Below are 120580 nucleotides of genomic sequence, written 5' to 3'. Positions count from 1 at the left end.
AAATGAAAAAAAGAGTGGGAAATAGGGGGAAAGACTTGGAACAGGTTTGGGATAAACTTTTCTAAAAAGGCAACCTTTGAGATTTGAGGTAAAGGAAAAAACAAGTCAGGTGCTTTTTTTTTTTCTTTCTTTTCTATTATTATTATTATTATTATTATTTTCATTTTTCTTTCTTTTTGAACTCAAGGTAATCATCCTGACTCAGCCTTCTGAGTGCTGGATTACAGGCATGTGCCCCCACCACCCAGTTTACATTTTACTACTATCTGTCCTCTTGAAGTAATTGACACATATTGTGTCTGCAGGGTGGAAATTCTCTGTATTGTGTTATTGCACTTCTCCTCCCAATGCCACATTCAGTGATTTCACTTTGATAGCTTGAAGTTAAGCACTGAGGGAGATTTTACACCATGGAAATTAGCAAATGCCATGGCTCAGGGCCTGACTTACTGCTCATTGGTTTGTTGATTTTCTAAATTTAAGAAAGTAATGGAAAAAAATCTTTTTATGAAGATTAAATTTAAAAAGCATGCTGTGGGGCCTGGGGACTCACCTCAGTGGTTCCACTGCCTGCCTCGCAAGCGGAAGATTCCGAGTTTGATCCCCAGTACCACAATACCAAAAAAAAAAAAAAAGCATGCTGTGTCTGTAACTGTTACATGCTAAACAGCACAAAAACATCCAGTTCATCAGTGGTCATGAACACAGTTGACAGTAGGTTCTGACATACATCTTTGTTATTTTACTTTTGTGTTCAATAAATTAACCGAAAAGCATGTCAGCACTGCATTTGGAGAGCAGCTTGATAAACACATGCCGGCACTCCACCACTCTGCATCTGCTGTGGCAGATGAGCCCCTTACTGGTTATGTGACCTTAAGCAAGTCACTTATACTGGTTGTATGAACTCAAGTCACTTAAATTATTAGCCTCCGTTTTATCCCCCAAAAATACTTCCTCCCACAATTTACTGTGTGTATTGGAATAGATCAGGAAGCCTGGAAAACATGACTGATACCATTGGGTGCCCCTGGCACTACCTACTCTTTCTTCCTCACTGGCAGATCTTACTGTCACTAGACTTTCACTAGGGACTTGTGCTGGCTGAGGCTCCCTTGTAGCTTAGAGAAGAGTACAGTCATGCGTTGCTTAGTGATGGAAAATGTTCTCAGAACTGTGTTGTTAGGCAGTTTGTCATTATGCAAACATCATGTAGTGTACTGACACAAATCTAGAAGCTATAGGTCCATCACTCCACATGGCCTCTCAGTGCCATCAAGAGATGTGGTAAACATAAGACATACGAGGTCATTGGCAGGGTAACATGAAGTGCTGCTTTGTAGTATTATATTCTAAAACGTGATAAAAGTACATAAACTGGAAAGATAGTTGTTTATTGTCATTATCAAACATTATGCACTGTACATTATTGTATGTGTTATTTTATGTAGCTGCCAGAGTGGTAGGTTTGTGTATACCAGGCATCGCCACAAGGAGTAATGTGTGGCACTAGGATGTTATCATAGCTATGATGTCACTAGGTGATAGGAGTTTTCAGCTCCATTATAATCTTAGGGGATTACCATCAGATATACAGTCCTTCATTGGTTGAAATGTCATGTGGAGCATGACTATATATAACTCTAGGCACCGGCATACACTGGTGTATCTCAAATAGGCTAGATGTGACAGGTTTTGATCCTTGGGACGTTCGAGTGAGGCTTAACTGCTGATGTCCTGGATGGTCCCATCTGGCCACCCACAACCTCATCCAGGTACCTGTGTCATAAAAACATGATCTTTCTATTTGTGTCATGATGTGAAAAAGGTAGGAAAAGATCTGGGAAAAAACTTTCCCCCTAATGGAAAGAGTTGCATGAGAAAAAATGTCTTCTTCAGCCACATGTTGTCATGTCCATAAGTGAGCCTGGAATTTCCAGGCCATCTTGCAAAGAACCGAAGTGTTGGAGAGAGGAGGAGTGAGAGCAAAAGACTGGGTCTTTCACACTGCCAAGCCGCTGAGCCCTCTTGCAATTGCCTACCTTGGGAGCTGGGGATTTAGCTCAGTGGCGCCGCTCCTGCCTGACAAGTGCAAGGTCCTGAGTTCAATTCCTGTACCAAAAAAAAGACCAAATTGCCTACCTTGGGAACTTATATTAAGGAGGACCAAGGGTGTTCCTCATTGGTAAAACCACTTTTGGTTTTGTATTTGGTTATTTGTAGCAAAAAGCACTCAAATACCCAAACCACTTTCAGTTTTGTATTTAGTTATTTGTAGCCAAAACATCTAGAGAGTGACATAGTGAGTGCTTAGTGAGGCAAGTTACCAAATTAGATCCTTTCCTTGTAGAAAAGCTGCCATAGTCAGATGTGTACAGATCTTATTCCTTAAGTATTTAAGAAATTTATTCAGTAATTAGCTTCACTTTTAATCTTTATCTTGATTCTGTCCTAAAAGTTTTTTTAATTGCATCATGTACTAATTAGGGCTCACTAGAGGAACAGATCATACTATGTATATATAGGATTTACAAGGTAGGCTTACAGTGGATTCCCGCAGGGTCAAATGTGGAAGAATGCAGAAGGCCTGTCTGTGCACTGGGGAGCTGAACAATCCAGTCAAAGGTGGAGGACCTGGAGCTCACTGCAGAGTCCCGTGCAAGTCCATGTCGGGAAGCTGAAGGCTCTGAACTGGAAGACTGAAGACTCTGTGCTGGAAGGCTGAAAAGTGTGAGCTGGAAGCCTGCAGATAGACATTCAAATGTGATGGCGAAGCCTGGAGCTCCTCTGGAGAAGCAGAATATTTTTATTGCATCCAGGTTACAAGCCTATTGGTGGGTGCCACTCATACCCACAGTGGGCCTTCTCTCTTCAGTAGGACTCTCTTCAGTCCATCGCCCAGATACACCCAGAACTGTGCTAAGCCAATCAGCCAGGCATATGTGATTCAAGCTGACATCACAGTTAGCTATCATAGATCACGATAGCAATAATTTAAAAACAAAGTCATTTTATGTTTGAAATCAATTAGATGCAACTTATTAATATGGATTTTCTCTTGAAGGGTCTAGACAAATCAAATAGATTCAATGAAAAAAAGTAACAGAATAGCTTAAGGAGATGTAGAATCAATTGATGGGAGTAGCAGAGAATTTAGTTCAGTCTAGGGAGAGGGAACAGAACATGGCTTAGAATGTGCCAGGCTCCACACCAGGCTCCACGTAGATGTTATTTTATTTTATTTTATTTTATGTTTGAAGACAGGGTCTCACTATATAGTCCAGCCTGGCCTTGACTCACTATGTAGCCCAGGTTGGCTTCAAACTTGCAATGATCCCCCTGCCTTAGCCTCCGAGTGCTAGGATCACAGGTGTGCACCACCATGCCTGGCCTAGGTGTTATTTAATTCATACAACAACTTTGATAAGAAGATACTAACACACACACACACACACACACACACACACACACACACCCCATTTTACAAAGGGAGAAGCTAATACTGGGAAAGAGATCCCTCTTTAAACTTGGAATCATTTTATTCCCAGATTCCTGCTTTTTCAGATACGGAAGTTGACTGGGCTTCTTGAGATAATGTGCTTTCTCCTGAGACCCTTTCAGTACATTCTCCCACCCAAAATAAGAAACACAGAAATGAAAAGGAACAATTCTAACAATGATACCATTGATATAGATATATTGGGAAGATGAGAGAGGAGTAACACAGTACACTGCACAACAAAATCTTTCTTAAGCTTAATATAAAATGGTTGTGACTTTTCCTGAAGCTTTGCATCTGCTGTCCCCTCTATTCTCCTGCTCTTTCCCTACAGGGAAGATTCCCCCTCCACCTTCTTCTAATGCACTCTCCTTTCTTTCCCATACGCTTCTTTCAAAATTCTGCTTAACACAAAACTAACCCAACACTCATGAACATTCCCATCCCCAATCCATGTCCATGGAGAGTTTCAGCTACTCCTGCCATCGACAGAAACACAACAGGGGTGTCCTTATAAAGAAGTAGCCAGCAGGCAGTGGGGAGAATTCAGGTTAACATCAAAAACTGAAAATCAAGCACCTGTGGTAGGAGCCAAGCTGATAACGTAAGTGTTACTTGAGGCTGTGTGTAATGGGGGGGGGGACTGTGGGGAGGGAGAGTGGATTTGTGCCATTCAAAACAACAATAATTTTACAACACTTTAAATGTGTCCAAGTCAAAGAGGATATCTTTTGACCATTGCAGTGGATTTGAGTTCACAGGTCATCTCTACTATATATAGGCTGCGGACAAGTTATTTAACATTTCTCAGACTTGATTTCCCCATCTGGAACAGAGAATAATCACCTGTCTTGCAAAACAAAAACAAAATAGAGATCTTGCTTATAATGTGCCCAACACATTGTCCCTGAAACAATTGCATAAGGAGACACAAGAAAATATAATGGTTAATTTTAAACAGTAATGTTTTGTTTTTAATAATACATTGTAAGTATATAGACACCATCCATTCATTGCTTCATACGGGGTTAGTTACAAGTTCCCCATGGAGTCACCACATATGAGGCTTAAGTCATTCTTCCTTTCTTTTTCTTTTCTTTTCTTTTTGACTCACTTTTTCTTTCTTTCTTTCTTTCTTTCTTTCTTTCTTTCTTTTTTGATACTGGGGATAGAACTCAGGACCTTGTACTTGCCAGGCAGGTGCGACACCACTGAGCCACATTCCTGGCTCAAGTCATTCTTTCCAAGACTTGTTTAAACTTCCAGTCTTTCAGCTCTGTGCATAGGAGAAGGTCAGTATGGCCTTCAGGACCCCAGTGAAGACAAAGCTCCTCCACAAGACAGCTGACCTCTTCTATGTGTTTTCTCCTTCTTGCCATCCACACCAAAGTTGATCAGCTTGTTTTGAATCTAAACTCTGGGTGGTTATTCTTCTAGTGATACAAAAGAAGCTCTTCAAGCTCCATTTCTGTGTCTCAGGGTTATGGTATTTATAATTTCACATAACAGATTTCTGCTCTCCATACATTTTACGAGACAGTGTTTGAGCCCGTGAAGTATGCCACACAGCTCCAGGCGATGAAGAGAGGAGGTTTTCAAGTTTACCTGAATCCAACAGAAAGCAAACAAGGTCATTGCCGAGCGAGAGGGGTCAGTCCTGAAAAGGAAGTGTGGGTTGGGTAGGACAGGCTGCTTCACATGGTTTGTCACAGTCAATTGTTAGAGGTGGTGGCAGCTGGACAGGCCTGAATGACAGAAGGGAGCTGTCATGTGAGGACCTCTGGGAGCATCCCAGGCAAGGGCACAGGCCCTGGGGTGGAAGTCAGCTTGGCTTGTCCAGGAACAGACAGAACTCCAAGATGTTTGGGCATGCGGCAGGAGGCAAATGCAAGACAGAGAGAAAGCATATGGACCATAGCAAGGATTGTTTGCTTGTTTGTAGTTTATTCTACATGTGAGAGAAAACCAGTAGAAATTTTTATGAAGAGGATGGCGTGATTCTGATTTGTGTTCTGCTCTTGGAGCCGTATGTAGAAGAGATTTTAGGAAAGTAAAAGCGGAAGCAGAAAGATGTTTTCATGTTAGTGGGAGAGGTCTTTAAAGAGAAAGTGAAATTAGCTTTCAGCTTGAAGTGTGTTGGTGGTAAGAATGTGGTCTTTTGAAAGCTCTTCTTCCTGGGCTCATGATTTCTTTTTCTGGGAATTCTATTAGGATATTTTTGCCAATGAGTCATCAAGTAACCTTTTCTGGTAAATTTAGTCAAATAATACAGGGAGTACCTTGTGGAAAAGGCCAGGTTAAATGTAGGCAAATAAAAGCCCACTTAAGTGGTTCAGTTTCAGGTGAATACCTATTGCCCTGAAAAGTATTCTCTAAGAGCCTCACGATTTTTTTCCCTGTTCACTTATTATTCTCCCCACATACATCTGAAGGCTGAAGAAGACTAATATTCTGCTAATTAATTTATATTAATTTAGTTAAGGCATCCTTATTCAAGACGGACATTTTCATCTTGATATAAAAGTCTTGAGATGAACTGTAGAGATGTTTAATACCAGAGAAGCAATTTGCCTTGATGTGTGTTTGTGATATGGGGTAAAAGAGTTTAAGAAGGGAATTAGTCAAGGCCTCAGTTAACACCAAATATGAGTTCTATTTTTTCCACAGCTGGGTTTTGTTTTTGCTCATGAATCTATGAAAAATACATACACTTCACATGTTCCATCTTCTTACCGAGGTTTCTTCATTTAGTTTAATAGTCTATGTGAGAACTCTTCAAAGGAAACCTACAATAGGCCCTTGAAAAACTAGTCAATTTTATGTTTAATACCATAAATAATATATTCTAGTCACACAAGAAATAGTTCATAGTAAAAATTATAAATTTTTATGAATTACTTAGAATCTGCAGATGCTACATTGATGAGTCAAGACAATTTCCACCCACAGCATCAAATTCAGCCTGTGCATGAGATGGTGTAAATCATTAGGACTCCTCACTGGAAAAATGAATTCATTTTAAACCAAGTGTTGAGTAGGACTTATTATGTGTGCAACACTACTCAACAGAGAAGGGGATGGAACTAATGCATTGCAAACTTCATATTTATCACGCCCCCCCTTTTTCCTGTATTGAGGATTGAACCCAAGGCTTTTACTCTGACCTACATCTCCAGCCCTTTTAAAAAATTTGACATTTTGAGGCAAGGTCTCACTGGATTGCCCAATCTGGGCTTGAACTTGCAACCTTCCTGTCTCAGTCTCCCAGAGTGCTGGAATTACATGTGTGTATCACCACACCTGGCCCAGACTCTTATATGTATCAAGCTATGCTAATACAGATATCTACAAGAAATAATTTGTTGTGCAAATTATGCTTTATGACAGTTCCAAATCTTGATGGAAATATTTAATAAAATATGTGCATCTGAATTTTAAAAGAACCATATGTACGTTTCTTAGGGAGGTAGCAATAGTACTGAACTTTGTTCAAGTAGGCAAGACAAAAAACTTTTGTGTGGTCAGTCACAACAAAAGTGTGGAAAGATTAAAAGGAACAACATGAGTACTTGAAACATGCATTGCCAAAAGAAATCTTGGCCTGGTATAAAATACCAGTGATTTCTATGGCCTGGTGAGTCATGTGTATCATATGTGGATTATTCATCCATAAACATTGGCTTCAAGATTGTCAGGTGATTTAGATTGTCATCACCAAAGTTATCATCCCATATTAGTTCTGCCTGAATTCAACCTAAAAAACTGAACTACAATAACATAGAATTGACAACCCAGAAAATTTCTGCTGTCGTCCACTTAAATTCCCAAAGGCAGTTTCAACCCTTGCAATTTTACCTAACTTGGACAGACTCTTCTTGGTCGTTTAATATTATTTTGAAACCTGTTAAGGGAAAAACTTTTAATGAATTATCAATAAAATGTTCTAGACAGACATAAGTCATAATCGCTCACCTCTGAGAGGAATTAGGTTAGTGAAACATCATGTATGCAATAAAAATTTGGTATATGTCAAATCCTATTAAGTATGGCATATATACAAACAATACCTACCTTTTATTGCTTCCTGTTTTCTAGAATCTTTATTTCTATAATATCTAATTTAATCTTGTACGTATATCTTCAAGGTAGGTATCATTACCTAGATTCTACAGATCAAAAATAGAGGCTCAGACAAGTTAATCCACTTACTCAAATTTGTGGAGCAAGTGAATTGATAGAATTTAAACTTTTGCTGACACAATTTTTTTGCCTTTTTTTTTATAACATAAAGCTGAAGTTTAAAATATAATCTTTCTGACATCAGGCATTAAAGAGCCTCTGAACTGGGGAGTTAGAACAAAGAGTTTTACTTTTGATTATAGTCTTAAATACTAGGGCATTATGTGAGATTTAGGAAATTCAGTTCATCTTTTTTTCCCCTGGCAATGAGTATAAAACCCAGAGCCTTCACACTGAGCTATATCCTCAGCCCTTTTTATTTTTTATTTGAGACAGAATCTCACTAAGTTGCCCAGGCTGGCTTTGAACTTTTGATCCTCCTGCCTCAGCCTCATGAGTAGCTGAGATTACAGGCATGTGCTACTGTGTCCCAACTTTTTTCACAGATGTAAAACAAAGGTATTGGATCAGTGATTTTTTTTTTCTTTTTAAAACCTAGTCCACAACATAGGGTCTTGCTATGTAGTTCAGGCTGGCCTTGAACTTACTATGAAGCCCAGGTTGGCCTCGAAGCGATCCTCCTGCAAGACTCCCAAGTGCTAGTATTGCAGGCATGCGCCACATCTGGCTTGGATCAATTGCTGTTTATGGGCCCTTGCCGTTTCGAGACTGCACTATCGCAAGGTACGAAAACCCTGATTCTCAAATAGAATATCTATTTTTCCAGTACTCTGGTAATAGCAATCCACATCCCTTTAGGGAGAATCACCCCTTCCTCTCTCTCAGTATGTTTCCTTCCTCTTAGGTCCTTGCAGGACTAGGCACAGGACCTAGGTGGGTCAGTTAGAGAATTCCCAGGAATGGTTTGGAAGAGAAAAGACACCTGTTCCCTAAGCATTGTTGGAAATAAAGATGAGTCTTCGGAGCTCCTAGGGGCTTGCCACAAGCCATGGAGCAACAAATTCTGTTTTGATAGGTCTGTTTATGTTGGGGTTTCTATCTACCTTTTCGTAGAGATTGCAAGAGAGGTAATTCTTTTTTTTTTGGTGGTGGTGGGGTACTGGGGATCAAACTTGGGACCTTGTGCTTTCAAGGCAGGCAGCAGAACCACTGAGCTAAATCCCTGGCCCAAGAGAGGTAATTCTTAAAGGATGGGGTCAATTTGCATTAGGAAAGGGGATTTTCCAATGCAGGAAAGCTTATCTCCAGAATCCTTAGGATAGGGATCATGTTCTTCAGCCAGACTGAAAGAAAAAGAGGCACTTAGGAGGCACATCAGAAAGAAGAAATGGACTGTAACCTAATTGTCAAAGATTTCGAAAATGTTCAGGAGGACTTTAGATTTGAGCAGTATGTCAGATTTTAATTTTCAAAAAGATCCTCAAATTTCTGGTTCTGCCTGTCCTCTTCCAAACCTTGCTGTTGTCCTATCAAGAAGTGGAATCTTGATCTTTCACCCACTGATCTTTGGCAAGCCTTTGGGACTGACTCAACAAATAGAATGTCACTGAAGTAGTTGGGTGTGGTGGCACAGACCTGTGATCCTGGCAGTCTGGGAGGCTGAGAGTGGAGGATCCCAAGTTTCAGTGCAGCACGGGCAACTTAGGGATTTAGTAAAACCATGCATCAAAGAGTAAAAAAGATCTGGGAATGTAGCTCAGTGTGAAGGTGCTGGATTCAATCCTTAGTACCGGAAACAAAAAAGAAACAAAAAGAAAATCTGGTTGGCCGTTGTTCCCAGTTCTTGGGAGAAACTGTTGAAATATCCTGAGTGATTGAGTGATAAAGGTGTCTTTATTATCTATCGTGGTCCCTGACTGTATATGCTAATTAGATGGCTAAAAGTGGGCCTCTAGTTACTTTAAACAAATGTGACAACCCAAGAGGGAGGCTGATGGCACCAAAAAACCAACCCTATGATTAATGGATTGAGGTTTTTAGTTGGGGGTCATGTGGGGAGGGAAAGTCACATGGCAAATGGTTCCATTAATCATGCCTACGTGATGTAACCTCAACAAAACTCTGGACACACTGATGAGCTGGGAGAGTGACACTTATTAATTTCACAGGGGGAGGGTCAACGGAAGCCTCACACTTGGAACATTCAGCCCTTGCACTGTTTGTTTTTCTCTTTGATTGCCTTTGATTTATATCCTTTAACTGTAATCACAAGTATAACGCCTTCCTGAATTTTTGTCATACTAAGAAATTTTCCAACTTGAAGGAGTGGTGAAAACTCCTGAATTTGTAGGTAGTTTATCAGAATTGAGGATGGCTTGAGTACTCTCAAACTTGTGGGTGGTGGTTGAAGTGAGGACGGTGTTGTGGATGACTTTGCCTTAACCTGTGAAGTTTGGTCTTAATCTGAGGAGTGGGAGCCAGAGCTCATTGTCCGGCTCGAGCAAAGGTCCAAGCTGACAACAGATCAACCATGAGACATGTAAGTGAATAACCTTCAACTGATTCTAGCATTTAGCCATCAAGTTAAACCTAGCCTTTGGGTCTTCCAACTGATGTCCTAGGCAACATGGAACAGAAATAAGTCATCTGTAATGAATCCTGCCCAAATTCCTGACTCACAGAATCTATTAACATAAAGTTTTTATGCCACTGAGCATTAGGGAAATTTGTTCTAGAGTAAAAGATAACTGGAATGTGTCTTTGTGCCTATAAGTTGGATATGGTTGTAACACAAATTTAAATATGAGATAGTGACTTTGTGAACAGATGATGTAAAGAAATAAAAGGAACTTCAGAAGGGTTAGCAAAGGTCTAAAGGGTCTTGAAGACATTTAGAGTGGAAGTCTTGTGGCACTCAAAAGAATTTAACAGCCTAAAAGCCTACATGGTTCTGGGTTCTGAGAGAGAGAGAGAGAGAGAGAGAGAGAATTTGAAATCAGAAGAAAATAGATCTTAGTCATGTAATGACAGAAAGTTCACAGACACTGCTACCTATAGTAAAGTAGAACAAGGGAAATGCATTGGATAATCTAGCTAAGAAAACTTCCAAGGAGAGTGTTAAATATGTCCCAGGGATTCTTCTAGCTGCTTTAATACACATGAAGAGAGATAAACTAAAGAAAGATCTGTCAGCCAGAGTGGCAGTGCATGCCCATAATCTCATCGCTCTAAAAGGCTAAAACAGGAGGATTGAAAGTTGGACAGTTTAGCAACTTAGCAAGAACCTGTATCAAAATAAAAAATAAAAAGGCCCAGCACCACAATCAACTAATCAAAACTAAAAGATCTGTAGGACTTGCTGTGTTCAATAAACAAAACATTCTTATTACCACATCTTTCCAGAAAGCAAATGGTGCTTAAAATAAGAGAGACCAAATTGAGGGTTTGGTCAGAAAAATATAATCTAAAAAATTAAAAATAACTGTAAACCTCTAATTAAGGGTTCAGAACTATTCAAGATGAACAATCAGAAACCTCTCTAGAGATCTTGGGAGCCAGGCCTCTCTGATCCTCTGTAGTAAACCAAGGGCTTCTAAGAACCTAAAGAAATTTTTATAGCAGACTTATAGTGACCCCAGGGTAGGGAAGAGCTTGTCTCAATGATATGCAGTGGAGCATAAATTGACACAAAAGAAACACACACATTTCAAGTGAAATTTTGTCAGCTTTTACTGCCCACCACGAAAAGAAGCCTCCATATCCCTGAACTTCTGTAGGTAGGGAGCAGGCTATGAAAACTATTAATCTACAAACACAAAATAATTTAGAGAAAAGAAAGATAAGTCAAAGGATGGAATGAAGAGTTTAGGGGATAGAGTTTGAAGCTGTGGAAGAATCATTCCTAGATGCATGGATTAATCCACAATCAAATAATTGGCAACCTGTACCCAGTTGGATTTTAGAATCACTACGGGTCAGCTGACCACTTTGTGCCTCTGTATCTCCTTTGAAATGGAGGGGCTGTAGCAGCTATTTTAACACTGTATTTTGTGTCTGTGGAGGAATATAATTTGGGTCTTAGTTTACAGGTATTTAGATTAAAGGCCCAAAGGTACTCGGGGAGCTATGTTCAAGGAACCATACCCTAGAAACCTCATCTATATCTGGATGTGGCTTAGATGAGGAAATTCTGAACATAAGCCTCACTGTATGGTTTAGTAGGATAAGATGTAAGAGCTTCTTCACAGAGATATGATAAATGTCTGCAGTGACAAGTATGCCAATTACCCTGATCTGATCGCACATTGTATATACCCCTGAAATATGTTTGATTACTATTTGTCAATTCAAAATAAAAATATATTAAAATAAAGATTTGAGAGATTTTTGTTGTTGTTACCGGGGATCTAACCCAGGGCCTCCAACATGATAGACCAGTGCTGTATCACTAAGTTATATCCATACCCCCAAGCCTCTTCTTACACTTTTTATTTGAAGATATTGAGACTGGGTCTTGAAAAGAGGCTTCTAACTTGGGATCTTGCTGCTTCAGTTTCTGAGCAGCTGGGAATATAGGTGAGAGCCACTATGTCTAGCTTGAAGGGCTCTTGAGAGAGAAGTTAGGGGGTTTTGCATGTGGTGGAGTCGGGTGTCATTATGGATAGAGGGCAGACTAGCGGGTTGCCTTATGCCGAAATAGTCACAACACCATATCTACTCCCATATATATGCTCGTCAACCTCTCATTCCCCCATCAGGTGTTGAAATCTATGTCCCTTTCCCTTGAAATTAGCTGAGCTCTTCCACCTCCCTTAGTAATATAATGCCGCAGAAGTGACACCATCAGACATTTGCTGGTTAAGTCTTAGAAACTGTCTTAGAAATAGTCTTAGAAACTGTTGCAAGATGGCAGTGAAAACAGCACACAAAGGGCCTCTGAAAAAAACTCTCCTCCACAAAAGCTTCGGAAACACTGGAATAATTGTCCAAATCATGTTTGTCTCCAGAACTCTAGAAATTAAAGGCTCATGTCAGTCTCAAGAACATTTATTCAAGAAAAATAATTGAATTTTGCTAAGAAAAGTGAGCTTTAGGTGTTTTAATTTTCCCTATTGCTGAAGTCTTCTCTCCAGCTCCATGGTACCCTTAAAAATGAACAGTCTGCAACTGTAGTGAAACCAGCAGCAGACAAGCCCCAGAAGGGACGGAAAAGCCCTAGAGCACCTTCAAATGCCACATCCAGAGAACCATCATTATTTTACCTTCTTGGTAGCTATGTGGGTATATAAAATTGTGTGCATCCCAGGGACAGCATACATGCTCATGAAAGACCTGAGGAGGTCCCAAATGATCACTTCTGCTAACTCTGAGGCTCTACAATGGCAGTAGTAAAACCAAAGGCCCAACTGTAGACTGTATGGTGTAGTGTGACTCAGTATGCATATAGAGCCCCTTGACAAACACTTGGAGTTGTATTTCAGGCATTTAAGGAAATTTATGTCCCATAACTAACTGAGTATTAAACTAACAGGTACTTCAGTGGTCACACATGACAAAGAATGTAGAATTTACAGAACTTGTTAAAAAGAAATTACTAAAGAAGAAAACAAACTACTAGAAAGGAGAGAATCTCTGTATCTACATAGTATTCTAAGAAATGAGTTCGTGTGTGTGTGTTTGTGTGTGTGTGTGTGTGCGCGCGCACATGTGTTATGGGGAATTGAATGCAGGGCTTTTGCACTGAGCTACATCTCTGGCCCTTTTTATTTTTTATTTTGAGACCAGGTCTTGCTAAGTTGCTAAATTGCCCAACCTGGGCTTAAACTTGTGATTCTCCTGCCTCAGCCTCCCGGAGTGCTGGTTACAGACTTGTGACACCACATCCAGCCAGGGTCATTTTACTACACAGGTTAATGTTCCACAATCTGCCATCAGTGAGCTGGAGTCCCAGGAGAATGGGTAGTATAGGTCTAGTCTGAGTCCAAAGGCTCAAGAAACAGTATTGCTGAGTGTGTAAGTCCACATCTGCGGCAAGAGAAGACCAATGTCTGAGATCAAGCAGTAAGACAGTGACCTAATTTTTCTCCATCAGCATTTGTTCTCTTAAAGTCCTTGATGAATTGATGATGCCTTTCTGCACCAAGGAGCCAATCTGCTTTGTTAGTGAACTAATTCAAATGCTAGTCTCTTCCAGAAACACCCTCATAGACATACTAAGCAATAATGTTATACGGGACCCCTGTGACTTATCTGGTTGACATATAAAACTAACCATCATGCAAGAACCACTCCTCCAAAACTATGATCCATACACCATGAAATAAAAGGTAGTCAATACAAGCTGTCCTGGAAGAAGTAGAGGCATTGGATTTATTAAATAAAAGCTTTAAACTAGTCATTTTAAATGTTAAAAAGTTAAAGAAAATCATATTTAAAGAATTTAAGGAAACTACAAGAAAAATAACTCAGCAAATTGAGACTATTAGTAAAGAGTAATAATATAAGAAGACCAAACTGAAATCCTGAAGTTGAAAGTTTCAGTAACTAAAGTAAAAATTTGATTAGAAGGCTTAAACAGCAGGTTTGAACTGGTAAAAGAAAGACTCAAAGAACTTGAAGCTAGATCAATTGATATTATGAAGTATGAGGAACAGAAAAAAAAAGGAAAGAAGGAAAATGAATAGGCCCTTAAAGACCTGTAGGACACAGTCATGTGTACCAACATCTTCACAATGAAAAGTCCCTAAGGAGATGAAAGGAAAAGGCAAAGAGAACATTTGAAAAGTGAATGGTTTACAATTTCTGAAATTTGATGAAAAACTTTAATGTATACAATTAATAAAATTAACAAACTTCAAGTAGAAAAAATATTAAAGAAATCCATATGTAAGCTGGGTGCAGTGGCGCTTACCTATAATCCCAGCATTCAGGAGCCTCAGGCAGGAGGATCACTGTCAATTTGAGGCCAGCTTGAGCTACATAGTGAGTTCAAGGCCAGCCTAAGCTTCATAGTGAGATGCTATCTCAAAAACCAAAACAAAACAGAAAGAAAAAAAGAAATTCATATACAGATAGTAGACATGATATGATCAAGCTGCCAAAACCAAAGAAGGAATCTTGAAAGCAGCCAGACAGAAATGATTCATCACATACAAGAATTCTCAATAAAACTAACAGTTGATTTCTCATCAGAAAAGTTGGAAGCCAGAAGGCAATAGGATGACATATTCACAGTGCTGAAAAAAGATTGCCAATCAAGAGTTCCTGTAGAAGAGGTGGGTCATTAGGGGTGTGGCCTGGAAGGGTTTATATGCCTCCTTGGTTCTTGAAATCTCTCTGCTTCCTGTCTTCCATGCCATGAGTAGCTCTTCAGTGCTATGCCATCCTTCCTCAGGGCCAGCTGACTATAGACTGAAATGTGAATAAAAATAAATCTCTCCTCCTTTAAGGGTATTCGGTATTGTGTCTCAGTAACAAGAAAGTGACTAAGACAGATTTTAGTACTGCAGAAGTGTGGTTGTTGTGAGTATACTTGACTATGTGGTTCAGAACCCTTTGGAACTGGTTTCTGGAAGAAATCTGGAAAGGTTTGGAGAAGCCAGTTAGAGAAGCAGCTCTATAATGGTATAAGCTGAGCTTGATGGGAGATTCTGGTCAGAACTCAGAAGGCCAGACTGCTGATAGAAATACAACTGGTAAAGACCAAGCTTAAGATATTTCAGTTGGGAACAAGGATTCCATTGGCATTTGGACTTCAGATCATGTGTGTTATGCTCTGGCAGAAAATTTGTCTACATTTTGTTCATGTCCTAAGATGTTGTGGGAAACTGGGATTAAGGGTGGTGGACTAATTAATCCAGTGGAGGAAATTTCAAGACAGCTCAACCTTTGAGGTGTGGCACCGGTATTGTTGGTGGCTTTTAGCCAGCTCTACATTGAGAGTCAAGAGCTGAATGATTTTAAAAGTCTTCAGTTTCCCCAGAAAGTAGGCTTTTGTGGAGTCAGGACCTGTAAAGTTTTGGCAGAGTACAGTTTGGTTGCTGAAAATATTAGCATTAAAAAGAAAGCGAGTACTTTACAATAGGACAATAGAAAAGATAACTTAAGTGCACCACAGGAACCAGCAAGACCCTACCATTTGTGGGTTCAAAATTGCAAAAGTGAAAGACAGTGCTTTGAAAAGAAAGCACTAGAGTATTTTGCCTGAGGAGACTGGCCACCTAGAGAAGTGATTCCCTGGGATTCAGTCCACAGTGCTCGAACATCCAGGCACTCAGAGGCCAGTGGATCAGTGATTCAAGGGGTCTGGCTACAGCTCAAGCTGGTGGCAAACCTTGGTATCATCCACATTGCTTTTACAGGCATGCAGAATGAAAGAGTTATGAGACTAGTAAAACTTCCACCCAGATTTCAGAAGAAGGGCTGGGAGGCCATGGAGTGTAGCCCTGAGAAGTCAGTGTGTGAAGCTGTGAGTACAGTGGAGACCCCAGGAAGTTGATCATCTGAGGAAAGCCACAAGGAGTAAGAGGCCATTAGGGCTGCAACCACCAGCAATGCCGTAGAAGTGGAGCCATCCAAACCCTTTGGAGTTAACATCTCACAGTTATAACTTGCCTTGGGTGCTGGGCATGGCAGCTATGGGATTCACTGTTTGCCCTGCTGGGTTTCAGTCTTGCTTTGGTTTCATTGCTCTATCTCCCAATTTCTCCCCTTTGGAATAGAAATGTTTATCTTGTGCCATTGTAACTTGGGAATGTTGAACTTTCTTTTGATTTTTACAGGAGCTCAGTGTTTTACAGCTAAGAGTTTTCCTTAAGTCTCAGAGGAGACTTTGGACTTGGACTTTTCAGCAATGTTGAAATTAATAAAACTGACAACGCTTAAAAATGGACTAAATGTATTTTGCATAAAGGGATGCACATGAGTCTTTTGGGGGGTGGGGCAGACTGTTAGGATTTATAGTTAGATGTCCACCCTCGTGGACATCATAGGTAGAGCTTTTAAGAGGTGACTGGATCATGGAGGTACGGTATGTATCAGTGAAACTCATCTAATGTTGAGTTTACAGCTAAATATAATGTTGGGAGTACAGCCCGGTCATCAGAGGAGGTGGTTGGGGAGGTCTTGAAGGTTATATTTCCCTCCCTCACTCCCTCCTCCACCCTCTCCATTTTCCCACTGTATTTCCACAAGAAGTTCTTCTCTGCTATGTGGCTCTGCCATGCCATTATGCCTGGGAGCCAGCCAACTATGGACTGTAAATGTAAGCCAAAAGAAATCTTTCTTCCTTTACTTTGTGGATTTCAGGTATTTTGTCCCAGCAAAGAGGAAAGTGACTAAGACAAGAGACAAAGAGGAACATTTCATAATAATAAAAAGGTCAACCCACTCAGAAGATATAACAATTATACACATATATGCATTTAACAACAGATCCTAAAATGGATAAAGGAAAAACAGAATTTAAGGGAGAAATAGAAAATTCATCAGTAATACTAATACTGTACTTCCAATAATGCACAGAACAGCTGGAGAGAGACGGAGAGAAGATTCAATAGTAACATCAGGAATGAAAAAGACACCATTAGCAATTTTGCAGAAATGAAGAGGATTATAAAGGAATAGTGTGAACAATTCTATGCCAAAATATTAGATTATTTATTTAGATGAAATGGGCAAATTCCTAGAAAGATATCACTGACACTGATTTAAGAAGTAGAAAATCTGAGCTAGGTAGGGTAGTACAGGCCTGTAATCCCAGCAGGAAGGGAGGCGGAGGCAGGTGGATTATAACTTTGAGCCCCACTCAGACAGTTTAACAAAACCTTGTCTTAAAATAAAAAATAAAAAGGTTTAAGGATGTATCTCAGTGGTAGAGAGTCCTCAAGTTCAATCTTCCCTGCCAAAGACAAAAAAAAAAAAAAAGAAAGAAAACTCAAAATTGAGTAGACTTAGATCAAGTACAAAGATTGATTTAGTAATCAAAAATATTCTACAGAGAAAATTCCTGGAACAAATGACTTCACTGTTGAATTCTACCAAATATTTAAAGAAGAATTAACAACAACCTTTCATGAACTCATCCAAAAAATAGAATGTTTGGGACATGTCCCAACTCACTCTATGAGACCAGTATTCCTATGATGCCAAAGCCAGACAAATTATGACAGGGAAAGAAAAGTATAACTTTATCCTTTATGAAAATAGATACAAATATCCTCAACAAAATACTAGCAAACTAAACCCCACAAAAAGTTTATAGTCACAATCATAGTCATATTCCTTTGTAATTTATTGCAAGAATGCAAGTTTGTTTTAACATTTTAAAGTCAACCAATGTATTATACCATGTTAACAGTGAAGGACCAAAACCACACTATTATTTCAAGACATACAGGAAAGACATTTGATAAAATAACACCCCTTTCTGATGCAAGCATTTAACAAAGCAGGAATTGAAGGGAATTTCCTATACCTGATAAAGGGCATCTACAAATCCCCATAATTGATATTATATTTAAAGACTTAGTCTTTTCTCCCTAAAATTCAGCACAAGACAAGGGTATGCACTATTGCCATTTCTATTCAGCATTGTATTGAAAGTTCTAACCAGAGAAATTAGGCAAGAAAAGGAAATAAAAATATCCATATTGGAAAGGAAGAAGTGAAGTTTTCCTGTTCACAGATGAATGATGCTCTATATAGAAAATTCTGTGTTCATGAGAAAGCTACAAGAACTAATAAATGAATTCATGAAAGTCACAGGGTGAAAGATCAACACACAAAAATCAGTTGTGATTCTGTATACCAGCAGTGAGTAGTGGAAAATTAAGAAAACAATTCCATTTATAACAGTACCTCCTTCCTATTAGCACTTGACTTCCTTTCTGGGAGCCTTCCTTTTGTGTGGCCTTGGTAGGAATCAGAACTCACCTCTTGTCACAGAAGCTGAAGGGGCTAGGTCCTTCCTGGAAACATAATTCACATAGACCAGGTAATTCTGATGCATACTTCCAATACTCTGAATCTGGAACCATTAAGAAATTCTAATTCTGATCCAAATAATTTCCTTATTGTTGTGCTTCCTTTCTTCCACCCATATGTGAAGACAACCTACCTTTCCATGGCTGACAACCTATTTTATAGACATGCTTTCTGTTTTCGTTTGTGACAAGGTCTTGCTATGTAGCACGGGATGTCCTCAAACTTGCAATTCTCCTGCTTTAGCCTCCCAAGTGCTGGGTTGCTACATCTGGGTGACATATTTTATTAAGAGGGAATTTATAGTGGTAAGGTATTCTTATATTTCTGATTGAAATGCTCTGTATTAAAACACAAGATATCATTGCTTTTAGAGTCCTTAAATGCTTTTTTAAAAGAAATTTTTAGCTCTAGGCACTTTTTATTTCTCACAGTTCTGGAGGTTGAGAAGTCTAAGATGAAAACACTAGCAGAAGACACTGCTTTCTAGTCCACAGATCTTACCTTCTCTCTGTGTCCTTTCATGGTGGAATGGGCAAGGCAGCCTTTTTTTTTCTTTTTTTTTCTTTCGTGCTGGGAATTGAACTCCGGTCCTTGTACTTGCGAGGCAGGCAGCGAAACCACTGAGCTAAATCCCCAGCCTAAGGCAGCCTTTTATAAGGACATTAATCCCAATCATTAGGGTTCTGCCCTCATTACCTAATAGTCTTCAACAGGTTCTATGGTACCTTCCTAATACCTTAATCTTAGGGGTAGGGACCCCTCCCTCTCTTTCCTTCCTTCCCTTTCCTTCCCTTCCCCTTCCTTCCTTCCTTCCTTCCTTCCCTCCCTTCCCTTCCCCTTCCTTCCTTCCCTCCTTCCTTCCTTCCTTCCTTCCTTCCCTCCTTCCTTCCTTCTCCCTCTCTTTCTTCTTCCCTCCCTCTCTCCCTTCACTTCTTCCCCTATTTTTGGTAGTACTGAGAATTGAACTGAAGGAATATTGAACTACATTTCTACTTCTTTTTTGAAAAAAAGAAAATTTATTGTGAGACAACCTCTTGCTAAATTGCTCAGATGAAATTTGAACTTGTGATTGTCCTCTCTCAACCTTCTGCGTAGCTGAGATCATAGGTGTATACCACCATGTCTGGCCTCAGGATTTTAAAACATAGATTTTGGGGGGGGCAACATAAACATTCATTTCCTTGAATGCCCTGATCAAATTCATTATCTTTGCTTAGAGGAATCTGAAAGGGGAAGTTGTGCAATAGGGCTGGTGTCAGGGCATGTGACCCTTGCAACCACATAGGCCTAGAAAGGCCTTGTGCTCGGTTCTTTTGTCCTGTCACAGGCTTGTAATTCTTAATTAATTCTTGATATTTTCTAACAAGGGCTTTTTTTCATTTTCTCTTGGACCTGGCAAGTTATATAGCTAATCTTGCGTGTAAGACATATAAACAATTTAAAAAATTATATGAGAACACAAAATTCCAAGGCTGACTCTTTTGTACATGGTTTTTATTAATTTGTTTGTTCAATCAGTGGATCACAAACATTTATTGCACTCCTACCATATTCTAGAGCTGGGTAATAATCAAGAATAAGATAGACGTGGTACCAGCCCAGTGCAGCTGTAATTTAGTGCTTTTCAAACATTTTTTGACCACGACCTAGTACAAACCAATGTGTGTGTGTGTGTGTGTGTGTGTAGAGAAAAATTACTTCACTTTATGTGTAAATATATAACATTTTGTATATTAGTTCATATATATATGTATAAGTTGAAGAAAAATGAAACACATAGACCCTCGCTATGTGGAATGCACTCTGCTATTCTGTATTATTTTCTTTTAAAGGTGTTTAGTTACAACTTACTGATTTAATTTCTTCAAGTTTACATTTAGTGGCAGAGCTGGTGTAGACCCAGGTCTGTCGGGCTCCAAAGCCCAAGCTTTCAACCACTTCTCACTGCTACCTCCAGAAATAGTCAACAGAGCAGAAGACCTGGTTTCTAAGGCCCAGTCCTGCCACATAATTCACATGAGACATGCCACAGATCTTTTAGGTTCTCTAGAGCTTAATTTTCTCCCCAGTGAGCCTAACAATAATATATGAGGAAGTACAAGTACTTCCTGTGCTGTAACGGATTCTGGCACTGTAAGGAATGTTACTAAGGGTAATATCAGCTAAGGCAAAGACAACGTGCTCCTTGGAAAGTGATGATGTATTTGTGTTCCTCAGATTTTGCAGAATTTGTGTCCCTCTGTTCTGCTTGAGTGGGTCTCTCTATCAGTTCATACATCTTTCAAACCTTCCGCCTTGGGTGAATAAATGAATTCAGGCTACTTTTAAAAATCATAATTTCCTAAGCAAAAACAATTGTTTTATTGAGCCATTTCTTTAGAATGGAGCGATACTCAACATTGTATCTCCAATGTCGTATCAGACAGTTCTTTGAGTAGTTGTGAAAAATACAGAAAATGGGGTAGTAGATCGCTTCAGAAACTTGCTAACCCTTTCCCTTTCCTTTGTCAGCTGAAGATCTATTACCAACCTGCAAAAAGCAAATACACAAATAAGCAAAAACCTAATCAGTCCCTTTGACAGCTTCAAATAAATCTATTTTTTCTAATACAGTTTTTTTACATTTTAATACAGGTAGAAAATACATGTTTATTGTAGAGAATTGGAAGATATACAGGCACAAAGAAAATAAAACTCATCAGGGTAATATAACCCCATGAGAAAACAACTGTTAACACTGTGCTTATATATGAGAAAATGAATGCTTACTGATAATTTTAAAATTTACCACCAATTGTGAATATTTTTGTGTCAATTAATATTCTTTAAGAACATGATTTTTAATTAGTATGTAATATTCCACATTATAAGTCATTCAGTCAATTCCCTATGGTAGAACATTCATATTGTTTCCATTGAGACTTTCACCAGGGCTTAGAAGAATATTTTTGTATTTAAATGTGCATATTTCTAATTATTTATATAGGGTATAGCCCAAGAAGTGAAATTACTTGATTGGCTAGCTTTCTCTTTATATTGCTTTATTGATCAAATAACAGAAATCACCACAAGCATTTACTGCAAGGTGTTGGGCAGCCTACAGATCCATCAGGGAAGGCTGAGCCTTAGGGTTAGACAGTGGTTGGAAACAGGAAGGCTGTGCAGTCAGAGCTCCAGCCAAGTCCCCTGTGTGGATCTCGTCCAGCTGGGATGCCTCTGCCACTGAGGCTGAACAAGTGCTTGCCGGTGCTGGCTCTGGGCCTGGGTATTGGACATCAGACACCAAGCTGGCAGCTCTTCCCTGCTGGCTCTCAGAAGCTGGATGCTACTGCTGTAGCAGGAGGAGTTGTGTTCTCTCCCCGCTTCTGGGCGTGACTAGCTACAGACACACAGTCTTAGGTTGTGTCATCTGAGGGCCCACATCCAGGGCTAGGAATGAGCATCTCTCCCATCAGAGGGAATGAACTTTACCCAGTGTCAATATTCACAGGAAGGGAAAGTCTACCCACCAGTAGTTAGGCAGAAAATAGTGCCTTAGCCTTGCTTTAATTTATACTATTTGTTTGCTAGAGAAGAAGGACATCTTTCATAGCTCTATTGTTAATTTGTGATTTCTCTTTTGTGAATTGTATAATCACATATCTTTGGAAGATTTTTCCATTGAAATAGTTACCTCTTTTGTAAGAGGTATTTTAACAGTGAGACTATGAATGCTTTGACAGACATATATGTTTCATCTTTTCTCCATTTTGACCTTTAACCTCATTTGGGAAATTTTAACATTAGCCTGAAGAAATTTAACTATTTTATCAAGTTAATTCTATTACCTTTTCTTGTTATGACTTTATATTTTGCTTTTAAATTTGAGCTTTCTCTAATCTGAAGAAAGAGAATCACCTTTATTTCTCTAATCTGGAGTAACATAGAAATTCACCTATATTTTATGACTAATCTACATAACTTTAATCTCTTAAACTTCAGATGAACTAGTGACAAGATCATGAAGCTGTAGAAGGTAGATTTATGTCCTGAAGTATAGGAGGGACCCTTTTCTCAATTCAGCAGAGGTAACACAGGAGGGGTACTCTTTCCTTGGCTGGCTCCAGAGAGCAGGTTAAGGCCCCCTGGAGAAACTGCAGACTAGATATAGATTGGTCAGGTACTAACATAGCCTACTGTGTGTGGACTTTAGTCAACCAACTGTGGCAAGAAAGTGGAAAAATAGAAAAAAGATTTGTAGAAAAATAGAAAAGATTTATAACTATCAGTCTGTTTGAAAGACAGTCGAATCTCCATACCCCAAATTTCCTTTCCCCTCAGAATATATGTAGGAGACCATCAGGGTGGTGGGGTGGATATAGTAAAATGGAAAACAGGATTTTGTTGCTCGAGAATGAAGTTATTTCTTATTGACCTGGAAGCAGTTGCTTCTGAGTTTCCCATGTTGCTGTAGGTACTGCAAGAGTTGGTAAGTAGCTGAGTGTGAGGCCTGGAGGTGGGAAGGTGCGGGGAAATGCCCCCGTAGTAGCTAGAAGGGCAGCAGCAGCAGCTAGCAATCTGCAGGGAACAGGTGCAGGTTAGGCGTGCCAAGAAAGAGGTACAGAACTAATGCCCACAGGACTCCCTTCAAGGCCAGTGTGGGGGTAGCTGTTCTAGTGGCCTCCTCTTCACTGTGTTGGTGAGGGAAAGATTCTTGCTCTGGGATTATGGGGATGGCTGAACACCCGACACCTGACCCTGGATGGAAGAGTTTAACAGTGGTTTATTAGTCACATAAGCTCACAGCCTGGGGGAGGAGGACATTGCCCACTGTGCAGGCCTAAATGGGGCTGCTCTTAGGAACAGAGTGAGCAGCCAGGGGCTGGGGGAGCAGGCTGAAGAGCATGAAGAGTGTGTGGTGCCTCCCAATTGCCGCAGGAGGACGTGACTAGCTTGTTTGAATGTTTCTGTAGTGGGCAGGATGCTGACACATGCGACTGAGGGATAAGCAGGAACTCTGCCTGGTCCTGTTGATAAAGGAGGGCTGTTTGGCCCAGAGGGCTAATCCACAAGAGCAGGGGAGGGAGGGGAATTGCAGTTAGGCCACTAAGATCTCAGGGCACACAGAATATGGAACCTTAATTTCAGGCCCTGTACCACAAGAACACTGAAGGCCATGGTTATTGTTGCATTCCACTAGTTATAAGGAGAGAAAAATTCAAAGAAAAAAACTCAGGTCTTGGGCAGAAATTACTTTATAACTCCAAAAATTAGGGGTGTCTATACAAAATGGCAGAAGTAACAAAAATCCTCTAAACAGGTTAGGTTTCAAAGGATTCAGCCAAGAAGTATCCCATCCAATGTTGCAATCAGGAGACTGCTTATTGGCCCAAACCTGGGTCCTGTGGACTAAGTAGTGGGGACAGTGGCTAAGGGTAATTAAGTTGCCCTAATCAAAACGTGTTCATCTTTCAGCTGATGTTGTGCATGCTGCAGGGAAAGGGGAAGAGAAAGTGAATCCCATGTGCCTGGCCTCTATTGGCACACATATTCGGTAACTCAGGTAGAGGCAGTGGGAATTTACCTCAGCAGGTGGCTATAGGAAGCAGCCAGGGAAATTCTGGGGGCTTCCCAGGGACCTTCTGTCATAGTCCAACAGAAGTTGCTGGCATGGTACTTTCCAAACTGACCAGCCCTATCTTGGATGCAGGTTTAGTAACATAAAAGACAAAGTCCCACATTATTTGGTATTTTATCAAATATTTGACGAGTATCTACGAAACATTCAGAATTCTCTATCAGGTCACACAATAAGAACCCCTCCCTTAAAGAGCTCTCAAGATCCTTGTGGAATGGGCCAGGTATTTAGCTCAGTGGTTCCTCTGCCTGCCTCGCAAGCGCAAGGTCCCGAGTTTGATCCCCAGTACAAAAAAATAAAAAATAAAAAAATCCTTGTTGAAAGTACATAATTTTATAAGAAATGATACTCCGAGAAAGTCTATAAATATGTTCCTAGATGAGAAGCATGGAAAAAAATGCTAGAAGTTAGTATATTTTCCTTCAAGCTATATTGTTTTCATTTTGCATTTTAAATATATACGTATATAACTACACATAACATATTATATAGCAAAATATTTTCTTGCCCTGTGGGCTGAGTCTCTTATGAATCTATAAACTAAATGGTGGTTTTAAAGTTTCTCTTTGCTTTAAAATGTGCCCACTAGTTCACATATCTGCAGCCACCAGTTAAGAGGGGTTTAGAAACACAGTTTGAAAGCCCTGAGTCTGAAGTTGTACTAACTCTCCAGTCTTCCACGGGCTCTACTTGAAGCTTCCTCTTGTGTCCTCCCACATCTCTTTGGAGATCTAGGGGTGACAATTGGGAAAATAAATTTAAATTTGATCATTTGGAGGATGTCAGAGAAATCCAGAGGGTCCCAGCTGAAGACTTCCCTAATGTCTTTCCTTACTTCTGTCAACACATTGTATGTAAGACTGAGTGCTAATCAGCCTGTACGGGTCTCTGTCAGCTGCAGAACTTGGTCAGATTAATGTTAACCCCAGAGACTGGTTCCAACTCCAGGTCATTCTTGTTATGCAGGCCAGAGGCTGACAGCCCGGGCTGTTGCCCCTCAGGTCCCTGTGGGGGTTTTGATGATACAAGGCCAGGACCTATCCACAGAAATTCTGATTTAGGGAATCAGTCGGTGTCAGAGTGGAGATGAAGAACAGACACTCATTTAATGTAAAGGAAAAGCTTTAAACAATTACAACTGATCAATAATGTAATCACCTTTCTGTGAACTCTGTGCTTTTGGAAGCTTTCCAACTGAGGCTACATGATTAAACAGTCACTCCTCTTTCTCCATCATAAAATATAAGTACACTCTAAAGCACCTTTTCTACATGATCTCATGAATCTGCACACATGTCCAGTGGGTTAGGAGTCATTATTCTTTTCCATTTTACACACGAAAGTGAGATGTGGGGAGTATAGATGATTTGCCTAAGATCAGACAGTGATAAAAAGATGAAGGCAGGACTTCTGTGAAGATATTTCCTAACCCACTAACCCATGAAGCCTCAAGCTTAAATGCAGTGTGCCTCTTTTCATCATTGGCTTAGACCATGAAGCAGCACTGGCTTTGCTCAAGTGGAATACAGCATCTATTTAGAGTTGGTTGAAAAAACAAAACTGGCTCAAAGAAGGGTCAGGAAAGTCCTAAAGATAATTACGACAGAAATAAAAGGGTGCACATAAAATGTAAGGACATCCAACCTGCATTATTCTGAGATACTGGGTTTGAGAGATACTGGGTTTGAACACAAACATGGGGCAATGCTTGAAATTCCACAATAGCAGAAGTATGTGAATGAGGTGTTCCAGAACAGAGTTGAAATGTTGGCGATGCATCCAAAGCTTCTGAGATGACTGACTGCACGAACGCTCAGTGGGGAAAGTCCATCTCCACTTCTTTCTCCACGTGGGGTCGGGGTGGGGGGCCCTTCACTAAAGGAACCCTTTATTTCCCCCCCCCTTAGGATCTAAACTATTTCCACCACATTCATTCAAAGTCCTGACTCTGCTTTAGCTAGGCATGGAGTCACACACTTGTAATCTCAGCACACTGGGGGGCTGAGGCAGGAAGATCAGAAGTTTGGGTCTAGCCTGGACAACTTAGCAACTTAATGAGACCCTGTCCCTCCCTCTCCCTCTCCCTCTCCCTCTCCCTCTCCTCAAAATAAAAATAAAAAATAGGGCTGGGGACATAACTCAGTGCAAAGACCCTGAGTTCCAAGGACCCCCAAAAGTGGGGTGGGGTAGCTGTATAGCTCGGTAGTAGAGAGCTTGCTTAGTATGTGGGAGGGCCTGGGTCCAATCCTTAGCACCCTTACCCAAATGAAACTAATATAACGAACCAATTTGCTGGCCAATGGATAATGGATAGAGACCGACTTTCTCCTAAGTAAGGTATTTGGATTTTAGCAAGGGCCATCTTGCTGGTACCAACTAAGTCACTCAAATAGTAGGAAGTCAGTGGTAGGATAGATGCTTCAGAGTAAATTGCTCTTCCATTCCCTTCCGGTTCTGCATAGAGGCAGCTGTCTGCTCTGGCTTGGTTGGCTTGGCCCAGTGTCAGATCTTTGCTGTGCAGTAGAGGTAGGTTAAGGGGCAGCCATGAACAGAACGGAACCCAGAATGGAAAACAGCACATGGAGATGGTATTTTGTCCATGGATTGGGGATTACTATCCTAAGCAGCCAGGACTTTTCCAGTAGAGTTTTATACAATAAAATAAATGTGTTCTGCACATTTAGTGTTTAAATAAACATAGAGGATTTATTTCTAGCCATAATGTAAATTGGTCATGAGGAAAGTTATGAGAAGAGAGTTCAAGCTGAAATTTTGGACCTCCTGGTCTTTGTCAGAGTCTGTGTGCTTAAACAATACTGATTTCAGCATAAATAACTCACTTCTTATGAAACATTTGTAAGATGTTTTGCTCTAAGAATTTCCCCCCTTTTAAAAAAAGGTACTGTTAATGTGAACAAAAGTATACAGAAACAGACATGAGTAAACCAAGGGCAAAGTGCAAAATGTATATGCTCATGTGTGTTTTCACTGGAGCTTTTGATTTTTATATTTGTATTTAAAATTTCAACGAAATACTGTGTCCCAAGATACTCATTCCTAAAATATGTACTGGAACAATAGTTTCCAAAACAATTTTAGTTTATTTATTTATTTTCATGGTTTTTTGTTTTGTTGCTTTTTTTTTTGAGACAGGGTCTTCCTGTGTAGTCCTGGCTGGCTCTGAACTTGCTATGTAACCCAGACTGGCCTCCAACTCTTGATCCTCCTACCTCAGCCTCCTGAGTACTTGTATTACAGGCAAGTTTCATCACACCTAGCTTTTTTTCTATACTGGAATTGAGCTCAGGACCTTTCACTTGCCAGGTGGGCCTGGTGCCACTGAGCCACACACCTAGATTTTTCAATCATTTTTTTCAAAAACTTTTACCTGCAGAAATAAATCCTTTTTGTCTTGTGATCCAACATCCTCTGACCCTCACATCCCTGAAATAAGTTTCATATGCAAAGTTTATTATATGCATTACATTCTAGTATTTTCCACTCTATCTTCTACTTCTTTTTTCTTTCTTATTTTAACGAAATGATAGTATTTCACTAGCAGGTTGGAATGCGTGGGTTGAAATGCTGCCTTGGAGAAACTCTTGCATGCATATAAAAATGTTTATAGTAGCACTGTTTGAAATAGCAGAGAAGTAGGAAAATGCAAGTGGCCAATAATAAATACTATAATAATAGTTGAGTATAACATGGATTGTGGTGTTAGGAAAAGCTCTTCTGAGGAAATGACATTTAAATCCAGCCTAGAAGGCAAAGAACTACCCCACCTCAATGCTGGCACTGAAGGGGGCTCATGTGATTGGGCTGTAGGAGGGCCAGGAGATAGGGATGTGGGGAGAGTGGGCGGCCTGTGGAAGACCAGTTATGCAATGCCTTGTAGGTGATATTAAGTACAGAGAATTTTCATCTAAGTGCAATGGGTAGCCATTGAAGGGTTTTAAGCTGAGGGGTAGAATAATCCAATTTTTCAATCATATTCCTGGTTCCTGTGTGAAGGATGGATTAGAAAAAGGATGAAGGAAAATGAATTAAGAAACTGTTGTGAAAATCTTCGGTGGCTTGGATTGTGCTGGGAGTGGAAACAGAGAGAAGGAGGTGGATACAGTGAATGGGGGTTTGGTACGCGAACTCGGAGATGGCTCTTTTGGAAGTTGGGGCTGAATGAGGCAGATGGGATTGAAGGTAAGGGCTGTGTCAAGGATGATGCACCCTATATTCTGCAAGAGCCGCTGAGGAGATAAAAATGTCATTTCCTGATGGAGAAGACTGAAGGGGAGCACATCTCAGTGGGGAAAGATTGAGAATTTGGTTTTGTCTTAAAAATCTGAGATGCCTGTGAGAAGTGCAAACTGAGGGCTCAGGTTCTCCACTGGCTATGCACACCTGGAGCACAGCAAGGAGCACAGATGGGAGATACGTATTTGAGAACCTGCAGCTATGGACACTAAGGAAAAAATCCAATTCCTCCGTACTCCCACTCAGCAACCAATACAAATACTTCTGTGATCCCATAATATATGGACATTTCTCCCACCATCAATCAATCAATTGATCGATCGATCAATTCCTGGTATCCTCAAACACCCCTACATATCCAGCTGGCAGTCCTCAAATTCAATTCATTTCTGACACTCTCCACCTGAAGATAGCATCAGATTCCACAGGTGGAGGGCTCAGTCCCACAAGACTGCTCCCACTTTAGAAGCCAATTTCAAGTAATAAGTTGTTACCTATAATTCTGGCTGATGGATGATGATAAATTGGGGTTCTTGTTATCCCTTCCTTGAGTTTGACTAATTTACTAGAGCTAAACTCTGGGAAACATTACTTATATTTATGGGCATATTATAAAGGCATTACAAAAGATACCCATGAATACCAGACAAGGAAATGGTTAGAACAAAGTATGGGGGAAAGATCTTGGAGCTCTTTTATCCTCTCTTGGTGTGTGGCTATCCAGAAACTCTCCAAATCCTGTCCTTTTCGGTTTTTATGGAGGCTTTATTACAAGAGCATGATTGATTGAATCGTTGATGATTAACAGAACTTTCAGCCCCTTTGCCTTCCCTACATTTGGCAGGGGGTGATGAAACTCCCAACCTTCTAACCTGACTTGGTCTTTCTGGTGACCATTCCCAATGCTGAAGCCACCTAGTGATCAATCCTCAGTGAATATATTAGCAAACAAAATGATACTTGTCACTTTGGAGATTCTAAGGATTTCAGGAGCTATATGTTAAGAAGCAGGGATGAAGGCCAAATATATATTTCATAATATGAGAGCAACCACTATAAATGAGATTATGAAAAAACAGAGCACAAGAAAAGGAGAGAACTTAGGAGAGAATTGCAAGGAGCTCTGAAATTCAGATGAGGGTTGTGAAGAAGTGTTCAGAAAAAGAGTCTGAGAAGCCATGGCCACAGGGTTGTAGGAAATGTGGAGTGCGTGGTCTTATAGCAACGAAACTGAAGAAAATTTTTAAGAATTGGTCAGTAATCAACAGTACCAAGCTCTGTTAAGAAGATAAACGTGGTGAGGCTGAGAAGAATCTGTTTGATTTAAGAATGCAAATGTTACTGGTGACCTTTGCAAGAGCTGTTATTATAGATTGGTAGGGGCCAAAGAATAAAAAGGAAGAGAAGAAGTAGAGACAGTGAGTCCAACTGGCTCTGGTGAACCTGGGCAGGAAAGAAGCGAAGAGTGCTGGAGATATAGCCAGGAGGAATGTGCTATCAAGGAAGGTATTTTTATTTGTTACTTAAAAGTGGAAGATAAAATGTTCCTTGATTTACAATGGAATTCTATTAAACAAATCCATCATTAAGTTGACTATTTTCTAAGTCAAAATGCACTTAATATATCTAACCTACTGTTATGGCTTGTATCTGGATGTCCTCCCAAAGCCTCATGTGGTCAGGGCATAGGCGGGGCTTTTCAGAGGTAGCTGGATCTAGGGAATGGGATGCTGGGATCAAGGGTGCCCCTCCCTGGGTGAGAGTGCTATCTGCCCTAATGGTGGGTAGGCTGGGTGGAATATAAGGGACTGCAAGAGGGCTGCTGCTTGCTGCTTCACTGCTTGCTGCCTTCTCCCTGTCCTGCTTTGCCACAGACTGTTTCTCCTCTGTGATGCCCCTCTGTCACTCCGCACTGCCTTGGAGCCAGCCAACTACAGCAGACCCTTGACTTAGGAACTCAATTCATTCACAAGAGCTGGTTGTAACTCAAGTTGGTTTTAAGTCAAGACTATTTTTCCCATAAGAAATAATGGAAATACCCATTCTGAACCTCCCAAAGCACCCCTTAACTAACTTTTTCATGATAAAAAGGGTTATATAATGTGTGTAATTTACCAGAAACACCAACAATTTTCTTAGTGGAGTCACCAAAAAGTTATAAAATGTGCCTAATTGACCAGAAACAACAATTTCCTACTGTACGCACCATTCAAATTGACATCTGTGGCTTCCAGGAAGGAAGGATGAAATGGAAGGTAGTACTTGTATGTGAATTTAGCAGGATTAGAAAACACAAGGTATATATAAAAATTCAGGTCTATGTATTCATAGGTAGGTTTTCAAGCTAGGAATATACTTTCTTTAATAGGTGCTATTCAAATTTTATATTCCCTCCAGAGTTAGTTTCATTAATTTGTCTTCTGAATTACTTCATAGAAGTTGCCAAATTTATTTCAAAAAAGATTTTTGTAATATGCTTTCTATATCCTTTTAAATTCTGTAAAATCTGTGGTAATGTCTCCTAGATCTTGATAATGTAATTTAAAAAGTGTATAGTTGATATTGTGTAATAGGAAGAAAAGGTCTAAAGGAGCAGGGGAAGTGGGAGGGGTAGAGGAAAGGAAAGAAGGGTAAAGAAAAAATATGAGAAAAGGAAAAAAATGGAAACAAAGCTTTTGCAAATAGGTAAGGGTTGAGGGGATGAAGGGAGGGCAGGGGAAGGGGAAAAAATAAGAACCAAGATACTCATGTAATGGAACACAATCCCAATGACGAATGTAACTGTATTTTATACCTAAAATGTACCAATAAACTTAATGGGGGGGAAGAAATGGAAGGTAGTTATTGTTTGGAAGGAGAATACTCTTTCATAAAAACATCAGGAATCTGGCTCTCTGATGTCCTTTCTCTCCTTTGGAGAGTCTATAGCCCATTAGGACCTCCTTCTGGCTCACTAGGTCTCAATCTCTGGTCTAAGGCTGTCTGTTTCTGTCTTTTCTTTAACACTGTTCTGTAGTATGACATGACATTGTCATTAAGCAAGTGAATGCAGTGATTGGCTTTTTCTCTGTCTGGGTGAGACAGAGAAACATTTGTAGCTCTATCCATTTTTTTCAGGATTTCCTTTATTTCAGAAGAACTTTGCTGCACTGATAGTTGATATTTCCCCTCCTCTTCAGAAGCTTTTCAGCTGCTATTCTCTGTTGCTCAGCCAGAAGTTTCTGAAGTTCCTCTGTAGACAATTCCTCTGACTGTTTCTCCACCAATTCCTCAACATCACCACTGTCTACCTGCAAGCCTATGGATTCTGCTATAGTGACAGTGTCATCAACCACAGGGTCAATTGAAGGCTCAGGCTCCTCTACACAGCCTTCAAAGTCTCTTTCCTGTGTAATTTTAGGCCACACTTTCTTCCAGGCAGATCTCACTGTCCTTAGAGAGACATTGGCCCAGGATTTCTCAACCCCAAATAGGAAAGGATGTTGTAATGTTCCTTCCATAACTCTTTAATGGTTAAATGTGTATCTGAGACCATCTGGAAGCACTTCAGGGACAGTTACTTGGTGTACAGCTTCTTAAAGTTAGCTATAACCTGCTGGCCCATAGGTTGCAGTAAGGGAGTTGTATTAGGTAGGAGGAACTCAACTGAGAGCCATGGGAATTCTTCAGCCAACTCTTCTTCCAAATCTTGTGGGTAAGCAGAAGCATTGTCCATGATGAGGAGAGCCTTGAGTGGTAAACCTTTGTCCCCTAGATATTTCTTAACAGTAGGACAGAAAGCTTCCCTGATCCACTCAGGAAAAAGTACTTTTGTTACCCAGGCTTTTGAATGAGATCCCCACATAACCCCTAGCCTATTCTTCATGACTTTATGTTTCTGAACGCTTCAGGGTTCTCAGACTGATAATCTGAGAGAAGCTTTATCTTGAGGTCCCTACTCACATTGGGACATAGCAAGAAGGTTAGTCTATCCTTCATGGTCTTGTGGCCTGGCATTTTCTTCTTTTCCTGGGTAGTGATATTCTCCTGGGCATTTTCTTCCAGAAAAGGCCAGTTTCATCACAGTTGAAAACTTGTTGAGAGCAAAAGCCATTTCTCTGTGCCATCATTTTGAAGTGGTGTATATAATTTTCAGCAGTCCTTTTATCAGCACTGGCTGCTTCGCCATGCTTAATTATGCTACGAACCCCAGTTCTCCCTTTAAAATTGTGAAACCATCCCTCTCTGGCATGAAATGTTTCACCATTACCACTTGTTGATGGAGTATCCTTTATAAAACCTGCATTTATAGCCCTAGGTTTTTCACAAATTATAGACTCAGATAGGCTATAACCTGCCATCTGCTTTTCATTTATCCACAATAATAATAACCTTTCTACCTCACCTAGCACTGTTGATCATGACTTACTAATTTGAGTAACACCTTTAGCCGCAGTAGCTTCCTTATACAATCATTTCTCCATAAGATTGTCGAGATGGTGGACTTCGACGTGCTGTACATATTAGTGAGATCAGTCACATGAACACCACTCTCATATTTCTCCACAATTTCCTTCTTTTCAGTTGTGATTGCTTTCTTTATTTTCCCTTCTTTCCTTAGCTTATTTTCTAGCTTTTGGGGGCTATTTGATAGCAGTAATTGTAGCAATTATATAAAGCACTTACTGAAATCACATCCATAAACATGCTCACCTGTGCTCAGGCTGATGCTTACCTATGCTTTTACATGTTTTTCTGGATCATGAGTCTTTGTTTAAAGACTCAAGTGGCCGGCATAAGTGGTTGGCATTTGGGTTGTAACTCAAGACATTGGTCATAAATTTAAACTAAAATTCCAGTCATAACCCAAGTTGTTCGTATGTGAGGCAGGTTGTAACTCGAGGGTCCATTATGGACTGACACCTCTACAAACTGTAAGCCAAAATAAACCTTCCCTCCTCTAACTTTGGGTGTCAGGTATTTTTTCCCCCAGCAATGAAGAATAGTTGGTTCAAATGGAATTTCTACTTTTAGTTTTTTGAGGACTCTTCATTAATGATTTCCATAGTTCATTTTACTAGTTCAAATTCCCATCAACATTGTAGAAGTTTTCCTTTCTCCCTGCAGCTTCACCAGCATTTGTTATTATTTGATTTCTTGACAATGGTTATGCTTCTAGAATGTCAGTGTTGTTTTCATTCGGACTTCTTTAATTGTTGCCATCACCTCTGGACATTGGTCCCCAAGTTTCCAGTTTCTTCAGCCTTCCAATAGAGACTTGCACCAGTGACTTCCTAGTGAGCTTTCAGGCCTTCAACATTGCTGCATCTTTCATCTTTCTTATTCTGCAGCTTCTGTCTCCTTGGGCTAAGCAGCTCCTGATTCCTTCCACTCTCCAGTGTACAGATAGCTAGTGTGGACTCTTTCACCTATGATCCCACAGACAGCCATTGGGAACTCTCCTGCCCTTGATCCTGTAAGCCTACCCAGGAAATTCCTTTGTATAATTAAACATATATTTTCTATCTATTCTATTCCTCTAGACAGCCCCAACTAATACACAGATACTTAAGAACAAAGTATACAGACATATTAATAATTTTATTTTATTGTTAAAAATAGTATACAGCTACGAGTTTGACATAGTTATAATTACATATCTTCACCTGAGATGATGCAGCCAGCTTTGTACCCCAGGTTGCATTTATGGAAATTGTCCTACACTTCTACTTAACTTGAAATTCTATCATTCAAAGTGAAATTGAATCTATTTTGTGAACATTTACAGAGAATTAAAGAGAAAGAGAGAGAGAGAGATAATAGTTCCTTGTGAGTTCAGACCTACAAAAGGGTTAATTGTTAAAAGTACTGTCATGGACTGGTGCCCCCAGAAGTTAAGGAGAAACAAATATGGATTGACAATATCCACTAATCTTTTTTGTACTAGGATTAAACCTAGTGCCTTTGCCCTTAGCTGTATACCCAGCCCTTACCTCCACTCCCTTTTGTTTTTCAGAGTTGAGGTCTCCCTAAGTCACCAATTTGTCCAGGGTGGACTCAAACATGCAATCTCCTATCTCTGTTTCCCAGAGTACTGAGATTGTATGAATGGTCCACTGTACCTGGATTCCAATAATCTTTGAAAAATGTTGGTGAAAATGTTTTCCTATAGTTTGAACTGATTAACTCTGATCCATGTTCCCTTTATTCTGTTTTTTCCCCAGCTGTTGAAAGGCAACATAGGACTTTTACTTCTTTCTCCTTTAATCTAATAAAATATGCAACTGAAGCCTAATGGTAGACAGAAGCAAAAGAAAATATCTGTCCAACATTTTCTCACTATTTGTTTTGTTTTGTTTGTTTGTTTGGTACCAGGGATCAAACTCACAACCTTGCACTTGTGAGGCAGGCGCAGTGCCACTGAGCTAAATCCCCGGCCCTTCTCATTATTTTTGATGGTGAAAATTCAGAATCCTGCAGAATTTGCTGCAGATTGCTATCTGCTGACCTACTTTTTATAATCTCGAACACATGAATTTCACAATTTTCACATGCCCTGGTGCTTTGCCATGGAGGAATAAAGTAGCACCGCCATCAATGTTTCTTGTAAATCATTGAAAGAAAATAGCCCTCCCATAGCCACACTCTATAATATATTTGAATTGGAGGGGCTGGGGATTTAGCTCAGCGGTTTCACCGCCTGCTGCGCAAGCGCAAGGACCCAAGTTCAATCCCAGGTACCAAAAAGAAAAAAAAAAAAAAAATATATATATATATATATATATATATATTTGAATTGGAAACATCTCCATGTAGGGCAATACCCTATTTCTAAAACTATGCTTCACTTTTAATGAAAACATGTTATAAAGACATGAATCCTTATCATGACTTCACAGTGCCTATATTAAAGAAAGCTTCTCTGCTATCCATTTAGAAATGTCCCTGGATTTGGTGTATCAAAGGTTTACATCACCAGACAATGTACCATAAGAAGAGTTTGGAATGAACTGCATAAATTTGTTGTGTAAAATGAAAAGGGAACTGGTAAAAGGGAAGGAAAGAACAGAAAGCCTGTATGGGGCATGTTCAGTTAGATCAGTTAAGAAGAATTTATAAAATTTTGCAAAAGAGAGTTTAATATCTACTCATATTCCCTCAGAATACCCTTATGTTCCCCTGAAGGTTCACTTGACATAGGTTAGAATTCTGAGTTTAGTCTCAACATGATTCCATGTCAGTCAAGTAAAATTAGGACTCTACGAACAAGGACAACCCTATAATGTCTACCATAGATTGCCTTCTGAGAGTTAGTTAGGAAAATAGCAATTAGCAGACCAAGGGAATTCAAGCTGTCTAGGGAACAAAAGTAAGAATTCTGGGCCACTTAAACCACATACTGAACTCTGTAATTAACATTTTATTGTAATACCAATGTGAATTTGTTTTGAGATTTTTATGTCAACACCCAGTTGCTCAGGCACTGACACAAAGGAGGTACATGGTGGAGTCCATTCATGTGAAGTTCTGTATGCTATGAAAAGGAAAAATAGTCAGTTAAGCCCAGTATATTTGCAAGAGAATGATTATAATGGTGGGCCCAGGAATCAAACCCGGTATGGAGAAGGTGAACAAAAGGACATGATGAAGAAATAGGTGATGAAGCTAAACAGGAAAGCTGGAGGGAAGAAGTTAACAAATGAGATATGGGATGTTCAAATCTATGTATGATAGGTGAGATGCTAAGTTTCTGGGGGTGAAAAGTACCAGGCTTATGGCCTTTAGTGACTTTAGAGGAATGGAAGAGGTCGTCAGGAGTCAGGAGGTCAGGAAACTGCTATGTAGTGGCCTTTCACTCAATATGAGCAGAAAGCATGGGGGCGATGAGCAGATCGTTTTTCCAAGGTGACTGGAGTGTGGTATGTTCCCTACGGTATGAGCCTGTAAAGAGAAGATGTTTGCATGAGGGTGAAATGAGAAGCAATGATCTGAAAGTGCCTCTGGGGAGGATAAAATTGAATAATTTAACCCTGGAAGTTTATCAGATTTCACAAGGCCTTTGGGCACTAGCAAAATCCCAAAGTGTACTATGATTATTTGTAGCTCTCACAGATGGGTGGGGCTAACCCTGAAACTTTACGTATGCAACTGTTATGGCTTGTGTCCAGATGTTCCCCAAAGCCTCGTGGTCGTAGGTGGGGCTTTTCAGAGGTGGCTGGATCTAGAGTGTGTAATGCTGGGATAGTGTGATGCTGGGATAAAGGATGTGTGATTACTGAATTTGTCTACTGATTGGTTTGAGATAGTTCTGGGTGTAGGTAATGGGAAAGCCCCACTCTGGGTGTGATTGTTACCTACCCTAAAGGTGTGTGGCCTGGATAGAATATAAGGGACAGAAAGAGGACTGCCATCATCCCTTGCTGCTTCTTCACTACTTTGCTGCTTTGCTACCTTCTGCCTACATGAACTGTTTCTCCTCTGCAATGCTCCTGTCCATGCCACCCTGCTTTGGAGCCAGCTGACTAAGGACTGAAACTTTGACAAAATGTAAGCCCAAATAAACCTTTCCTTCTTTCACTTTGGGTGTTGAGTATTTTGTCTCAGCAATGTAAAAAAGTAGTTAAGACACCAACATTGAGAAATAAAATCACAACGGAAAACATAGCTAAAATTTATATTTTCCGAATGTAAAGACATGAGAAATCTCCACATTTCTCAATTTTCAGACACCTTTTTGGTACCCTTTTCCCTTGGATTTAGGTAAGACTTAGGCCTTCTGACTTTACGGAAAGATATCAAAATACAGTTTATTTTTTTCAAATCATGACAAAAAGAATAATTTAGTGATCAGAATATTACATATTTCTTCCCCTCAAGGAACTTAATCTAATAGGGAAGAGAATATAAGCTAGTTAAATGTCTCATTGACCTGAAATGTCCCCCCAAAGTTCAGAGGTGAGGCTTTGGAAAGTCTTTGGATAATGATGGCTTGAAGTTTTCAATGGATTCGTCTTGACAAGATCATAATTTGATGGCATAATCGGGAGGCAATGGAAGCTTAGAAGGTTGGGCATAGTTGAAGGGAATGAGTCATGCAGTGTGACCTTGGGGACCATTTCAGGTCCCAGCTCTTCTTTTCTGGGTCTTTCAGTGTTCTCCATTTCCTGTCATGAGCTGAGCAGCTTTGTTCTACCATGCCCTTCTGTCATGATGTTCTGCCTCACTTCTGGCCCTCAGCAGCAGAACCAGGCAACTATATACTGAAACCTCTGACACTGTGAGCCAAAATAAATCTTCCTTTATATTGTTTTTCTCAGGTATTTTTTTCCAGCAATAGAAAATTAACACATTCATGCATACATATATTGCTTTGTCCATCCACCAACCCATCCATCTCTTAGCAAACATTTAAGTGCCCAATTTGGGCATAGCCCTGTCTAGCAATATTGAACATTGTGCATTTATGGAGCTCTACAATCTGTCCTGATAGACCTCATGAGTAAAGATAATTTATGGAATTCCTTAAGATAAAAACGTGTATTTTACTAATACAGTACTTAACTTTGGATAAAGAGCATATAAAAAATACTCTAGGGGGCACTGATACATGGCGCAGAGCCTGAACTTTGAAGTCAAATAGGCTATCATGTTTTAGTGGTTTGCCTGCAGGCAAGTTTAATCTCTATGTTCCTGGTTCCCTACCTATAAAATGAAGATAATACCTAACCCATGAAGTTGTAGAAATTGAGCAAGATAATATCGGTAAATTGATTAAAAAATAAGTGCTTATTAAGTGACATGATGCCCTAGAAAAATTAAGACAAATAGAAACAGGCAAGACTGAGAGCTCTCTCCCACTTCTTCCTTGTTTTCTTACTGTCAAATTCAGCAACAACTGCTTTGAAAAGAGCATGGAAACACACACATACACATGCATACATGTACACTTTATAACACAAGCACACACAGGCAGAGTGGAGAATCCTGACAGCACAAGTAGTCAAAGCAACTTCTGTGGCACAAGCTTTTTTCCACTTTACCAGAAAGCAAGCTGTTCACAGCACAGGTGGTAAACTCTAGTTTGTAAGAGAATTAGGATTGCACTGGAGAGAGATGCTTTCCCTAGAGTTGAGAAAGACACTGGTTCAACTGTGACAGTGGCAGAATTTTGCTGCATTGCTGTTGGTAGGTTCTTAGGATGGACCATTATGGCCTCCACCTGATAATGATAACAATGAGTTGGAGGTGGTTAATTTCAGCAGGTTGACTAACACATTAATGTCCTCAGAGCAGGGGCTTTCAGCTTGCTTGCACATTGGAACTGCTGTGGAGCTGTTTAACGTACTGATGCTAGGTCCCATCCCGAAGGGTCTGGTTTAATTGGATGGGAAAATAGCCTGGGCCTGGGGATGTTTCAAAGCTGCCCAAGAGATTCTGAAGAACAGCTGGAGTTGAGAGCCCTGCCCTAAGGTCTGACCTTCCGTTCTAGTCACAGAGGGTTCCCATCCATTTCCAGTTCTCATCCATATCCTGTGAAGCAGATGATGCCTGCACACATTTTACACACACACACACACACACACGTGCACACATGCATGCACATGCATGTGCACACACACATGTTCCAGGTACCTCTTCAAAACTACAAAGTGATAAAGTGAATGGATACTAAGGAATTTTTAGCTAAAATATAGTTGGAAAAGAATGATCTAGAATGCAAGGGCCTGAGATAGTTTGTACATAAGGGAGAAAGCATTTGGTGGGAGAAGAAGTGATTCAAGTCTCATTAACCACTGATCATTTTCAGCAACTGAGATAGGGAAAGAAATGAAGGACAAAAGCAAGAAGGAAGGAGGAAAGGAGAGTGTGGTGGAACGGAAGATGGACAGATCTGGAGGTAGATGGTTAGATTGTAGGAGGTGTAGGAAAGCTTCCTGCAGGAATTCTGTACAGTCTGCAGGATATAATTACAAAGTCTGCTGGGGAAGAGAGGAGACTCAATCACAGACACATATTTGTTAGGTTTGCATTTGTGACTTTCTTCAGTAACCACACCCTAACCCTGTCATGCATGATCATGGTTCTAGTTTGGGAGATTTTAAAGACTCTCCTCCCTACCTCAGTACATTCTCTGTCTCTCCATCTTTCTCTCTCTCTCTATCTTTCTCTCTCTCTCTCTCTTTCCTCCCTTCCTTTCCTTTCCTTTTCCTTCCTTCCTTCCTTCCTTCCATCCTTCCCTTTTTGTCTGCCTGTAGGCACCATGGACCTAATTCTTAGCCCAGTTCTGCTTAGCCTGCCTTCCATGGACAATGTATAATAAATCTTAATTTGCTCTGCACCCTTTAAGTGGTGGGCAACAGTTCTGCCCTGATGCTATCCATATGGTGGTGTTTCTACCTCTCATTTCTTAAATGCAGTAGGGTTTTAATGTATAGGTATCAAGGAAGAAAATGGAGCTAAGTGGTCCCAGAAGAGATCACATTCAATACTTTGACCTTTTTACATATTGTTTCATACAAAGAGCAGACATTGGTCTCAGCAGCTCCTTCCCAAGCGATTTTAATGAGTAGCTAGAGTTTAGAGCCCTGCCCTAGAGCCTAGATCATTAAGTGATCATAAGTCATGTGATCCTAGATAATCAAGCCTAAAACATGCACTTTTTTCCTGCAACTTTTCACCAGAAAAATCATACTGAAGATTTAATTAGGTAACAGTGAACATGGAGAACATAGAGCTTCACTCCATTATGATTGTGTTGTGTTTTTATACGGAATTCTCATGTTCCAGTAGGTTGATGTCTGATATGCTTAAAAACATTTTATTAAGATCAAGAGAATGGCCCAGCAGCCGGAAGGAAGCTCCCCCACCTCCACCCCAAGCTCCTAGGGCAGTGAAGCTCAGCCGGTCCCAGCACCCAGAAGGAAGCTCCCCCGCTGCCATCCCAGGCTCCTAGGGCCAAGAAGGTGAGCTGGTCCCAGCACCCGGAAGGAAACTCCCCTGCCTCCATCCCAGGCTCCTAGGGCAGTGAATCTCAGCTGGTCCCAGCACCCGGAAGGAGGCTCCCCGCCTCCATCCCAGGCTCCTAGAGCAGAGAAGCTGAGCCCATCCCAGAACCCAGAAGGAAGCTCCCCCGCTGCCAACCCAAGTTCCTAGAGCAGAGAAGGTGAGCCGCATGGGTGCCAGAAGCACCCACCCCCCTCACCGTGGAAATGAGAAGACACACAAACAAGCCTCAAAAACAGACTTCTGGATCACCTACAGCAACCCTAAAGGGAAACAAGATGAAACACTCTGATACTCAACCACCTGGACTCTCTGAAGTGGCAACAAAAGAGGATCTGGGAAAAATGAAGTCAGAAATAATTACTCAGATAACAGCAAAGATTTTGCTCATGGTACAAGACATGATTAATAAATCTAGAGAGGACATGGATAAAAAAATAGATGATCTGAGGAATATGATGGAATCCCAACATAGGAAACAAATGGAATCCATAAAACAGATACAAACAGATTTCCAAGAGATTAAAAACTCCATCGAAAGTCTGTGCAGCAGAACGAACCAATGTGAGGATAGAATTTCACATATAGAACATAAGATTACAATTGCTTTAAAATTGTAAGGGAACACAAGAAATCAATCCAGCAGCTGCTAGACGATGCAAAGAAGAATAACATAAGACTGATTGGAGTCAATGGAGAAAGAGGAGAGAGTGCAGATGACATAAAAAAACTCTTCACAGAAGTGATGGCAGAAAACTTCCCAAGCAGGGGGAAAGAACTTGACATACAGATAAGTGAGGCATATAGGACTCCAGCTAGCCTTAATCAAAAAAAATCTACACATAGGCATATAATAGTTAGGATTCCAGAAATCCAACAGAAGAATAAAATTCTACAAGCAGTGAGAGAAAAGAAACAAATCACATACAAAGGAAAGCCCACCAGAATCACAGCAGACTTCTCAATGCAAACCCTCAAGGCAAGAAGAGCTTGGACTGATGTATTTCAAGCCCTAAAGGAAAACAGCCTCCAACCCAGACTGATGTACCCTGCAAAACTGTCTTTCAAAATTGATGGAGAAATAAGATACTTTCATGATAAAGAGCACCTCAGGAACTTCATAAATACCAAACTGGCAAACATTTTAGACAATACCCTAGGAAAAGACAATGAGGATCACAACCCCAGGAAACCCATCAGAATGAATCCATTGGGCATGACAAATTAAATGCAAAGGGGGAGAATCCAATGAAAAGAAAAAGTCACGACAAGGCTTTTAAAACTTTTGACTTCATTTCCCTAATGAGTGTATAATTCAATCTTATTATTGTACTGATTAGTATTTTTCTGATTCTAGAGTTGCACACCATTCCTTGTGCTATACTGGCTATTTATCATCTTCTTATGTCTACATTTTAATTGGGTTGTCTATTAATGAGGTCTCAGAATTCTTTATATATTCTGCTCATAGATTATATGCATTGTAAATATGGTCTGTTTAAGGAATATCTTTCATTTTAATGATGTCATTTAAAGTTCTAAATTTTGATGGAATCTCATTTATCAATTTTTTTCTTTTATACATCATGTCTTTTGTATCCTAGGTAGTTCTTGCCTAACCTGAATTCATAAATATTTTCCCTTATAATTTCTTCCTAAAGTTTTATACTTTTAGGCTTTCTTGTTTAGGTTCATAGATCCCTTCAAGTTATTTTCATGTATGGAAAAAAAGGGTTGAGGTTAATTTTTTATATACGGATACCAGGTGTTCTAGTGCCGTTTGCTGAAGACACTATCTCTTCCTCGGCTCTTGAATCGAGTTTATATTCTATAAAATGCTAATGTTAAATAATCTTTCAAAGCTCAGTGGACCATATATGTGTGGTTCTATTTCTAGATTCTCTGTTTTATTCAAATGATTTATATGTCTTTCCTTACACCAACACTGCCTTGATTACTGTAGCTTTAGAAGAAGTCTTAAAATTGGGTGCTAAATGTCTTCCAATACTGTTTTTGTTTTTGGCTTTTCTGGGTCCTTTGTACTCCTACATAACTTTTAAAAGTCAATATCCAGTTCTTCATTTATAGCAAGTATACACAGACCTGAATTTTTATATATACCTTGTGTTTTCTAATCCCGATAAATTCAAGTACAAGTTCTAGGGGCTCCTAGAGATTTCTTAGTATTTTCTCTGTAGATGATCATTTCATCTACATTTAAAGATTTTGCTTCTGCCATGCCAATCCTATCCTAGTTGTGTCATTTTATTGCCAGACTATTTTGGTGAGGACTAGGTTTCAAAGTTTAATGGACAGATAAAGAGTAAGCCTATCTGCCCTTGTTCCCCACCTTAAGGAGAAAGCATTGTATCTCCATTCATATAAGGCATTCTCACTGGAAGTATGGAGTACACGTCTTTAATCTGTTGAGAAGTTTCTCTTCTACTTCTAGTCTCCTGATACCTTTTACCATGAACAGCTGTAGAATTTGGTCCAATACTTTTTCTCCAACTAGTGACAGGGTCATATGGCTTTTTCCTTTTCTCTGTTAAAATGAGGACTTTTGGGGGTGGATCTTCCAGTGCTGAACCAACACTGCCATCCCTATAACAAAACCACTTTCTACATCCTGCCAGATCTGACTTCTCATAGTTTGTTTTGTTAAACAAATTTCTATCTATGTTCATACTTTTTTCTTCTATTATCTTTATTCAATTTTTGGATTAGCCCAATGTTGAGTTCCTAAAATGAGGGGAGAAGTGTTCCTTCTTTTTTCTGCTTTAATTGTTTGATATAATTTATCAGTTAAAATGTTTATGAGCCTGCTGTTGTCATATAGGTAGGTTTTCAAGCTAGGAATATACTTTCTTTAATAGGTGCTATTCAAATTTTATATTTCCTCCAGAGTTAGTTTCATTAATTTGTCTTCCAAAGTACTTCTTAGAAGTTGGCAAATTTATTTCAAAAAAGATTTTTGTAATATGCTTTCTATATCCTTTTAAATTCTGTAAAATCTGTGTTTATGTCTCCTAGATCTTAATATTGTAATTTAAAAAATGTATAACTGATATTGTGTATCAGGAAGAAAAGGTCTAAAAGAGCAGGGGAATTGGGAGGGGTAGGGGAAGGGAAAAAAGGGAAAGAAAAAATATGAGAAGAGGAAAAAAATGGCAACAAAGTCTTTGCAAATAGGGAAGGGTGGAGGGGGTGAAGGGAGGTCAAGGGAAGGGGAAAAAAAAATAAGAACCAAGAGACTCATGTAAAGGTACAAGATCCCAATGATGAATGTAACTGTATTGTATACCTAAAATGTACCAATAAAGTTAATGGAGGAAAAAAAAAGATATTTTGGAAGAAAAATTTTCAAAAATAAATTAATATACCTGCAGATTAAAATATTTAAAAAATCAAGAGAATGAAAGGTGTTCCAAATTTAAGAATCTCTGAGCTCCCTTTTCATCTCTGCTCTTCTAATTGTGAAGTGGAACAAGGCTTTATGGTAAAATTTAACAGGTTCATGAAAAAGCTAGACATCAGAAAAAATGTGGCAAATAACATAAACAAGCAGTGGAACTACGAAAATCTGTAGGAAAATATGACAGATATGTCATTTATCTCTTCATTTTTACAAAATTAATATTTTGGCAACAATTAGTAAAAGAATAACATATAATAGAAAAAAATAATTACCTAAAGCTGTTAAGTGGGTTTGTTGAATAAATTATGGGACAGCAAATATAGTAAAATATTATGGAGCCATTAGTAGAGAAGACAGAATCTCATCACATAAAGAGGTGTTCACAATATTATGTTAAGTAAAAATGTCTATTGAAGAACCGTGGGTTCCCATTTAAAAAAATCTGACAGAGACACACAAAGGTGACAGGAATTTCACCTTTTTTCTATGTCACTGATTCTTGCAATAAGTATTTATTGCTTTTTTCTCAACAAAAGCACTGAAATATTCCACTTACACCCCCATAAAACAGAAAGAAAAGTATTTCTGTGGGCAAGTGACAATTTGCATGAAAGGTGCTCACATAAAAGGTGGCTGACTGCCCCCTCTCTAGTATTAGAATTCAGAATCAGCATTACTTGGCAATGACACATGAAAGATTTGGTGGAGACTTGATGTTCTTAGAACTTTGTTGAAGAAGTTCACAAGCCCAAAGATTTGAGGAAAATCTAAAGAGCTGTCTCCTTTCATGGTGCTGTGTGTGTTATCTTTGCATGTCCTTAGACAATGCTCTCATGTGTGTTTCCAGGGGACTTTAGAGACTGTGGGTGAATCTCAAGGGATGGACACTTTTCACATCCCTTCCTTGCTTCCTGGTCCCCAAAAGAAGGGCTTCTTCTCTTATGTTCAGCTGCACCAAGCTCCAGCCCTGGGGAAACTTCTCCCTATACCCTTCCTCTCAGGCTCCTTTCTTGCCAACATCTGCCACCTGACCACGTGGGCTGCTGTCTGACTTACCTGTGCTTGTCAGTTGTGGTCTCCCATCATGCATACCTCCCCTCACAGCCTCCTCTTTCCCGGCAGCAGAATCGCATCCCCTTCTCTTCCCATCTCCTTGTTCAACTTTGATAACTCCTGTAATGGTAGGGACAGTTTCTTGGTTAGGAGGAATTAGAATCATTCAACATTTTAAATAATTAGCACTCTGTTGCTAGGCATAGTCACATCTTGGAGAGTTAAGCTGAAGGAATGAACATGCAACAGTGGAGTTTTATCCAGGGATACAGACCAATCAGGAAGACATTTTGGGTAGGGTGAAGCTAATCAATCAAACAAGTTTCCCTGTTGTGTAGTCCTGGGCTCTTCTGGGAACAGTTTGCTGCCTCCCTTTTTTCTCCTTTATTAGGATTCAACATTCTTGTGCTATTTTATAATTTTGACAAAATTTCATTCTTCATCCCTGGTTTGGATATGACTTGAATGTGTCCCTTAAAGGTTTGTGTGTTAAATTTAATCCCATTGTGAAGTGTTGAAAGCATAGACATTAAGCCATAGTTTTGGGAGGAACATCAGCATTGGCTAGGTCATGCGGGAGGGGCCCCTCCATGCTTGAATAATGATGACTTTAAAAGAAGAGGTAGAGAACCTGGGCACATATGCAAGGTGCTCCTTGGTGTTTGCCATGGGATTCCCGGAATAACCTGAGGACTTGGCCAGTAAGAAGGCCTTCGCCAAATGCATTCCCTTGACACTGACTTTTAAAACTATGGGCCAAAATGTTTCCTTTAGAAAGTAGTTTCCTCAGAAGTTTCCCTGTAGAAATGTGAAACAGATTAAGACAGTCACTTTGGAGGGGAACAGTACATTGTGATAGAAGGTGTCTGAGAAGCTGAATTCACAGTGCTTCCAGTTGTAGCATCTTGAAGGCTTACTACATTTAGTATTCATAGTTTAAAGCAAAAAAAAAAATCAAACCCTTGCTATATTGTTGGTGAAATAGTGAGCTCTGGAGTCGGATGCCCTGGGTTCAGTGCATGCATGACACGCCACAGTGAGCGTGGCCGTAAGTGAGCTGTGTGGCCTAGGGCAAGTTTGTCTTTCCTCTATGCCCCTGTTTCTTCTTCTATAAAGATTGCGCTGTGAAGACACCCACCTATGGGACTCCTGCTGGCATTATATGAATCAATGCATAAGAAACACTTGGAACAGTGCCAGGCACGAGTCAGCTTGTAGTAGATAGTCTCTGTTATATTTAGCAGTTGGTGAAATGGAAATGTAGGTCATATCTATGTGTGCTTCAGTGGGATACTCAAGTTAGAAAAAACAAGTCTGGCAAGTATACGGGTGAGAAGACTAAGGGAAACCTAAAAGAACAACAACACAATAGAAGTTTACACTTCCGTGCAGTATAATATATAATGCAACCAGTCAGTATGATGAAACAAAATGAGACTGTTGCAACAATAAATGGAACAGTGGAACAGAAAGAAGTGAATGAAAGCAATCCCCTAATACACAAGAACTGAGCATCTGACAAGGTTGACGTTTAAAATTTGGAAAGAAAAGCTGACCTACTAAAAGAGTGGCTAAACAAATGGTGAGCAATTAGGAAAAGTTGTTAAATGTGCTTCTTATAATTTACATGAAAACAAATTATAGAAGCTACAAACAAATGGCTTGACAGACTCAATTGAATACATAAAAATGTGAAACTTCTGTACATTAAAAAATTAAAATAATGAACTGGGAAAAATTATATATGGGGGTTAAGAGCATCACTTTATAAAGCCCATTTATAAATCCAGGAGAAAATATGGTATCCACTGAAACAGAAAAATGGATAAAGGACATGGAAGGTCAATTTCCAAAAGAAGAGCCATTTTGTTGTTGTCATTGTCATCTTGGGGATCGAACCCAAGGCCTCACAGGGTAAGCAAGCACTCCACCACTGAGCTACATCCCCACCCCTAAGAAGAACCTTAATGGCCAATGAAACAAAAATATTTTTCAGTTAGTTTTAGAGGAATACAAAGCTTAAAAACAAAATACTGTCTCTTATAGTCTCTTATCAAATTTGTGACCTTTAAAAGACTATAATCTCCAGTATTTGTAATGGCTTGGGGAATGGATATTTTTAGTTATCATCAAATTGAGGTGTATTTAGCCACAATCTTTCTTCAGAGTATTTTAGTGATGAGTATGAAAAGTCGTAAAAATGCTTTTACCTTTTGAATAATAATGACACTTCTTAGTGTCTATCAGAAGGAAAAAATTAGGCACGTGACTAAAGATTTTTCTGTAAAGAGACTCATTGGAAACTTCTTACAATAGGAAAAAAAATAGAACAAAACAACATATTAAATACATTACTAAATATTATTTCATGTGAAGGAACAAAGTACAGTCATAAAAATACTTTAGGAGACTAATGACATGGAAAATTGCTCACAGTATCTTAAGTGAAAACAACTTTTAAGCAGTGCAATATCAATATATTAATACTCTACGTTGGCAAAATTTTGCTTTTGTTTGTAAACTCTTCCAATGGGTGATGAACACCGCTGCAGCCATCTTCCCTGCATGAACACAAATGTGGCCACCTTCCCCAGAATTGTGGAACAAATTAAGTTTGTAGACCAAGGTACCATTGTATTTTTTAATACAGATTTGTAAGTCTGAAAGATTATACTTCAAAGACTTAACAGTTACTTATTTCCAAGTTATAACATTAAGAATAACTTTAACTTTCTTCATATTTCCTTTATGTTTAAAATGTTTTCCACAGAGAGCACACATTATTTTAGTTGAAGTTTTGAGACAATTGAAGTCATATATAATTGGAAGAAATGATAGAGATCTGCATATCAATTACCTACTTTCCTCCAATGATTATATATTTTTTATTCATTAAATTTATTAGTACATTTTAGGTATACAGTATGATGACATTTATCACTGGGAATTTGTACCTTTACATGATATATCTTGGTTCTTATTTTTTTCCCCTCCTGCCTTCCCTTCAACCCTTCCACCCCTCCCTATTTGCACAGTCTTTGTTTCTGTTTTTTCCTTTTCTCATATTTATTTCTTTCCCTTCTTTCTTTTCCCCTAGTTTCTCATTCTTTATGGCTGAGTAATACTCCATTTCATAAAAAAACCCACATCTTCTTTATCCAGTCTCTGGTTGATGGGCAATTGGGCTATTTCCAAGATTTTTTTTTGTTTTTTGTTTTTTTGGTACTGGAGATCAATCTCAGGTCCTTGTGCTTGCAAGGCAGGTGGCGGAACCACCGAGCTAAATCCCTGGTCCTAGTTCCAAGTTTTAGCTATTACAAACTGCCGCTCTGAATGTGGATGCTCATATATCGCTGTGGTATGATGGGCCATTTTTTCCTTCCCACCAATAATATATGAGTGAGTCAATTTCTTCGGTACTTGTCAACATTTGGTGTTATATTCTGTCTTTTAGTTTTTGCCACTCTGATAGGTATATAGTGATATCTCATTGTCATTTTGAGGTAGCATAAAAGAAATAAATATAAGCAGAAAGACAGGAAAATTGTAATTTAGAAATTTTACTTTAAAAAAATTTCTTTTTTTTTTTCCGGTACCAGGGATCAAACTCGGGTCTGACGCTTGCAAGGCAGGCGGTATAACCACTGAGCTAAATACCTGGCCCCTAGAAATTTTACTTTTAAGAAAATTTCAGGTTTGGACACAATCAACCTACTTAATGAAGTCACTCTCGAAATTCCTAAGAGCCTTGAAGATACAATAAACCTGTAAATTGGGCTCATGCCTTCCACCTATAAATTGAGCCTGCACTTTTCCTGTAATACTGTAGATGCACAAGTTTCATAGACTTCTGCCCTCAAGGAAACAGTACTGATTTGGGTACTATATCTCCAAACTTCAAACACATGCAAATGGTTTGCATCCTAACCTAGCTCACTAACAGTAACCTGAAAGACACTAGAAATACACATCCTAAATCGTCCCCCAAACCCTGTGCTCCAGCTCCAGACCATCGTGTGCCTTTCTCTCAAGCCTCACATTGCATTTTCTCAGTGTCTGCTTCTTTACTTTGCCTAATAAATTTGTCTATGCCTCTTATTGATGTGTTCTGAAAATCTGCTTCCTGCATGGGGAAGAGCGTCTCTTCTTTGGACTTTGGGGAGGACCTCCTTGAGCCCTGTCTGATGATAATTTTAATTTAATTCAATAGCTGATGATGTTAAATATCTTTTCAGATGATTATTTACCATGTCCAGTGAAATGCCTGCTCATACCATTGGTCTTTGTGTGTGTGTGTGGTATTAGGGATCCAAACCAAACAAGAACTCAGCCATTGAGCTACATCCCTACTCCCCTTTTTTTTTAAAATTTGAGATTGGATCTAAGTTGCTCAGGCAAAGATTCTAACTTTTCCATCCTGCCTTAGCCTCCCTCAGTGGTGGAATTAGAAGCATGTACCACTATGCCTGGTTCTTTGATCTATTTTCTAATTGGATTGTACATTTTTTAGTACAGTATTAGATTTGTTTTTTTCCTCTATTTGTTGAGTATGGGATTTGTGAATATTTTCTCCCAGTCTGTAGTTTGCCTCTGTATCCTCACCACGTTCTTCATGTGGACTTTCACAGAGGGAAAGACTTTCTTACCCCGAACAATGGATGTCTAACTGACTTCAAAACTGATCAAAACAATGTTTGATGAAGAAGATATTTTAGGGCTAGCATAAGATTGCTGGGTTATATACAAAGCTGGTTAATATTTAACAGCTATTAACAGTTACAGTTGTAACAATAACCTTTGAGGTTATCTGTTCCACCGGACAGAAGTTATCTGTATTACACAAAAATCCAAAAATTCATCTCCACCTCCTATACAGCTGTAAAACAACCCAGTTAATAGAAAGTTAAGGTTAACATGGCACTGCAGGAACACTGAGTAAATGCTTTTGCTTCTATCTGAGTTTAATAGTATGACAGGACACAACATTAAATTTAAGCCATGAGAATCCTCAGGGTTTGAGCCTTAAATGATAGATTTCAAATGTACAAATAATCAATATAATCTCGCTTTTTGGTGGAACATTTTAGTATGGAGCAGAACTTGCATGTTGACTAATCAATGGGATGACTGTTAGTCCTTTGCTTTGTGAGCTGGTATGAGGGGGGCTCTATAAGGCTTAACTTCAAATCCTCCTGGGCAGCAGTTTATATGCATGGTGAGGCAGGTGGCCTCACTGGCTGTAATACAGTGTAGCAATAATTCTCACTTCTCACCTCTCTTGCTATTCTAGGTTCCACTGACAACATTTGGAGTCCTGCTCCCAGCCAACAGTCCTTGAAATCCTTTCCCTATTATCTCAGAGCTCTTTCATGGGCTTCCAGGACCTATGGGATTGGCCAGTTCATACGCATACCTGTGTTCATGATGCTTCACGACAGTGCCGTCCAATCTTACTTCAGATCCAGAATCTCCAATCTTGACCTTGTGTTGGCAGGTCCATGCCTCACTCTTGAGGGAGGGTGAAGAGATGGAAGTAGGAAATGGCACAGGAATGACCTAAGAGGGGACACCTCCCCATGCACTAGCCTCTAGGACCTGTGGAGAGTTCTTATTTCCACTTTCTCAGAGCCTTTCGAAGGTACAATTCCTAGTGGTCTAGACTTCTCATGGAGAAATTCAAAAGATCATCTTTATTCAGGAAATAGTGTTTCTGAGCCATGCTCCTCATTGGTAACCCTGAGGTGGCTCTGTGTCTTCAACCCAGGTCTTAACTAACTAACTTCTTCAATTTCCCTCACCTCCTGATTTCCTTTTCTGGAAAAGGTGATTTTCCCACTACCTCACCCTTGATCGGTCAAGCTTTTTATAACTATAACATACACATGCAAAGGAGGTAAATCACAGATATACCACTGTTTAATGCAACACAATGAAATTAACATCTGTGGAAGGACCGTCTAAATAAAGAATGCTGGTTGGTACTGTCAAAGAAACAGACCTGAGGATCAGTGGAATAGAGTAGAAGGTACAGAAACAACTCTAGACATACTCAGCCACCTCATCTTTGACAAAGGAGCCAACCACCATCATTGGAGGAAAGATAGCCTATTTAATAAATGATGTTGGGAAAACTGGATTTCAACCTGCCACAAGATTAAAACTAGACCCATACTCATCACTATGCACTAAACTAAGATTGAAGTGGATTAAAGATCTAAATATTAAGACAGAAACACTAAACTTGCTGGAATATGTTAGGTAGAACTCTTGAAGACATTGGCATAGGAAAAGACTTCATGAACAAAACCACAGTAGCATGGGAACTAGCACAAGGAATCAACAACTGGGATCTTGTCTTATTAAAAAAGCTTCTGCACTGCAAGAGAAACCACCAACCAAGTTAACAGACAACCTATAATATGGGAAAAAATTTTTAGCAGCTGTACCTCAGACAAAGGTCTACTATCTAGAATATATAAAGAACTGAAAAAAATCAGAACCCCCCCAAATTCAAAGACCCAATTCAAAAATGGTCACCTGAAAGGAACAGACATTTTTCAGACAAGGAAGTAAAAGCAGCAAACAAATATATGAAAAACTGTTCAACATCACTGGTCATTTGAGAGATGCAGATGAAAATAACACTGAGATTCTATCTCACCCCACAAAGAATGGCTGCTATCAAGAAATCAACCAATAACAAATGCTGGCGGGGGTGTGGGGAGAAAGAAACCCTTCTCCATTGTTGGTGGGAGTGCAGTGTGTGGAGATACCTCAAAGAACTAGGACTACAGGTCCCATTTGACCCAGCTATTCCCCTGCTGGGTATCTTCCCCAAAGAATTAAAAGAATCATACCACAGTGATATATGTGCACCCATGTTTGTAGCGGCACAGTGTGTAATAGCTAAAGCTTAGAAGCAGCCCAAGTGCCCACCAACTGGAAACTGGATAAAGAAGATGTTTTTTGTTTTGTTTTTTTATAAAATGGAGTACTACTCAGCCATAAAGAATGACAAACTAGAGACATTTATAGCTAAATGGATGCACATTGAGGCCATACTCTTAAAGAGAAGTAAATAGTACACACATGTGTAAATACTGAATAGTTTCTCTAGTGTGAGAAACTGAAAGTGTAAATAAGGACTAAAATGATTAAAACGAATAATTGATAACTTGATATAGGAAGAAATGGTCCAAGGGGGTAGGGATGGTGGGAGGCGAAGGGGAAAGGAAAGAAGGCAAAGGAAAAATTATGAGAAAAGGAAAAAATGGAAACAAAGTCTTTGTAAATAGGGAAGGGTGCAGGGGGTGAAGAGTGCACAGGTAATGGGGAAAAAATAAGAACCAAGATACATCATGTACAGGTACAAGCACCCAATGATAAATGTGATCGTATTGTAAAATGTACCAATAAAAGAATTTAAGCAAAAAAAAAAAAAAGAATGCTCATAGCCCCGAAGTAACAGCCTGTCCTTTCCAAACCCAGCCCTTCCCACTTCCCTTAGATGTAACCACTTTCTTTATATTTGTGATAATCATTTCCTCACTTTGTAGTTTTACTCACTCTGAATATATCTCTTCATGGTGGAGTGTAATTTCACCTATTTTTAAACTTTTTGAAAATGGAATCATGCAATGACTTTCTACTTTCATTTATCACTATGTTCAGGAGCTTCCCTCACTGTATCGAGTCTAAATGCAGTGAGGAAATGTTTGTGGTTGTGTAGAATGACATGATTCCACTATAGATCCACCCACTTTAAAATCCATTCTGCTGTTGATCAACATTAAAGTTGCTTTTCATTTTTGGTGCTGTTATCAACATTCTTGTATATATTTACCGGGCATATGTGCCAATAGATGCTCTAGGATAAATACCTTAGAGTGAAATTTTTAGGATGTGGTTATCTGCAGCTTGATTAGAGAATGCAAAAGAGGTTTGCCAGTTTACTGTCCTCCAACAGCTCCCCTGCTTCATGTGAGCAAGTATGTATTTACAGTTCCTGTGGAACGGTCTATGTGGCTGACTTCACATGACAATGTTTTTTCCCTTTTTCCCTGTGGACAAAGACAGGGACAGGGACAGGCAGAAGTAGCCAAGTTATCTAGAGCCCAGATGGAGTCTGACTCTGCCAAGAGACAGTAGGGGTCAAAGTCATCCCCACTGCGCACGTAGCCATGGCCCCATTAATGTCTCTGAGTCATTGAGAAGATAAAATCTTGAACATTTAAGATCATTTTGTGAAACATAAAAATATTTGTTGCTTTGAATAGCAGCAGCAGAAAACAAAACCAAACAATTCCACTCTCCAAGAAATCGTGTTGTTTTTCTGTTTCCTTCTGGACCTGTCGCAAGTGACTATTTCAATGTTTTATATGACCGTAGACATCATAGCATAGACATGATTTTGTGTTTTGGTCTATTTCCTTAATTAGACATTATGAAGATTTTTCTAACATTACTACCTTAACTCCCCAATAACCATTTTATTCATTGTAAAATAGTTTGCCGGTGGGGCAGCCTCGGAGGAGATAGGGCCAGATTTTTGGCGTCTCTGATGCCATTCTCCATTCCCCACAGGAAGTGGTCTGAGTGTGACCTTTGAAGCTGCTGTCATGGAAACTAGGCCCCCAGTGTGGTTGTTCTGAGGTGGTGGAATCTATAACAGGAGAAGACTACTGGGGAAGTGGAAAGTGATTGGGTCTCAGAGGCCCCACTTCCATGATTGGATGAGTGCTCGTCTTGAGATGGTCTGGGTCTTAAAGAACTTAATTCCCATGAGAATGAATTATTGTTAAAAGAGCACACATGTCCTTCCCTGGCTTCTTGTGTCCCCTCTCTCCATGTGGCTGCTCTTTTCCCCTTGCACATTCTACCACCACAATGTCATCATCATGTCATGATGTAGCCAGAAGGCCTTCCCAGAGGACAAATGGATAGGGCTGCCTAATCTTGGACTTTCAGCCTTTAAAACTGTGGACTAAATAGACTTCTTTATATTACTCAGCCTCAGGTATTTTGTCATAGCAACAAAAAAACATGGAACAGAGACAAAGCCCCAATAGATATTCAGTCTAAATAAAGAATATTCACCCTGTATAAATGCAGCTGAGTCCCCTGGCCTCTCTTTCACAGAGTGTTTTTTTTTTTTCATTCTCCTGCTATGTGGAAGTGCTGGCATCCTACTGCCCTAACCATTCTTCTGATGGTGAGCAATTAGGGTGTTTCTAATCCATTTAAATTTTAAATCATTTTTTGCCACACTGAAATCCTTTCTTTGGACCATTTCCTTAAGCATTAATTTCTTTTTTGTTTGTTTGTTTTTCTTCACTACTGGGCATTGAACCAGCCTCACACAATGCTAGGTAAGTGTTCTACCACTGAGGTACACATCCAGACCCTTAGCATAAATTCTTATGAGGTTTAATGAGCCAAAAGTGAATTTTTTCCCTGAATCTTGATATGTAACTCTAAAAGCTTGTTATACAAATGGTGTTACAGTTAATATTTGCATCATGGACATACAAATAAAGACAATATTATTAGTTAGTACCCTTTTTTACAAACTAAAGAATTTATCAGTCCTTCCAGAGGCCCAGAATGAGTCTTGGAGGGCTACATGGCACTGATTGATGCTCACATCACGTGATGGGATTGCTCTAGAGAAGAGTATGTTGCTATCAGAAGACACCACGGCCCATTGCCTGATTATGGATATCAGCTGGTGCCAAACACTCTGTGTCTACAAAGCTGGAAACCTCTGCTGTCATTGCATCTGAAAGTGAAATCTGAGGACTGAAGACACAGTTTAGTGCAGGGTGCTTGCCTAGCAGGCCCAAGGCTATGGGTTTAATCCCCATCACCCCAAACTAAAACCAACAAAACAACATCAAAAGAAGGAAAGAAAATAAATACTGTGCAGCATCTGCATCCTCTTATTTCCCTCATCTGTAGCAAAGTCTTGATTTGGACCAACAGTGCTAGATTCATGTTACATCTCTGTTGCCAAGGAGTTGGGAAGATGAGTTCTATATTTTCCCTTCAGAAATAGGACTTATCACTTCAGAACTTCTCCACATATAAGAAGGTTGTTAAAAAGATCCTGGTGGTCACAAACATGATATGCATCTGCCTCATCTTTCACTATTCTCACAGAATTAAATAACTTAATTGCTTTGCTAATAAGTTATAGAATAGTTTTTCTCATTTTTCTGGTTATTACATTCCCCTGCAATTTTCTATCTACTATTTTTATATCCATTGACATAAACTGTCAGACTACCTTCCTTGTAAGTTTTTAAAATTAGCAATGCCTGTGAATGTATTTACTAATGTATTTCTTATGGTTGTACAGGAACTTTTCTGTCAATGTTTTCAATGTTTTAATCTTTCAGCATCTAAATGTCACAATCATTCTTGTGTTGAGTGAAGGTCAGGTAGGCGCAGCTTGTCCAGCTCTGGCCCTTAAGTCTTTTTATTGCCATGCTGTTACTTGGTCCAAGAAGCAGCTGGTCTCTGTTCTTGTGCATTGACATATGCCTGGACAATTTCAAATAACTCCAAAAACACAAGAAGAGATGAATCCAAAAATCATAAAAATGCTCACGTGGATACTTCCTGAACCTAGTTGTTTAGGGTGCAGGGGAACATTATGCTTTTACATGGCTGAGACTGATGCCAAAGATGGCTCAAGAGGCTCAGATGGTCTTTTTTAAACAAGAAAGACGGATTTGACCTTGACATTTTCCTTTTGTCTTTATCATAGATGATGAAACAAATACAGGAAATGCTGTCTAATGATGTTCCTTAGGTCTAACCGTTCATTCAAAGGATTCATTAGTTCATAAACATTGATTCTTTTTTAAGAAACATTGACCTTAAATTGATCCCAGGCCCTAATTCTTTACTCTGAAAATGGACATTTGCGGATAAAAATGCAGCAAAGTAATTTTATCAAGGTTATAATAAGTTTAAGAAGAAAATCAGAAAAGGGATATTTCTCAGCTTTGGTCCTTCACTGTTTCTACTTTGCATGTCCTTTATTCAGGATTGTACAACTCCCCACTTACATTCTCAAGAGCCAGGACATCAGACAGCTTCCTTTTGGGGTGTCTTTTCTCCTGCATCAACAGCATTTTAAAAGGTGCAAGTTGCTTCATGGTCCATGGAGTAGATGCCTTGATCTTTTCGGAGCATTTGTCTGTGCTTTCTGACATTTAAGGATTCTCCTTTCTCAGTGCTGCCCAGGTGTCCAGAAAGACTTGGATGGATGAATGGCACTTTCCAATATTGGTGAATAGTGTGCTACTCTGGATAATAAAAATAAACCCAAGCAACAGGATTCCATTTCAGAGAGGGGGTAGCAGAGCAGGCAGTAACCAATCAAAAGTATCCAGAGAACCAAATTATGCCCAGCGGAATCTTCTTGCATATCGTTGGTTCTGTTTCCATGGTGCTAAGAATCGCTTGAGATATTCAAAGGCAATTGAAATGCATTTAGGCCACAGCTAACAAGGGGATAATCTTAGGAAAATCAGAAATGAGTAAACATTACCAGCTAGTAAAATAAGCAGTACCTCCTCTATACTGCTTGCTTTTCTGTTTAGGAGTATATATATATATATATATATTTAACATCTGGAAATTATGTGTGCTTCTAACTTAGTCCAAAGATGACTCATTTCAAGATAGTGCCACAACTGCCATATGTTAACATACAGACATTCTAGGTTGCTGAGTTTTTAAATTTATTTTTAAACTAATTTTATTGGTACATTTTAGGTGTACAATATAATAACATTCATCACTGGAAATTGGCACCTTTATATAATCGCTCTTGATTCTTATTTTTTCCCCATTCCCCCGACCTCGCTTCAACCCCTCCACCCTTCCCTATCTACAAAGACTTTGTTTCCATTTTTTCTTTTTCTCAAATTAATTCCATTCCCTTCTTTCTTTTCCCCCACTCCTCCAATTTCCCCCTTTTAAACTTATTTTTTAAGCCTTAAGTTATGAATTCATATCACCGTTCTCTCCAGGGCCAGCTTCAGGAAAGTGGAGACAGGTGCAGGAGGGTCCCTTCTCCTGCGGTCACAACTCCTCACCGAAGGGGCAGGGCCAGAGATTGCTTTCTGTAAGATCTGGTGACTTTTCAGCCTTTCAGAGGCTCCAGGGGACATTCAAAACCTGCTCAGAGAAGGAAGCTTAGTCTGGCACATTGCGCATCACCAGCTGTTGTCTTCTAGCACATTGGAAGGAAGCTGGAAAGAAGACTCGAGATGGACGCAGGAAAAGGAATAGACTGACATGAGGAATCAAGGACAGCAAAGACAAAAAGTCCGTTTGCTAGTTTTTTCCTGAAGGAATTGCATAATGGTGATAATAGGACCAAGATCTTGCATTGCTCTACTTATTTTATGATTTTGTTTCACAAATGATCTTTTAGCACTCGCTGTGGTTAGACACCATTACACAAATATTAATTATTAAGTTTACATGCATTACCTCACTTCTTTCTCATAATAACCTGTAGCAGCAGGCACTTCTGTGATCTCCACTGGAGAGATGAGGAAAGAGGCACACAGAGGTCGAGGTGGGGCTTCCAGGAGTGTGGGGTAGTCAGGGCAGTTCTGGAATTCTGCATCCACGTCACAGGGCAGCAGAATCACAGCTGTCAACCCCTCTACTCTGTGGGTCTACAAGATAGATGTTTCCAGCTCTTTTTGAAAGCTTTGATCTTAGGAAATGGGGATGAGGAGAGAGGTCACTTTAGTGGTAACAAGCTAGCTCTAAGAATCCAGTTGGATTTATAATAGTGTCTATACAGGGTTTGAAAGACAGAGTATAGAAATTCTTCCAGAGTTCTGGAACACTATCATTGTATTTAACTTTGAATTAGAGATTTTGATGTTAATCAGATAAAAATTTTCAATTTTGAAGAAAAAAAGAGGTTGAATTTTCCCAGGGAGCAATTGGACATTAACTTGATGGTCTATGTAAGAAACCTCACTCTTGGTCACTGGAAAACAGAATAGTGGGATAGGAGAATCAAGGAAGAACCTCAGAGTGTTTTGTGGAACCTAAAACTTAGAATCATGGAAAATTTCCTGGCCTGTGTTGTGAAAGTAGTGTTCTCTTGGAAAGGAATAAGAGTTATTTACTATTTCCAACTGGATAATCGCTTCATTATGTCCACACATGTTTATGGCTAAAGCAAAAGCCCATTGTGGTACCAAATCCCCACCCGAAAATAGCAGTATCATATTTCACCTAAAGTATCTTAGGCTGTTCTAGGGAACAGTACATTTTACTTGAGATTAAAAAGCAATTTTCAAACATCTTTTATGTAAGAAAAGGTGTTAAATCTTTCTGGTGCGCGTATTTGTGTGTGTGCGTGTATGTGTGTGTGTGTGTGTGTGTGTGTGTGTGTGTTACTGGTATTAAATCCAGGGCTTTCACATTGATTGCTGAGCTTGCAATCTCCCTGCCTCAGCATCTCAGGGTGCTGGGATTACAGGCTCTTTCTGGGCATTAAATTGTGTTTTCACAAACTATTGTGTTACATGTTGAAGCCTAGCTTTTAAGTCTCTGAGAGCCACAGAAGATATAAATAGTGGTTCACTTTAAAGTCTCAACATAAACAACTTTGGTTCCCAGGAAACATTTGGCAATTTCTGGAGACATTTTTGGTTATCAGGACTGGTAGTGGTGGGATATTGCTACAGACATCTAGCTAAAGACAGAGACACTGCTATACATCTTAGAATTCTGTGGACATTCAAAGGGAGCAGGAGAGATTCATTTGCTTGTGGTGAGATTTGAGGAAAGCATAGTTAGTGGAGCCCTGTGAGTTTCCATGGACCTTTTTGCACAAATGAGACAAAAGTTTCCCTTCAGGTTACCACAGCCCTCTGACCACACAGCTTGATGGGCAGATGATATCTTTATGTGATGCTGGATTTCAGTCCCCACCTGCCCCTCTTCTGGAACTCCTGCAGGGGACAACTTTGCTGACGTAGGCATGCTTAGTTTCTGAAGTACCATGGATGCAAAGAGCATGCATTTTTCTTACCCCAGTTCCTGTGGGTACACATACCTCAGGTAAGCCCCAAGGATAAGCTTCTGATTGTACCCATGCTATACTTCATAAGTGTGAGAGTGAAGAGGCCTCCTCAAGGTGATGGTGACTGCTCATAAAATCTTACCTATTTCTCTTGTGTAGAAAATTAATCCTGAGAGAAGGAATAGGCAGCCTGATCCTGGCTGCAGCTCCATGTGACATTCTCCATTAGACTACTTAGTCTATTGCACAATTGGTCCAGAATCTGTAAAGAAAGGGAGTAAGATAAATATTTCAGAATCTTTAACATATATCCATCCACCTATCCATCCACCCATCTGTCTATTGATTCATCCCTTTATTAATTTATTCTACAAGTGCCTTCAGCATTTTTATGTGGCTGGTCTGCTGCTGCAATTTATGGGTAAAATTTTAAATAAGATACTATCTGCTCTCAGAAGTATAGCACAGAGTGATGTCACAATAACATGATGTAACATGTTGCAATAACATGACCAGTGGATGTGTATAGGGATTGTTTTGAGAACATGGTAGCAGAAGAACGACTCAGTCTAAGAGGAGCAGAGACATCTAGGATCTGAGCACAAAGGGTGGCACTTGAGCTAAGTTTTCCAAGCACTGTAGGAGTTTTACAAGCATATTTGGAGGTGAGCAGGAAAATGGAATCCAGGGTGATGCTGTGGTTTTTGGCATGCATTACAGTTACTGTGTGGGGCCAATAACTGGAAAAGAAGATGTAGAGGGAGAGAGTTCTAGACATGTTGCTTGGAAATGATGGGATGTGTGCACCACCTGGAGTTGTCTACTGCCCAAATGAATGTAGGAGGTGGGAGGGAAGAGAATAGGGAAAAGATGTTTTGATTGAGAACCCTAATATAACTCCATACTGTGTTAAGTGATTAACATGCTCTATTTCATTAATGGTCTCCAAATGTACAGGTCACACACTATTATTTCCACCTTACAGACAAGGAAAGCAAGACTTTTCTGAAGACCACACTGTGCTAGAGCTGAAATTTGAATTCAGGTCTGCCGATGTTACAGCCCTCAGCCTCTCCAGAATCTGAGGCTGCTTCTAGGTGAGTTGAAAGAGTGTGAGACAGGAGAGTATGTTTGGGAGTATTAACCCAGACTTGCTGTGTCACCCTGCATTTCCATTGGTCTTATTAACTGTATCTAGGTGTCCCTGTCAAAGTAATTAATGGCTCATCATTTAGCTTATACTAGCTAGTCTTTCTTTTTTCTCTTGTATTCTCATGTAAAAGCTTTACCATAGCAATATCATTTTATTACTCTTTATTTATATACTTTATACATAAAATTTGAGCCATATTTCTGAGACTCAGTGCTATTACTGTTAGGTGTAATGGTTTGCTAACTCACAACCAACCTAATTAAATCTGCTTTGATAGAAGCATAACATTTTTGGAGCCAGAGAACTAATCATTGCAGTCAAACAAGCTCCTAGCTTAAATTTTGTCTCCAGAAGATATAACCCATATCCCACAAGCTAATGTCAGCACACAATTCAGAAAAACTGCAGCTGGCGATGTCACAGAGGAAGCTTTACTTAGGTTTATTTTTGAGGTTGCCAAAGTAGAAAAACATGAGTTTATTGTGATGAGAATCCACCCTTGTTCAATCTTTCTCAGTTTCTTTTCACTGTCTCAATCTATTTCTGTTTGAGTCTGTCTCTTTCTTCTTAGTTAACAAATTGGCATTTGCTTTTTTAAATTCTTTAATTTTCAAAGATAGAAAATCATGGAGTCTTTTGGAGGAGAAACAGTCTATCCAATCAGGTTAATAGGCATGGGATATTGGCTTGGATGTTCTCATTTTCAAGCACCCATTAATGAAGTAAATAAATAAATAACTTCATTCCACTTAAATCATTTTTGATCTATTGAGTAGTAAATGCAAGTCATCCAGTAGAGGGCAGTGGTGACTTATTCTTTAATGTCCTCAGTAGAAAATGGACATTTAATAATGAATTCATTTTCTTGATATAAATTGTTCAACACAGAGACAGATGAGATGATTCTTAATGCAGTGAAACCATAGTAATTCATATTAACGGAATCAGATTTTGTGATTATGTGCCAGGGGAGCCCTGTACTGGGAACTAGGGAGACTGCTGTCTGGTTTTGTCTCCTCCTTTTGGCTTTTTGATCTTCAGATAATCTTTTAAGCACTCTAAGCTTCATTTTATTCTTCTAAAAATGACAAATTTGGTGTAGTTAAAGGCTAACTTCTCTTTTGCTTTGAGGAACATTTATTCTATGAAAAAGTAGGCTAAATAAGTAAATTAAATTATTAATTTGTTTTATTTTGTTTTGTTTTGTTGAGACAGAATCTCAATATGTAGTTCAGGCTGACTTTGAACTTACTATGTAGCCCAGACTGGTCTAGAACTCGCAGCGATCTTCCTGCCTCACCCTCTGGAGTGCTACAATTCCAGGGGTAGGAGCCCACTCCTGGCCTAAATAAATTAAATTTGAAAGACATTCTTGGGAAAGTTTACAGGGGGTAATTCCCAGGCCTCGCAGATGATCACAGTCATTGGGCCCTCACTCCAGCACCCTCTGGAAACAGGGGTTAGCCTGTGGGTGGTGGGGCAGCATGTCTACCGCTAGCCCTCCTGGCTCCTGAAGTGGCACTAAGACATCCATTTGAGTTTAAAATGTGCCTCATGGACATTGACACAGCAGATATCAATAAAGACTACTTTCCAGTGTACTAGACATTACAGGGCTCACATTGCCAGTTCTTCTCTGGATCCTGGGAAAATAAGATTTAGATCTAGAATCTGCCCCAAGACCTACTTGGTTTAAAGGTAGGACTTTTGAAAAGGGATTGGGTCACGGAGGCTCCATCTTTTAGGGCTGAGTTAGGGGTGAGTTCTGCAGTTGAGTGTGCTGTTGCTAGGTAGGGCCTGGTCAAAAGAGGCAGCTACTAGGCGGAGGTCTGGAAGGGTATCTCTCCCTTCTGGCTCTTCACTTCCCTCTCTTCCTGGTTGTAGCTTTCCTCCACCCAGACGCTTTTGCCTTGCTGTTTCTGTGTGTAAGCCTGCTGAACATGCACTGAAACTTCTGAACTATGAGCCAAACTAAACTGCACCTTTAAGTTTAGGTGTTGGATATTTTGTCCCAGTGATGAGGAAGGTTGCTAAGATAAGACTATACCTGCAGCTCCTTGCTTCCTCCTCCCTACATTTCTGTAAGGAGCCAGGTAGTGAATACAGCCACCTCCCCTCATCTGTGGGCTCCACATTCTTGGATTCAACCAACTGTGGATGGAAAATAGTCTTTAAAAATTGTATCTGTATGGAACATATATACCCTTTTCATTCCCTAAAGAGTGCAGTGAAGCAACTATTAACATACATTTTTACATTATATGAGATGACTTAAAGTACATCTTAAAGTACATAGAGAATGTGTGTAGGATTTATGCCAATATAGTGGCATTTTATATAAGGGATTTGGGCACCAGAAGATTTTGGGATTTGCAGCGGCTCCTGGAACCAATGGATAGTGGGGGCCAATTGTATGTTATTCTTTGTGGGTCATATGGTATCTTCATTAACAGTAAACTCAAATATTGAAATGTAAAAATAGCTATGTGAATTATCTATTCCAGTGTAACAATGTACTGCAAAATTTAGTGGCTTAAAACAACATGTGTTTATTATTTGATGGTTTCTCTGGGTCAAGACTCTTGGCATGGTTGAAGTGAGTCTTTTTTTTTTTTTCCTTTAAGTTTATTGGTACATTTTAGGTATAAAATATAGTTACATTCATCATTGGGATCTTGTACCTTTACATGAGTATCTTGGTTCTTATTTTTTTCCCCTTCCCCTGCCCTCCCTTCACCCCCTCCACCCTTCCCTATTTGCAAAGACTTTGTTTCCATTTTTTTCCTTTTCTCATATTTTTTCTTTTCCCTTTTTTCCTTTCGCCAACCCCTCCCACTTCCCCTGCTCCTTTAGACCTTTTATTCCTATTACACAATATCAATTATACACTTTTAAAATTACAATATCAAGATCTAGAAGACATTACCACAGATTTTACAGAATTTGAAAGGATATAGAAAGCATATTACAAAAATCTTTTTTGAAATAAATCTGACAACTTCTAAGAAGTACTTTGGAAGACAAATTAATGAAACTAACTCTGGAGGAAATATAAAATTTGAATATCACCCATTAAAGAAAGTATATTCCTAGCTTGAAAACCTACCTATATGACAATAACAGGCTCATATACATTTTAACTGATAAATTATATCAAATATTTAAACCAGAAAGAAAAAGCCATATGATCCTGTCAGTAGTTGGAGGAAAAGTATTGGACTAAATTCTATAGCTGTTCATGGTAAAAGCTATCAGGAGACTAGAAGTAGAACAGAAACTTCTCAACAGATAAAAGACATGTACTCCATACTTTCAGGAAAAATATCTTATATGAATGGAGAAGATACAATGCTTTCTCCCTAAGGTGGGGAACAAGGGCAGATATGCTTACTCTTTATCTGGCCAGTAAACTTTGAAACATAGGCCCCACCAAAATAGTCTGGCAATAAAATGACACAATTTGGATAGGATTGGCAAGGTAGAAGCAAAATCTTTATATGTAGATGAAATGATCATGTACAGAGAAAATGCTAAGAAATCTCTAGGGGCCCATAGAACTTGTATTTGAATTTAGCAGGATTAGAAAACACAAGGTATATATAAAAATTCAGGTCTATGTATACTTGCTATAAATGAAGAATTGGATATTGAAATTTAAAAGTTATGTAGGAGTACAAAGGACTTAGAAAAGTAAAAGCAAAAAACAAACAATGTTGGAAAAGGTTTAGTACCTAATTTTAAGACTTCATGTAAAGCTACAGTAATCAAGGCAGTGTTGGTGTAAGGAAAGACATATAGATCATTGGAATAAAACAGAGAATCTAGAAATAGAACCACACATATATGGTCCACTGAGTTTTGAAAGATTATTTAACAGTAACATTTTATAGAACATAAACTCAATTCAAGAGCAGAGGAAAAGACAGTGTTTTCAGCAAATGGTTCTAGAATACCTGGTATCCATATATAAAAAATTAACTTCAACCCTTTATTTCCATATATAAAAATAACTTGAATGGATCTATGAACCTAAATATAAACAACTAAAACTATAAAACTTTAAGAAGAGATTATAGGGGAAAATGTTTATGAATTTAGGATAGGCAAGAATTTCCTAGGATATAAAAAACATGACGTATAAAAGAAAAAAATTGATAAACGAGATTCCATCAAAATTTAGAACTTTAAATGACATCATTAAGAAAATGAAAAGTAGTCCTTAAAGAGACCATATTTGTAATGCATATAACCTATGACCAAAATATATAAAACACTCTTACAGCTCATTAATAAACAACTCAATTAAAAAGTAGACACAAGAAGATGATAAATAGCCAGTACAGCACAAAGAAAGGTGTGCAACACTAGAATCAGAAAAATATTAATCAGTACAATAACAAGATTGAATTATACACTCATTAGGGAGATGAAGTTCATGACTTTTTCTTTTTGTTGGATTCTCCCCCTTTACATTTAATTTCTTGTCCCCCCTGATGAGTTCATTCTGCTTTACTTCCTGGGGTTGTGATCCTCATTGTCTGTTCCTAGGATATTATCTAAATTTTTTTGGAGTGCTGGTTTGGTATTCATGAAGTTCCTAATGTGCTCTTTGTCATGAAAGTATCTTATTTCTCCATCCATTTTGAAAGATAGTTTTGCAGGGTACATCAGTCTGGGCTGGAGGCTGTTTTCTTTTAGGGCTTGGAATATGTCACTCCAACCTCTTCTTGCCTTGAAGGTTTGCACTGAGAAGTCTGCTGTGATTCTGATGGGCTTTCCTTTGTATGTGATTCATTTCTTTTCTCTAACTGCTTGTAGAACTTTGTTCTTCTGTTGGGTTTCTAGAATCTTAACTATTATATGCCTATGTGTAGATTTTTTTTGATCAGGCTATTTGGAGTCCTATATGCCTCACTTATCTGTATGTCAAGTTCTTTCCCCCTGCTTGGGAAGTTTCCTGCCATCACTTCTGTGAACAGTTTTTTATGTCATCTGCACTCCCCTGTTTCTTCTTTGACTCCTATCAGTCTTATGTTATTCTTCTTTGCATCATCTAGCAGCTGCTGGATTAATTTCTCGTGTTCCCTTACAATTTTGAAGCAATTTTTCTTTTCCTGGTCACTAATTGCAATCTTATCTAACTAGAAGACCTAATGAGTCTCCTATTCTGTTGTGTGTTTTTTTTCCCATTGACACCATGGTGACACTAGTATGGGTCCTTGATTCTAATAATTATGGAAATTAAAACTAAAACATGGATTTACAGGAAAAAGCTTTAATTGGAAAGTATGGGATAATGGTAGTTTGAGGAACTAACAAAGATCTGACTGGCTTTTAAGAAAGGAGGGTAAGAAAAAATAAGAAAGAGTTCTAGCTTGAGGAGCTGGAGGGAGCACACTTTGAGCAAGGGCATTAGGCTGGCCCACCCACAAAAGCAGAAGGCTAGTTTTTCAGAATTAGAGGAGGGGGGTCTAGATCTTGTTCTGGGTTTATAGTTCAGGTTGAATCCTCTTGACTTGAGGGGTAATTTTGTTCAATTTGTCAGGACTTGAGGGCAGTTTGAATCCTATGAGAGAAATCCTCATGGCTTGAAGGGTGATCTTAGTCATGTGATGCTTTGCTGGAATCCAAGGCAATTGTAGGTTTAGGGCAATGGAGATTCTGGGTGTAGCTGAATGTCTCCATCAGTCTCTTTTACTGGTGTATTCAGCTTGAAGGGCAATAAAATAGGCTAGGTAAATGTAAAACTAAGGAACCTTGTTTTACTAGTCTTTAGAGAGATACTTCCTGAGTGATTGACATGCTTATATGCAGAGCTGAGACAGATCTGACCCAGAGTTTCATAAAATGAAGGTCAAGGTTTCTTCTGCTTTCAGTTATCTATTGGGCACTTGTGGGTCCAAATGGCACAGTTTTTAAGCAAAACCCACTTTTAAGTCCTGATTGCTTTAGGAAAAAATACAGTTCATGCTTTCAATGAGTAACAGATTAAAGGCCCAAGAGTTTGTTTGTTCTTTGTCTGATGGCAGTCTCTGAATATGTCAAAAATGTGTTGTTTTCTCTGTTCATTCTGCTATCTCACTTCATTTTCTGTTTTCCCTTTGCTGTCTTCTGCCTAAGCAGAGGCTGATAGCAGATAAGCATCCATATCTCCTCTTACAGGTACCCAATACTTTCTAGCTCCTTACTTGTCCAGGAGGAAGGACATGTTTTGGTTTAGCTCTAAAATGACCCCAGAAGGTCTCATGTGTTCAGTGGTAGACCTTTGGGAAGATGTTTGAATCACAGGGGCACTGTATTCATCAGTGGATTCATTCATTGATGAGTTCGGTAGCTGAATGTGTTTTTAGAAAATGGAGCCTGGTCAGAAGAGTGGCACACTGGAGGTGAGACCTGGAAGGGTGTATTCTTGACTCCAGCTCTTCCTGTCTCTCTCTCTGTTTCCTGCCCGCCATGATGTGAGCTGCTTTCCTCCACCATGCCCCTCTGCCATACCATTTTTGCCTTGCATCCCACCAACCATGCACTGAAACCTGGGAAACATGAGCCAAAATAAACCTCTCCTTCTTTAAATTGTGCATGTTGTATATTTTGTCCCATCAGTGGGAAATTAATTAATACAGAGCACTCATTTTCAATTTTAATATGAGGTCTTGTCTGAGGCTGCTGATTAATTGCCTGATTTCCTACAATTCTGATAGTTTCCTTATGGGACAGATTGGAAAGGGCAAAAGGATTTGTTGGAATCATGTTTGGGAGGGGGAAAATAGGGCTTATAAATAAGTCTATAAAGAAGCCTGAGAAGGTATCTGGCCTTTTTAGAATGCAGGTTGTGTAATACATTGTTTTCCCTCAGAACCAATTTCATTTGTGGCTTCAGAACTGACTCTAGTTAGCATTTCTGAAACCACAAGAACATTTGCATTCACCATTCTACTAGGGACGATTCTGAAGTTTTGAGCCTGTACAAATGATGTCATTTACCGACATGGGAGAAATTTAAGTGTAGAAAACATGGATTCAGTTTTGGACATTCTGAATTTTAGGGAGTATTAGACAACTCATGAGGATGTGAATTTGGAATACAAGAGAGGGGTCAGTGTTAGGAACACATTGAGGGACTCATCAGAGCGCAGATGGGATACAAAGAAGCGATTGCTAGGATATGTGAACAGATCCGGAGAAAAAGAAGAAGGCCCAGGACAGTCCTGGGGTATTCTTATGTTCAAAAGTTAGGAAGGAGAAGAGGAGAGGTCAACAATGGCTATTGAGAAGTAGCCAGCACCTATGAAGTAAGAGGACAACAGGATATGTCTTGTCTTTGAGGCCAAGTAGGTGAACTACTGAGGACTGAGTATGTTAAGATGAGGATCACTGGTGGGATAGTGATGGGGGAAGACTAACTAATAAATTGAAGAAAGAGTGAAAGTGAAATATAGACAATATAGATAACTTGAACTTTGCTTTAAAAAAGATCAGTACAAAATGGAACAATAGCTGGAGGGTAATATGGGATCTCAGAAGTATTTCTTTATTAAGATGAAACATGTTAGCCTGACATGGTAGCACAAGCCTGTAATCCCAGCACTCTCAGAGGCTGAGAGGGGAGCAATGTAAATTCAGCCCAGCCTGGGAAACTGAGCAGCTTAGAAAGACCCTATCTCAAAATAAAAATAAAAAAGGGCTCAGTGTAAAGGTCTTGGGTTCAGTCTCCAATAACAATGACAACAAAAAGGGATGGAACATATTGTACATATTTTAATGCCAATGCTTTAAAAAACTATGGAAATTATGAAAAAAACTAATAGCAGGTAAATTGCTATGATAATTAAATCTAAATTAATACAACCACAATTATTGTTTTTATGAAGTACAGTGGATCCTGGAGTTAAAAGTGGCCTGACATACGAAAAACTTGAGTTACACCTGAAATTTTAGTTTAATTTACCAAGTATCGAATTATGACTGGAATGCTACCAGATTGTACTTCCAGATGGTCTCAGGTGTAGATTTAACCCTTGAAGAGTTCTGGAAGGAAGATTACAACATCTTTTCCTCTGTGGAGTTAATTGAGAAATCCTGGGCCAATGTTTCTCTAAGGACACTGAGATCCGCCTGTGTCCAGGAGAGAGACTTTAAAGGCTATGTAGAGGAACTGTAGCCTTCAATAAATCAACTTGAGATACAACCAGCCCTCTTCAACGAATTGAGTTCATAAGTCAACAGTCCACTACAACAGAAAAAAACATTGCATTATCTAAGTATTTTGGTTATAAATGCTGAAAACACAGTTCAAAGTACTCGAACCCAAAGAAAATAATTAACACAAACACCAATGGGAAGCATGTAAAAATGGTTCATAGAACTGAAAGAAAAGTCTTGGACTCTAGAGATTTATCACTGATTAAATCTCTCCAACAATTTATTTCTTGTCCTGTTCTGCTTTTCTTGCATGTTGCTCTCCTTCTCTCAAATTTTAGACATGTTTCTTCTACATGGTCAGTGAGTTTGGTGAAAAAATGCTTCCAACCTATATTTTTCCAAGGCAAGAGAAAACCTCTCTAATAGCACTAGCAAGTGAGTCCTCAGAGGGTGCTGAGTGGTTGGATAGATCATGCTTACTGACTCATTTGCACTCATACATTCTCTTCTTCTCAACATGCCATTTTTAAGAGACTGCAGAGTGGGAATAAAAAAGAAAAAGAAAGACAGAAAATACAAAATGCAGTTCGTTTGCTAAAAATCCATGCACCTCTTCTCTCCCAGTAGGGAGATGGACCCAAAGTTGCATGTGTCTGCCTTCAAGTCTGGCATCTGTTTGTGATGTTATTCTTTTTGGTCTAGGTGTAGTTCAAACAGGTTTAAATACATTAAATCCTAAATTTGGTGACCACTAAAGCACACAGCATCTAGGGTTACAGAGGAAGATAGGATGACCAGAATAAAACTCCCACTGTTACTTCTCTAAGAGCAAGTTACCAACCTAATTCCCCTACATTCTGCTTACTGGGAGGAACAACAGTGAGGAGTTGTCTTCCCCTCTGTGTGATGTTAGAGTGCGTGTGTGGTGGGGGTGGCGAGAAGAGCCTAAGGAATTTGCCATCAGGCTTGAGGATCTCTGACAACACAACTCCTTATCAGGAAGCCCATTAGGTTTCCTGGCAACTCTGTGCGCAGTGAGAAACCTGGTGAGAGAAAGAGACCAGACCTGGCCTAACTAGTAGTGGGGGTGTGCTTAGAGGCATGAGGGGCACATTAACTAGAGGCCACAACCTGTCATGTGTCATCAAAGAAAAACTCCATAAAGACCCAACTTGTTTTCTTTGGTACAGTACTGTCTTAGTTACTTCATCATTGCTGGGGGGAAAATACTTGGCACCCACAAGTTAAAGGAGGAAAAGTTTATTTTATCTCTTAGTTGGTAGAGTTTTCAGTCCAAAGTTGACTGGCCCCAAGTTGAGTGGCATGGCAGAGGAGAAATAGTCTATGGAAGGGCAGGTAGGAGGCAGAAAGCAACAGACTTTCCTTTCCTTTGACTCCATTCAAACTACAAGCCTATCAGTTGGTCTCACCCATACCCAAGGCGGGTCTTCCCATTATCCACACCCAGAACTATGCTAAACCACAATCCGATTATCACACACCCACTATCCAGCTACTTCTCCAAAACCCCATCTTTGAGTGCATGAGGCTTTGAGGGGAGCCATAACAGGTGCCCTCTGTCCACCTGTCCAAGAAAAGCTGTCAGAATGTTCTCATTGCCAGGTAATTAGTTTACTCAAAATTGTGCAAACAAGAGTTATTGTTCCAAGTTCACCTGTACTTTTTCTCTTATTTCTCTCCTTGTCCTAATCAATCAAGCCTCGCTGTGTCCTTTGAATTGTCTCTTTCATGTCTATGAGCAGGTATCTTCATGCATACACCTGGGGGTTAGGACTTCAAGATATGAATTTGGGGAAGTCCAGTTTCTAACAAATAAACAAAAAACAAAGCTGAATAAATTGATTAGTTGTATAAAGAAGAGATGTGTTGTTCAGAGCCGTCACTCTACACAGAGCATAGAATTGATCTCAGTGACTCTTTTGTGGAAGCAGGGAGAGTGGGGACTGGCAGAGTAGGTTGATGTCAGCTAAAGAATCCTGGTTGTTTCCATGCAGGTTGTTCTGGTGTGTGGGCACCTAGCACCTAGCAGTGTGTTCTGTAAAGCAGTCCATCAGCAGTTGGCTCACTGTCATAGCAAGAGGCTAGCACTGCTGGGTTGGCTCCCAGAATCATGCACGTACAACTCAGTTGTTGATTAGTTAAGTGTGTTTATCACCAGTGCTGGAAGTTCTGTAATTACAAAACTGTCTTTTATGGATTAATTAAGTCAAAATCAGTTGTGTCGGCAACTTGTTACCTTGGCTGTAGGATGATCTCTCCTAGGGGTGAGGGACATTTAAAACATTTTCACTAGTAAAAGAACAATAACTATGTTAGCTTTCCATCGCCATGATGAAATATCAGAGATGAACAATTTATAGAGGAGAGGTTTATTTTGGGTCATGATTTCAGACATCCCAGTCCCTGGTTGTTTGGCTCTGTTGCTTCTGGGCCTGAGGTGACGTAGTCATTTTGGAAGGAATATATAGTGGTGGATACTTCACCTCATGGCTGAAGAAAACTGCTTACTTCCTCACAGCTAGGAAGGCGGGAAGTGGCCAGAGAACCCTTACCCTCTTTATGGACAACCCCCCATGATGTGACTTCCTTCCAGTAGGCCTCACCTCCTAATGTTTCCACTACCTCCCAAAGGCTGAGGCCAAGCCCTTGACACATGGGCCTTGAGGGTATATTCAAAGTTCAATACAAGACTTCGGGGAGGTCCATGTATGCCCCTGGAATACCAGAATAATAAACATGAATCCAAATGCTGTTACATTAGGATCAGCCAAACAGATGCAGGGCCGGAGCATGTGAAGTGCTGCCTTGGTTCAGATTTTGGAGCTCCTTTCCACGACACCAGACTGCAGTATTTCTGAATAGGAGCACTATGTACTTGGACCTAGACCTTCTTTGTTGGGTGTGTCTATATATGTTTCCCAATAGTTTAGCACTCTGTCAACATTCTGACCACTGAGCATTGTGACAACAAAGTAAATCCAACAATGTTTTAAAAGCAACTATGGGTTGGGACACCATCTCCAAGGAAAAAAGCTCCAACACAACCCTACTTTTTCTTGAGGGAAAATATTCTCTTCCTGAGGTTTCTTAGTCCCTCTTCCACTCACGGAGATTGCCACCCTTGCAGAATCTACACTTTTCAGTTTTCTTTGTAAAGATTTGGTTGTGGAACATGACAACATATTAAGTTACAACTGCCTTCTTCTTGGCAGACCAAGAAGTGACCTTGGCTGTCACTGATCCGGTCCAACCCCAGGTCATCAAAAGGACCATTACTAAGAAGGCAGGTAGATTACCATTCTATCATGGCTGCATTTAAAATTTAAGATTGCAACGATACAAAAGGCTTTGGGGACTATCAGGATCCCTGGCCTTGAGCCCCGATGTACCGCTTAGGTGATACTATGCAAGGCGGAAGAAAGACACAGAAACAAGACTTCAACAAAATATAGGGATCTGGGCAGGTCCAAGCTGAGCTGGCAGCAAAGACACTGGCACCCAAGACCTCTAGTATTGATTAGACAAGTGTGGGAGGAAATATGGCAGGGTGCATGTGAAACATGTGGCAATGGTGTGTGAGGCATCTGGCAATAGCAGTTATCAAAGGCAAGGCTCATAAAAAAGGGGCAAAGAGTCCTGCAGAAGGAACAAAGGGAGACCAAAACTAGGTTGTAATTAACTGGTAACCCACCAGATCAGCGGGGAAGGCCATAATTCAGGGAAAGGAATGTAGTTGGAGCCACACTGTCCTCGGCTGTGATGATATCTCAATCAGGGCCCTGCAGCTTCACAGACCGGGACATAGGTCTCTGCTGCAGCCATGGGGAGAGGGGCTGTGCTCACCCCCGTGCCATGTGACATGCCTTCAGTCAAACTCCTAATATAAGAGCCAAATTATGGGGAAGTAAGAAGCCTGCACCACTTATAGCTTTCCAGTAAACTGGGCAGGGGAGTCAGCTATAGGTGCCCCTGGGTTGGCACTTTATTCAGACCATTTTAATGACATACAGAGAAGACTGATTTGTTACATTCTAGGAAATCACCATCTACTATCACAACGAGAACTTCAAGGAGGCTTAAATTACAAGGAAAAGAGAATGTTGGCATATTGTTTGTTCTGTGCACACCAAGGAATGTATTATAGATGCTCCAAAAAATGCATCAGCTTGTGACATCATCTAAATGAGGTTAAAGTTCCATTGGAAGAATAATTATCAACCCTAAAAGTAATTAGAGAACAATATCAGACCTAGCTTGCATCAGAAGCATTGAGAAAAGGAGTGATACTATGGAGGAGATGACTGTGGGTCTGGAGAACCCAACAGAGCTTTCTAGGAAGGATGTGTATGAAGAGCAGTCTGTGAGAGTTTGTGATAGAATTACTAAGAGAGAAGGGAGAGCTGTTTAAGGAAATGTAATCAACATAGGTAACATTCTTGACACTGTAATGTTTTAAGATGAAAGAAAAGTTTGATAAGCAAGACTGGGAAAATAAAACAACATTAAGGAGGGGAATCCTGTGTCTTTCTCTTCTATTACTGTTTTAGAGTCATATTTAGCTTCTGCAAAGGAGTAGGATTTGACATCAGATCATGCAGGGTATTCCAGGTATTAGAAGAAGTACCCACACCTGGTTTTACCTTTTCTGTTTGTTGTTTTATTTTGTTTTTTGGTGGTGGGGATTAAGCTCAAGGTCGTCCATGTGGCCAAGTACCCCTTGTACCACTGAGATACACTTCCACCCTCCCAGGAATTAGGAAGAATGTAAGCTTGGCCGCAACAATACCCAGTACTTTTCTCATTTGGCTACTGATTGTTCTCATCCTGGCCCAGTGTCTACAGGGTATATGGGTCCCTAAGTCTTGTGGACTAAAAACCCTTCCACATTCAAATGCTTGAAGACAAGGAAGTGGCTATGGTTGCTATCTCTCTAACCCATCTTGGTATTTAATAGGAAGCCAGTAAATGTCTGGAAGGTAATTGCTAATGGAAATTTGTCAAGAATGGTGTCTTAGCAGTGCATTTGAGTAGGCAATACCTTGGTTTGTTTACTTTCTGTGTTTTCCTTATACTGCTGTCGTAGTCACTTTTCTCATTGGTGAGACACAATACCCACCCAACACCTGCAGTTTAAAAGAGGAAATGATTATGTAACAGTTAGTGTGTTCTTAAGGAGCAGTTTTAATATAAAATATATGTAAATGATTTACAGAGTAGGCTTATAATTGCTGCCTACAGTCAAATACGGCAGAGTACAAAAGGGCAATGTGCATGCTGCAGATCGAAAGGATCCTGTCAAAAGTCAAAGGCTCAGAGCTCACTACAGAATGCCTTGTGAGTCTGTAGCAGAAAGCTAAATGGTCTTGCCTGGAAGGCTGAAGAATCTTGGCTAGCAGGCTGGAGATGAACGTCCAAAGGTGATGGTGAAGACTGGTGCTCCTCTGAAGAAGCACAAGTGAAACTTCCTTCTTTCCCTTTTCATTCCATCCAGGCTACAAGCCTATTGGTTGGTGCCACCCACACCCAGGTCGGTCTTCCCTGTTCAGCAAATCTCTCATCCTGACACACCCAGAGCTGTGCTAAACCAACCAGCTGGGCATTTCTTATTCAAGTTGATACCACAGTTGAACTATCACAGTTTATTTTGGCTCGTGTTTCTGTCCATGGTTGGCAGACTCAAAAGAAGCAACAGCTTGGCAGAGGGACATGGTGAATGAAAAGGTGCTCATGTCATGGCTACCAAGAACAGACAGCAAAGGAAGGAGATGGGGAGGGAGATATACTCTTCTAGACAATGCCTCCAGTGACCCACCTCCGCTAACCAGATCTCATCTAAGAGCAAGTCAATTATACTAACCCTTTAATCCAAATGCCTTCCGAAGGTCTCACCCTTTGATCACATGAATCTTTGGGGGCACATCTACATATAAACCATAACAGCTGTTGACATTAGGATGTGACTCTCGTCTTGGGTAGGGGGGCATGTAGCACCTAGTAAGGCTTTGGTTTCTTTTTTTTTATATAAATTCACATAATTTTAATTTTTTACACATTATCAAACAACAAATAAAACTAATATGTTTCAGTGTGAGTACAAACGTGTTTAAAGAGTTTCTAATTTAGTTATTCTTGGCATGGTGATATAAAGCATCTCATAACCTCAATTCTGGTAATGTCAATATGCCCATCATTCAGAATCTGTCAAATTTGAAAGGAACACCTCTTTCTCTAAACGAAGCATCTGCTTATCCTTATGTTCCTTCAAATCTGTGGCAGGAAAAGAAAACATAGTTTTATGTATACAACCCTGAGCTGCTTAATGTTAAGCTATGGGATACTGTCAGTAAATATTATGGCAAAATTGCTCATGGACAACTCAATACTTAGGATCTTTTGGGCTTTAGAAAACCACAACTAGCTTTATCAATCTAAATTTATTTATCTCAACTTATAATCATCAGGCCAAATGTCCACAAGCCAAATGAATCTTCCACTCAGATGTCAAAAATCAACGTATCCACACAGAATCCTTTCTTTCTCAATCAGCTCTCATTTTTGACTTCCTTACTACTGTGAATACTGTCAGAGAGCCAGGCTTAGAAGCTCACTAGGTTAGCAATTAAAAGATATTTTGTGAGTTCTAATTTGGCTCTTTTATGAGTTTGTTGTGCAACCTTTGGCAAGAAAAATAGTTTCTGAGTTTTTGCTCAGCTTGGTTTCTTTTACAAAATTAGAAAGTTAAATTAGGTGATCATTAAGACATCATCTAGGAAATAAAATCCCATGATATTTTTCCTGAGCCTTAAGCTAATACCACCAAATTCTGCCCATTTTCCTATACAGAATTTTTCTATGCATTTTTATTTTCTATTGCCCTTGTAAATAATATGATTGCCGGTCTTTATGAACCAATTTCCTTATTTGTTTTCCTTCGAGGACCTCTACGTTTTGACTTACATATGCTACAAATCTTACATTCTTTCTTTTCCTTCTACGTACTCTTTTCTGAGCCTTGAATATAGAGTTGAGAGAATCGCACTATCCCGTGACCCATTATCATTAGCTGTAAGAATGCTCTTATTTTTTATTTCACGATCCCTCTCTTACTCCCCTCCATTTTGTAAGTGCGTATTAAAATATGATATGATCTTTGAATGTATGATGTAATAAAATACATGCTATTATTGTATGTATGTGTTTTGATGCTAAAGGTTCATATATTTTAAAATAAAATCATTTTACATGTATATATGCTGTTATAACTCTACCTTTACATGTAATAACATGTTTGTAAATGATACATAGTTTTCACAGATGTAATTTCCATATTTTGCATAACCATTCCTTTAGTGACAGACTTCTAGGCTCCTTTCAATTCCCTACTCATACCAATAGCCTCAGTCCACAGAGACAACTAACTTGAAGTTAAGGTCTATCATTTCTGGAAATGTCATTACTTTACTCTTATAAACACACACATATACACTATATATACATCTTATTCTTTTACTATATGTACACTGATTATGGATATCTCTCTATAGCTAAAATATATATCCATAATCAACTGTACTATTATTTACAATACCTGAAATACATATAAATTGTATCATACTATAATCCTTTATATCTAGCTTTTGCATTCTACTTTATTTTTTGACATTGAGTAGGTACGGATTGAGCATCCCTAATCAAAAAATATAGAATCTGAAACACTCCAAAACTGAAAACTTTTTCGGCACTGACATGACGCCACAAGTAGCAAATTTCACACTTGACCTCAAGTGACACTTGATCTCAAGTGACAAGTCACAGTTAAAACTCAGGTGAACTAAATACAGTGTATAAAATTACCTTTAGGCTATGTGTGTGAGGTATATGTGAAATATAAATGAATTTCATATTTAGACTGGGACTCATCTCAAGATAGTTCATTACAGAAACACAAATATTCCAAAATCTGACAAGAATACAAAATATGTAACACTTCTGTTGCCAATTTAGATAAGGAATATTCAATCTGTATCAGATTGGGTTATTTTTGGTACCAGGGATCAAACTTGGGACCTTGTGCTTACAAGGCAGGCGCCGGAACCACTGAATTAAATCCCTGGCCCTGTATCAGATTGTTTTAACTTGCATCTTCCTTCCTGACTGCTATGACTTCTTTCTTTTTTCTTCTTTCCTTTTTTTTGAGACAGGGTCTCATCATGTAGTTCAGGCTGGCCTTGAACTCACTATGTAGCCCAGATTGGCCTTGAACTCAAGGCAATCCTCCTGCTTCAGCCTAAGTACTGGGATTATAGGTGCACACTGCCACGCCTGGCCTGCTACATTTGAAATATGTGTTCACAGCCTTAGCACAATTTTCTGTGGACTTTTATTTATTCTTACTGATGCTTAGTTAGTGAATCCTCAATACTAATCTGTTGTCAGTTAAATGCATTGCAAATGTCTTGCATTTCACTGGTTCGCCTTTTTTTTGACATGCTGTTTTATTTAACAAGTTTTATATTTTAACATAGTCAAATATATAAATCTATTCCTTTGGGGCTTGTAGGTAAGTCCTGACAAGAAATACTTTTGTATATATTATGTATGCATTCATTGAAACAAAAACATCATGTTATTCCATTAATATGTCTAATTTTAAGTACCAGCTAAAATAAATTTAGCTTAAAAATTTAAAAAAAAATCTTTCCCTAGCACAATGTTAAAGACTCTCTAATATTTTTAAAAGAGAGTTTTTAAAGTTTAGCTTTTCACACTTAGATATTTAATCCTTAAAACCACATAAATACTAAATGTGAAAAGCAAAATTTTGCAATTTTTTTCTTCTATATAATAACCACTCCTAACAACATTCTTTCCTTACTGATTTATAATGCCAACTCTGTCATATGCCAAACTTCTATATCTACTTTTTTGGTACCTGGGATCAAACTTGGGACTTTGTGCTTGCAAGGCAGGCGGCGGAACCATTGAGCAAAATCCTCAGCCCTACATATACTTTTTATTTCATTCTATTTGACCAAAATCATTGATAATTTTGTTTGTTATTCTTCTACACAATAGTTTTGGTAGCTGACATTTTACTATTTCATCAAATTAGAATTATATTGTCAAATCTATCTCACACATACACACACATAAATACATATACACACATGTGAACAAACTATAAGCATTTTAACACAAATTACATTAATTTCAATTGTAAATATCTGGGAAGACATTTTCATTAGAGAATTGAATCCTTTCAGACAAGTATAGTAATTCTAAATTTTCTTTCTAATTATTCTGTAAATGTTCAATCTCTTTGCTGAGATTTTTCACTTTTTTGTTGGGAATTTCTATTTTTTCTTTTGCTTCAAGGTTGTTCATGACTGCTCATTTATGTATTTTATTGTGGCTATTTAAAAATCCTTGTCAAACAGTTGTGACATCTCTGTCATTTTTTTTCATTCCAGTTGAGATTTTCTTGATTCTTGGAATTGTAAGTAATTTTTGATAGAAAACCAGGCCTTTGGGGTATTATGAGATCTACTTAAAACTATTTTGATGTATTTCCTGTGATGCTGTTCCTTTAGGGGGTAGAGGGTCGCCTTGTTACTGCCAGCTAAGTTGAAGCCCACGTTCCCCACTACACCTTTACAGGCATGGGTATAGGTAGGTCCACAGATCTTTTCTGTATTATGTGGCTGGTGTAGAGAGGTTATTGTCAAAAAGTTTTCTGTCATGTTAGGCTGACCTTTCTTAGTTCTTTGACTTGAGAGAGTAGATCTTTGTTGGGGCTTTTATTTGGTCTGCACGTGGTACTGCCAGGTTTCTAGTCTCTTCAGTCCAAGTCTAAGTTGATTTAGAAGTTGCTCGATTTCCACAATTTGCTCAGTTACTGTTTTCACAAAGTGTTGGTTAGTCTTTTGTTTTTGGCTTTCAAATACATGAATCTGCGCCTCAGTCATATGTTCCTGGTAAAGTTTCTGTAGTCTGTTCAACTCCTGAGAAACATTATGCCAGAGTTCCACAGCCTGAGTCTTTTCTTGATTGGCTAGGTGGAATTGCTCTCTAAGGTTTCTGACTGTTTATCATCTGGAAAGGTATCGTTTCCTCTTTCCAAGCTAAAAGGAAGGGCCTCCAATTGCTTTTCAACAGCATCTTTTAACTCACTGTGCAGCCTTTCATTTTCTTTGATGACATTTTCAAGTTGTAGTCCATCTCACCCATCTGTTTCTGATAATGTTTCAGCTGCCCACCTAGTTCTGCCAGATGTTTATCATACTCAGTAATGAGAAGTGCTAAAAAGCTGGTCAACTTCTGAGTTTACTAATGTGTCATCTCCATCTCCTTTGGGGATAGTTTTCTGAATAGATGAATAATTGGAAAACTTTGCCATTTGGTACTGCCTAAGAACTTCATTTACTCTTTGATTTTGGTCTCTCAGAAAGTCGATTTCTGTGCCCATTTCAATCTAATTTTTGGCGCTTTCACCACCGTTCTCTTTCCTCTAAAAAACCGGAGCTCGCTGTGCAGGAAAACAAAAAAACTAAGCAACACTCGGAGGTTGTCAAGCAGCGGTTCGGCCGCGGTGTAATCAGCTTCCCACTCACGCAGCATCGCGTCGCAGTCCTGCTGCGCTTCCCTCTCCCGCGCGGGTACCTGGCCAGCGAGGGGACTTCGGGTTTCAGTTGGCCGGCACGCGCCAAGTGAATTCGGTTCCACATTCAACCGAATCCCAGCCGCCTGAGAAGGGGACGAGGGTCGATAGAGGTGTCCCGTACCGTAGTTCACCTGGAGTCTTGTCGGGCCACCTAGGTGAGCACAGAGGCAGCCAGAAGGAGGGCAGTCTGGTGGCAAGGTCCGCAGGGGAGCTGGGGGGCGACCACAGCACCGCGGGGAAGCCCGGGGCGGCAGCGGAAGTCCACTCGCCCAGCTCCGCGACTTCGAAAAGGGGCTTTGGTTTCTTGAGGGACACTAGCTGAAAGTAAGTCTGAGAAAGTCAGAAATAACTTGTGGATACAATATAAAGGACATAATAGTGAAAATCAAGTTCAAGGAAGCTGGAGGAATTCAAATGCCCTTTCCAGAAAATCTGTTCCCACAAGCAAAAGACTTGAGCCTCCCATCCGGCACTCAGCTCAGCGCGACCAACCAGAGGAAGCAGGAGAGCCAAGCCCCGTGAAGCCCCCTGGCTCCATCCCGGGCCCCGCCCACACCACGGTGAGGTCCCAGGTGTGGCTTGGAGCCCTGGCCCCATCCGTGCGCTCTGCTTAGCCACGTGGGCACCTGCTAGGCCCAGTCCCACCTACCCGCCTCCCCTCTGCTTCTGGCCTCCCAGCTCTTCTGCTACCATGGTTCCACACTACAGAGGCACAGGGGATTGTAGAGGCCCTTGTCCTGAGCGCCACAAGATAGAGCACAAGTTAGTAACAGAAAGAGGGTTTCTCAGGCTCCTCGATGAAAACTGCAGCTCAACGGAAAAGTAAAGAGAATCTCTACAATAAAGGCACACCAGACCACCGTACTTGGTAAGCTGGAGGGATCATCACCTGGGATCATCACCTCCCACCAAAACCTGCACTATCTTCAGGGGAAGGGCAACTGGAATCTGCAGTAGAACTTTGCAGAGTTCAACCCTGCGGGGGGACAGGGAGCTCAATTTGGGACTAGCAGCCAGAAATCTGCTTAAATCTCACAGGTCTGCTGCTGGCTTGATGAGCCTCACTGACTTGTATATGCACATGGATGCCTACATTGTCTACTGTGACAGCAGAGACATACCCTGAAGGAGGCCCATAATTTCTATTGCTATTTGCAAAAAAGAAAAAAATGTTTTTCTCATATTTTTAATTCTTAATTTTTACTTTTTTCTAATCTTCAAATTTTTACTTTTCTCTCTTTTATCGTCTCTCTCTCTCTCTGTCTCTCTCTCTCTCTCTCTCATTCTCTTGTTGTCCCACATTGCTCTTCATCTCCCTATTTGTTCCTTTCTGCACTGAATTCAGATTTCTCCTTTATTTTTCTTTTCTTCTCTTTTCCTTCTCTTGATTATCATTAGTTCTAAAGGAAAGTAAATACAGTATCTAGTCTCCCTGTTGCTGTTAGGTGATTCTGTTCACATCTTTGTTCTTTCATTCTGCCTTTTCCTCTTGCCTTTAACAATTTCTTAGAGTTTGTGTGATCTTCCTGTGTCTTCTGGCCTCACCACTAATCTTTCCTGATCTTTCTACCTGTCCCTCCCTCCCCAACTCCTTCTAACTCCCCACCCCAAAGGGGAAAGATGCTATATTGAAGAGTTTATTCACTATAAACATATGCTGGGTTGGTCCTTGGTTTTGATTTAATTCACATAGTTAAATGTGATAGATTAATAACTACCACAAATTGTCATTTTCTAAGCTGTGCTTGATGCTACGGTATTGCTGATTGTATCATTTGGGCTAACATGTTGTGATGGATCTAATCAGTTTTCCTTCCTGGTATAATGAACATAAAATAGCCTCAGAGTCATTAGAGTCTCAAAACCTAAACACAAGCTATATCTGGAAGACACCTCTGAAAAGCAATCATTCCACAAGGGTTTTAAACACAAGCAACAAAGATACCTACATTAAGCAATTTTGAAATATCAGCCCAGGAATCAAATCAAGGACAGTACCAAAAACAAAAATGAGAAGACATTTAAGCCAGTCACAAACGCAGGCTTCCATGCCGCAAAAGGGAAATTCTGGGGGAAATGAGGTGGAAAAGTCTGATAATCAACCACATGGACACCCTGAACTGATAGCATAGGAAGTAACAAAGCAGATGCATGAGGCTCTAGAAAAATTCAAAACAGAAATAATCTCCCAGATAAATATAGAGATGGTGAGCAGAGTGAAAGACATGATTAGAGGCTCTAGAGCAGAAGCAGATAAGAAAATAGATGAGATCAGAAACATGCTGGAAGCCATGAATGCCCAGCATAAGAAAGAAATGGAAACTATAATCGCCCAACATAAGAAAGAAATGGAATCCATGAAACAGATTCAAACAGATATTCAGGAGATTAAAAACTCCATTGAAAGCATGCAGAGCAGACTAAGAGAATCTGAAGACAGACTATCAGATATAGAAGATAAGATTGCAGTTAAGGACCATGAAAACAGAGATTTCTTAAAGATAGTAAGGGACCATGAGAAGTCAATCCAACAGCTGCTAGATGATGCAAAGAAGAATAACATAAGACTGATAGGAGTCCACAAAAAAAACAGGAGAAAATACAATTGACATACAAAAAACTGTTCACAGAAGTAATAGTAGAAAACTTCACAGACAGAGGTGGAGAATTGGACATACAGATAAGTGAGACATATAGAACTCCAACTAGCCATGACTAAAAAAATCTACACCTAGACATATAATAGGCAAGATCCCAGAAATCCAACAGAAGAACAAAATTTTACAGGCAGTTAGAGAAAAGAAACAAATCACCTACAAAGGAAACCCCATCAGAATCACAGCAGATTTCTCAACACAAACCCTCAAATCAAGGAGAGCCTGGAGTGAAGTATTTCGAGCCCTAAAAGAAAATAACTTCCAATCTAGACTGTTGTATCTTGCAAAATTATCTTTCAAAATCAATGAGGAAATTAGGTACTTTCATGACAAAGAACACCTGAGAAATTTCATGAACACCAAACCAGCACTCCAAACAATTTTAAGCAATATCCTAGAAAAAGACAATCAAGGTCACAACTCCATGAGGCCCAACAGAGAGAAGGTACCACGCAAGGTAAGACACTAAAGGGAGAGGGGGGAAAATAAGAAACAAAAGAGCCAACAACACTAAAACATCATGACAAGGAGGAGTCAATATCTACCAATTATAACTACCAATGTTAATGGCCTCAATTCACCAATCAAAAGAAATAGACTGACAGAATGGATTAAGAAGCAAAACCCAGCAATATGCTGTATACAAGAAACACACCTAACTCAAAAGGAAATTCATAGACTGAAAGTAAAAGGATGGAAAACAGTTCTCCATGCCACAGGAACCCAAAAAAAGCAGGTGTAGCAATTTTTTTTGGTTCTTTTATTGGTACATTTTAGGTATACAATTCATTTACATTTATCATTGGGTGTTTGTACCTGTGCATGATATATCTTGGCTCTTATTTTTCTTTTTCCCCATTACCTGTGCACCCTTCACCTGCTCTGCCCTTCCCTATTTACATAGATTTCATCTCCATTTTTTTTTCTTTGCTTATAGTTTTTCCTTTCCCTCTTTTCCTTTCCCCTTCCCCTCCCTTCACTCCTTCATCTTTGGACCTTTTTTCCTATTTCAAATTATCAATTATTCATTTTAATCATTTTAACCCTTGTTTACACTATCAGTTTCTCACACTAGTGAAACTATTTGGTATTTACACATGTGTGTCCTATTTATTTCACTTAAGAGTATGGCCTCGATATGCATCCATTTAGCTATAAATCACTCTAGTTTTTCATTCTTTATGGCTCAGTAGTACTCCATTTTATAAAAAAAACACATTTTCTTTAACCAGTTTCCAGTTGATGGGCACTTGGGCTGCTTCCAAGCTTTGGCTATTACACACTGTGCCACTATGAACATGGGTGCACATATATCACTGTGGTATGATTCTTTTAATTCTTTTGGGAAGATACCCAGCAGGGGAATAGCTGGGTTAAATGGGACCTGTAGTCCTAGTTCTTTGAGGTATCTTCATACTGATTTCCACAGTGGTTGCACCAGTCTGCACTCCCACCAACAATGGAGAAGTGTTCCTTTCTCCCTACACCCCTGCCAGCATTGGTTATTGGTTGATTTCTTGATAGCAGCCATTCTTTGCGGGGTGAGGTGGAATCTCAGTGTTGTTTTCATCTGCATCTCTTGAAAGACCAGTGATGTTGAACATTTTTTCATATATTTGTTTGCTGCTTTACTTCCTTGTCTGAGAAATGTCTGTTCATTTCAGATGCCCATTTTTGAATTGGGTCTTTGAATTTGGGGGTCTGATTTTTTTCAATTCTTTATATATTCTAGATAGTAGTCCTTTGTGTGAGGTACAGCTGCTAAAATTTTTTCCCCACATTGTAGATTGTCTCTTAGCTCTGTTGGTGGTTTCTCTTGCACTGCAGAAGCTTTTTAATAAGATGAGATCCCAGGTGTTGATTCTTTCTGCTAGTTCCAGTGCTGCTGGGGTTTTGTTAATGAAGTCTTTTCCTATGCCAATGTCTTCAAGAGTTCTACCTAACTTATCTTCCAGCAAGTTTAGTGTTTCTGCCTTAATATTTTTATCTTTAATCCACGTCAATCTTAGTTTAGTGCATGATGATAGGTATGGGTCTAGTTTTAATCTTTGGCAGGTTGAAACCTAGTTTTTCCAACACCATTTATTAAATAGGCTATCTTTCCTCCAATGATGGTGGTTGGCTCCTTTGTCAAAGATGAGGTGGCTGAGTATGTCTGAAGTTGCTTCTGTATCTTCTAATCTATTCCACTGATCCTCAGGTCTGTTCTTTTTCCAGTACCATGCTATTTCTTCACAGTAGCTTTGTTGTATACTTTCAAGTTTGGGATTGTGAAATGCTCTGCCATGTCTCTGTTGCCTAGAAATGCTTTTGCTATTTTAGGTCTCTTCTGGTTCAAAATGAATTTTTGGATTGTTTCCTCTAGTTCTGTGAAGTATATTGTTGGAATTTCAATCAGCATTGCATTGAATCTATATAGTAGTTTTGGAAGTATGGCCATTTTCACTATATTGGTTCTTCCTCCCCAGGAACAAGGGATGTATTTCCATTTTCTTATATCCTCTTCAATCTCTTTTTTCAGAGTGCTATAGTTTTCAGTGTAGAGATCTTTAGCTTCCTTTGTTAGAATGATTCCTAGATATTTCATTTTTTGGATGCTATTGTAAAAGGAATTGTTTCCTGAATTTCTCTCTCAGTGAGTCAGTTATTTGTGTATAAGAAGGCTATTGTTTTTTGAGTGTTGACCTTGCATCCAACTACTCTACTGAATCTGTCAATTAAGTCTAGAAATCTTTTGGCTGAGTTTTTTGGGTCTTCTATGTAAAGTATCATATCATCAGCAAATAATGACAGTTTCACTTCTTCCTTTCCTACCTTTATTCCTTTTATTTCTTTCTCTTTTCTAATTGCTATGGTTAATGTTTCCAGAACTATATTGAACAGGAGTGGTGATAGTGGGAATCCTTGTCTTGTTCCTGATTTTAGCATGAAAGTTTTCAATTTGTGACCATTGAGTATGATGTTGGCTGTTTGCTTTTCATAGATAGCCTTAATCAGGTTGAGATAGAGACCTTCTACTCCAATTTTCCATTTTTAATCATGAATGAGTGTTGGTATTGTCAAATGCCTTTTCTGCATCTATTGAGATGATCATATGGTTTTTGTCCTTGACTCTGTTAATATAGTGTATTACATTTGTTGATTTACGAATGTTGAACCATTCTTGGATCCCTGGGATAAATCTGACTTGGTCAGGGAGTGTGATCTTCTTGATGACCCTCTGTATTTTGTTTCCCAGTATCTTGCTGAGGATTTTTGCATCTATGTCCATTAGGGAGATTGGCCTGTAGTTCTCTTTTTTGGTTGGGTGTTTCCCTGGTTTTGGAATCAAAGTAACACTTGCTTCTAGGAATAAAATTGGAAGCCTTTCTTCCCTTTCAATTTCCTTGATGAGTTTAAAGAGTAATGGCGATAGTTCTTCTTTAAATGTCTTGTAGAATTCAGCAGTGAAGCCATCAGGACCTGGGGTTTTCTTTGTTGGTAAGTTTTTTTTACATTATCCATTTCACTCATTGTTATTGGGTTGTTTAGAATTTCTATATCTTCTTCATTTAACTTTGGCAATTTGTATGTATCTAGGAATCTGTCTATTTCTTCTGTGTTTTCCATTTTATTAGAGTACAGGTTCTCAAAGTAGGTATTGGTGATCCTCTGTATTTCTGTTGGATCTTTTGTGACTTCACCTTTTTATTCTTTTTTTAAATTAAATTATTTTATTGGTACATTGTAGGTACACAACACAATTACATTTCTCATTGGGAATTGTACCTTTACATAATGGATCTTGGTTCTTATTTTTTTCCCATTCCTAGCCCTCCCTTCATGCCCTCCACCCTTCCCTATTTACAAAGACTTTATTTCCATTTTTTCCATTTCTCATCATTTTTCCTTTCCCTTCTTTCCTTTCCCCTGTCCCTCCCACTACCCCTACACCTCTGGACCTTTTCTTCCTATTTTGCATTATCGATTATTCATTCTAATCAATGGTACATTTTAGGTATACAATATAATGACATTCATCATTGGAAATTTGCACCTTTACATAATCTCTCTTGGTTCTTATTTTTCAGCCTTGCCCAGCCCTCCCTTCAACCCCTCCAGTCCTCGCTATTTACAAAGATTTTGTTCCTATTTTTCCATTTTCTCATATTAATCTCATTCCCTTCTATCCTTTCCCCTAGCCCTCCCACTTCCTTCCCCTTTGGCCCTTTTCTTCCTATTTCACATTACCTATTATACATTTTAGTCCTTATTTACACTTTCAGTTTCTCACACCAGAGAAATTATTTGGTATTTATTCATGTGTGTCCTATTTATTTCACTTAAGAGTATTGCCTCAATGTGCATCCACTTAGCTATAAATGTCTCTAATTTATCATTTTTCATGGCTGAGTAGTACTCCATTTTATAAAAAAAACATTTTATTTATCCAGTCTCCAGTTGATGGGCATTTGGGCTGTTTCCAAGTTTTAGCTATTACAAACTGTGCTGCTATGAACATGGGCGCACATATATTACTGTGGTGTGATTCTTTTAATTCTTTGGGGAAGATCCCCAGCAGTGGAATAACGGGGTCAAATGGGACTTCCAGTCCTAGTTCTTTGAGGTATCTCCATACTGATTTCCACAGTGCTTGCACCAGTCTACATTCTCACCAGCAGTGGAGAAGGGTTCCTCTTTCCCCACAGCCCCACCAGCATTTGTTATTGGTTGATTTCATGATAGCAGCCATTCTTTCTGGAGTGAAGTGGAATCTCAGCATTGTTTTCATTTGCATCTCTTGAATGACCAGTAATGTTGAACATTTTTTCATGTATTTATTTGCTATTTCTACTTCTTTGTCTGAGAAATGTCTGTTCATTTCAGATGCCCATTTTTGGATTAGGTCTTTAAATTTGGGAGGTCTGATCTTTTTAAGTTCTTTATAGATTTGAGATAGTAGACCTTTGTCTGAGGAAGAGCAGGTGAAGATTTTTTCCCACATTGTGGGTTGTCTCTTCACACTGCTGGTGGTTTCTCTTGCTGTGCAGAAGCCTTTTAATAAGAAGAGATCTCACTTGTTGACTGTTTGTGCTAGTTCACGGGCAACTGAGGTTTTGTTCATAAAATCTTTTCCTACACCGATGTCTTCAAGGGTTCTACCTAACCTCTGTTCCAACTGGTTCAGAGTTTCTATTTTAATATTTAGATCTTTAATCCATTTTGATTTTAGTTTAGTGCATGGTGAGAGATATAGGTCTAGTTTTAATCTTTGGCAAGTTGAAGCCCAATTTTTCCAGCACCATTTATTAAAGAGGCTATCTTTCCTCCAGTGAGGGTGTTTGGCTCCTTTATCGAAGATGAGATGGCTGAGTGTGTCTGGCATTGTTTCTGCATCTTCTAATCTGTTCCACTGGTCCTCAAGTCTGTTTCTTTACCAGTACCATGCTGTTTTATCACAGTAGCTTTGTAGTATAGTTGCAGATTGGGGATTGTGATACCCTCTGCCATGTCTCTGTTACCTAGAATTGCTTTTGCTATTCTGGGTCTCTTCTTGTTCCAAATGAATTTTTGGATTGTTTTCTCAAGGTCCATGAAGTATGCTGCTGGGATCTCAATTGGAATTGCATTAAATCTATATAGAAGTTGTGGAAGTATGGTGACTTTCACTATATTAATCCTTCCTACTCAGGAGCAGGGTTTGTCTGTCCATTTTCTGATATCATCTTCAATCTCTCTTTTCAGAGTGCCATAGTTTTCAGAGAAGAGGTCTTTGATTTCTTTCGTTAGGATGACTCCTAGGTATTTCAGTTTTTTGGATGCTATTGTGAAAGGAATTCTTTGCCCTATTTCTCTCTCAGTGAGTCTGTCATTGGTGTAGAGGAAAGCTATTGATTTTTGTGTGTTGACCTTGTAACCAGCTACTTGACTGAATTTGGTTATTAAGTCTAGAAGACTTTTGGTGGAGTTCTTGGGGTCTTCTATATAGAGTATCATGTCATCTGCAAATAAAGACAATTTGACTTCTTCATTTCCTATCTTTATTCCTTTTATTTCTTTCTCTTGTCTAATTGCTGTGGCTAATGTTTCCAGAACTATATTGAACAATAGTGGTGATAGTGGACATCCTTGTCTTGTTCCTGATTTTAGTGTGAAGGATTTCAGTTTTTGACCATTTAGTATGATATTTGCTGTTGGTTTTTCACAGATGGCTTCTATCAGTCTGAGGTAGAGACCATCTATTCCAATTTTTTGTAGGGTTTTTATCATAAATGGATGATGGATTTTGTCAAATGCTTTTTCTGCGTCTATGGAGATAATCATATGGATTTTGTCCTTGGCTCTATTGATGTACTGTATTACATTAATTGATTTTCATATATTGAACCATCCCTGCATCCCTGGGATGAATCCCACTTGATCAGGGTGTATGATCTTCTTGATGATCTTGTGCATTCTGTTTGCCATTATCTTATTAAGGATTTTTGCATCTATGTTCATTAGTGAGATTGGCCTATAGTTCTCTTTTTCAGTTGGGTCTTTCTCTGCTTTGGTGATCAAGGTGATGCTTGCTTCCAAGAATGAATTTGGGAGTATTGCTTCCCTTTCAATTTCATTGAAGAGTTTAAACAGTAGTGGCAGTAGTTCCTCTCTAAATGTCTTGTAGAATTCAGCAGTGAAGCCATCAGGGCCCAGGCTTTTCTTAGTTGATAAGTTTTTAATTACATTTTCAATTTCATTGGTTGATATTGGGTTGTTTAGAATTTTTAGGTCTTCTTCATTCAACTTTGGTAATTCATATGTATCTAGGAATCTGTCCATTTCTTCTGTGTTGTCCATCTTATTGGCATATAGGTTCTGAAAGTAGGTATTGATGATCCTCTGGATTTGTGCTGGGTCTGTTGGAATTTCACCCTTTTCATTCCTAATTGCATGGATTTGGGCCTTTTCTTTCCTTTTTCTGACAAGGTTGGTTAAAGGTTTGTCAATTTTGTTGATTCTTTTGAAGAACCAATTCTTGGCTTCATTGATTTTTTTGTATCATTCTCTTAGTCTCCATTGCATTGATTTCTCCTCTGATCTTTATAATTTCCTCCCTTGTATGAGCTTTGGGGTTGTCCTGCTCTTCTTTTTCTAGAAGCCTGAGGTTCAGCATCAGGTTGTTTGATTGGGCTCATTCTGTTTTCCTAATATGCATATTCACTGCTATGAATTTCCCTCATAAGACTGCTTTCATTGTGGCCCATAGATTTGGATATGTTGTATTGTCATTGTCATTTAATTGAAGGAACTGTCTGATTTCTTCTTTAATTTCCTCTGTGACCCATTGGTTATTCAGAAGTGTGTTGTTCAATTTCCACATGTTTATAAAATTTTTTGAGTTTCTTTTGCTATGGATCTCCAATTTCATTGCACTATGGTCTGGTAATATACAGGGGATAACTTCAATTCCTTTGCACTTACTTAAACATGTTCTATGTGCGAGTATGTGGTCTATTTTGGAGAATGACCCATGTGCAGCTGAGAAGAATGTGTATTCTGATTTTGTGGGGTGGAAGACTCTGTACACATCTGTTAAGTTCATTTGTTCAAGAGTTTGATTGAGTTCTAGTATTTCATTAGTTATTTTTTGTCTAGTTGATCTATCTATTTGTAACAGTTGGGTATTGAGGTCCCCCACTACAGTTGTATTAGTGCATATATGACTTTTCATGTCAGTTAGTATTTGTTTTATATAGTTGGGTACACTAGTGTCTGGTGCATAGATATTTATGATTATCATCTCTTCCTCTTGGATTGTTCCCTTTACAAGGATGTAGTGTCCTTCTTCATCTCTCTTAATCAGTGTTGGTTTGAAATCTACTTGATCTGCAAAGAGGATAGCTACTCCTGCTTTTTTGGGGGTTCCCATCACATGGAGTATTGTTTTTCACCCTTTAACTTTCAGTGTATGAGTTTCCTTTTGAATTAAGTGTGTTTCTTGTATGCAGCATATTGTTGGATTTTGCTTCTTGACCCATTCTGCCAGTCTGTTTCTTTTGATTGGTGAATTGAGACCATTAACGTTGATGGTTATAACTGAAACCTATTGACTTGTCATTGCCATGACTTTTTCTTTTTGTTGGGTTCTCCCCCTTTCCATTTAATTTCTTGTCATGCCAGATAGGTTCATTCTGGTTTGCTTCCTGGGGTTGTGATCCTCAATGTCTGTTCCTAGGATATTGTGTAAAATTTTTTGGAGTGCTGGTTTGGTATTCACGAAGTTCCTAAGGTGCTCTTTTTCATGAAAGTATCTTATTTCTCCATCCATTTTGAAAGATAGTTTTGCAGTGTACATCAATCTGGGTTGGAGGCTGTTTTCTTTTCGGGCTTGGAATATGTCACTCCAAGCTCTTCTTGCCTTGATGGTTTGTGTTGAGAAGTCTGCTGTGATTCTGATGGGCTTTCCTTTGTATGTGATTTCTTTCTTTTCTCTAACTGCTTGTAGAACTTTGTTCTTCTGTTGAGTTTCTGGAATCTTAACAATTATATGCCTATGTGTAGATTTTTTTGATCAAGTCTATTTGGAGTCCTATATGCCTCACTTATCTGTATGTCGAGTTCTTTTCCCTGCTTGGGAAATTTTCTGCTATTACTTCTGTGAAGAGGTTTTTAATGTCACCTGCACTCTCTCCTGTTTCTTCATTGACTCCAATCAGTCTTATGTTATTCTTCTTTGCATCATCTAGCAGCTGCTGGACTGATTTCTTGTGTTCCCTTATATTTTTGAAGCAATTTTTCTTTTCCTGGTCATTAATTGCAATCTTATCTTCTATATCTGAAATTCTGTCCTCACATTGGCTCATTGTGCTGTGTAGACTTTCAATGGAGTTTTTCATCTCTTGGAAATCTATTTCATCTGTTTTATGGATTCCACTTGTTTCCTATGTTGGGATTCCATCATGTTCCTCAGCTCCTCTCTAGATTTATTAATCATGCCTTGCACTAGAATCACCATTTCTCCTGTTATCTGAGAAATTATTTTTGATTTCATTTTTTCCAGATCCCCTTTTGTGGCCAGTTCAGTTGTTCCATGTGGTTGTTGAGTATCAGAGTGTTCCATCTCATTTCCCTTTGGGGTTGCTGTAGGTGATCTGGAAGTCTGATTTTGAGACTCATTTACGTGTTTTCTCATTTCAACTGGGTGGGCAGGGGGGTTGCTGTTGGCGCCCGCGCGTCTCACCTTCTCTGAGCTGGGAGGGGTGGGCTAGGGGCCAGGAGCGGCAGTAGGGATGGTGGGCCGGAAGCCTCTTCCTCTGGACCAGGAACAATGGGACAGAGGCTCAGAAGCTCCTACCTCTGGGCTGGGAGCAGGGGGATGGGTTGCATCCCGGAAGCCCCTTCCTTTGGGCTGGTAGTGGTGGGACAGATGGCAGCCCAAAAGCCCTTCCTCTGGGCTTTGAGTGGCAGGATGGATGGTGGCTGGGAAGCCCCTTCCTCTGGGCCAGGAGTGGTGGGACAGCAGGCGGCCCAAAAGCCCTTTCCTCTGGGCTTGGAATGGCAGGAGGGGTAGTGGCCAGGAAGCCCCTTCCTCTGGACCAGGAGCAGTGGGAAGGTGGCTCAGAAGCCCCTACCTCTGGGCCAGGAGTGGCGGGACAGACTGGTTCACCTTCTTTAGCAGATTTGGGAGTTTCAATTTTCTAGATGTTTTGGTTACAGCCAACAGAAATCTGAACCTGAAACACCTTAAACAATTAAACTTTCTTTACTTCCCTAATGTAAAGTTCAAGGCTGAACAGTTCTGGAGAGGTATCAGTAGCTCAACAACATCATCAAAGACCCAAGCCTTTCCATTCTTCCATTCCACCACCCTTTGTGTAGTACTCCTTCCCTAGGTTACAGAATGGCTGGATTGGCAAAAAAGAGTCTCATTTTCATAAGATTACATTAAAATAGAAAGAGAGGGAAGGAGAATCCATTTTCAAGGAAATCCTTCCCCTGAACCACCCCCTGCTGACTTCTGCCTAGTCTTCATTGGCTCAGGCTTGATCACAGGTTCAATCCTAGGCCCTACCCTGCCAGTGAGGAGGGGAACATTGTGATTGACTTGCAACAGAAATTTTCAAATTCTTTGCCTGAGTACTCTCTGAAAGTTTAGAAAATTAGTTACCCCCTCTCATATTTTTATGCTGACATCTAGAGATTTTCATCAAAATTTAAATGGTTTAACAATGTAATTTATGATATAATGTAAAGTACTATTAAATAATAAAACTGTAACATTCTTCCTAATGTATCCAGTGGAACATGTATATTATACTGACTTTTAATACCCACTCTTACAAATTTTAAAAATGAGAATGCTGTTTGTTAATAGGTATAGTACTTGGGTATTTCATCAGCTACTTTTCTTCTTGAACTTACATTTTTATTCTGGTTCTACTATAGGATTTTATGCTAATTTAATATATCCTTGCTTCAGAATTTTTACCTTGTGACTGTAACACTTATCCCTAAGGTAACGATATTGTCTCAGTTACTTTTCTGTCATTGCTGAGACAAAATACTCAACACCCAATGTTAAAGGGGGAAAGGTTTATTTGGCTTACAGTTCAATCCATAATCAGCTGGCTCTAAGGCAGGGTGACAGAGAGGCAACAGCTCATGGTGGTATGACAGCAAAACCAACAAGAGACCTTCTACCCCTTATATGCCATCCAGACTACTGAGATTAGGTTGGTGCCAAACCAGTCACTCACATATAGTGTTTTAGTAATCACATGCCGTTAGTCCTGGGATCACACACTTTAGATCCAGCCACCTCTGAAAAAGAAAGCCCCACCTCATCCACAAGAGGCTTTGAGCAGGACATCTAAACACAAGCCATAACAGATATATATGCTTTTGCATTAAAAATCATTACATTCATAACTGAATAAATTGGGTTCAAAATGTTGATATTTTTCTGAATTGAATTACCACTATAGAAATCAGAATATTACAGCTCAAAGCAATATATATGTAGTGTAAAATTCATTTATTAAGTGAAAGAAGTAAATATCTATTAGAATGCATCTTTGATAAAAAGGATAAGATTTACAAAAATTAGTTTATTTTTCTATGGGCAACTATCACTTATTTCTTTGAATAAAATGAAGCTCAATACAATGTCTATTCCTATTTTTTGATATATGCTCATAATGAGAAAACTTATGTATATAAATTGATGCTAATAACATGAATTTGGACATGCATTATCATTCACTGAGCTCTTTCTGAGTTGTGTAACAAAATTCTGTAGTTGTTTATAATGAAAATTATTTTCAGTCATCTGTCATACTCAGCTAGATTCTCTGAATCCCCCTGACTTGCAAAGAAATTGTGAAGCAGATATTAGAGTCACTTATTTTCTCAGCATCTAAGAAACATATTAAGAAGACCTCATGAATATCACTGAGTGACTACAAATTAAACCAGTCACTCTAATTTAGAGCACCTTGTTTTGTGAAGCTAAAACTTGTTCATATCTGTTAAAACACCCTATGAAATTGAAAATTATGCATTTTAAATTTTCAATTTGTCTATGAAAAACATAAAAATCATACCAGATTTTAAGTTTGTAGATCTTCTCAAAGAACATTACAAAGAGGAAAAAATTATGCTAAGAACTAGAAACTTCATAATCTTTATAGATTTTTTTTTTTTCGTACCGGGGATTGAACTCGGGTCCTTGCACTTGCGCAGCAGGCAGCGAAACCACTGAGCTAAATCCCCAGCCCGATAATCTTTATAAATTAATATCATTTTATGATTAAAAGTAGTATATAGCCATGCATTTGGCAGTTATAATTGATATCTTCTTCTGGAATGATGAAGCTACTTCATATCCTAATTTGCATTTGGAGAATTTATTGTCCTAAACTTGTATATAAACAGAAAGTCTACTTTCATAGGGCATTTGAGTGTTTTGTGAAAATCCACAGAAAACTGAAGAGAGAAAAGGAAGGAGAGGTGATGGGCCCTTGTGAATTCAGGTTTGCAGGAGAATTAGTAATGATTTTTGTTAACAGGGCTTCCTTGGAATGGTGCCCCCTTAGTTAAGGAAAAATGAATGTGTATTGAAAATATTCAACAATGTTGAAGAAATAATTTTCCTACTAGTCCTTAACAAAATATCAAAGCATTAATTCTGATGCATGTTCCTTTCATACTAAGCCATATGGTTTAACTTTTGGAAATCAACAGGATATTTGACCTCTTGAATTCAACAAAATATGCAGCTGAGGCACACTGGTAGATGTAGACAAGGGAAAGTATTCATCCAAATGCTTTCTCACTATTGCAAATGCTGAAAATTCAGAGCCCAGTTTTGCTGCTGATTGGTATCTGCTGATCTGCTTTTTACACATTTGACACATATATCTTACAATAGATAGACAGGTAAGTCTTAAGGCCTTCCCATAGATAAGACAGTACCACTACTAACAACATTTGTTACAGTCATTGCACGAAATTTGTCAGCACTCCCATCTCACAATCTGTAATATATTTGGATTCAAAGCATCACTATATAAGCCCAGTGCCCCATTTCTAAACTTAAACTCCTCTATTAATAGAAATGTCTTATAAATATACAAATCCCTGTCATGGGTTTAGTTGAAGAAAGCTTCTCTGTTAGCAATATTTACAAATGTTCCTTAATTTAGTGCATCATGGGCACCTATATCATGGGCAATGCAACAGGGTAAGATTTCAGAATTAAATATATAAATATCTTTTGTAAAATGAAAAAGGAAACTTATTGGGGGTAGGAACAGAAACATTCTGATAAATGTTGATGAAATCAATTTTCTACCAGTATGAATGAGATTAAAACATCAATTCTGCTCCATGTTCTTTTCAATCTAAGCTGTATCATTTGCCTGTTGAAAGTCAACCAAGAACATTTTGGTAGGGATATTTTTCAGTGGATCAATTAAAAAACATTTGTAAAATTTTGTAAATGATAGTGACTATCAGCCCTTATTCCCTAGGACCATCCTTACAATCCTCCAATGGTCATTTGACACAAGATAAAAACTCTGAGATTAGTCCCAGTGTGATTCCATGTAACTCAAGAAAAGTCAGGACTCTACAAACAAGGATAATTTTACAATGTCTGCTATAGATTGTCTTCTGAGAGTCAGAGAAATAGCAATTGCAGAAGAAAAGAGCTGAAGTTTTCTAGCCTATTTAGACATGTGCTGAACTCCATAATTAACATTTTAATGTGATGCCAATATGAATTGTTTTTATTATTTCTATGCCAACAGTCAATTGCAAGGCACTGACACAGGGGAGGTCAGTGGTGGAGTCCTTCAGGACTGATGTTGTGTAGGCAGATGCTGTGAAAAGAAAAAAAACTTCCAATTAAACATTGCATATCACCAACAGGATGAGTATGATGTTGTGTATAGGAGGCAAGCTTAAATGGGATCCCAAACAAAGGGGCATGATGAAAAAAATGATGAAAAGAAAATAACTCAAAAAGCCTAATGAGGATAGGCAGAAAAGCTGGAGTGAGGTAGTCACAGACAAGAGATGGGATGTCCCTATCTGTGACAGATGAGATGAGTCTCCCAGGTGAAAAGCAGCAGGCTGAGATCAGGGCTCTCAGCAACTGTGGAGGAATGTGGGAGATCAGCAGGAGTTAGAATGTCAGGGAACTGTGATGCACAGCTGGCACGTGGTCTTTAAGGGTTATGGGCACAGACGTGTGGAAGGGATAGGTGTAAGCCAGCCCTTCAATCAGTATGAGCAGGAAGCAAAAGAGTGAGCAGCAGACTGTCGTTCCTAGGTGGGTGGGGTAGGGAGTGTGCCCCTAAAAGAATTGTGTGAACCTAAAAGAAGAAGAGTTTACTTGAGGGTAGAATAAAGAGAGATGGCCTGGAAGAGGCTTTGGAGAGCCTTCCAGTTCTTGACCCTGATGACTAAATAGTTTTAAAAGTGGAATGGTAAATAAAGGGGATATAAAATATCTGTATTGGTCACTTCCTGATCTCTGGAACAAAATATTTGACACCCACAATTTAAAGGTTTGTTTTGGCTCATGTTTTTAGTCCATGGTCCTCTGGCTTGAAGGCAGACACAGCACGGTTGCATGGGCATGGTGGAAGCAAGCTGTTCAACTCATGGAAACCAGGAAGCAGAGAGAGAAGGGAGGTGCATTAGAAAATAATACACTTTTCCAGGTCGTGTCCCCAGTGACCCACCTCCAACCAAGACCGACATCCTAAAGCACATTCAGCTACTGAACTTATCAAAGGATGAATCCACTGGTGAGCATAGTACCTTCATGATATAATCACTTTCAAAATTCATGAGACTTTAGGAGGATATTTTAGATCTAAACTGTAACAATCAAAATATGTTACATATTGGAATGTTCAATGTGAACCTTAAAATGCTAAATAAATAGAATCATATAGTGTGCAAGTGTTAACTTGGCATTGTTCCTCACTGAGTATAATTCCCTAAAGATCTATTCAAGTGGCTTCACGTATCAATAGTTTGTTCCTTTCTGCATCTGAGTAGTTTCTCATAGTATGAATATGTTTACTTTGAAAAGAAATGATCAGCTACTCTATTTTTCCAGAACTGCTGCATTGTTTTTACATTCCAACAAAGAATATATGAATGGATCCATTTCTGCACTACTCATTTGCTGTTGTTACTCTTTTCATCATTCTAGTAGGTGAATAGTGATATCTCATTGTAGTTTTAATTTCATTTCTCCGATAGAAAATGATGTTGAATATCTTTTCAGATGGTTACCATGTTCAGTGAAATGTTTATTTATGCATTTGGTCCATTTTCTAATTGAATTGCACAATGTTTTAGTATTAGTTTCTGATTTTTTATTTGTTGAATATATGTTTTATATATTCCTGTGATTATTTTACTCCCAATCTGTAGCTTGTACATTTATCTTTTCCATATTCATCACATGAACTTCAAGCAAGGAAAAAAGATTTTTTTCTTTTCCACAAATGCATGTCTAATTGATTTAAAAACATGCCCAATCAAATTTGAGAAAGCAGATACTTTTGACAGTATTAGTGTAAGGTCGCTGGGTTATATGCAAACCTGGCTAATGTTATACAGAGCCATGAGTATAACTTTAAGGTAACCCACTCCACCAAAAAATTATTTGTTAATTCATATATTAACTAAGCAGTCAAATTCCTTCACTTTCCATTTCAATGATACGAAGTGATTTCTGTTTCTAGAACATTTCTGGTGATTTTTCCCTAGCCTCATCCCAACTCACCAACCCTATTGTAAGAGTCTTTTCTCTTCTGATTTAAAAATATGAACTGTAACATACAAACTGAAAGGAGTGGTACCACAAATGTACCACTGTTTAATACCAAAAAATGACATAAATACCCAGAAAAGCACTGTTTAATTAATAAAGAATGCAGCCAGGCCAGAAGCCCCAGCATGCTCTTTTAAATTCCTCCCCTATTGCCATCCCTCCAGAGGTAATCACTATTTTGACATTCCTGGTAATCATTTCCTTTATGGTTTTATCCATGTTATATGCAATCTAATAGCATAGCTTTATTTTGTCCTTTCTTACATTTTTATTAATAGAATTTAACTTGCTATTTTCATTCATCCTCATGTTCATGAGTCTCACCCAATATGTTGAGCCTAAATGAGAATATGTTCATAGTTGTATACATGATTCCACCATAGATTTGTCTATTCGAAAAGCCACCATGTGATGAATATTTAAGTTTGTTTTCATTTTTGATGTAATGATAAACTTTCTTGTACATGTTTGGGGGTGTGTGTATGCCAATATTTTCTCCAAGGTAAATACTTAGGAGTGCAGTTTCTAAGGTGTAGTTATTTTCAACTTCATTAGAGAATGCCAAAGAGATTTGCCAATTTAATCTCCCACCAACAGTTCCTATGATCTATGTAAGCAAGGACATATTTATTGTTCTGGTGGAATGGTCTATGTAGCTGGTGATTTTATACAGCAATACCTTTTTCCTTTGTGCCTGTGGATCCATGAGTGACAGAAGTAGCCAATTTACCTAGCGCACAGATGAAGTATAGTTTTACCAAAAGACAATAGATGTCAAAGTAAAGTTCACAGTACAGACAGCCATGTCATCATTAATGTCCCTGAGACATCGTTGAAGAGAAGATATAATTTTGTGAGGAAGATATAATTTTTGTGGACCAAGTGCCCTGGTCCAAACCCTGGGTTCTCCACAACACAGGGCAACAGAGGTGACAACCAACAAACTGACCTGATCAAAGAAAAGTTGAACACCAGGAGGAGTGTTTTGCTCCAGGACTGAAGTGATGTCCTACCACAGGGACCAAGTGAGAGACAGCCTTGGAAATTAGGCTTAGCGGGGGTGACAGCTAAATAGGGATATCCTGGGATCCCTCTGGGAGGTCTGGGCTCAGACCAGGAATAACATGGAACTTGTATTTTGTTGTGGGAGGCTAGGTTCAGAAGGAATAGTCACAGGGGGTGATCCTAAAAAAGAAATCATTTAATATAGTAGTATGTTTCTGCTCTGGCCCTGCTACCTACCTACAGCAGAAATTTATGGTCTGAACGAATATAGGTCAATATAAGGGTGGCATAATTATCTTCACTTAAATCAGAGTCCTCTTTGTTTTGGTTAAGAATGGCTCATAAGGGGCCGGGATTTAGCTCCGTGGTTTCACCGCCTGCTGCACAAGCGCAAGGATCCGAGTTTGATCCCCGGTACCAAAAAAAAAAAAAAAAAGAATGGCTCATAAGTGGTTCTGAGGGGTTGTCAATATCCAGTTGACATTTGACATTATTGTTGTCACTGAATTTACTACTATAATTATTAATTAGTAGTGGCTTCCAGTTGGTTTTCTCTGTATGCCAATATCTGGATCAGCTGAGGTGTCATAAACAATACTGTGACTCACTTCCAAATAATAGAGCACTGGGCCAAAGAATTTGCAAACTTTAGCACAAATAAACAAAACCTCCCAGAAAGATGAAAAGACAAGACAACAAAATGTCTCCAAAAACTCCCAACTTCCCCCAAAACCAGTTCAGGGGTCATTGAGGGGGAGGAAATCATTAACCACATAGCATGTAGGTCTGAAAGGATACCAATGAAGGTAAAACAGTTCAATAAGGTACTTGCTGAATTAAAGAACATATAAATAATTATATAATGACCCTTATGAAACAAATTGTCAGTGAGTCTATAGAAGACACTAATGAACAGCTAGTGGACCTAAAGAAGGAGATGCAAAACATGAATGCCCTGTATAGAAAAGAATGAGGGACCATAAGAAAGGTCAAAACATAAATCCACAAGATAAAAAACATGAATGAAAATATGGGTAGCATAAGTGACCGATGTGAAGAGAGTGTGAGGACAGGGCTGGGGTCAATGATCGTTAATAGGAGACACCTTAAAAACAACAAGAGAACATTAAAAATCCAACAGCTCTGAGATGACTAAAAGAGGATTGATATATGAGTAATGGGAATTAGTGAAAACTCAAAGGACAACAGAAGGCACAAAAACTTGTTTACAGAAGTAATAGCAGAAAACTTTCCACACATGGAAAAATAAATTAACATACAGATAAATGAAACACACAGAACCTCAGATAGCCGTGATTAGAAGAAGACTACTCCACATCATATAATAAGAATTAAAATATCAGAAATACAACACTCATTGTAGAGTTGTTTTACCTCTTTGGTTAGATTTTTTCTAGTTTTCTTTTTGATTAGGCTATTCTATATAGGATTCATTCTCTGAATTCTTTCTCAGCAAGATCATTATCAGTGTTTAAAAAAGCTAGTGATTTTTGCATGCTCATTTTGTATCTTTCCTTCAGTTTTTCCCCATTCAGGATGATGGTGGCCTTGGGATTCTCATAGATAGCTTTTATGATATTGTGATATAGTCCTTAAGCACCTGGCTTATTCAGGGCAGTTATTACAAAGTGACCTTAAATTTTCTGAAGAATTTTTCTACATGGATTGACATGATCATGTGATTTTTTTATTCTTGATTCTATTTATGTTCTATATTACTACGTTTATTAATTTTCATTTGCTGAACCACCTTTGCATCCTTAGAATGCCACCAACTCAATCATGGTTTATGATATTTTCAATGTGCTTCTGAAATCCATTTGCAAGTATTTTATTAAGGACTTTGTATTTATATTAATCAAAGATATTGATAGATAATTTTCTTTGTCGTTGCTGTATCTTTTTCTGCTTTTGTTGTAAGGTTAAAATCGGCATTATAAAATGAGTTTGCAAGTATTCCTTCTCTTTCAATATTATGGAAGTTTGAGGTTTCTGGTATTAGTTCTTCTTTAAAGGCCTGGTGAAATTCAGCAGTGAATCCATATAGTCCTCTGCCTGCTTTATTAAGAGACCTTTTATCACTATTTCAAACTCATTCCCTGTAACTGATCTAGATGGTTATTTAAATCCTTATGTTCACTTTTGGTAGGTCATATTGCCTAGACATTTTATATTTCTTCTAGTTTTCCCAATTTAGAGGCAAGAAATATTCAATATATTCCCCAATAATCCTATAGATTTCAGTGGAACCTATTTTAATATTCCTTTTATCATCTCCAGTTGTATTTCAGTCTTACCTCTCTATTTCTTATTGGTATTTTGGATAAGGTTTTGTGAATTTTGTTTTTCTCTTCAAATAACCATTCGTGGTGCAGTTGACGGTTTGTGTTATTCTTTCTGTCCTTCTTCAAATTGTTTCTACTCTCATCCTTTTGCTCATTTGGCATTTGATCTGTGTTTGGTTTTTAAGATCTTGAGATGTATCTGTAGGTTAATTACTTAAAATTACTCTGCTTTGTTAAAGTAGACATTGATGGCTAAAAAACTTGTCTCTTACTACTGCTTTGACTGTCTTCCAAAACTTCTTGTATATTGTGTTTCTGTTTTCATTTGCTTGTAAGAAATTTATAATTAGCCCTTCACTTTTCAATGACCCACTGATCAGTTGAGAGTATACACAGCAATGTTCACGAGTTCAATATCTATAGCCTATCTTGGTGTTGATTGTTATGTTCATTCCATTCTAAAATGTACAAAACAAATAAATAAGAGGTAATAAATTCTTTAGTTTTTTGTATTTTGTAAGACTTGCTTTCTGGTCCAAGGAATAGGATATATCTAGGAAGAAGTTCCATGTGTTGACAAAAAGAAAGTGTATCCTATATCAGTTGAATGGAACATTCTCTACAAGTCTGTTAAGTCCATTTCATCTATACTACAAATAAATCCTGAAGTTTCTTTATTGGGATTTTGTCTAGAGATGTATCCATTGGGGACAGTGGGAGATTAAAGCAACACACTCTTGTTGCACTGAGACCGACTTCTCCCTTTTTGTCTTATTTGTTCAATAAAATTGGGCACACCAATGTCCCATGCATACATATTTACAATCTCAATACAATCTGCATGGATTGTTCCCTTTATGACCATGTAGAGGCACCTCTTTTTTTCCCCTCTCTATTGAGTAATCATCGCTTGACACGTGTTTTGTGGAAATGAATTGTGATGATGAATCTTAATGTCAACTTCACTGGATTTATATTAGCAAAGCATACATCTGTGTGTGGCTGAGAGTGAATTTCCAGAGACGATTGGCCTGTAAGAGAGCAAACAGAGAAGAAGGCCTGCCCTGATTGCAGGTGGCTACATTTGGTAGGCTTGTAGTATGGATAGAATGACAAGAATAAGGAGGAAAAAGTCAGAATATACTTCAGAGCTGAATTCTGTTTCAGTAGGTGTGTCTTGCTGCTGCCGTTGCCTTTGATATGGCACCTTAGGCTCTTCAGCCTTTCATAGGAAACCACACTAGCAACTGTTCAAGGAACAACCAGGTATTGCACCTCAGACTGGGTCTGTATCTTTGGTCCTTCCTATCCTGAGGCTTCCAGATTCTTGACCAAGAAGCTACTGGCTACTCTGTCTATCCAGCATCCAGGCAGCCATTATGAACTACGTAGCCTCTCTGATCTTGTAAGAAAGCTAACATACATCCAATAGATTCTGTTCCTCTGTAGACCTTAATGACTAGAGAAAATTAGTATCAACAAGTGGGGTCATTGCTGTGACTATATCTGACCATGTGGTTCAGAAGCCTTTGGAACTGTTGTACGGGAAGAGTTTGGAAATGTCTGGAGAATATAACTAAGGGAATTCTAGGATGCTATAAGCAGAGCTTGAATGGTAATTCTTCTATGAGTTCAGGAAACCAAAACATTAGGAATGTGGGCAGCAGAGAATGTGCTGATAGATTGTATAGGAGAATGTGGACACTCTTGCTAATAGGACTAGAGACCATGGGTGTCACCTTCTGGCAAGAACTTGTCTGAATATTGTCCATGTCCTGAAACATTGTGGGAGGCTGCCTTTACAGATGCTGGACTCTTTATGTGGAAGAGGAAGGTTCAAGGAAATACAATATCCATTCTCTGGCATGAATGGAGCTGCTGGTTTTATTCAGATTTATAGAGAAAATTGGAGGTCCAAATGCAGAAAGATTTGAAAAATGTGCAGTTGGACAGAAAAGTAGCACATGGGAAATTTCAGTCAAGAAAAGCATTGCTGAAGAGATTCGCGTCATTACAAATAAATACTTTGCAGCATTATAAAAATAAAAGATGAATGCACATTGAGGAGATACTCTTAAGTGAAATAAATAGGACACACTTGTGTAAATACCAAATAGTCTCTCTAGTGTGAGAAACTGAAAGTGAAAATAAGGACTAAAAGGTATAATAGATAATGTGAAATAGGAACAAAATGGGCAAAGGGGAAGGGGAAGTGGGAGGGGTAGGGGAGAGGAAAGCAGGGAATGGAATGAGTATGAGAAAATGAAAAAATGGAAATGAAGTCTTTGTATATAGGGAGGAATGGAGGGGTTGAAGGGAGGGCAGGGGAATGGGAAAAAAATAAGAACCAAGAGAGATTACATAAAGGTGCAAATTTCCAATGATGAATGAATGCCATTATATTGTATACCTAAAATGTACCAATAAAATTAATTTTTAAAAAAAAATCAAAGATGAGTTTAGGGCATCCAAGGAATGGGATAGTCCATTCAATGCAGACTCACAGGTGTAAATTTGTTAATTCTTCAAATCTTTATTTAAAAGGAGAGCCGCAAGGACTACTGGGTACAAGGGCTGTCTAACAAGAACTTTCCACATGCTCAGACATCCTTGCCCTCAGGGGCCCAGTGCAAGGAGAACTTGTTCTTTCTCACACTACTGGGAGACCTCAGCATCTTCCATCTCATGCAAGTTTTGGAAGCATGCAGAATGCAAGGGTTGTGGGGCCATGGAAGAGTCTACCTAGGATTTCAAGAGAAGGGCTGAGAGGCCAGGCAATGAGTAACAGGGTTGGAGTCCATGCTGAGAAACACCGAGAATGTGATGCATTACACTGTGGAAGACAGGCCAAAGTTGCACTCAAGACCTCAGGTAGTTAGAGATGCTAGAAATAGAGAATATTTGCTAAAGAAAGCTCAGACAACAAGCAAACACATCCCATGAGAGAGGTCATCTGAGATGCAACCAACAAGACCATAGAGATGGAGCCACTCAAGCACTTTGGAATCCACATCCTGCTAATACGTGCCCTAGATGCTGGGGATAGAACCATGGGACTAAATAACTGTCCTGCTATGCTTCCTTTCTAATCCTATGTTCTTCCCTTTTGAGATGGGGATCTTAATCCTGTGCCAATTTGTCTTAAGAGTACATAATTTGCTTTTAATTTCTGCAAAGGCTCACAGCTAAGAGTTTGCCATGAATCTGAGAGGAGATTTGGACTTGGGCTTTCAGCAAAGTGGGAACTATTCAACCAGGAGTGTAGGGAACAGGGGAAGGGGATGTTACCAGAACCTCTGCAGCAAGTCCTAGTCTCCTGTGAGCCACGGCAGCACATGGCAAATTACAGGAAAGGTAGACAAATGAGACTGAGAAGAAGCTGAGCTTTGGGTCTGATCAGTGATGCTCTGGGCAGCAAAGACAAAAACCCCCTAGCTTGCAGCACCTTTTATTCAGTACATCGGGAGAAACAGATGTAACAAGTGAAATGCAAAGTTCAGTACTTCACATTGGGATAAACAAGGTGTAACAAAAGGCTGGGGGGCGGTGGAAATCTAAGAACAATGAGGAACTACGCAGATGAAGATTTGGTTCCTCCCTGGCGTCTCCCGCAGGTGCAGTCTTGTCCTGGAGATTACAGCATCCGGGGATCACTGAGGTCTCAGTTGTGACCCAGGCCAAAATGCAATTATGTCTGGAATGTCCTAGCTGGGCTGTAGGCAGGAGAACTAGGCCTACTCAAATGATTTTTCCCTAGAATTATGTAGCATTGCTCCCAACACAGGAGACTCATGGAGATTGACTGAATGCACTTTGGAAAATGTGATGCACATGACCTTTTGGGGGCCTGGGATGGAATGCTTAGGTTTGCATCAAACACGTCCCATGAAAGGCTCAATTATTCAGTGGTGTGGATTTTGGAACATAGTTATGGTACTAATCTCATCAGAGTATTAATTATTTGATAAGTTCATAGCTGAATAAACTATTGGGAGGTATGACCCCATTGGAGGAAGTAGGTCACTGTGGGTATGCCCTTGAAGGAATATACTCTCCCCAGCCCATCTCCTCTGCCTGTTTTTTTTTTCCCATTCACTGCTTCCTGGCTGGCCTGCCTGGAGAAATCCAACCATGGACTGAAACTTCTGAAACCCTGAGCCAAAATAAACCTTTACTCTTTTATGTTGTGTATGTCAGGCATTTTGTCCCACAGATGGAAAGCTGACTATTATCTGAGTACAGGTACTCCTGTATGCTTTCAGATTCCTCTCATTTGAATTATCATTTTCTGTCATTTCAGAGTGGTACCGGATAACTTCCTTGCAGGCAACAAACAGTTGGGTTTGTACTTTTCCCAATCAGCTCACCTGGATTTTGTCATTAAAGGAAATAAGAACATTTACCTTTAATGCTATTAATGAATGACGTGCACTAATATCTCTCATTTTACTTTTCTTCTGGTGTTTTGAATAAGCTATATTCACATCTTTCTCTCCTATCTCAAGGGGTTGAAGGTTTACTGAATTCATCATCATAGATTCTTTCCTAATTCTCATGTTTTCCAGTCCTATATTGAGCCTTATGCTTTTCTGTCATCTCATGACTGTTTTGTTGCCTCTTCCATAGCTACAGTATTTAAAATATCTTCTATAATTCTGGGGTTTAGTCATGAATTCCTTTGGGTTATGCTTATCTTGAAAGGCCTTTATTTCTCCTGATTCCAAATGATGAAGTTGCTCAATATAATAACCAAGTTTGGCAACTATTTTCCTTTAGGGCTTGATCAACATCATTCCATGCCTCCTGATCTTTAGAGTTTCTGCTGAAAAATATGTGGATATTTTCATGTTCTTAATATAAGTGATGTAGTGCTTTTCTACATCACTTTTCATTAACTATTGTGTCTTTGCTCTGAATGTTGTGAAGGCTTACTGTAATACATGGCAAACAAATTGTTTCCTAGTCATACCTATTTGGAGTCCTGAAAGCCTCCTGCACTTGGATGTCCATTTCTCTCAAAAGCTGGAAAATTTTCTGCTATAACATATTTAATTAGGTTTTTTATGTCTTTAACTTGGGGCTCAGGTTAACTCTCTTGTCTGTTCTGATCATGCATACATTTCTTCTATTAATGGTATCTCATTGATCCTCGGTGTTCGGTTCACTTTTTTTTTTTTTTTTTTTTTTTTTTTTTTGCTTTATTACAGTTTGAATGAGATACTTTATCTTCCTGCTTCAGCTTGTGTTCCTTTTCCTGATTCATCTAGACTGTTGGTTAGAATTTGTTTTTCATTTGACTTATCAAGCTTTATATTTTCATGATTTCTATGTGGTTCTTTCCCTGCATCTCTATCTCTTTGCTGAATTGATTTTTCATATCTAGCAAGGACTTTCTTAAATCACTTAGCTATTTATTTTTGTTCTTCTTTATAGTCATATTAAAATCCTTCTTTTGAATTCCTTGTCCAACTTTTAATCCACTTTACTATTTTCAAATCAGGTTTTGGAAAGTAACTGATTTGATGCATCATGTTACCTTGCTTTTTCATACTTCTTGTGTTCCTGTCTTGAGATATGTGCATTTGGTGGATGATATTTCTTTCACTTTTATGTGTGAGCCTTTTCAGTGGGCAGCCTTCTTTTGAAAATGTGGAATGGGATATCAGCTTATTGTGTAGTTGTTAGATTGATTCTATATAAACTTCCCTTCTTTTTCTCTCTTCAGAACACAGGTTACCTTTGATGCCCTGACTTTGCCTATAGATACTTGATTTCACCATCATTCCAGATTATCAAAGGGTTTCTTAATTCCAAACAGCAAAAAAAAAAAAAAAAAAAAAAAAAAGCTTGTTAACTGAGAGTAGACACAAAGGGTAGACCACCTGAAAGTAGCACCTTAGTAATTTCATTAGTTGTCATTAAAACAGGGTGCTGAAGTGGTACCAGATAACTTCAACAAAAGTCGCAGTGCCATAATTGAATAACTCATAGGCAGATCAGACATAAAAACCCTGATATACAACAGTGCACCATCAAGACATAACTACTATGCATTGAAAGTATTCTTCAATTAGAAAATTTTACCTTTGTGATTTCCCCAGCTAGGGCATTCTTTATGATATTTGAGTATACAGGTCCTTTGCAAATGTTAGAAATTATAATATCTGAATAGTCCATAAGTTCAATATGGAGGCTATTAAAGAAACTCTAAGAACACACACACACACACACACACACACACACACACACACACAAGAGAACTCAACAATGGAAAAGGAAAAAGGCAAATCAATTTAAATACAGACACATACCTCACGATTTACCAAAATTTGTTCTGAATTTGCCAGAGCAAGGGTCAGGTAGTAGAATCAACCAAGTTTTTCTTAAGCATTTTTAACTTTAATACCAGAGGAATACATATCCACATCTCCTGAGAGGTGAAACCAATCACCACTGTTGGCAGTCAGTCATTCCTGCTATTGGTGACTTTTTTTGTAGGGTGAAAATGGGCATGTGAAAACTATCCCTGAAAATTCTGATGCAATTTACTCATACCAACCCTCATCTCTACAGTCCAAAAGGAGTTTATGTTGTCCAGATTTGCTGGGGGAGAGGGTTCTCTTTATTACTTGATGGGTTCTGGGTTTGGAGTGCAGTGAAGGAAAGAAGGATTAGCACTTCAGTGGAACAATCCCAGAGGAAGAATTCAGTGTTTTCAGTTCATATCACTACTCTAAATTTTAGGAAACACGTCTGTTTTGGTGATAACTGCTACATGGTTAGATAAAAATAGAATATGATCACCTGTGGAGTGATGTTTCTAAAAACAAGCTACACTTTCTAGACATAGAAATCGGTCATTTCTAAATGAATAGGGAGATAACAGAAATTCCACTACGCATTTCCCTACATTGTGGGACTGCATAACCTTTGTTCCTTTCCTCCAGCCCCATTGTGATTAAATGTGAGTTAATGGATAAAGATGCTTGTTAGTTTTGGGACACTAGATAAAAATCTGTAACAGACCTAAAGTCCCAAAGTAAACTACTTAACTCCTTGTTTGCCCAGAACTGATGTTCTGGGCACCACAATTTTTAGAACAAGCTGCAAATGTCTGCTGACCATCAATACGTGACAGTCGATCACTAACCTTTGTCCCCTTTTCTTTAATTCTGTATGTTAACTTCCCCCTCAACCCCCTATAAAAACAGCCTCGGACTCTGAGCTAGCTGCCTCTCTAAGCTATTTTGCTTTGGGAGTGCCGTCTGGCCAGACTAATAAAGGTCTGTTTTATTTTCCAACTTGTCCAGTGTGTTCCTTCCCGGGTGTCCTTCGCTGTAGTCAGCTCCTCGGAGTGTTTGGTAAGGCTCTTGGTCTTACATTCTGAAGGCACCACTGGGATTCCTGGGTGTGCTTCACTAGTCAGCTCCACGGAGAGTTTGGTAAGGCCCTCAGTCTTACATTTTGGAGGCCCCAGCGAGATCCCTGGGTAAGGAACCCCGGTTCAGCCGAGACTCTGTGGCGGGATCCAGCAGGAGACTCAGGCACAGACCTCAGAAAACCTCCGGAGATAAGTTTTTGGCCGGTTGCAACCTTTTGTTGTCAGGAGTGAGGTGGCTGATGGGCCGGTAAGCCTCCCCTGTCCCCAAGGTTCCTGACGAGGAACAAGGGAAGGTTTAGTCTTGCTTTTGTTGTGGCACCTGTTTGTCTTGTCATTCGTACGTTAGTGTTCTGTCCATTGTGTGTTTAATTTTGTATTTCTTTCCAAACCATCAGGACAGAGATAGGAGGATCCTGCTCCAGAAATACCCCATTGGATTGTTTTCTCACTAATTTTAAATTGGCTTTTTCCCCCCCGAACAGGAGAACAAATATGGGGTTAAATTTTCTCGCAGAAAACTTTGCTTCCTGTGTCAATTGGAATGGCCAGCTGAGGGCTCTTTTGACCCAAGTCTCTGCAGGGCAGTATGGAGAAGGGTCACTGGGCACCCTAGCCATCCTGATTAGTTTCCATATATAAATATCTGGGTCCAGGCTTGTCAAGAGCCTCCGGCATGGTTGCAGCTCTGTTCCCTGTGAACAAACTCTCTCATTCTGCTTATGGCCCCAAGGGAACCCCGAGAGGCCAAAACCTGGGCTCCCAAGCCAGTGCTCTCACAAGATCCTGACCCCTTAGATCTTGTTATAAGACCTCCCCCTCCCACACGAGAACAGGGGCAGCTTATGGTCCCTGCGGAGCTCTCACTGAAGGGACTAGTTCAGTTCCTCTTCTGCCTCTTAGGGAAGTAGAACAGGGTCATTATGTCTATATCCCTTTCTCTACCAGTGATCTGTATAATTGGAAACATCAAAATCTCCCTTTTTCAGAAAAACCCCAGGCTTTGATCTCCCTCCTAGAATCTGTTTTTCATACACATGACCCAACCTGGGATGATTGTCAACAACTTCTCCAAGCTCTTTTTACCTCCAAGGAGAGAGAGAGGATCCAAGGGCAAGCCATAAAGTCGATGTTAGGGGAACAGAGGGCCCCCTCGATGAAAAACAGCGGGCCCGTATTGAGGTGCAACTTCCGTCCACCCATCCCCTGTGGCAAGCTAATTCCTCGGGCGGGAGAGGAGCTCTCCAAAACTACCGTCAGCATCTCCTTGCCGGCTTGAGGGGAGCCGCTCAAAAGCCTACCAACTTGAACAAGGTAAGCGAGGTCCTTCAGGGACCTGAGGAATCCCCTTCTGCCTTTCTGGAGTGTCTGTTGGAAACATACCGTACCTATACTCCAATTGACCCAGATGCCCCTGCAAATCGACAGGCAATTAATCTGGCTTTTGTTACTCAGTTAGCCCCAGATATTTTAAAGAAACTGCAGCAGATGGAAGGTTTGAGGGAGAAAACAGGGAAAAGTTGATGAGTGTGGCAATGAAGGTGTTTAACAATAGGGATCCTTTTGAGGATAGAATGGCTAAAAAGATAGGAAAGGCAAACATTGCAGCCTTGACAGACAGAGGTTTTATCCAAAAGGAATACAGAGAAAATTTTAAAAAAAGATAAAAGTAAAGTATGGCCCTTGTTAGAGAAAGATCAATGTGCATATTACAAAGAGAAGGGCCATTACAAGAGGGATTATGAAAAGTTAAAAAGAAAGAGAGAGAAAGACTAAAAAAAAAAGAGATGGGGTTCTTCTAGTAGATAAAAAAGATTGACGAGGCCAAGGTAGGGATCTCCAAACACATCCACTGACTCCAGGAAGCCGGCCTCTTGGTCCCTTGCCAATCCACCTGGAATACACCCCTGCTTCCTGTAAGGAAGCCTGGCACCTCAGACTTCAGACCGGTACAAGATTTGCGGGAAGTAAACAGCCGAGTGGAGACTGTTCACCCAACAGTACCAAACCCCTATACTCTGTTGAGTTTCATCCCTCCCGGTCATGTGTGGTACTCAGTATTAGACCTTAAAGATGCGTTTTTCAGCCTGCCTCTAGCACCTGTGAGCCAGCCCCTCTTTGCCTTCAAATGGACTGACCCAGACACCGGAACAACCGGACAGCTGACATGGACCCGGCTGCTGCAGGGATTCAAAAACTCCCCCACGCTGTTCGGGGAAGCTCTCAGCAAAGATCTGCAAGAGGTAAGAAAAGTGTTTCCCCAGGTGACTATTCTTCAGTATGTTGATGACCTCCTGGTGGCAACTTCAACTGATAAAGAATGCATTGCAGCCACCGAGGGCCTCCTGAAAGCCCTCCAGGAACTGGGATATCAGGTGTCCTGGAAGAAAGCTCAACTCTGCCGGACCAAGGTAACCTACTTGGGCTATATTCTTGAAAAGGGAAAGAGGAGGCTGGCAGAATCGAGAGTATCCACAATTCTCCAGATTCCAAAGCCAGGCTCAAAGAAACAGATGTGAGAGTTCCTAGGGGTGGTTGGCTATTTCAGGATTTGGATTCCTGGCTTTGCTGAGATTGCCAAACCCTGACATGAGGTCACTGTGGGAGGAAATACATCCCTCAAATGGACTGAGGCTTGCCAGCAGACATTTCAATTGCTTAAGACTGCACTTACATTGGCACCAGCCCTGGCATTGCCAGACTTAAACAAGCCCTTTACCTTGTATGTGACAGAGAAAAATGGGGTAACTAAAGGAGTGATTACTCAGCTTTTGGGCCAAGGAAGCAGCCTGTGACATACCTCTCAAAGAAGCTCGACCCAGTGGCCCGAGGGTAGCCTACTTGTTTGAGGACAGTAGCAGCAGCAGCTCCTTTAACCCAAGAGGCTGACAAATTAACCTTTGGACAGGATTTGACTTTGATTACTCCCCATGCCATTGAGCCCTTAGGCTCTGGAATTGGGAAAAGAAAAAAGGATAAATATATTCACTGATAGCCGTTATGCTTTTGCCACCACCCATGTACACGGGGAAATTTATCAAAATAGAGGAATGTTGACCTCTAAAGGAAAGGAAATTAAAACTAAGACTGAGATATTGACACTGCTACAAGCCATCTGGTTGCCCCGAGAGGTTGCCATCATCCATTGCCGTGGGCACCAAAAGGGGTCAAGCCCCAAGGTGATTGGTAATAATGCTGCTGATCAGGCAGCAAGACAAGCCACCCAAAAATCAATGGGGAAGCAAATGGTTCTGCTTCCCACACCGGTACTCCCAGAAAAACCTAAATATACAGACAAGAAGATAATGAAAATAAACAGGAGACGCTGGACTCAAGGAAGACATGGGTGGTGGATGACTAAGGAGGAAAAGGTGGTGCTTCCAGGAGCTGTAACAGACACGTTGCTGTGAGAACTACATGAGTCCACCCACCTTGGTGAAAAAAAAGGATGATGGCTGCCTTACGACCCCATTTCGTCAGCCAGGGATTAGCCCAAAAGGCCCAGGACATGGTGAAACGAGGCCCCACCTGCCTCAAGGTAAATGCTAATCAGGTAACCAGGCCCCCTGGGGTCCGACACAGAGGACTAACTCCAGGAGGACATTGGGAGTTGGACTTTACTGAAATGAAGCCGGACATGTATGGGTACAAATACCTGCTAGTTTTTGTGGATACATTTTCAGGATGGGTAGAAACATAGCCCACTAAGAAGGAGACAACAGAAGTAACAGTTAAAAGGCTCCTGACAAAAATAGTTCCCCGTTTTGGTTTGCCCTTAGCTCTGGGGTCCAACAAGGGTCCAGCCTTTACGGCTAAGATATCTAAGTTAATTAGTAATATCCTTGGAATAAAGTGGAATCTACACTGTGCCTGTAGGCCTCAAGGTTCAGGACAGGTAAAAAGAACAAATCGAACTTTAAAGGAGATTCTGACTAAATTATGCTTGGAGACTGAACTAGGTTGGAAAGAGCTTCTCCCTTTTGCCCTCCTCTGAATGAGGTGCACTCCCAAGCCTCCCCTCAATCTGTCCCCCTTCCAGATTGTTTATGGGTGATCTCCCCCAATCATTCCATTAATAGATGTAGAATTGAAGGAAAAATTTTCCCGCCTTTGACTCCTTAAATCCTTAAAAGCAGTTCATCAGCTTCAGTCAGAGCTACATGAGACATTATAAAAGAAAATGACTAGTCCAAATGGAAAACCTTTACAACCTTTACCCTATAAGCTGGGAGATTTGGTTTTAATTTGCAGGTTTGATTCCAAGACCCTGGAACCTCATTGGAAGGGACCGGTTCCTGCTGTCCTGTCAGCTCCCTTGGCGGTGAAGGTGGCTGGACATTCTGCCTGGATACATCACAACCATCTGAAAGCAGGACCCCCCCCCCCCGTGGACATCAAAAAGGACAAATGAAAGGTTATCAGCCAACCAGGCAACCAAAAGCTAAGACTGGAATGGGTTGGAAATGTTTCACCTTAATGATAATATTCTCTGGGACACTGGCATTATTGCCCCCAGGAGGACTAGATCACACAAAAAAATGTGTGGATTCAATTGGCAAACTCACTTAACTTGTCTGAATTCTGCTTAAATGTTGATGTAAATTTCCATTATGTACTGGGAAGCTGTCTCATTCTGGTATGCACCTCTTTAGAATTAATACGACCCTATACCCTATTTAAAGACATCCCAGGAAAAAATTCTTACTTACCTGGATAGTTATAATTGGGGGCATGACACCTGCCATAAACCTAAAAACGCTGTCAAATTATATACACCCAAGGTAATTATATCAAACAAAACTGAATGTGCTATGTATGAAAATTGTACAACCAAATGTCTGAGGATAAAACGGTCAAAAGGGATGTCCTGCCATATAAAACAAAAAATTGTGTGTAACAATTGCCGTAACTCCCTGCCCACAGGATGGTTTTATACCTGTGAAGAAATAACCTTTAATTATATTCCAACAAATTTAACCAAGACCCGTTGCTGTCTGAGTCATCTAGCTGTAGTGTTGCCAGACAGAACTGATTTGATTGTGCCTAACAGAACTAAACGTTGGTCACCTTACACTGCACCAGGATACGATGATGACCTAGGTCTGTTAACAGATGCTGAAGTAATAACCATGATAGCATCTTTTGTTGCCCTGCCTTCTATAGGAGTCCATGCTGAAAAGACAGTATGGAAATTAGCTTGCAAGGTGGTCAAAGGGTTAAATGCTACCTCATCAGCCTTGGCATTAATTAACCAAGAGTTACAGGAACAGAGACAGGCAATCTTAGATAATAGAGCAGCAATAGACTATTTGTTGCTCCTCCACCACCAAGGTTGTGAAAGAGTAAAAAAATATGTGTTGTTTCAATCTTACCAATAATGGTCCAAAGATCAAAGAAAAGGTAAAACAATTAGAAGATCTGGCTCAAAAAATATATAATGAGGATGGCGGGGACTTGTTCAAATGGTTAACTTCATGGTTGCCCAACCTACAATGGTTAAAACAACGTTTTCTTGTCATCATAGTTGTGTGTACATGCTTATTATTGTCATGTTGTTGTATACAATGGATGCCTACATTTGTGGGTAAGATTACTTAAGTTCCAAAAATCAGTGGGGAATGTGGGACTGCATAACCTTTGTTCCTTTTCTCCAGCCCCATTGTGATTAAATGTGAGTTAATGGATAAAGATGCTTGTTAGTTTTGGGACACTAGATAAAAATCTGTAACAGACCTAAAGTCCCAAAGTAAACTACTTAACTCCTTGTTTGCCCGGAATTGATGTTCCGGGCACCACAATTTTTAGAACAAGCTGCAAATGTCTGCTGACCATCAATATGTGACAGTCGATCACTAACCTTTGTCCCCTTTTCTTTAATTCTATATGTTAACTTCCCCCTCAACCCCCTACAAAAACAGCCTCAGACTCTGAGCTAGCTGCCTCTCTAAGCTATTTTGCTTTGGGAGTGCCATCTGGCCAGACTAATAAAGGTCTGTTTTATTTTCCAACTTGTCCAGTGTGTTCCTTCCCGGGTGTTCTTCGCTGTAGTCAGCTCCTCGGAGCATTTGGTAAGGCTCTTGGTCTTACATTCTGAAGGCACCACTGGGATTCCTGGGTGTGCTTCACTAGTCAGCTCCTCGGAGCGTTTGGTAAGGCCCTCGGTCTTACAACATCAGGAAATGTTCCAATACTATACTGTTACAAGACTGGGTTAGCTACCAAAAAGCCTAACAGTTAACCTATGGTACACTCATATGTGATCTGACAGCCTTCAACAGTTACCAGTCCCTAATACTGACCCCTAACCAGCACAAGGGTTCCAAGAGCTCATGTTATCAGAGCCTGACATGGTGCCTGACTCAAAGGTGGACAAAAGCAATGCAGGGTAAACACTAGAGAACTCCTATATCTTTAACCCTCTGCCCCTCTGTAGCAAAAGAGAGAGCACACCCTGCAAGCCAATGCATCAGACCTTAAAACCTGTCTTCATTGAAACCCTTTGTAGGATAGTGTGTACTGTAATTGTTTTTTCCAACCATAAACACGTTCACACTATACATTTCTGGGAATGTGAGAAGGAAATGTGTACACCAAACACAGCCTCTTGCTCTTAGTGTTGAAGTAGTATTATAACTAATTGGACTCTCAATCTGCCACATTCCAGCAGATCAAGCCCAGTAATTAAACAGCGTATCTAGGAGGGCAGGCCAGACAGCTCATCTTCCATGTGCTGTCCTGCATGTGCTATCAGACACTCTGTGCCAACAGAGTGGGAGGATGCCCTCCCTGAGATGTGCCTCCCTGAGACTTGTCCAACTTCTCCACTGGAAGTCACTGAAAGCTGAACCATAACACAATGTAAGCAATCATCAGTATTTCATTCTGATCTATGTTTTTCTCTAAAAGTCTGCTCTTCTCTGCAGAGAGACAATGTCCAAATGAGCCAAATTTTCCATTTTCGTGAACTCTAGTAACTATGCAGCTATTGCATCTCATTATTCCAAGAGTGGAATATTCCACTAACACTGACCTTCAGCAGAAATAATGACAAATTTTGCATCTCCTTTAATCATTCTCTTTTCTATTGCTCTTAGAATGTTTTAAATTTCACCTGTTTGCTTTATTGCAGTGCTGTGACCAAACCTAGTGCCTTGCACATACTAGGCAAGTGTTCTATTGCAGACTTACATTCCAAGCCCTTCATATCCATTCTTAATTCAACATTACAAATCATTCAATGCTAATATTTAACCCCTTATGAGCAATGTTACAGAATCAACCCTTACTCTTAGCTTCTGCCTTGACTAGACTTTCTTTTCCCAGGAAACCAAAGTGAATAGAGTTAAAGGTTTTCCCAGTAGGGATATGAGACTCAGGACTCATCACTCTGGAGGCAATAACTATTTTTGACAGGCATGTGAAATTACACCAGATGAAATTAAGTAGGAGTACAGTGAGAAAGTAAAAGAAGTCACAGAAATGGGCAGTGGGGGTGGGGGTCATCCTGAAGAGTGTGTATAAGAAAACTAGGGTACATACCATACCAAGTTTGCCAAAATGTGGTAGTGAGAAGGGTAAGTTAAAAGGTGACTTGTTGACTATATATTTCTTTAGAGCAAAATATATATCTTATTTCATGCCCCCAGGATCTATTGCAGTACATGGCAGAGTGCAAGTGCTTAAACACCTATGTTAGATAAGTTAAAGGCATGTGTGACTTCATTCTTATTTATTGTTTCCTAAGGGTGCTGTCTGCCAAATTTCTCCTTTTTCTATCTCCCCGCAAATGACCTAACCCACGGTGGCCATAAACCCCATACAGATTAAGGTCAGTTCTGGCAGAGTTGAATTCAAGTTCAAGCTGGCTCACCCGTAAAGCATGTTTGCTGGCACAGTATCCACTGGAAAGGGGAACAGATGCAATGGCTGCAAAGCTATTCACAGTCAATCTTTCCTTGCTTCCTCTCCATCATGTGAGGTAGAACACAGTTTGTCAAGGAAACAGTCCCTAAGTAGTTAAGTTCTGTTAGCTCCTGGAAGACATCCAGGTGGGCATCCACAATCAAAGAACAGTAGGTTCTTCCACTGTTGTTGATGAGAATGTTGATCTAGTCAAATAAGATGAGAATATCAGAATGTCTTATGTGAACGGATAGACAGAATTCCTAGCAGTAGATGATTATATTGTTACCTTCAAGACTCAGTGGAACAATGGTATATTTTGAGAAGTCAGCAATAAAAAGATAAAACAAAAAACTTGAATTTGCCTATAAAATTTCCTTTTTAAGTAATTCCTTATGGAAGGTAACATAAGTCATAAAAATGAAAACATCACTGAATTTTTACCTTCTTTTGTTCTACATGGAGAACTTTGTTCTTGTTAAGGTATAAAATAATACAAATTACCTAAAGACAAGACTCAGAGAAGAGGCCTTAGCCATACCCTGAGGCCACTGCACCAATGCTCATCTCCTGAAAGCTCTGAATGAGCGCAGCACACATGGGAATCTACTGTGCAGGCAAAGCAAATCAACTCATGTTCTACTGTTGTCAAGCACTACTTACTCTACCAAACTCCTGGAGGACACCTTTGGTAGCCACCTCATGGTAAATCCTGCCAGTCAGGCCCAGGGGCAGAATGAGGATATCTTTTCCTTTTACATTCCCATTCTCTAAACAAAAACACTTGGAAATTACTATGAACATCGTGTTGTGGTTCAGTCAAGCTCCTGGCTGCTCTAGCTAAGTTTAACCCCCACCCTCCACGAGGAGTTGGCAATAAAGTTGCTTGTGGGGTTCCCCAGTATAGCTTTTCTCAGTGAACCAGAAGAGGCCTAGCGGTTATTTGACAATCCTGTAGACAAAGAGCTGGTGGCTTCACAGGTAGTTGGGTATCATGCTCAAACATGAATATACACAGTCAGACTTCAGCACAGACTCTAATAGAAATCAGGTTTATGTAAGAAGCTAAACAAAGCAAAACTTGTATGGCAATTTCTTTATAAGTGCAGGTACATTTGTTTTGTTTTTTTAGGTTTACAAAGTTTGGCTACTATTTTACACACATTAAAAGACTCCACAGTGTAATTTAAATCAGTGGGAAGCTCAGAGCTCTACAGTCAAAGGACACAGAGAAGCTTCTACACAAAGGCCAAGAGTTCTAGGAGGTAAAGGAAGGAAACAAATACATTCTTTTCGAGAATTTCCACCTACATAAATGTTTAGGGCTATAATCAGCCCTATCCATTGCTGTTCTTCAATGGAGAAGCTGAAACTTATTTTCCTGTACTCTAAGCTTGTAATTCAATAAGTCACATTAATTAGAAAAACAAGCAGAAATAGGTTTGAGCTATAGCAACTTTATGAGCAAAAGAGGAAATGGTGAAGCATCATCTACAGTAAAAGAAGCCCAGTGGCATGCACCAAGGACGTGACAGACAAAAGGAAAGCGGTCATGCTCTCTCTGGCTAAGGAAAGGCCAATGGGGTGTGTCTTCTCTGCCAGACCAGAACCTGCAGTTCATAGCACTAGAGGAACAGCTGTCAGAAGGAATGGCGGACTGCAAAAGACACAGTGCCGTGAGGTCATTAAGACTTCCTGAAGGTCAGTGAGTGATAAACTCTCTTCACTGGGTGGTTTCACCAACCAGCAAAGTAAAAGGAACTTTTTAAAAGAACGACAGGTAGAGAGAACCAAAATAATGATTACCAGAAAACTGAAAATTAGCTCAGTTTCAGTTTTCAATGCCATATAAGAAAGCAAAGATGCTTTTTAACTTTAGGATACTTTCAATGTGAACAACATTAGTCTCAAACTGAAAGCAACAAAAGTATTAATACAGTCATCATTTATTTGAATATAAAATATATTAATTTGGGTTCCATTGTAAAAAAAAAACCTAGTTGTATTCCTATTATACTACATAACAAAATCTTTTTTTCTAACAAAATTCTTATACCAGCCCTTTTGACATTAATATTTGCCATTTTTAGCAAAATGAGTAAGGATGATTCTCAACTACATTCTGTAGGTTTAATATATTTCTGCTGGATAGGAATACACTGTACTCCAAGACAAACACATTAAGTGACCTTGTCACTAAAAATTCACCAGCATTTGAGAGAACTGGTAGTGGCAGTGCAAAAAGTTAATAAATAAAGAAAAAGAGAGAGGGAGAGAGCCAAAGACAGTGACAGACACCTATGGACAAGGAGAAGAAAGATGGCAGAAAAGAAGGAGAAGGCAGAGAAAATTACTTACCAGATGATAAAAGGAGGTTTAGGCCAAGGCCCTTGGATCGTTTGAAGCCAGGTTGTGCTAGATGGCCAAATTCCCATCTTCCCTCTCCAGTTCCCAAAGCTGCGCCTCAGTGTGGATGTGGACTCGTTGGCAGGAAGCAAGGCTGCTGCTTTAGGGTTACTCACCCCGGCACCTGCTCTTCACTCTCTCCAGCTCATGCTGTCTTCTGGCTGACAGCACGAGAGAAGCTCCTTGTTTGGACAGCTGGTAAGCCAGCTCCTCGCCAATTCCACTGGAGGCCCCCGTCACCCACACTGTTCTGTGCAGGAAGGAGGAGGGAATGGGGGAGCCATTAAACAATCCAGTACTTCCACACATCAAATAGTAGCAAAACAGTAAGGAAACTTTATACAATATTACTAGAAGTAAATGCCTCATTCTGGGTTTAAAATGTTACCATCCTAAGAAAATATCTCACACCCAATTTGTTTAAATGACATGCATAGGAGCCCTACTATCAAAAGTCATCCATGTGGTATTTTGTATATTTGTAGATCTTGGGTAATTTTCTAGACTTTATTCAAGGAAAGCCAGACAATTCCATAGTTTCACTCCACGGCTCTAAGTTTCTTGAGAAAGAAAAGCTAAGTGATTAAGAAATCATTGCATGGTCTCACTTTCTCATTTATTAAATAAGGGGTTTAGATTTGATGACTGATAAAGTTCACGCTGAGGTTTCAGTCCTATTAGTGCAATTTTTGCAATGGTTTTGATGAGGAATCATATATACCAAGATCTATGTATGAATTAAATATCCCATATATTTAAAGAATTTTTCTCATTTGCAAATCATATCTGATGTCTACCTTATAATGTCACCTTGGAAAAAGTTTTCCCCAAATGCCTGAGCTCTCATCTTAGGAAAACTAGTGGTTCAGCCAAGATGAAATGTTCTCTGTACTCAGCTTATTCAATTATGCTCTAATAAAGACCAGGATAATGTTAAGGCAGTGATAAGTGGCTTGTTAGTGCTCAGGACATAAAAGCCACTACCTCTCCTTGTGGAGTCACTGTACTGCAGTTTTTCTGTGCCTTATTTAAGAAAATATTGGCTATTTACCAAAAATAGCAAGCAATATCTGATTTTGTATCAGAAAAGTTAAAGTCAGGAATCTACCACATAGTTTTAGTTAAATAGTCCTTAACCCTGTCTCCCTAACAATATCAGCTCTGGAGACTGATGCAGCTCATGCTTAGTTTCCTCACACATCTGTGAGCATCTCCTGTGTGGGAACACAGAGCCTTAATTCCTCAGGACTGGAAAATTAGTTAATAAAACATCCTTCACAGGATTGAATTAAAGCATGGAAAGCCCTGAGAGCAGGACCCGGCACATATTCAGTGCTTACTGCATGTCAGCTCTAATTATAACCTACCAGTTTTCAACAGTGTCTTTGTTACTTTTCTCATTGCTGAGACAAAATACTAGACACCCAAAATTAAAGGATGAAAGCTTTATTTCAGCTCACTGTACTTGGAGAGGTTTCAGTGCATCATCTGTGGCCTCCAAGGCAGGGTTTCATAGCAGAGGAGCATGGTAGAGAAGTGATTCCTGCTGTAGCAGGCAGGAAGCAGCAACAGCAAGCCTGCCTTCCACCTCTCCCTCATATTCCATCCATGCTCTAAGCCTGTTGATTGGTGCCCCTCACACCGAGGGTGGGGTGTGGGACTGCCTAACTCTGTAATCATAAAACCTCCTAGCCCCAACTGTGATTAAATGTGAGTTAATGGATAAAGATGCTTGTTAGTTTTGGGACACTAGATAAAATCTGTAACAGACCTAAAGTCCCAAAGTAAACTACTCAACTCCTTGTTTGCCCGGAACTGATGTTCCGGATACCACAGTCTATAGAACAAGCTGCAAATGTCTGCTGACCATCAAGACGTGACAGTCAACCACTAAGCTTTGCCCCTTTTCTTTAATTCTATATGTTAACTTCCCCCTCAACCCCCTATAAGAACAGCCTCGGACTCTGAGCCAGTGGCCTCTCTAAGCTACTTTGCTTTGGGAGTGCTGCCTGGCCAGACTAAGGTCTGTTTTACTTTCCAACTTGTCCGGTGTGTTCCTTCCTGGGTGTTCTTCGCTGCAGTCAGCTCCTCGGAGCGTTTGGCAAGGCCCTCGGTCTTACAGGGGCATCCATTGTCCACACAGTTAATCCCCATATCACACCTTCGTCCACATCCACACACCCTCAATCAGCCACCTGTGAAACCCCTCACCTATGACCTCATGAGGCTTTGGGTTCACATGGAGATACGAGCCATATCAAACAGTTGCACTTTGCCACAGCAAAACATGGAATATTTACTTGATAATTCCTGTGTTCTAATTTCTCCCACCAAGGGCCAGTGGGTATAGTCTTACTGGCTTAATGATTTTTCATTACTTCTTATGTTCTAAACACATTACCTTATGAAAAGCCTCACAGTCATCTTATTATCTCAGTTTGACAGAAAGGTAACTGAGGTTTCCATGGATGAATTTATCCCTGCTAGACTTACCTTCCTTCCTTCCTTCCTTCCTTCCTTCAAGTGTTGGTCTCTGTCTGCCTTGTTTATTCTTGAGGCCTATTATGGTTTGTGTCTTAAATGTCTCCCAGAACTGCATGTGATGTAGCCTTCATCTCCAGCTGATGGCAGTATTGAAGGTGGTGGAAACCTGCAAAGCTGGAACTTAGTAGGAAGAAGTGGT

At 39.5% G+C, this 120580-nt stretch overlaps 2 long non-coding RNA genes and 2 pseudogenes across 3 annotated transcripts; 1 reads left to right on the top strand and 3 right to left on the bottom strand.

The window, feature by feature from the left end:
* Nucleotides 1-20136: 20136 nt before the first annotated feature.
* LOC147822733 (uncharacterized) lies at nucleotides 20137-59074 on the bottom strand. The gene is made up of 4 exons (XR_015444987.1): nucleotides 57394-59074; nucleotides 55959-57075; nucleotides 44890-45006; nucleotides 20137-21092 (listed from the first exon to the last, which is right to left on the bottom strand). It is a non-coding gene; the product is annotated as an uncharacterized LOC147822733 (long non-coding RNA).
* A 433-nt stretch (nucleotides 59075-59507) lies between these two features.
* LOC110346605 (uncharacterized) lies at nucleotides 59508-68443 on the top strand. The gene is made up of 3 exons (XR_002390748.2): nucleotides 59508-59616; nucleotides 59937-60048; nucleotides 67981-68443. It is a non-coding gene; the product is annotated as an uncharacterized LOC110346605 (long non-coding RNA).
* An 8040-nt stretch (nucleotides 68444-76483) lies between these two features.
* LOC147822732 (sodium channel and clathrin linker 1 pseudogene) lies at nucleotides 76484-82896 on the bottom strand (annotated as a pseudogene). Its single transcript, XR_015444986.1, has one exon. The product of XR_015444986.1 is annotated as a sodium channel and clathrin linker 1 pseudogene (transcript).
* On the bottom strand, nucleotides 78952-120321 carry LOC147822731 (dehydrogenase/reductase SDR family member 7-like; annotated as a pseudogene).
* Between the last annotated feature and the right edge of the window lie 259 nt (nucleotides 120322-120580).

This window comes from Heterocephalus glaber, unplaced genomic scaffold (assembly GCF_053883595.1).
Source record: "Heterocephalus glaber isolate CG9 unplaced genomic scaffold, H.glaber_assembly_v1.0 deba00001608, whole genome shotgun sequence".
NCBI classification, from domain to species: Eukaryota; Metazoa; Chordata; class Mammalia; order Rodentia; family Bathyergidae; genus Heterocephalus; species Heterocephalus glaber.
Note: the sequence above shows the minus strand (reverse complement) of the source record. Positions and strands in the feature narration are given on the sequence as shown.